Here is a 143,842-nt window from a genome sequence, read left to right on the forward strand (position 1 = left end):
GAAAGGGAATTAAACAGTGAAGACAAGGAAGATGCACTCTGGGTGTTTCCCTCCCACAGGCTATAGGAGTTCCTGGCTTTTCCCATAAAACTCTTCCCTGACTAAAGAAAAGGAAAATGAACTTTCCCTTGTTTTTAACTCAAAACAATTAGTGGGGAGAAGGACAAAGGAATCCTTACACACTGTTGGTGGAATGCAAATTAGTCCAGCTACTATGGAAATCAGTATGGAGGTTCCCCAAAAAGCTAAAAGTAGAACTACCTTATGATCCAGCTATACGACTCCTGGGTATATCTGAAGGAATGTAACTCAGCATCCAATAGAGACACCTGCACAGCCATGCTTACAGCAGCACAATTCACAGTAGCCAAGATACGGGATCCACTGAGGTGTCTATCAACCGATGAATGAATAAAGGAAATGTGGTATACATACATAGTGGAGTATTATTCAGCCCTAAGAAGAATGAAATCATGTCACTTTCAGGAAAATGGATGGAACTGGAAATCATGTTAACTGAAATAAGCCAGGCTCAGAAAGACAAATACCACATGTTCTCTCTCATATTTGGAATCTAGACCTGAAAAATGATAAGAGTGTAAAACAGGGGCACTATTTGGGAGTGGAAACCAGCAAGAGCAGGGACAGTGAAAGGAGGTGGTGAAGGAGGGTGAATGTGACCGACGTACTTCATAAGTTTGTATGAAAACAGAGTGGCGAAGCCCATTAAAGCGGGGAGAGGGATAAGAAAGAGTAGTGGGGGTAATTCGATCAAAGTACATTTTATGAATGTATAGAAATTATTACAACGAAACCCCTTTGAACAATTCATACATGCTAATAAAGGAAAATGGTTTGTGGTATGAGGATGGGCAAGAATCCAGGAAGAAAACGTGAATCTGTGTGTGTATGTAGAGACACAGTGTGCAGTGAATTTTATCATACGTTATGCACACCAGGCTGCTACAAGCTCTAGTGACCTAATCCTAGGCACAGTTGCCAGTGGTTAAAGCCCAGCCTCTGTCTTGTCTACACAATCCTTGCTGAGCAAGGATAATTATCACATATATATATAGTCGTATAGATGCTTACTATTTAAACATAATTTTTTAAACATCTTAACTCATTTAACACTTAAAATCACATAGCTTTCATTTTCAGCTGTAGCAGAGTAACTGATTCTAGACTTACCTTCCTGTCAAAAACCGAAAACAGAAGAAAACAGATGAGTCAGCCAATTCCAGACAGAGAGTAGCCTAGGACCAAGATGCTTGGGAGAGAGGAGACTCAGGAGTGGCGCCCCTGAGCATTCTGGCTTTCTGCTGGGATGGTTGAGAGCCACAGGACACAGGGAGAGGAGGAGCCCAGGCAGAGCAGCCATGCCTCTGAGCCGAGAAAGCAGCTGACTTCGTGGGCAGAGTAGCATATGCACAGGGAAGGAGTCCTGATGAGAAGATGGAATCACACACCCAGGTAAAGCATCCTTCAAAACAAAGCTGGAATAAACAAAACTGAGGGAAACTGCTTTCACACTGAAAATAATTAACACTAGGTAGGAGTTTAGGATTACAGGAAGAAAGCCATCAGAAATCATAACTTGTAAGTGAATTTAAACCTTATTTATTGTATACTTTCATCCTCTGATTTTTTTTTTACCTGCTTACAGTAAAACTTAACAACCCTGTGTTATGGAGGTTATAAGTTCCATGGATGTAGCACATGTGGCTACATGTGCCACATAGGATGGGAAGGGCAAATGAAACAATATGGCTAGCCATTACAACATTGATGTGAAAGTCACACAAACTCCTAAGTAGACTGTGATAAGTTACTGACACATATTATAATACCCCTAAAGGCTAGAAAAATAATAGTGATTAATAACAACAATTCAAAGAGATATGGGTAAAAAGTCAATAGAAGTATTAAAACAGAGATACAAATAATTCACGATTTGTAGACCTATAGAACAAAAAATCAAATGGGACGAGCAGGAAAGTCAGGCACTATGCTCTTTCACCTAGTTGCCCATCATTTTCTTTCATCTTAAATGGTGTCCTAATAAATCTTTGCTCCTTCCTATGCTCTTGTTGCAGTAAATTCTTTTACCAACTGTGGCTACAAAATCCATGTTATTGTATAGGAATAAAACCCAGAAAAGTGGTAGATCAAATCAAATCAAATCATATCAATAATTACATAAAATATAAATTAACTAAACACTACAACTAAAACCAAAAATGGTCAGACCAGATTTTTAAAATACCCTACTCTATACTTTTTCTAAAACATGCATATGAAAGAAAAGAATGGAAAGATATCCCGTGTAAACAGTAAGCACAAACTATATTAATACACAAAATAAAGTGCGGGTCAAGGAGTACTGCCATAGAGAGAGAAGCATGTCAAACTGATGAAAGGTCCAGTTCATCAGGGAGACACAAAAATCATAAATGCTTATGTCTCTACAATCAAATCAACAAAATACATGAAGAGAAAGTGACAAAGCTGAAGGGAGAAACAGGTCTGAATCTTAGTTGCAAATGTAAACACTTTTCTGCAGAAATATTAGACAAAATTTAATAACCATTCATGACAAAATCTCTCAGCAAACTAGGGATAAGAGAACTTCCTCCACATGATAAGGTGCACCTATGTAAACCCTACAGCTAGATCGTACCTTTATGTCTCTGAACATCCTGATCTGAAATCAGGAAGAAGGCAAGAATGCTTTCTTTCACTGCTCCTGTTTAACTGTACTGGAGGTCTCAGGCAGGAAACAAATGGAGAACAAATATAAAAATATCTATTTTCAGATGACGTGATTGTCTATGCACAAATCCCTAAGGAGTCTACAAAGCAACTAGGAGAACTAAAATGAAAAATAATAAGTAAATTTACCAAGATCAATGTATGCAAAACAGCAGGTAGGAGCAAGAGGTGTAGTTCAGTAGTAAAGTATAGCTTAGCATATGTGAGGCCCTGGGTTCCATCTCCAGCACCTAACTAAACAAATAAACAAATTAATTAATAAAACTGTTATATTCCAGCAGTAAGTAATTGGAAAGCAAAATTTTAAGTAAAAATATAAAGATACCATTTTCAGCAAGGTCAGAAACAATAAGTACTTAGGGACAAACAAAACCCTAAAGTAACTAGGGACAAATTTAACAAGATACAGAAATACTGCTATGAATCTTCGCTGAAAGAAATTGTTATAAATTCAGTGGAGATTCTGAGACTAAAGGCAAGCCAAAGGCTAGAAGAAACTGTGCAAACTGCGCTATTCTGGTTAATTAGTACAGATGACCACATATAGAAGTATTCACAGATCTGTAGATTCACATGGGTTAGTATACACACATATATTTGCTTGTTCTGTCAGATGAGAAGGCCTAAAAGAAACCATACTCCTATCAGGCCATGGTGGTGCCCTGCTATAACTCCAGCTACTCAGGAGGTGGAGGTAGGAGGATCATGGTCCTAGGCTGACCTAGGCAAAAACATGACTCTCCATCTGAAAATTGAACTAAAGCAATAAGGGATGGGAGTGTGGCTAAAGGGTAGAGCACTTGCTTGAGGCCCTCAGTTCAAACCCCAATACCACTACATAACAAAGAAAGAAGAAAGGGAGGAAGGAAGGAAGAAAGGAAAGAAATATTTCAATAGTAACAGCACAGTTTCCACCCTTATCTTAAGTTGTTAGTACTTTTCCTTAATAAAAGGATCCATGGATTCCAGGAGAAATAACTAATGCACAGCCTGGTATGTCTTATACTGATAGAAGCTATGGAAGTGTTTAAAGACAAACAAAAACCACCCAAGTTGATGGGGGCATCAAAGGGACCCAGAGCCAAGCGAAAGAGCTTCCAATGGCTGAAGTTGGGACAATTCGAGCAACAACCACAAAAATATTATGGGGTTACAACCCTAAATATAAAATAGCTATTCACAAATCCAAGTGATATAAATAATTGAATGAGTGAATAAATAGTGAGATAAGAAACAAATCTTCTGTACAGAAGAATTTCAGACAATTTATGCAGATACTCGTCCTCAAAAGAGGCAGCATATATCTCTACTCTCTGAACGCACACAGTGACTTCCTTCCTGAGAGAAGGTGGAAGGTGGAGAAAAGAATAACAGTGCTGCAGAGAAACCTGACAGCCACAACCCTAGCCAGGTGAGTAAGGTCAGCATCACAATGAAATGGAACTGTCATATTTATAGCAATATAAATATGCAATGGGAGGAAAATGGCATTTTACTCTGTGACCCTTCTTCCCAAAACTCAAGTTCTAGTCTAGTTATAAGAAAAATATCAAACAAATTCCAATAGAGAGACATCCTACAAAATGCCTGATGGGTACGCCTCGAAAACCACCAGGATCATAAAACAAAAACAATGAAAGTCTGAGAAACTGCTACAGTCAGGAGGAGCCCAGGGACACACGAAAATGATATATAAAGTGATACCATGGATGGGTACAGGAATAGAAAACAGTAGGCAAAAAGTAAGGAAATATGTGAAAACTGTGGACTTGCTTAATCATGTATTAATATTGGTTCACTAATTGTAATGAGTGCATCACACTAATATATGTGAGCCAGTGGCTCACACCTGTAATCCTAGCTTCTTGGGAGCCTAAGATTGGGAGGATCACGGTTCAAGGCCAGCCTGAGCAAAAAGAGTTTGGGAGACTCCATCTCAATGGAAAAAAGCTGGCCATGATGGCGTGCACCTGGTGAGAGGCGTAAAACAGGAGGATTGCAGTCCAGACCAGCTTGGGCAAAAAGCAAGCCTCAATCTCCAAAATACTCAGAGCGAAAAGGGCTGGAGGGATGGCTGAAGAGGTACAGGGCCTGCCTAGCAAGCATGAGGCCCTGAATTCAAACCCCAGTACCATCAAAAAGATAAATATAAGCTGGTGTAAGGCACATGGGCATTCTCAAGATACTATTGTTTCAATTTCTTAAACAAATTTAAACTAAATTTATTAGTTTAATAGACTAAATAGTCTCTTTAAAAAATGTAGGAGTAAATACAAAGGACCTGCAATTGACAAAAACAACAACAAAAATCTGAAATAGAACAAAGCTAGACGACTGAATACTAGATTTCAAGACTTGCATTTGTAAGTGTACAGCACTCAGGATAATGTAACAATTGCATATGGATGGAAAAATAAGCAAACAGAATATAAAATAAGGAATCCAGAAATAAATTGACACTTACATGGTAACTGATTTTTGACAAAAAAGGTCAAAGTTCAGGGAAAAGGAAGTCTTTCCAGCAAATGCTGCTTAAACAATTGAATTTCCATGAGATGAACCATGAACTTTGACTCCTTCACCACCACACATAAAATCACTCACAGTCTGATGGGGACCTAAACATAAAAGTTAGAGATTCCAGCCGGGCACCAGTGGTTCACACCTGTAATCCTAGCTACTCAGGAGGCAGAGATCGGGAGGATTGAGGGATGAGGTCAGCCCAGGCAAATAGGTCACAAGATCCTATTTCAAAAATATCTAAAGGTATTTTACCTTTGTGACCTTTCTTCCCAAAACTGAAGTACTAGTCTAACTATAAGAAAAATAGGTTGGTGGAGTGGCTCAAGGTGTAGGCCCTGAGTTCAAACCCCAGTACCACAGAAAACAAAACAACAAAAAAAGTTAGAGACTCTAGAAGAAGATGGAATTTATTCATTATCGGGGTAAGCAAATAATTCTTAGACAGATACAGAAAGCAACAACCATAAACAATAAACCAGTTCTCCCTGTGTTGTCCAGGCTGCTCTCAAATTCCTGAGCTCAAGCAATCCTCCTGCCTCAGTGTCCCAAGGAGCAGGGACAACAGGTACACACCACTGAGCCCAGCCTAAAGTCAACAATCCTGCAAGTCAAAAAAAAAAAAAAAAAACCTCAAATTTTTCGTAAAGCATTGGTATGAAAATACATAAAAATAGATTCCATGTTATTAATTGAAAAGAAATTCGAAAGCGTGGTGAGACACTACACACCCACCATAATGGCTAAAATCAAAGGCTGCTGACATCAGGTGTGATCAAGGACATGGAACATCCAGAACTCAGAACTCATTGTTGGTAGGCATAAAATGGTACAACCACCTTGGAGAAAGGGCTGTCAAGTTTCTTGAAAAGTGAACATATGCCTACTCCTACCCTATTATCCTACATTATTTACTCCAAAGAAATGAAAAATAGCCATGAAACAATGTTTAAGAAATATACCTAGCAGCTTCATTACGATGGCCCCAAACTGGGGACAGTCTGTGTTCCTCGGGAAGTAATTACCTGTGGACGTCAGCTAAAGGCAAGCCCAGCTTGTAAGGTGCAATGGACTTAGCACTAGGGAGTGGGTTCCCAGTGCTTTGTCTACTAATGGTTCTTTCACCTCGTGGGACATGGGCTCTTTGGAGAAAAGACTGATTCTGGAGCTGGATTTGGGGAAGAATACATGTGTCTGGCACATCTTGTGCCAGGAATTGAGGAAGTACTTAAAGAACATTGAGAAAATGTGAACAGAACACAGAACCAGCTTGAAAGGGTTCCCACAGAGCAAGTTTGGGACAATTTAAGCTCAAATAAATAACAAGAGTACTGTGTTATAAACCATTGACTAAGAACCTCTGATTAGCCAGTTGTGGTGGCACATGCCTGTAACCCCAGCTATGAAGGAGAGTTCAAGAGGATGGTGGTTCAAAGCCAGCCTGGGCAAAAAATTAGCTATGCAGGAGGCATAAGTAAGAGGATCGTGGTACAGGCTGGACCAGGCAAAAAACAAGATACCCTACCTGAAAAATAGCTTAAAAAGATTGGGGGCATGACTCAACTGGTAGAGTACCTGCCCACGGTACTGAGTTCAAACCACAGTACTACCAGAAATTTAAAAAATGAAAAAAAACCTCTGAGTTCATAATGGTACAAAGTAAGTAGGGGAGAAGAGAAAGCTGTCAGCGTACAATGACAACTTAATAAATGTAGGAGAAAAAAACAGTCAGAAAATAGTGAAGGCTAAAAGAGTAAGTGACCATTTAACAAGAGCCAGAAGAACAGTTGAACAGTCATCTTACAAAGGAAAGACATGGTACTCCCTACTGATCACAGCACACACAGGAAGGAGGCGTCTATAAAAACACACAACCTGAATCTAATGAGAAAATAGCAGAAAAAACCCAAGTCAGAAACACAGTTTCTACTTTTGTTGGTTTTTTTATGTTTTATTTGTCTCTGTATTTCCTCATACAATTTTTACCATTACTGTATTTCACTTTATTTCTATGTTCCGTTGATCTTTTTTTCTCAGCTATTATGTTCAATCCTTGGTTTACTTTTTTTTCTTTATTTTTATTTATAGAAAAGCATATTCAAAATTATGACATTACTATCCTGGGTTTTGTTTGTTTGTTGGGGGTGGGGTGGGGTTTTTTGTTTGTTTTGTGTTTTAAGAACAAGGCTGGGAAAGACAAAGGTAGGCTAGAAACCAACAGTGCAACTAAAGGATCGTGAGGATACCTGATGACTCAACACAGCGCGTGGCCGAATGAACCCTGGACGCAAGGAGAGTGGCCACAGGCACATCGGTGGGGTATTGGCAAAATGTAAATATGGCCTAGGGACAGGATAATAGGGTGTATCAATGTCAACTTTCCCAATTTTGACATTTATTCTGGCTTATATATAAGGGGTTTTTTTTCTTTTTGGTGGTAGTGGTTGTACTGGGGTTTGAACTCAGGGTCTCACATTTGTTAAGCCAGTGCTCTCCATGTGAGCCACTCTGCCAGCCCTATGTAAGGGTATTTTTAATCTTAAGAAACACACATTGAAATTTTGCAGGAGAAAAGTACGTGGTGTCTCCAAGTCACTCTTGAATGTTTCGGGGGAAATGTGCACGTCTGCGTGCACACACACACACACACACACACACTTTTGGAAAGAGACAGAAAGAAAATAGCTAAGCAAATAGGGCAAAATGCAAATGAGATGAGTGTGGCTGGATGCTGGGGGCTCACGCCTGTAATCCCAGCTACTCAGGAGGCAGAGACCAGGGAGATCGCTGTTCAAAGCTAGCCTGGGCAAATAGTTTGCGAGATCCTATCTTGAAAGTACCCAACACAAAACAGGGCTGGTGGGGTGGCTCAAGTGGTAGAGTGCCTGCCTAGCAAGTGTGAAGTGTAAATAAATAATAAATAAAAAGAGGTGACTGTGGACCAAGGGTATACAGGAATTCCTTACTACTCTAACACCTTTTCTGTAGGTTTGATATAGCAACAAGAAATTACCAAAACACATGCATAATTATTATAATTATTCTCTATTTAATAAAGATATTCAGAGAATTGCACAGTCACAATATCGCTAAGAGCCAGACCTAGGACTTGAATTTAGATGGGGCAACACATCTTTCCAGTGTTGCTGTCCTGCACCATGAGACGAATCTATTGACAAATTTCCCCCTTGTGTCATGTCGCTGAACAATGAACCAAGGAATTGAGAAGCGGGCGGTGGTGACACTATTTTCTTAAGCTTTTATAGCATGAGTAGTTAGTTACCTGTCACTTATAACCTATTTGATATCTCGCTTGAGTACAAATGAACTGACATCTTATATATGGTATTTTAATTCAAAACTATACTTACAAGCACATGCGAGCCCACAGGAAGATGGGTGGAAAGCAGTATTTGCATAAAACAGGACAGTTTTGTAGCACCCTGCTATTGTTTGGATCTGGAATGTCCCCTCAAAGCCCCTGTGTTAAAGGTGTGTCCCCAGAGAGGCACTATTGGGAAGTGGTAAAACCTTTAAGGTTGGGCCCAATGGGAAGTTTTAGGTCATTGGTGTCCTCGAAGGGGATTATGAGTCCCTGGCCTCTTTCTCTCTCTCTTTTTGCCTTCTGGGCATAAAGTGAGTGGTTTTGCTTGCTATAGGCCTAAAACAATGAGGCTAAGCATCCATGGACTGGAACCTCTCAATCTGTGAGCCAAAATGAAATTTTTCTCCTCATAAGTTGATTATCTCAGGTGTTTTGTTACAGTAACACAAAGCTAACAGCGTCCTGTTCAACTTCCAAGCTACTTAGTGCTCCACCTGTCTCTATGAGGTTGATAATTATGCTTGAGTATATTCACTTAGGAAGACCCATTTCAGTTATGCCTCACCTACAGAGTGGAAATACATAACAGAAGCATTTGATTAACAAATTCAACTATGTGTAAATGTAAATGTGTATATATGCATGGATAGATAACGGAAAAAATTATCTTCTTATTCTAAATGCTACAGAAAAATACTTCTTCTGCCCTAGGCTAAGTCATGGGCTGAGCCCATGGTAACCTGAACGCATTACCAGTCCTCTGGCTGGGGTTCTTTTTGCTGTACCTGGATAGGAATTGTGGGTAGACAGGAAAAGCTCTCCCAGCACTAGCCATCCCAGGCTGTTGAGTGCCCCTTGTGCAGGGGCAGGACTGGTAGACCCAGAGGCTCAACGCTCCAAGCCCTAAGGGCTAAGGCCCCACTGCTCCAGGCTCTAGAAATCAGACTTATGGCTCTGGGCTTTCACCACCAGCGTCCCTGGCACTTGGTGGCTATCGTAATCCTTGGCTTCTAGCAGCAGTGGGTGGTGGCAGCAGACAGCAGCAAGTGGCAACAGGGCAGTTCCTTCTACTATTATTGTGTTTGTGCAGACCTTGAGTGCTGGGAGTGACCCTTAGCCCTACAGTGACAAGTGTGACAGCTCTCAGGCCTAGGGTGAGACCTTTGCTCTCTAGAACTCTTCTAGTGACCAGGGCCACAGTTTTTCATTTTCAGCTCTTCACAGCCTTCATGGTCTCCATCGCCTCTGCTCCCATTGTTTCTGCCCTGCCTACTCTCTGGAACTCTTCAGCTGCCCTCTGATCGCTACTGCCATTATGGGCTGCTGCCACCCTCACCACTGCTACCGCTTTGCTGCTGCTTCACCATTTTCTGTATCACCAGCTCAGCCCAGTCTACTAAAGATCTTTATCATTCATGTCTCCAGAGAAGCCTTTCATTGGACCTGACATTGCAACACCAAGGGCAGCACAGGAGGATGCCTCTCAGCTGACTCACAAAGTGAGCTGAACACCTGTTTAAATAGCCAGAAATGGGGCATGGCAAGGGTGTCTGCACCAATCATGGCACAGTCCCTCATGCAAATGAGGAAGCACACTTGCACCAATCACAGCAGTCCCTCCTGCAAATGGAGGACTGTGTTTGCCTCAGTCACAGGACTTCTGCTGGGCCACCAGGGGAAGTGCTCCCCCTCTGGCCTGGGTGGAAATGGCTACAGGGTCATCTAGAGTTCCCTAGGCCTTGTGGTGACAAAAAGTCAGGCACAGGCTGTTTGAACCAGTCATGTCTGGGACAGTGCCTCTAGAGCCAGAGTTGTGTTTGGGCAGTAAGCAGCTGTGGTTGCAGGGTGGCTTCCTCAAGCATCGATGGGACAGTCAGAGCAGCTGGTGCTGGTATGAGGCAGTCTGGCTGGCTGCATGTCCTTCCCTCAAGGCAGCTGGGACCCCAGGGAAGGGTCAATTCGGGAGTAAAGTCACTGACCCAACATCTTAGCACATTTAAAGGGGTGCCTACAATAAATTAACAGCAACTTAATCGAATTTAACAGTGCCTTAACTGTTGAGGCTTAACACCTGCCCTAGAGCCCCAGGGAGAGGTGGGTCCCTCTAATCTGCTTCAAATGTATTGCTCTTTTATTATTTTTTTTATATTACTTTACGTGCTCTCCCTAACGAGAGCCTGTCATAAGATGAGTATGAACGGCACTGACAGAAATCATACAGTTGCTAGTTTGGCCCCTGGGTGTTCCCCAGAGGCCATGTGTTGAAGGTTTCGTCCCCAGCCTGTGGTGCTGCTGGGAGGTGGTAGAACATTTGGGCCCAGTGGAAGGAAGTTAGGTCACTAGGGGCATCCCTTGAAAGAGATATTGGGAACTTGGCACCTTCTTTACTCTTCCTTCCAGCAGCCATAAGGTAAACAGACTTATTCTGTCACACACTTCTGTCCTGATACACTCTCTCATCACAGGCCCAAAGCAACAGGGTCAACCAACCATAGACTGAAACCATGAGCCAAAAATACACCTTTTCTCCTTCAGGTTGACTTATCTCAGGTATTTTGTGACAGTAATGAGAACCTGACTAATACAGTGGTCAAAATAAAGATGATAGGGCAAGTAGGTTTTGAATGGGAAAATAGTTCAGTTAAAAACCAATAAAGGGTATCTGTGGACAAAAATGAGGAAGAGTGAGTGGGTGAGCGTGTGGGAAGTTAGCAGACAGGTGGAGTAGAAGCAGTGGTTTAAACTTCCAGTAAGGAGAGAGCCTTAGTGACAGGCAACTTGAAGCTGTGAGCTTTGGACTGAAGCCTGGAACTGGAGGCTTCTGCGTCTGCCCTCTGCTGTGCCTAGGACTGACCCTTACAAAACCAGCCAAGACAAGGGGCTGGGGATGACTACATGGGTCACAGGATTTTTAGGGCAGTGGAAGTGCTGTGCGACACTGCAACAATGGATACATGTCATATATTTGTCAAACCCACAGAAGGTGCAACATCAAGGGAACCCCACTGTAAAGCTATGGACTTAGAGTGATTGTGACAGGTCATCATAGGTTCATCGGTTGTAACAGGTGTGCCGCTCTGGTGGGAAGCATTGGTCATGGGGAGGCTGTGTGTGTGGAGGCAGGGGGTAGATGGGAAATCTTTGTATCTTCCTCTCAATTTTGCTGTGAACCTAAAACTTCTCTTTAAAAAAAAAAAAAAACCTAAACAAACAATCAAACAAAAAAGTTAAGCCAACAGATGAAAGATCCACAAAAATGGAGAGAGAATGATGTAAGTGGACGGGAAGATGAGAATTCTCTAAATTAATCGAGAAAGTCAGTGTTACAAACTCAGTGACCTGGCTCCTCGTCCATCATTGGGGCACTCTGGACCAGGTCCCTGCTACTGTCCTTGGCCTTGTTTCTTTCTTTGGCAGTACTGGGGATTGAACTCAGGTCCTCACACTTGCTAGGCAAGTGCCCACCACTTGAGCAATGCCCTAGTTCCTGACCCTATTTCAATGGCCTGCTTGGATCCAGCTTTGTGCTCCGACAGTGCCCCCTACAGCCTGCTTTGCACATAGCAACCAGGGTGGTGCTAAGTCTGATCACGGCAGTTGTGTGCTCAAAACTGTCCACAGGGGTCTTGTTTCGCTTGGCTAGCAGCTAAGTCCTTAGCTCAGGCCACTGGGTCATATGCCCCTGAACTCCATCCCCTCAGCTCTGCCCTCCTCTCCCATCCCCCTCTGCTTAGCAAGGTCCCTCCAGGGGCCTTTGCACTATGTGCTCACTTCTTCAGTCTATATTGCTCTTCTCCATGACATCAGCCGAGCTCCCTCCTTGCACACTCCATGTCACCTCAGAGTCATATCGGCTCACCCTGAACAAAACAGCACCCTTCCCCCAGCCCCCATTCCCTGTACCCTGCCTTCATTTTCCCAACAGCACTGACCACCACTCAACAGATCACAGTCTGCCTAGCGGAAGCTAAGCCCCACAGGAGGGGCAGCTAGATTTGTGTTCCTTGAGACCTACTCGCAGATCTTACAACAGGGCTAATAGTTCCTATGCTGGCCTGGCATGTGTGTGCCACATTTGGAAACATTTATTGAGTGACTAGATAAATGAACAAATGCATGGGATACCAATAAAATTTGTAATAGAAATTTTCTAGAAATCAACTCGTTGGAGCCAGGTGTGGTGGTGCACACCTGTAATACTAGCATTTGGGAGGCTAGGGCAGAAGGATTGAGTTTGAGGCCAGCCTGGGCTATGTAGTGAGACCTGTCTCAAAAACAAATGAACCAAAGAAGTCAACCCATCAATTCTGAAAGAATCGATGCAAGAATAAAGGTGCACAGATAGCACAAAGACAATTATAAAAAGGAACAAGAGGAAGTACTCGCCCTACAGGATACGCAGTTGCAAAACCACAGTAAGTCAGATACTAACCTGGGAACACAGAGCACTGAACAGAACAGAGTCCACAGACAGACTGACTCAGCACAGGTGGGCGTGGGAGGGGATGGCAGAAAGAATCACAGATCCACCCAGAAGGGACAAATTCTTTTCTTTTGAGATGGGCTCTTGCTTTGTGGCCCAGGCTGGTCTCAAACTCCTGCACCCAAACAGTCCTCTCACCTCAGCCTCCTGAGTAGCTGGGACTACAGGAACACCCCACTGCACCCAGCTAGGAACAGATGTGTAATAACAGTAATGGGATAATTATTTCACCCACATGGAAAACAGCATAAAACTAGATTCTTGACAGGCATGGTGGCTCACACCTGTTATTCAGGAGTCAAAGACAGGAAGTATCATGGTTCAAAGTCAGCCCAGGCAAAAAATGCAAGACTCTACCTAATAAATAAAGCAAAAAAGGCTGGCAGAGTGGCTCAAATGGTAGAGTGCTTGCCTAGTAAACACGAGGCTCTAAGTTCAAACTCCACTACTGAAAAAAAAAAAAGAATTCTTACCTTATAGAATCATAATTACAAAGATTTGACATTTAAAAATTCTCCAAAATTATGAGAAAAAAAAGATATTATATGGCTTCGTGGTAGAGAAGACTTCCTAAGGACTCACACATACAAAAGGACAACAAAAGAACAAGATAGTTTGGGTTGACTTAAATATTCAAAACACTTAATATGAAAAAAATAAACAGACCTAAAAGACAAGTAACAAACTGGAAACTATTTGCAACGTGTACAAAAGAACAGTAAAATTCTTCCTGTAACTCGCTGAGGGAAAACCAAACAACCCAGCAGGCTGCTGACTCTACAGGGCTCTGGGCTGCGGGCCCTCTAGGATAAAAGCTTCCAGGAGCCGGTTTCTATACAAGATGTCCCAGTGTCCTTTCTTACGGTGGTAAGAAGTTTCCATTGAAAAGACTTTTTGAATATCACATTTGGTCACTTAAATATGCAGTGGGAACTACAAGTGGGTTTTTTTCTTTTTAAAGAAAAAGACTCTTCCCTGTGTCTGTGTTCCTACAGAACAATAGCGCATGCACCTAAAGACCACGACAGAAAAATAAACAAAATGTGCCGTTTATTTAATAGAATATAGTGGTTATAATTAAATAGGTCCATACATATTAACACAGACAGCACCCCAATATATGGTAGATAAAAATAAAGGACACAGCTTGATGAGATTTACGTACATCTTTAAAGCCTCGGATCAGACCGTGGCCTTAGACTCTGGAGAAGTGTAATAAAGGGGAGGACGCACAGACTCGCTCTGAGGCCACCCGTGCAGGGACAGTGCAATGAGGCCTGGTTAAAGGGAGCACTACTACACCTAATGCTTTATGTCTTTACAAAAGGAAAGCTGTACTTCTGGACGGCTTTGTCCTTTTCAGTAATTTTTTCAGGTTTTTATTTATAGTGTACTTCCTCCGGTGCTCAAATTCATGCCCTCTTCCAGGACTGACAGAGAAGCTGGCAGTACTGGACACACTGAGGATGGTTTAACACTGAACTCCGTGCGATTCAAATGTCTGAAGGAGATGTTGATCACAGGTGATGCCAGCCATAACTGACAAGTTTAGCATTGATCCTCTTATGAGTTGAGACCCGCCAGATTCGCCAGCATGGTGACTGACGTGTGAACTACATGTAAGACACTCTTCATTCCGATGCAGACTTACCAAGGACCGATCTCATATACAGGATAAGCTTAATCAAAATCCCTTTCCTCCAGCGCCCTCTAGTGGAACGGGGAGGCAACTTCATGCGCACCTTCCACAAAAACCCACCCTGCTTTTTAAGGAAGCTTTGTCTTTCTCATTCTGACGTTATTATTTGGGGTCCTATGAACCATTTACTTTCTTTAAAGCCTGCCTCAAACTGGAACATTTTCAGCCTACAGGTCAGATAGGAAGCGAGTGAACACTGCTCTCGTTTCTCTGCATCAATCTTTTTGTCTTTCTTTTTTCTGGTTTCCACTGACTTGCCTTTTGCAAGCTGTCGCTTACAAAAAGCTGCTTTTGCCTTCTGCTCAGAGATTGCTTCTGTGACGCATTTTAATTGAGTGATGACTTAACTTCTTTCTGTTCCACAAACACAATCTACACACGTAGGTATTTCAAACCCTCGAATAAAGAAATTTCAACAGCTGATTTCTATGTAAAACGTTCCAGTGCCTTTCATCATTTTACTTCACATAAACTTATGAACGCAGGAAGCTTTCATTGAAAAGACTTTTTGAAAATCACCTGTAGTCCTGTAAACATGTAGTGGGAATTAGAAATCATTCTCTTTTCCACACTGGATGACATAGTAAAAAACAGTGTCTGACTAAGAGCCAATAACACAGACAAGGCATTACAAAAAATAAAGAAACAAGGTTATTAATCCCCCAACTTGCAATACAGAGTTCCTTCACCCATTCACAATCCAGAGATGTAACCTACCAGAGAAGGGTGGTAAGGTTATTTGGGAAAATGCCATCTGCATCCGGACAAAACAGGTCTTTTCTCAATGGCTTTCTGTTGCCGTCTGATAGGGCTATGATGTCAATGGAACTTTATAACCTGGTTTTTAACTGTCTCCCAGTCGGCACTAGCAGAGGACGGAAATACAGCAAGGCAAAGGCACTCCCTCTGGAGCCTCAAAACTGATCTTGATTAGACTTAAACTCAGTGGGCTTCGGTCACTCTGTTCAGATGTTCCCGGAGGTTCATACAGACACACTGAATCACTGGCTGTCGCCCTTCCTCCAAGTGTATGACAAAGAGACTAATCCCAGTGTTGGGGCTCACTGATGTAAGTTCAAATTTGCTCAGAGCTGCTGGTAAGGAACATCTGAGGTCAGTCAGAAAATAATCAAACAGGTTCCTCATGAAAGCACCGTGGCTGACAACTAGGACGCTGGCTGCCAATCCTGGGCCGCCACCGCCAGCATTAAACTCTGAGTTGCTGCTTTTTCCTAAGGGAAATACCTCTGTCAAGCAAGTTTCCAGAGAGGTGCTTCGAGTTCCTGGGGAAAACTGCTCTTTTTGACCTGCTTCTTCCAGGACTAGTTGACAAAGAAATTCAAAGAAATCTTTTCCACGCATTTTCACCTAGAAGGAAATAAATAAAAGGTAAAATAGTGATGTTAACCACTTCTTTAAAATATTAACCTACACAAGGTGCCAGTGGTTCGTGCCTGTAAATTCTAGCTACTCAGGAGGCAGAGATCATGAGGATTGTGGTTCAAAGCCAGCCTGGACAAATAGTGCATGAAACCCTATCTCAAAAATCCCATCAAAAAAAAGAGCTGGTGGAGTGGCTGAAGATGTACACCCTGAGTTCAAGCCCCTGTTCCAAAAAAAAAAAAAAGGGAGAAAAAATTTACATTGAACTCCAAAATCCCCTCAGAGCCAAAGACATCTTGAGGAAATAAAAAAAAGGCAGTAGGCACTACATTACCTAATTTTAAAATATATTACAAAGTTGTAGGAATCAAAACAGCATGGTCAAGAGTCAGAGACAGAAGGATTTCAGTTGGAGACCAGCTTGGACAAAAGTTAGCAAGACCTTATCTCAAAGACAAGCCAGGAGTGGTCAAGTACAACTGTAGTCTCAGCTACTCAGGAGATGGGTACCAAGTTACAAGCTAGACAGGAGCTATGAGTTTGGGTGGGTATTGCACAGTAGGGTGACTGTACATGATGATTACATTGTAAAAGACAGAAGAAGATTTCAGAAGTTTTCATCACCATAAATGAGGAGATAGCTAAGTGTAGCCTGATCACGTTACACAATGTGCCCATGTGTTAAAATGCCACACAGTACTCCATTGATATGTACAGCCTCTGTGTTTGCATTTATCAAGTGAAAAACAAATTGAAATTTGAGAAACCCACACAAGTGCATGGTTTTCTTTTCTTCTTCTGATTTTCTTTTGGCAATACTGGGGTCTGAACTCAGGCCTTTGAACTTACTAGACAGGCATGCTACTGCTTGAACCCCTGACCTTTTTGCTCTGGTTGTTTTGGAGATAGGGTCTCGCTTTTTTGCCCAGACCGGCCTGGACTCCAGTCTTCCTATTTTACACTGATATGACAGGTGCATAGCACTCCCAGCCATTGGTTAAGATGGGGTCTTGTGAACTTTTTGCCAGGGGTGGCCTGGAGCCACCATCCTTCCTTATCTCAGCCTCCCAAGGAGGTAGGATTACAGGCATGAGCTACCACACCCAGCTACATTTTTGTAATAGGTCAACCTGAGTACTACGTAAACCAACGATCCTTGATCTATGTTCCTGTTCATTCAGTCAGTACATGCACTGGCCTCCACAAGTGCCCACTACATTTCTGGAAGCCATGGAGACAATGATGAGGATTCAATTCCCAATTCCAGCATCAGAGCACTCACAGCTAGGGAAAGGTATAGGGAAACAAAGCCACAACACAGAGGTTGCCAGGAACCACGTTCTGCTGGAACAACACATCTTTCTCTTACTACAGTGACATAGTCTGTACAAGAAAATACATCATCAATCACGCAATTCAAAGCAGAAGATGGGGAGGAAACTTGAGCATGGTGACAATGTCACTGAGGGCCAAGGGGCAGCAGAAGCTGAAGGCTTCACGTGCTGATGCATCTGACTCTCAGTGATCAACTTGTGCCTCTCAATGCCACTGTCCCCACCCATGGCACAGCTCCATATCCAACAGTTCTTAGAAGTATGGTCTAATAACATAGTTACTTAATCCATCAGCAGTAATGACAGCTGACCTAACAGTAAGTGAGAAACAGGGTAACCTAACAAGGAAAAAAATTATATTGTAGAGTTGTCTTATGAACCAAGCATTTTGAAAAACTATAATTCACAAACATCTGTACTAAATCAGTCAGGGCCAGGTGTAGTGACTCACACCTGTAATCTCAGCTATTTGGGAGGTGGAGATAGGGAGGATCAAGATTCGAGGCCAGTCTGAGCAAAAGGTCATGAGACCCGCCCCCCCTGCCCCAATCTCGATAAGCAAACTTGGCATGGTGGCACACCTTTAAGCCCAGCTATGTGGGAGGCATACAGGGATGAAGACTGCAGTCCAGGCTGGGCTGGGCATACACCTGAGAGCCTATTTGAAAGGACTGGGGGCAAGGCTCAAAGGGTAAAGTGGTAGAGCACCTGCCTAGCAGGCACAAGGCAGAGTTTAACCTTTAGTTAAAAAAAAAAAAAAAAAGAGGAAAGAAGGACGGAGAGAAGGAATGATGGAGGAAGAGAAGAGAAGAGCAGAAAAAAGAAAAGAAGAGTCAGAATTCAGCCCTCCTAACACTGGCAAGTTCACCAGTGTGGCATGCTGGACCCGTGCTGTGTACCTGGGCTAGTGTCTCTCCTCCGGGTGGGGTGAACATGGGGCACTCCTCCCCAGCAGCTTTGGCCATGGCTCGGAGCTCGCTCAGTGGCTTGCCTTCCGCAACCCCATACTTCTGCAATGATCCAGTAGAAAAAGGTGCCTCTTGTGAATTTGCAACACAACAACTAAGTTCAGTTTACGGAAAATCTGAACAATCACCCCAGGAACAAGCTTTGTTTCCTTCAATGACTTGATTATTCTGTCTCCTCTGAACTGAAAATGGGAACGTCCTCAACCAAGGCCTGGACTCTAGAAAACACAGTAGAAACCTTAACTTGTGCCATGGCCAAGCAGGTTATGTGGAAGGACTTAAGCTTGCTTAAGTAGGCGGTGGGCTTCACAGGACAAACAGAGCTCTGCAGCACCAGGCTAGAGACGAACACGGGCAGAGCCACACATGGCCACACCCCATCCACACACTACCTCACCTGATCCTAATGGCACTGAGAAGTGGGTGTGTCAACAGGCCCCCAGTCTGCAAGCGAGGAGGAAGCCGGGTTCCAGAGGGATCAAATAGCTGCCTATGTCCGCACAGCCAACAGTGAGCAAAGTTAACATTCGAGCCCAGATCTGTGTGACTTCTGGGTTCCTTAAGTCTGACCCAGAGTGAAGGACAGGCAAGTCGCAAAAGAAATATGGAAGGCCAAGACACAGGAGGTCTGCCTTATCAGGAAGAACAATGTGGAAATTAAATGGCACCATTTGTAAACTATTACATTAGAAGATCAAAGAGACCAGTAACACCATGTGCTGGTGAGAAAAATGAGACCTTCTCCTAGCTCAGGGCGGATAGTTCAGCAATGGCTATTGAGTCCTGAGAAGAAGCACACCCAGTGAAGTCTAGAAATGTGTTAGATCTGTGTGCAAAGAACGAATCACAAAGATGCTTATTTTTACATTATTTACATCAGCAGAAAGGCTTGTCACAACCTGGATGTCCGTGGGTAATAGCTGGGTAATACAAACTCTGCATCATTCCCATATACTGGAATAATATGGAGTCATTAATTAGGTGATTGCACCAATGTATGTTTATGGGCATGGAAAAGGAGTCAGTACACCGTAAAGGAGGAAAGCTGGTTTTCAAGCACTATATAGAATTCCACCTAGAAAAACACATACTCAGGGGCTGGGGGCGTGGCTCAGAGGCAGAGCATTTCCCTAGCATGTATGAGACCCTGGATTAGGGCCATAGCACTGCAAAAAATTAAAAAATAAATAAAAGGTTTTTTAAAAAAATAAATAAATAAAAGGTTTAAAAAAAGAAAGAAAGAAAAATGTTTACACAGATAAGACTGACAGACATGGGAAAAGAGTCACAGAACAAAATGTTTTGAATGTTTACCTCTGGATAGTAGAGATTTTAACTGTGTTTTTTCCAAATTGTTCTCACCTGTAATTCCTAAGTACTTAAAGGAAGAAATGAACAGCTATGGTTTGCAAAGATGATGTCAAAGGTTCAAGATCAGATAAAAAGTCCAGTGATGAAATACTATTTTTCTAAGAATATATGTATGTTTTTCCAAACAGTCAGTCACTACTGCGCTGCAAGTTCACATTCATGTGTCTTGGCGAGCTTCAGAGCAGCTCCTATTTACAGAGGGGTAGGAATGGGAGCCTTCCTTTACTAAATATCCCAGGTACTCCCATAAAGCATGCTAAGCAATGTGACAGGGACCCCAGAGTGACACCCAGCTCCCACAGTGCTGTGGCCACAGTGTATGGGAGGGCTGCTTATAACCAAAAAAGTACCATGATGGCAGGACACAAAGGGCATAAACCACAGAAAGCCAGAGCAAGAAAGGCGAGTGGATGTTGGCCAGGTCTGGGTAGCAAATGCTCTAGACAGAGAGGAGCACAGACTCAAGTTCAAAGAGGAAACACCAGGAGCATCTGGGTACACTCGGAGAGGATCCCAAGGGGCGGATGATCAATGGTCCACAGTATGGACTCTAGGCCAGGTGGCTACGTGGTCCTGGACACAGAGCTTAGGTTTGTGCATCTATAAAATGGGGATTCAATCATGAGGTTTTTAAACACTGGGTTGTTGTGAAGAGGAATGAATCCCAGGGCTGCACAGAGGCTGGAGCATGTTGCACCAGGGGAGGTGGGAAGGCAGGCCAAAGTGACAGATCAGCTCCGAGAGCCTTGGGAATTGGGCTAAAGAGTTTGGAGGAGCTCTTGGAGGTAAAAGAGAATTAGTGAATTGTTTTGGACAAGGGCATGAAGCCACATTTGCAAAAGACTACTCCAGCTGCTGTTGGAAATTAGGTTGAAAAAGAAGGTGCAAGGCAGAAAACAGGAGAATCCTGTTTTGGTGACCCAGGTGGGAGGTGGGCTACACCTCGACAGGATGGCAGCATGAGTTCACAGACGGCTTCCAGAACTATGCAAAGGCAGAACTGACCAGACATGAGAGACGGCGAGGTGGTGAGTCGAAATGGTTTGCACAGTGGGGTAAAGCCCGTGCACACTGGAGTAAAGGCAGCGCATTGCACATGCATATAAACAGAGACAGAGAGTGGGCAGTCTGATATGTGGCGTGCAGCCCAGTTAAGAGATCTCAACAACATACAGATTTGGAGATTTGGAAATCATCTACCCATAAACTGAAGTCACAGGAGAACGTGACATTACTCAGGGGGAGGACACTGAGAAAAGAATGCTCTGGCCCACAGATAACACCTCTCCTGCTCTGCAGTGACAGGCCCTGCTCAGCACTGTCATCGACCCTCTCTCCCACACACACACACAATGGGCTGAAGCATCCTCAAGGCTTTCAGCTTGGTTCTTGGGCAAAGAGTGGGCCAGCCCTCTCTAAGGGAATTTTTCTCTTTCTGCCGGAGCGCTACTATATATTTTGAACCACAATACAGCGCATATGCAAGCCATAAGAAGCCATCATTTTAAAAAATGCCCTATGCATTTCTACCCAGCTATAGAAGAAATCGGGGAGCTGACAGACCTGCTAATGAGCCTATGGGTCAATATGGCCGAGCATAACTAAAATACTGATCTAGGAAGACTCTGGGTTCAGATCTCAGATTTGAATTTCCAAATGCCTTTGGCTAAATCTTAGCTCCAAAAGATCCATTCCTGGTACACAAAGTGGTCCTAAGAAAATACATGGCCAGGCAGGGTGATTCATGCCTATAATTCCAGCTACTTGAAAGAAAGCAATCAGGAGGATGAGAGTTTGAGTCCAGTCCCAGGCAAAAAAAAAAGTTAGTGAGACCCCATTTCAACCAACAAGCCAGGCATGGTGGTGTGCCTGTCATCTCAGTTATGCAGGGGGTGTAAGTGGAGGATCGTGGTCCAAGCCAGCCTGGGCCAAAGCACAAGGAGAACTCATTCAAAAAGTAACTAAGCAAAAAGGCTGGGGGAGTGGCTGAATTGGCAGAGCACCTGCCTAGCAAGAGTGAGGCCCTGAGTTCAAACTCCAGTATCACCACCACACCTCCCTCCCCAAAAAAATCTATGCTGAGGATTAAGGATAAGAAGCAAAAACTTGTCAGTTTTACTTTATACTTTGTCATGCTGTGTTAAGTTCTTATGAGCATATTTTCTTTCATAATTTAAGATGCTTATCTTTTTAATTTTTATTTTTTGGCCGTACTAGTGTTTGAACTCAGGGCTTTGCACTTGCTAGGCAGGAGCAAGTCCATTTGAGCCACACCTCCAGACCCTTCTGCTCTGGTTATTTTGGAGATAGGGTCTCACTTTTTACCCAGGCTGACCTGGACCACGATCCTGCTTGAAGCTTCCCACTCTCACTGGGAAGACAGGCACACACCACCACATTCAGCTTTTCCCACTGAGATGGGGTCTTGCAAACTTTTTTGCCCAGGCTGGCCTCGAACCACGATCTCCCTTATCTCAGCCTCCTGAGCAGCTGGGATTATAGACATGAGCCACAGTACCCAGCACTTACTTCATATTTTAATGGTTAAATAAGTACCATACACAAGACTATCCAATACGCCTAGCACACAGTAGATTCTTAACATAATTGCCGATTCCAAATCCCCAGCCACCTGCCAAGGTGGCTTACTGAAAATGTATGCTAAAGAGCAATATGCAAATGAGTTACTTACCCTTTCTCGAAGTCTTGAATCATACTTCACTGTCAGGTCTTTGCAAAACTTGCTTTTCTCCAAAATCCCACACATGGTCTAAAAATCAAAAGACAAACATTCTTTCTTCTCATAAAAACAATCATTGTGAAACTTCAAAATAATAATACATGTCATCTTAATAAAAAAGAACTGGCAGTAATATTCCTGTGCAAACTTGCGCCTCGGGCTGGAATGTGTTCAGTGGTACAGGACTTGCCCGGCACATGTGAGGCCCTGGGTGCCATCCCCAGTACCACAAACAGCTCATCAGTTTGTTGTCTCTCCATGTTTGACTCTTGATATTTTCTGCTCATCTGTTAGTCCAAAGGTTAGCCAACTACAGCCCAAAGGCCAAATCCAGACCATCACCTGCTTTTATAAATAAGGTTTTATTACATCACAGCCACAGTATCCACTTATGTACTATCTACTGCTTCCACACCACATCAGTGTGAACAGAGGTGAACAGTTGTGGCAGAGACTAGAGAGATCATAAAACCTAAAACATTTATTATCTGGCTCCTTACAGAAAAGATTTGCTAACCCCTATTCTAGTTGCTAATTCTCCATTCAAGTGTATGTCTAAAGTGCTGTTAAACCCACCCATTAAACCTTAATTTCAATCATATTTTCAGTTTTAGAACTTGTACTGCATTCTTGTTTATTGTTTATTGCTCTGTTTCAAAATGCCATCTTTGACCTATACATAAAACGGGTATTTTAAAGTCTATGTCTGAAGCCAGGCATGGTGGCACACAGCTGTCATCAAAGCACCCTGGAGGTAGAAGCAGAAGGATCACTAGTTCAAGGCCAGCCTGCACTCCATAGCAAGGTCCTGCCTCTAAGTATATGAGAAAAGGAGGAAGGAGGGAAGGAGAGAGGAAAGCAGGGAAGAGGAGAAGGGAGGAGGGGAGGGGAAAAAGAGGGGAAGGGAAAAGGGAAGGGAGGAAGTCTATGTTTAGTAAGTTCTGTGGCTGTTTCTGTTTCGGTTTTGCTCATTTCTGTTCATGTGTCCTTCTTTCATTGGATGTCTGGTTAGTTCTGATAAACATGAGACACTGCCTTCCAAAAACTAGAACTCATTTAAGTCCATTATCTGCCTTGGTTTTTAATCCCCTTCCTCCAAATTAGGTAGTATCATCATTACAGTTTTAGATCTATTGTCAATATTTCTTTTATTTGCCTATGCATACCTTTTCTACTTTCTTTGCTCACTATTCTTTCTCTGGAACTCAGACCTTCCTTCTGGAATTATTTTCCTTTCTCTCTCACTTTTCTTTCAAAGTGACTTTAGAGCCTATTTGTCAGAAAGGTCTTTGTTTTACCTGTACTCTAGGGAAAAGCTTTTCTGGGTATAAAACCTAGGTTACAGCAGGCATGGTGATACACACCTGTAATCCCAGTACTTGGGAGGATGAGGAAGGAGAATCTCAAGTTCCAAGCCAGTCTGGGTTACCTACCAGGTTCAAGGACACAGCCTGCACTACGTAGTGACACTGTCTCAAAACACCAAAAACAAATAAGTAAATTTAAAAACCTGGGTTAATGCTTGCTGTCTGCCAGCACCTTGAAGAGGTCATTTTTTTATTCTTTAATACTGTTTAAGTCTATATAACAGCTTGTCTCATAGAGAAGAGAACACCAGAATAGGTTAGACTTTCTTGCTCTAGTAAGCTCAAATTGTGTCAGACAGTTTTGACCATCTGCCAGAGTGTTGCTTGCAAGAAGAGATGATTTTTGATGTTGACAACCTAACTACTAGTCATCAGTGAATCATGTTTTTCCTCCTTATTCTTTGGAATCTTGTGATCTTCTAAGATAAAAGTCAATGTGATTTCATTTGGAGTTATCCTGATGGGCTTGGTTATACTTGGTGGGTCTGAGGATGTGTTGTCTTTCAATGACTTTATAAGATGATCAAATACAACCTCTGGGAATATTGCCTCATCCCCATTCTCTCCAACATTTTCTCTCTCTCTCTTTTTTTTTTTTGGTGGTACTGGGATTTGACATTTCCCTTTGAAAGACATCAGAACTAACCATATTCTTCAGGTCTTTCAAACTGTCACATTTCAAATCTGCCACTCAGTGCCACATTTAGGTAACTCTCTTATCTAGCTGCTAACAATCAGCTGTGTGTAATCTATAACTTAGTATATTTACTAAGGGTTTTAACTTACTGTATATTTTAAATTGACGTCATGGTACATAATTTATAATAATAAAATGTACCTATGTTAAGCCTATAGTTCAAGTTTTGGCAAGTGTATATAGCCATCTAAGCAGCACCAAAGTTAAGAAGCAGAAGAATTCCATCACCTCAAAGATTCCTTCATGCTCATGCCAATAAATCTTTCCCAGCCCTAGCCCTGGCAGCCAAGGATCTGCATTACACCACTGTCAGTCTTTTCCACAGTTCTCCACCAATGGAGTCCTGTGGTGTGTTCTGTCATGTCTGCTTTCTCTTGCTTAGCATGGCAGTTCTCATCCACACTTCTGCATCTATTAGCTGTGACTGAAAAATTTCCAGAGCTACACCCAGGGAATGTACTTTTCAAAATTAAGTTGATACAAAAGACTTTTCTCCCAAGAAAAAGTAGAGAAATAAACCCACACTTACACAGTCAATTGTTATTTTGTTTTGGTTTTGGTAAGTTGGGTTTTGAAAGGCAGGTTCTTTTCAGTAAGTAGAGGAGAAACAATGGGATAGACACAAGGAAAAACAGGAATATTGACTCTTCTCTAGCATCGTATGCAAAAGCTAACTTGAAACCGATAATATAATATAAACTGGATTTTATTCAGATTAAAAATGTCTATTCTTTGAAAGATATCATTAAGAAAATGAAAAGATAAGTCTCCGATTAGCACAATGGGGGAAGCTTTGAACTTCAGGCACTATGGGCCTGTGATGCCTGAAGGAGCTGGAGCAACAGGGTGAGCTCTACATTGTCCCAAGCACTTTCCAGACCATGGTAGGGAAAGCACATAGAGCCCATCCATCTCAGAGTTGAGGAACAAAGTCTGGAACTTGGGGAGCATGACATGACTAACACCTGTGGGACAGAGAAGACTCTAGAAACATGCCCCAGGATCCCCTTCAGTCTTCAGGGGACTGTGAGTCTGTACATGCCTCAGTGTGACTACATGAGGACAAGCAAAGCTGCCTACAGGAGAGGACAGTTCCTGGGGCCGGATAGGTGTACGGTCCTTAGAGCTCACGTGCAGTGTGGGCGCATTTAGTCCCCACCAGCCAAAGTGTATGTGATGATCAAATACATTTCTTTAGAGTTGGGCATGATGGCTCAAACCTATAATCCCAGGGTTCTGGAGGTAGAGACAGGAGAGCTGTGAGTTTGATGCCAGCCTGGACTACATAGCCAGATCCTGTCTCAAAAAAACAAAAACAAAACCAAAAAACCCACCTGTGTATGCATACGTACCTTCAAGTCTCCATCCTCACCCCTACCTCCACTTCCCTGTTTTCTTTTGGGACTCTGACTATATGTATACTACAGTACGTGATGCCACCCACCCCTTACCTCCCTGAAACTCTGCTTGTTTACCTATTTTAGTCTTCTTTCTCTCCACAGTTAATTTTGGACTTTTCTGCTGCTATGTCTCTGCATTCATCACCTCTTCCTCTTCGGTACCTAATCTGCTGTCAACCCTAAGCCATGAAATTCTCATTCAGAATCTTGTATCTTTCATCTCTGGGTCGATTTTGTTCTATTATGATTATTATTATATTATACCTTCTATTGTCTCCCCTTCATTCTCCTCTAGTTTTAGTTTAGCTAGCTCACTATGAAGGTGTGATCCTTCTGGAATCGCAATATGCTCACCCTGTTGCTCCAGCTCCTTCAGGCATTACAGGCCCATAGTGCCTGAAGTTCAAAGCTTCCCCCATTGTGCTATGTTTCCAGCTGCTTATGTGGAGGCTACATTCCAACCCTGTGGTTCCCTCATGGCGAGTCACAAGTCTCTTTCCATCAAGTTTTGCAAGTTGAAATGAAGGACAGGAATATGGAGCCCTTATGTGAGGGGATGGGTATCAGCGGGAGGGAGAGGGTAAATGTTGAGGGTGAAGAAGGTGAATATGGCTGATGAATATGGAACAGTGAATCCTATCAAGGTCGTTTTAAGAGGAGGAGGGAGAACAGAAGAGGGATGAACCATTGTACACGCATGTAGAAATGTCACAAGACCCCCTGTACAACTATTACAAACTAATAAAAACGGTTTTTAAAAAGTTTTTGCGAGTTGACTTACTTATTTATTTATTTATTGGTGGTACCAGGGCTTGAATTCAGGGCCTACAACTTGAGCCACTCAACCAGCCCATTTTTTTTGTGAAGGGTTTTTCGAGATAGGGTGTCATGAAGTGTTTGCCTGGGCTGGCTTTGAACTGCAATCCTCCTGATCTCTGCCTCCTGAGTAGCTAGGATTACAGGTATGAGCCACTGGCGCCTGGCTTGGTTTTTTTTTTAAATCTGGAATAATTTTTATGGCAATTTGCTCACTGAAGATACTTATGTCATTTATTTCTTTATAGTATTATAATTTTTTTTTCTGCCTGATAATTTTACTACCTGATGTCTTTGTGGGTTAATCTCTTGTTGTTTCTGTTCCCTCATGTCATCTTATGTATTATTCCTGTTATACATTTTCCTCAAAGCTACTCTAGCTTAAAATTTACCAAAAAGAAAAAAGGTACATTGAAAAGAAAGAGCTCAGGTGCGGTGGTACATACCTGTAATTCAAGCTTCTTGGAGGTGGAGACTGGGAGGATCACAGTTGGAGGCCAGCCCAGGCTAAAAGTTCATGAGACCCCCCCATCTCAAACAATGGCTGGGCATGGCCACGCACGTGTGCCTGTCATCCTAGCTACTCAGGGAAGCATAAAGAGAAAGACTGTGATCCAGGCTGGCTCTGGTATAAAAGGAGATCCTATCTCAAAAATAAACAGCATAGCTGGAAGAGTGGCTTAAGTGGTAGAGCATCTGCCTAGCAAGTGTGAGGCCCTAAGTTCAAACCCCTTCCACCAAAAAGTAAATAAACAAAAAATAAAAACCTAACCAACACAAAAAGGGTTTGTAGAGTGGCTCAAGTGGTAGAGAGTATGCCTAGCAAGTGTGAGGCCTTCAGGAGAAACAAAAAACAAAACAAAACAAAACAAATAAGAAAGGAGAAGTTCTGTTTGGGAAGGAGGTTGGGAGTGATGTCTGGATGTGACATCATGTAAATCTTTCAAATTTACACAATTCATGGTCTTCTGATCTCGACCCTCCACTCACCTGCTTTGTCCTGGTAAGGTCGCTGGAGAATGCATGCGTGAATGTGACATTGGTCAGAAATCCCCCAGCAGCCACCGCTTGCTTCAGTCCAGTCTCTGAGAGGGGCTCATCTATTCCTTGTCCTGCAGGGGACAATAACATTCAGAAGTACATCTGAGGGACGCAAATTAAAACACATATGAGAAGAGAAGCTGCAGTTTTCTTAATTTTAATGGAAGATTTCCTTGGGTACTTTTCCATAAAACTTCTCAGAGAGCTGACAGCAAGTACTGTGAAATTAATTCTTCATTCCACAAAGGCCCATGCCTTCAAATGTTTTCCAGTGGGAAGCATGTGGTAACAAGCATTCTGGCTCAGCTTTCCCCCTTTCGGGTTGCCCACTTCCTCATGAGCTGCACATGAGAAAGGCTGTGTCTGACCCTCCAGGGCTGTGTCTGACCACAGAGCCAGCACCTAAACATCTCCCCCCTTTTTATCTCCTCTGTCCAAAGGTTCTAAAAGAACCAAAAAATATTTTAATAATGAAAATAGAATTGCTGAGGAGGGAAAATCCCTTGATAGATAAAGAGACATTTGGTTGAGGGAAGAGTAAAGACCTCAAATTCCAACTGAAGCTCTCACCCAGAAGCAGCAAGGAAGGAGACAGAGCACTTCTCAGCCACGACGGGATGTAATGGAGAGCCCAGTGCTCCTAGCCTGGGTCGTCTTACCTTCAGCTGCCACAGAAAAGTGCCACAAAGCCTTTGCTAATGAACAACATTTATGTCTCACAGTTCTGGAGGCTGAAGTTGAAGATCGGGGTGCCAGCATGGGGGGTTCTGGTGAGGCCCTCTTCTGGGGTGCAGATTCCACACTTCTCCTTGCATATTCAAGTGGCAGAAAGGGGGCATGAGAGTGGTCTGGGCCCCCCTTAGAAGTCCCATGACCTCCCAAAGATCCAATCTCTTAAAACCACTATTAGGATTTCAGCACAAATTTGAGAGGACACCAACAATCAGTCCATAACTCATCCAACTGAGATTCTAGAAGGTGACCAGAGAAAACGGAGGAAATAAATGTGGCGAGAGAATGACTGAGTTTTCCAGAAATGAGAGGCTGCACAAATCTACAGATAAAGGAAACACAGTGTACTTCAAGTAGGATGATTTTAAAAAATTACTCCTAGATGTATTGAGGGAAAACGAATACCAAACTCAAAGACAAGATAGTAAAAGCAGTTATAAGCCAAGCATGGAGACTCACCCCTGTAATCACAGCTACTCAGGAGCTACAGATTTGGGACGATGACAGTTCAAGGCCAGCCTAGGCAGACATTTAGTGAGAAGCCATCCCAACCAAGATCAAGCTGAGAGTGGTGGTGCAAGCCTGTCATCCCAGCTATGTAGGAAGTGTAAATAGGAGGATAGAGGTCCAGGGCAGCTCAGGCGTAAGAGCAAGATTCTATCTGAAAAATAACTAAAGCCAAAAGGATTGGGGTATGGCTCAAGTGGTAGACACCTGCCTGGCAAAAACAAGGCCCTGAGTTCAAGCTCCAGTACTGCGCAAAAAATTAATTAATTACAAAACAATTAAAAAAACAGTTACAGAGAAGGGCAGATTATCTACCACGGGACATTTTACTGATTTCTTTACCTGTGTTGGTTTCAGGGGCTTTTGGTTTTTGTGATGCTGGTGATTGAACCCAGGATCTTGCACATGCTAGGCAAACACTCCATCCCCGAACTACACCCCCAGCTCAACAAGGGACTTCTTAACAGGAACAATGAAAGCAAAAAGGGAATAGAGTAATATCTCCCAGGTGCTGAGAGAACCATCAGTCCACAATTGTGCAATGATCAAGGCCATCTTTGCCATCAACCCCATTAGAAGACTTTCAAACAATGAAGCCCTGAGATGCAAAAGAAGTGACAAGCAGAGAAGAGGTACACATATGTGAAAACTGAAGCAAACGTCTAAGTAATGAATGAAGACAATAATGTGTATGGCAAATTTTTTTTTTAAAAAAAGACCAAGATAGTAGACTAATGTAAGTTCTCTGTATTTGGGGGCAGGGAGGTATTAATATTACACTTCATTAGGTATCATCAGAGTGTATGTTTATGTCCCCTTAAATTGGTAGTAGAAATACTAATTCCCAAAGTGATGGTGTTAGGAGGTGGTCAGATGCTAGGGTGGAGCCCCCATGAATGGCATGAGTGCTCTTATAGGAGGAGACACTCCTGTAAGACTTCTCTGCCATGGAAGGGTACAACCAAAGACGGCCTATAAACCAGGAAGCAGGCCTTCAGACACCAGACTGGCAACACCTTGACCTTGGACATCTAGCCTTCAGAGCTCGAAGAAATAAATGTTTAAGCCACCCAACAAATGGCAAACTAAGGCAGGTATGAATGGCAAAAATCAATGGAATGTCATTCTGAAGCCAGTAGGGAGGGTAAGAGGGGGCTGAACAAGAAAAAAGGAGAGAGAAAAAGAAGCACTTAAGAAGTAAAAGCAAGTAAGAAGAAGAAGACTAGAAAAAGGGGAGAAAGGACAAGACAGGAAAAAAGATGGAACATACTAGTAACCAGCAAAAGGTAAACAGACAACTGCCAGCTAAAGGATTGTATTTTTGCAAAAATGAACTGCACAGTCAACTTACAAAGTCAGGAAAAAAAATACAAAATGAACCTACAAAACAACCCATAAACATAACTTCTTTAAAAGCCAGACTAGCTGGATCATAGGGCAAGGAAAAGATCCTAGTCCATATCAACAGAATAAGGAAGGAAGAATCACTGCAGAATACAGTAGCAAGCATGTGTGAAAACAGGAGTTCTCTTTTTTTTTTATCTTGTCTCTGTTAATACTAAAATTAAAATAATTATCTTAGAAAGACACCATTAACACCAGTCAGTAAACGTCAAGTTTCCAAATATGAAATCATTTTAAATCTGGACTGGTATATTTCAGGACACCTAGATTCAAGAGTTATATACTCTGAAATTAGCTGAAGGGACCCTGGTGAAGGAGTTCTCTAAGAACTGTTCTTTATATCTGGTTTACACTAGGGCTGACCCCTCTTGGTTACCAGCTGCTCTGATCAGATGCTGTGGTTGACATGGTGCTTTAATTCTCTAATCCCAGTCCAAACCAATCCCAGTGCAGTGCTGCCCCACCCCCACCCACCCTGCTCTGCCAAATCTGATTAACTCACACGTCACATTAACACTAAAGAGCTAAAGTAACAATCGGATTATACCAACCTTGAAGTATTTTCTCCTTGTTAAATCTTGTTTCTCCACTAAAATATAGAACAAAAAAACCTTTGTTACTACAACTTGTCATTTTTGAAAGGAGGAAAAAAATCGGCAGTGAAGGAAAATGACTCACAAAGATCACGTGACTCTTGCAACATACTTCATAATCTTATTAGTTCATTCTAAACTATTTGCAATCATCAAACCATCGCAAGATCAAATGTATACACTGGGAATCAACCTTAAATGAACTGCAAGAGGAAAGTGCTATTAAAACTAGAGTTATGCATGCATTATTTTTGTTAAGAGCCTTGTTCAAATGGGCATACCAATCCACATGACTCACTACAGCAAGACCACAGCATGAAAGTCAGCCCAAAGAGGAGAGGGAGGCACATGGACAGGACTGAATGACAGGGTAGACCCACAAGGAAAACCACCATAAAGGACAAGAAAAGTAGAATTAAGAACTTGGAGGGAGGGGGTTAGTGACAATAATGGGGAGGTGGGGGCAAACATGATCAAAGTATGTTAGATGTGTGTATGAAAATGTAACAGTGAAACCAAGTATTTTGCACAATACACACTAATAAAAAATTCAGTTATACTGAAATTTTTTTAGCTTTAATTAAATATCTCTTGACTCTTGCCTATCTCTCGAATTGCTGGGCCACAGAGCATGCAAATATCCAGCTTTACTAGAAAATGCCAAAGTGGTTATACCAACTCATATCCCCTGCAAAATGGCTTACAATCTTCACCAAAACTCATTTGGGGCCAGCCTGGTACCTGAACAGTTCAGCTCACTTTGATTTTAACTTGCATTGCCCTGGTTTCTAGCAAGAATTGTTGTTCCTTTGGTTTTAAGTGAAGTATTAGCTTAAAATAGAGATATTTTAAGGGCATGGTGGTACAAGCCTATAATCCCAGCTATTCAGAAGGTGGAGATCAGAAGGATCACAGTTGGCAAGACCCCATGTCAACCAGTAAAGCTGGGCATAGTGGTGCATGTCTTTAAACCCAGTTATATGGAGATAAAAGTAGAAGGATCTCAGCCTGAGGCTCACCTCAAGCAAAAATGCAAGACCCTATGTGAAACAGAGCAAAAAAAAAGGGTTGGGGGTGTGAGTCAAGTGATAGAATGTCTGTTTAGTGTGCAGGAGGCCCTGGGTTCAACACCCAAAACCACAATTTAAAAAATTTTTTTTGAAAAGAACAAATCCTTTTTCCTTTTATCCAGATATCCAGCAACCTCATTACTGGGAAAACCTGCACTCACTCATATTTAAAGGAACACTTGCTACTGTTACTTCTAATAGCAAAAGATTTAAATAACCCAAAGTTTGATGAACAGGGAACTGATTTCCTTAACAATGGTGAAAATTACCATTTGTTAATGGTAACATTAGTTACCAGATAGTGGGATACTGACCTAACAGGACAGTATGTAACTGTGTCCTTTAAAAGAAGAGAATTTGTATAGAGAGATAGGGAAAGATCACCCCAGTGGATGACTAAGTAGAAAAAACCAAGATGTAGAATAACATAAAATGCTACCTTTTTGAGAAAGGAGGGAAATAATGAATATTTGGCTCTACACAATGAAACACTGGAAGGATAGAGATGATACTAATAAATGTGGTCACCTATGGGTGGAGGATGAGAACAAGGACAATTATTCTCATTTCTGATACATTCACTTAAATAAATATATGATAAGTAAATGAAATTACAGTGCACAGAACTATTTAGGCCTTGGCAAAGCCAATGGTACCAACTCACTATTATAAATAAAAGATTTCCTCCAATTCAGAATTCACAAAGAAGCTTAAGAACTGGACACAAAAGAGGGTATTAACCTCTGCCATTCAGACACAGCAGTGGCAGCATGGTAGGTCTGGGAGCCCTGTTATCTCTGATCCAGAAAATGGAGCCATACATTCGATTCCTTTCTGTTTCAGCCTCATCATTTCACTGAGGTCAAGACTAAAAGCACTACTGTTTAAATGCTAGTGGCATTCTCTTTAGATGGTGGCTTTGTAGCCAATTCAATTCCCAGCAAAAGGCAGAGAAGCACCCTCACTTGGTAAATTTTAAATTAAGGGTGAGGAGAAATTTAGTCACTTTGCCACCCAAAAAGATGATCCAAGAGCCAGCAACAAGTTTAGGACTTTTACCAATAATACAAAGTCAGCAGAGACTAATTACATTTTGCATAATGCTGAAAAGATTAGCTCAAGAGTTTAATTTAATCCCAACTGATTTGATGAAGTGTTCAGATTAAAGCTATTATACTGTCAAAATGTCACTTTATCAAAAATGGAGTCTGAGTAACTTGGTGGCTGTGAAAAGACACTGTCCCACCATCTAATTCTTTTTCAGGAAAAGGAGAAAAATAACTGAGCTGTACTGAAGGATGTCTTTAGCTGTAAGTCTAAAGACCACTGTGACATTGCAGTATTATTCACAGTCATTGGCACTCACTTTTAGCTTCTAGTGGGCATTTCTGCCTTCAAACCACTTTGTAAGCATTCCACAGCAGAAATCCAAAAATAGAATTTTCCCCCAAATAGTTTTACAGCTTTTATCATCTTTATCAAGAAGTTTATCTAAATCCTTGAAGCAAGTGTTTTTAAGTTGGGAAGTGGGAAAGGAAAAGAGATGGCTGAAGTACTTTTCAGTTCAGAGAGGTAGAGGGAGCTGAAAGGTCAGAAGGATACATTTTGGAGGAGTCAGGAATAACAGCACTCATTTTCAAAATGTGCAGGGTGCTCCATTTCCAAAACAGAGCAGCCAACTGCACAGGAATCCAAATGCTTCCGCCAAGCAGTGAAGTCTTGTGACCAGCCATTTATAGGCCCTACAAATACGCATCACTCATTTTGTGCATTATCACACGTGATTCACTTAAAAGTTATTTTATTTTGTTAGTCAAGACTTATATTAATTGGCATTTTTGTCAAAATCCTATAGAAAGTATAGCATTCCTAGTACGTTTGTTAAGGGACTTGAATAAGGCAGCCCTCAGTTTGCCACAAAGGAGAGACAAACCACAGAAGTTAGTATACATTTGGGGACCATTTTCAGAATAAATTCATTTCAATCAACATGAAAATGTACTACCTCACCTGATATTTAGTCTGAATACAGCTTAATCCTAATTCCTTCACACCAATTAATTCACTTGCAAATACAGAATATTTCAAAAGCTAGTAAGAGTTTCACTAGACAGTTCAAGAGGGAAAAAATGTATAAGGTACCCAACTCATAATATATTTTTGTTTATATATAGATGAGATCTGGATGCAAAGACTCTCCCTAGTTGATTAACCAAATATGTAGGAAAAAACCCACAGTAACAAAACAATTACATGTATCACTATCAATATATTAAATTATAGATGAACTGATATTATTTTGCTGGCTTTATTAATGTCCAGAAGAATGATTAGCATTTAACAAAAAGGTAACTAAGAGTAAGAAAAAAAATTGATAACTTTACTACTTCACCACCTGTCAGAAATTAAAATAAACTGAAGTTCACTTATAAAAAAATTTAGTTTCAAGAACTGGTTAAAAATGGAGATGAGGGCTGGCAGAGTGGCTCAAGTGGTAGAGTGCCTGCCTAGCAAGCGTGAGACCCTAAGTTCAAACCCCAGTGCCCCCCCCAAAATATTTTAAATGGAGGTGAATGCAGTGACAGATTGAAAACACAAATAATATTCCAAGGAACCAGGATCTTCGATAATGTTGAGCAGGGGATGAAAATGCCAACCTACCTATGAGGGAGCTTTCAACAATGCTGTGCTGTCAGAATAAATTACAGTTCAATAATAATAATAATGGAATTGAAGTTTGGAATCCAGGATATTTTATTTAAAAAATGGTACACACCAGTACTTCCGCTACAAAATAAGATGAAGAAAGAGAAGCACATATATAGTAACAGCACAAAATTCAAAATGATTTAGCTAAACATAAGGAAACTGCTTTACAATTTTCTTGCATTACCAGGACATATGGGTCAAAAAAAAATTATCCAATTCTTCAAGAAGTCATTATACTTAACAATCAATCAAATCTGAAATCATTTCTTTTCCTGAATGACCAGCCTTTTGGCCCAAGAACTCAGAAGTCAAGAATGTAAATGGAATGGTCCTGACCAGAAGGAGCTAACCACAGCCCCTTCTCATTATTTCAACACTTTCTCTCCCATTTCCTACAAACAAACCAGAACTAAAACTGCTCTTCTCACTCTTCACAATTATATTAGGAGAATAAAAGGTAGCCCCCAAGCTCTCTGGAGATATTCAATTAAGGTCTTAATGTAATACAATAGGAGGCCCAGGACAGTGCATATATAAGTTGCTTCGGTTCAAAGTCAACCTACCCAACTTGTCACACGACTTGTAAGCAAGGTGCATGGGCTTGTTTCCTCATCTGAAAATGGAGGAAGTCAGTCCTGACCTCTCTGGATTGTTGTGAGATTGTAATTGTAGTCACATAGTAATTTATTAAGAGCTGTTCATTAAAAATATTCCTATGAGAGCCTCCACAATCCAGCCCTGTTTGGGCAGCAGTGGTAGAATAAATTTCACATGCATATAGCTATTGTCTATTATAAATCTGAGCAGAGATGACCTTTCAAGAGGAGCCCTAACCCATATTTCCTACAGCTTCTAAGTTTTCAATCATGTGTGACACTATGCTGGAAAGCACTCTCACGTTGGGAAAAGGGCAGTTAGGACTCTTCAGTTCCTGTCTGCCACCAATTCAGCTGTATGACCTTAAGTAGGTCAAGAACCCTCCCCAAGCATTGCATAGAGAGGGGAGAGAAGAGACAGGGAGGAGCCAGATTTCTAGTTTAGCCATTAAAAATCCTGCAAATCCGAACAGGACACAATGATCCCCTACATTACCTTCCTATAAAGGAAGAACAGGACAGAAAATACAGCAGTTGAAATAGCCTTTGCAAGGTTAAATTCTACCAGAGTCCCTTGTAAGCCCCATGAAGACAGAAATGGCTTCTCATCTACGCCGTAACTCAGCCCACTGGCACATGGAGCCTACTTAACAGGCTGTTCTGATAAGCATACTACACAGGTGGGACCCAACTGCACTTGATTGGCACGGTCCTTGTAGAGACAGAAGTTATTTAATTTTCAGATACACTTCTCCTTTACTGTCACAAACGGTCCCCTTCCCCATTTCATTCTCACAGTGATCTATCAAGTCAGATAGATACTCTCAGGACCCCCATTTTGCATATCAGGAAACAAATCAGAGAGATTAAGTCTGCTATCAGAGACCCAGGCTACAAGGCTCCTAGGTGGAGCTCAGATTCCAGTCCAAGTTTATCTTACTTGGAAAATCTCTGCTCTTAACTACACTGAATCGCACTTCCCATGAACACTCAGAAAATATGTGTTAAGAAGGAGTAAGATAGGCGACATAACGACCAAGTTAGCTCCATGCAATCTGTTAGGTTAAAAATATTTGTTCAGGGTGACGCAGTCTGCCAAGGGGAAGGCGTAGGCCTTCATTTCTTTCTCAGACCTGTAACCTTGGGAGAGGGAAGAAGTAAATCTCAAACAGCTCCCCACGGAACTGTCCTGGCAAATCGAGGGAAGCGAGAACTGTAGAGTCGCACAAGGGGACAGGAGTAGGAGGCCAGCATCAAAAGTATCGGTCTTGAGCCGCCACCGGTGGCTCACACCTGTAATCCTAGATACTTGGGAGGCTGAGATTGGAAAGGTAGAGAGATTCGAGGTCAGCCTGGGATAGTCCATGAGACCCTAGCTCCAAAATAACCAGAGCAAAATGGACTGGCTCAAGTGGTGGAGCGCCTGCTTTGCAAGAGTGAAGCCCCGAGTTCGAACCCCAGTCCTACGGTCATATCGAGAAAGATAGATAGATGATCGATAGCTATTTATCAGCCTGCACAAGCAATTCTGCAAACTCTTTGGAATATGCTGGGAAGCAGAAACGGTGCACAGAAAAGAGATGGGAACCGTCACCGTTCATTCACTCCTCCACAACTGTGTCCTTCCCTGAAACGCGGGGCCGACGGTGCTTAACACCTGCCCTCCTCTCTTGGGGCTGCGGGGATAAGAGATGAGAAGACACAGACGGAAGACCCTGGAAACCACCCTGCAGCGACGACCCGATGACGCTCCCTTCACCCACTCCAAAACACTGCTCGGAGAGAGCGAGAGAGAGGAGAAAGGCGATACTCACTGCCGGATAACGGTCAAGGCGAACCGCACCATCCTCCTGTGGCCCGGAGGGAGACGAAGCAGGGCCACGGCGGGCTACCGGGATCTGCACCCGCCAGCCCCGGCACTGCGGGATCACCTCGCCCCACACCACTTCCGCCAGCCCGGCAGGCCGGCCGGCTCCGCACCTATAGGGCGAGGTGGCGTCTACGTCATCCCCGGAGGGCCAATCGGAGCACCGGGAGGACTCCAGTCCCACGGCGATTGGTGAGCGGAGAGGCTCCGCCCAGGGCTCTGGCGCTTGCGCCCCTGCGCTCGGGGCTGTGATTGGCGTGCGGCAGGTGCGCGGGGCCCCGCCCTCGGATAAGGCTTTGGGCTGCTTGCCCAGGCGAGCCCGCAGCGGGTGGACTCAGGGTTCAGATAAGGAAAGGTCTGATTTTTTGCCTGATCTGATTTGAGGGTGGGGTGCCAAGGCGATGCGTGTCTCACGGTGTACAGAACCGGACAGGTGCGTCCTGTGAGGCTTAGCTGTTCATCCCTGACGTTGGGGAAGTAAGGCCAGCAAGGTATGGAGATACAAAGCCATCCAGTTTCAGTCCCAACTTCCTGACCGAACTTTAGTCAGATTCTTTCTTGCCTTCTTCTTGAGCCTGGCCTGCTGAGCCGAGTTTTACCAAAGAGTCCTGCCAAGACAGCTGATCAAGAGACCACTCACTCTTGCTGACCGAGTTCCTTTCGTGCTTAGCCTGGATAGTTGATTGCATTTTTTCTTGGTAATTTTCCATCTTCTCCCTCATCCTCTCAGCCCCAGTCCCGCGCTATACATTTCCACGGATCCCTGTTGAAATTGAATTCCACCTCTCCCTCTTTTTTCAATACTCTTGATTAAAGGCTTCGTTTTTAAACAAGTATCAGTTGCGTGGTTCTGTTTTAACAGCCTTTAGGACCCTGAGAGAGGTTACCAAACCTCTAGTCCTCAGCCATCTGATAGGTGAACATGCCTGGCTAATGTTGACTAGGTCCCCCTGTCTCTTATGCATTGTTACCTAAGCCCTCGCATTTGACAATGCATGTGTTTCATTGATCCTCAGTTATAGTTGAGAACAGGAGGTCAGAGACGTCAAATGACACAGGAGACAGATTCATGTTTCAAGGCAGTTTCCTTTTTATTAGCACATTCGGCCTTACAACAGTTCTGAGGTGGACAGCATAGATAGGCTGCATTGTTTTCATTCAAGCCATGAGAAATACGGTCTACAAAGAAACTAGAGCAATTTGCATAGGTTTGAAACCGGAGTTTTGGACCCCAGGCCCAAACTCCTGGCATTCCACATGTCAGGTCCAGCCACTCACCCCTGGATATGCCAAATAAAGAGGCGCCGTGAAGTCAGAGAAAGGAAATTTATTACACCAAGGACATGCCGGGGGAAGAAGCAGAGTAAGCAGCCAGTCCATCTTCAGCCATCTTCAGGGTACACACTTGAGCTTTTGCTTCTAATAGACAAATTAGGGCAGGGGACAAGAGGCATGCATAGGCCCAGTCCCAGTCACAGGTGTGTTCCAGTGGTTGAGTGAGGCCTGGTTGACTATTATCTCAGCCCTTGGTTTTGGAGAAGTTGTCATCGCTGTCATTTGAGGGGAGCTCCCAAGAGATGATTGCATTTTCATCTTTCTAGGTAATTGTTCTCATTTGGAGGGGTGGTCTGTCCTGCAAGGCTCTGCTGTACCTTATGGGTAGTTTCAGTGTCATAAAGATGTTATCGATCACTCCTGTCCTTCCTTGATTCTAAGGAGAGAATGGCTCAGAGCAAACGACAACAGGTGCAATATGGAGACAGAGGTGCCAACCATTTCTCCTGCTTTTAGGTGATTGTGGGCCAAAGTAAAGATTTGGAACCTTTCAGCAAAAGCAGTTTAAGCGGTGACATAGGGCTGGTTCAGAGGCCCTCAAACCTACCTGCCCATTGGGATCATCTGGGAACCTTTTGATACCAGGCCAAACCCCAGAAATACTAAGTCTGAACCTCTGGGGGAAAGACCTAGGTATCAGTGTTTTTTAATCCTCAGCTCTTTCCAGGATTAAGAGCCAGCTGTTAGCAGTAGTGCTTCTTAAACCTAGACATCACACAGGTCACCTGGGGACCGTGTTAAAAATGCAGATTCTGAATTTAGTAGATTTGGAGTTGTCACTGAGAGCATATTTGGAAAAGAGATTTCCCTGATAGAAGAGGAGAACACTTCAATTTTCCAAGCCCACCAAGACTCCAAGGTCATGGACTAATGATGAAATGAATTTCCAAGTAATCCATGAAGGAGGCACACAAGATATCAAGCCAGCATAGGAAGACAAAGCAGGGGCAAGAGATGAGGGAAAATAAGCTAGCAGCACCTTCTGAGAAGCTGTCAGAAGAGAGGAGCCAAGGTTCAAAGATGGGGGGTGGGGTGGACCCAGGGTATTTATGTCCTCCAACTGGGATGGCGGTTTCCAGTTCAGAACTGGTCACTCAGACAAATGATATCTAACAACTTTTCAATCTGGTTTTGACACTATATCCCAAGCATAGAGAATAGGTCCAAGTTAGCCTTACAATCAAGGGACTGGTGGCACAGGTACCTGTCTTTTGTGGTTCTTTTTAAGGTATTTTTTCAATACAAAAAAACCTGGTGCTTTCTATTCCTGCACTAATTACTCACCTAGGAGCATTGTATCTTATTTAACATCTAAGACAGAAGGGAGGGTGACAGGGGAATGCAGTCTATCCACTCTTAAGCAGTTAATCCAGTGCCTTTCTGTTCTACTGATTTTTCGGCCTTTACTTTCTGGTTTTGTCTCAGCTCCTGAACCCACCTTAACTTTTGACATATTTTCTAAATCTCCTATCTCCTTACCCTAGCTATCCTGCCTCAGAATGAGGAACAAGTTGAGCATTTTTAACAGCCTCTGGTAATCAGAGGCATTTTCAGGATGAAGTGGAGGGATAATTCAGAGAGCCTAAGAATCCCAGATTACTGTGGGGATTCATTGCCTGTCTACAGTAAGTCTTTGTAGAAATGTTCAGAATGCCCGAGTGAATGGTTCAGTCCAACAGATTCTCCTGGAAATTTTAACTGAAAAATGAAATCAGTTAGGCAGTTAGTTATCTGTGAAAGTTAAAACAAAAAGAAAGCATATGGAAACATGACAGACTGGAATTAGGCTGTACAGGGGAGGGCATGTAGACTGAAGTTATGTAGAGTCAGAAATCATAAACAAAAAATGTTTGAGAGAAGAATTAGAAAATATATCAAAAAGGAAAAAAGGAAAGGATAATAACAAGCAAAGGTCATGGAAGAACAAGTAGACACATAGAGAGACCCAGACACAAGGTAAATAAAGAGTCCCTCCCTGGTCACTAATCCCTCAAGCTACTCTAGTTCCAGATACCTTATAGGGTTTAGGTTTTGCAATAAAACTCCTTTCTCTTTAAGTTGGCCTAAGTGTATTTTTTGGTATTGGAGCTTGAACTCAGGGCTTCACACTTGCTAGGCAGGTGCTCTATCACTTGAGTCACTCCACCAGCCCTGTTTTGTATTGGGTTTTTTGTTTGGGTTTTTTTTTTTTTTTTTGAGATAGGGTCTAATGAACTATTTGCCTCCAACTGGCTTCAAACCACGATCCTCCTGATCTCTGCTTCTTGAATAGTTAGGATTATAGACATGAGCCACTGACGCCCGGCCCAAGTGTATTTCTACATTTCTTTTTTTTTTTTTTTTTTTGCCCCAAGTGTATTTCTAAAGCCTAAAGAGAAACAGTCTTCAACTCTGTTTCATTTAATAATCACAATAACTCTGCAAGGAAGGAGCATTTTATAGGTGAAAAATTATGGCCCACAGAGGTTAACTAATTTCCCATCCCTCAATATCTCAGAACTGAGTTTGACATTAGGTAAGGATGCACCAGGTGGTGTCAAAAGTATACATCAAGAAAGTAAGTACAGGCTCCCAAGAGAGTGAGTACATTATTTTCCTGGCTCCTAAAAAACTGTTTGAAACACAGTCAGTAAATAGTTAAAATCTGTCAAATGAATGAATGTAGAATATCTGTCACAATCAATTTGTAGACTGGAACACATTTCTGAAAAGAAAGCTGACACATGGGACACGATTATTGCTTTAGAAATTTAGAAAATTACAAAGTACCTACCCAAATTAATTTTTAAAATGGTCTAAGAAGTACATTTTTAAAGTTTTTATAAATTTTAAGAACAGGGCTGGGGGTGTAGCTCAGTGGTAGAGCACTTGCCTAGCATATGTGAGGCACTGGGTTCCATCCCAGAAAAGAAAAGAATTAGTGTAAAACAATAGTTGAGAAGTGAAGAATCTTTGAAACAGTGGACATTATCCTGCATAATTTACTCAACAGTTCAGGGATTGCCCCTTAGGTGACAAAATGAACAGGGAGTTCACTTAAATTTTAATTTAAATAGAACCTAGAAACAGACACTGGTACACTTATTTGACAAACTTTCGGTTCGCATCTGCCACCTTTAAAAATAAACAATGTGCTTTTGGGGGACACAGCACATGATGTAAGTCTGAATTAGTCAGGATAGGCCAAGTTATGCTGTGGTAACAAGTCGACTCTGGAATTCCATGAGTTAGCAGATCCATGTTCATTTCATTTTTATTCTCTACATCTGGCCTGCATCAGAAAGGAGTCCTTGTGGCACAAAGATAGTCAGAGACTAGGGTTCACAGACATATTCAGGTGACACATGAATTCAGGATTTCTGGGGCAGGAGATGGCAGCCATAGTTGGTCTTAAACCAGATCTTAGGTGCATTCTGCATTCATTGTCCAGAGCTACCCACACGGACCTCCAAGTGCAAAGGCAATGAGATATATGGTGCAACATGGTTATTTAGTGGGTAGACACTGCACAATGCCACAAATACTGTGCATGTTGCCTCTTCCCTAGACGATTGTACACGTCTTACTTATATCCCCAGCCTGGATCTTTCTACTGAGCTCCTCATTCGTGCATTCAGTTACTTCTCAAAATCTCCACTTGGATCTCTGGCAGACATCTCAAGCTAACTTTGTCCACACAGCATCTTTGATTTTTTTTAACCTCCAAAGACTACTCAGTAAATGGCAGTATGGTTCACATTATTGTTCATATAATCCTTAATTCTTTACCTAACAATCCCCATCAAATTCATCAGATAGGCCAGGCATGATGACTAGCCTGTAATCTCAGCTACTTGGGAAGAAGATTGCAGTTCACGATCAACCCTGGACAAAAGTGAGACCCCCATCTCACTCAATCTTACCCAAAAGGCCAAAAAGTGATGAGACCTCATTTCAATCAATAAGGCAGGTGTGGTGGCAGCTAAGTGGGAGACATAGGTAGGAAGAACATGGACTGAACAAATTCAGGCAGAATGTGAGTCCCAACCTGAAAAATAACTAAAGTGAAAAAAAGAAAAAAGGACTGGGAATGTGACCCAAATGGTTAAGTGACTGCGTAGCAAGCACAGGCACTGAGTACAAACCCCAGTACCACCAAAAAAAAAAAATTCATGCCAGCACTGGTAGCTCACACGTGTAATCCTAGCTACTCAGGAGGCAGAGATCAGGAGGATTGCAGTTCAAAGCCAGCCTCAGGCAAATAGTCCTTGAGACCCTATCTTGAAAAAAAAACATTCCAAGAAAGGGCTGGTGGAGTGGCTCAAGCAGCAAAAGTGCCTGCCTAATGATTGTCAAGCCCTGAGTTCAAACCCCAGTGCTGCAAAAAAAATTCATCATAGATTTGTGTATACTCACTAATGCAGTGATGGCTAGACTTTTACTCTTGTTTTCAGATAAAACTTTTAACTACAGTCTTTACTGAAGATAAGCTAATTACAAAGATGCCTGATGTATTTGGAATATGGGGTTGGAATATGGTTTGGAGTCAGTTTCCCAGGTATTAAAATACTTTCAACAATAGCTGCTTTCATTTTGCTTCCCTGTGACAAAACACCTGAGGTAAACAACTTATAAAGAGAAAGGGTTTATTTTGGTTTGCTGGTTCAGAGGTTTTAGTCTACAGTTGGCTGGCTCCACTGCATTGGGCCTGGCAGTACATCCAAGTGAGAGTGTGTGACAGAGGAGGCCTATTTAACTCTGGAAGATGGGAATGGAAACAGAGAGAGAAGAAAGGGCCAGGGTTCCAGTATCCCTTTGAAGGCCACAACCCCAATGACCTAGCTTCCTCCCACTAGGCCCCATCTCCCAATAGCACCAAAGGCTTGCAACCAAGCCTTTGGGGGATATTCAAGATCAAAACTGTAGCAATTAACATTAAGAGCTAAATTAATTATTTTCTGACCAAATGCTGGTCTATTGAGTAATCAGAGTCAGTAAAGTTTATATTTTTCCTGCTTGTCATTTTTTAAAACTGAAAGTGTTTTTCATAGGTATTGTCATAGACTGAGATAGCTATATGCTTGAATTTTAAAGACTTTTTTCTTTTTTGTTTTGTCGGTATGGGGATTTGAACTCAGGGCTTGTGCTTGCTTGGCAGGTACTTGTCCACTGACTAGTAAAATAACCCTCTGGTTATTTTGAAGATAGGATCTTTCTCTTTGTCCAAGGAGGCCTGAACCCTAGCCTCCTCCTATTTTAGGCTTCCAGACAAAGCAGGGATGACAGGTACCTGCCATCACACCCAGCTTATTTGTTGAGCTAGGGTCTCATGGACTATTTGCCTGGGTTGGGCTTGAACCTGGATCCTCATCATCTCAGCCTCCCAAATAGCTAGGATTGCAGGTATGAGCCACTGATGCCTGGCTTTGAATTTCAAAGATTTTTAAAAGATACACATCTTTGGAAATTGTGGAGACTTGCTGTGTGCACTGATCTGGAGTGGTTTTGCATGAGCTTTTTGTGTCTGCTTGTGGAGAAGGAAGGTTAACTCATTATTAAGGGAAACAAGCCGATTCATTGTGTTGGTCAAATTTTGAATAAATATGTAAGAAAAGCTATCTGTCCAAACCTTAAAAAACTGTATCTATTTGCTCTACTGCCAAATTCTGTTCTGAATCCTCTATGTCTCTTTATGACCTGCTATGGTTTTAATATAGTTTGTTTACTTCATGCTGAAGTCTGATTTCAGTGTTGGCCTTTAAGATTTGATTATGTTGTTAAAAGGGATTAATGCTGATATCATGGGACTAGGTTAATTATCATAAGAGTGGGTTTCTATAAAGCAAAAAGGTAGCCCCTTGTGCTCTGTCTCTTCCACACCCACCCGCTTGCCTTTCTACTTTCCATAATGAGTTGAAGTACCACAAAACCTCACCAGAAGATGCCAGTACTATGACATTGACTTTGTTAAGCTCTTGGCCATCCTAGCCTCCAAAATCAGGAGCTAGCAATAGATCATAGCAAAAAAAAAATGGACTAACCCATGACCTACTGCATCCTGGGCTAAGCCTCCATCATCTCCAGTCTGGGTGACCGTGGTGGCCTGTTGACCTATCTCTGCTGCCTGGGTTCTTGTACTCAGCTGCCAAAGTGAAGTCTTTATAATCACATCCCTTGTTGGAAAATTCTCTAGTGGATTCTCTTGAACAAAGTCCCAGTTCCTACGAAGGCCATGTGACTGGCATCTCTCTGGGTTGTGGTCCCATTCGTCCTCACTGGCCCTCTTCACCACACTCTGGCCATAATGGCTTCTCTGTATTCCTACACTGTCTCATGCTTGTTCCCAGCTCAGGTCTTAGCATTTTTTGCTCCTTATGTTCAAAAAGCTCTCCCTCAAGATATATGCATGGCTGCCTTCTTCCTGTCCTGGGATTCAAAAATCACACCTCAGCCTTTCTTTAAGCAAAGTAGCCTCTAGTCACCATTTATCACCCTCTCAAAGAGCTCTGAGATCTGAAATTGTATCATTTTCCTACTGCTTTTACAATATTCCTGCCTGTCTGTCTCCACTAGGATATAAGTTCCTTGAGGGTAGGGTTGATCTTGTTCTGTTCTGTGACTTCAGTAACTGAAATAATTCCAATCATTATTTATCACTGGAAAAGAATTTTTGTGACCAGGTGCCATGGCTCACACCTGTAATCCTAGCTACTTGGGAGACTGAGACTGGGAGGATCGTGGTTTGAGGCCAGTCAGAACAAATAGTTCATGAGACCCCATCTCCAAAATAACCAGAGCAAAGTGGCTCAAGTGGTAGAGCACCTGCTTTGCAAGTATAGAGCCATGAGTTCAAATCCCTGTCCCACCAAAAAACAAAAAAGAATTTTTTATGACATAACATTTCCTTGATATGTGATCATATTAAATACAAAAAATATAGGGCAGAAAACTAAATTTCTTGAACTTGATTTTAAGAAAAATTCATGTTTTTAAAAGACAAGACAAAAAATATGTATGTCAATAGTTTCTTTAGATGGTAGCTACAAAGTTTGAAACTCTTGCTGTATTGCTAAAGGATTTGTTTTTGGAGACAGACATATATAAGAAAGGTGACTTTCAGGAAGAAAATGACCTAGAGGCTGGATGAATGAGAATGTATTGCTCTATGTAGGTGGCCATTCATGCACACTAAGAGAAGCCTACTTATCATTGTTATTACTTAATTGTTTATTAAGTTTATTAATTTACAACTCTAAGTACTAAAAAAAACTTAGTTGATAGGTGTATGTGTTCTTGCCATTTATTCTGTCTGCTATTTTTTGGTAGTACTGGGATTTGAACTCAGGGCCTCACATTTGCTAAGAAGGTGCTCTATCACTTGAACACTCTACCAGCCCTTTTCATGTTGGGGTTTTTTTGAGATAGGGTCTCACAAACTATTTGTCAGGGCTGACTTGGAACCACGATCTTCCTGATCTCTGCCTCTTGAGTAGCTAGGGTTACAGGTGTGGGCCACCAGTGCCTGGCTTATTCTGTTTGCTTTTAATTTTGTCATTTTATTATTCTAAAATTCTGACATTTTTATTGCACAAAGGGTGGATATAGTTAGATTTAATGCATTACATAACTCAAAATTGTGAAAAGAGATTTTTTTTTGGCAGTCCTGGAATTTGAACTCAGGGCTTCATGCTTGCTAGGCAGGTGCTCTACCACTTGAGCCATGCCTCCAGTTCAGAAAAGAGGATTTTGAATGTACTGACTGACTATGAAGAAATGATAAAAGTTTAAGATAATTATGCTATTGAAAGGGATTAATGCATTTCTCATGGGACTTGGTTAGCTACCATAATAGTGGGTTGTTAAAAAGCAAATTATTCTGATTTGATCATTGCACAATATATATACCTGAATCAAAACATCACAAATATGTACAATTTTATGCATCAAAGAAAAATAAAAATTCTTAAACATTAAAAAAGACTCACCAGAACAGAAAGAAGAGTATTTTAAGTTTAAAGACTAAAATATAATAGACAAAATTGACCTCAGAATATAGACTAACGATATTGGGAACCAACTGAGAATTGTGGTTTCCCATGATCCAAGTTATTTCTAACACTACTACTTTGCTTCGTTTCTTCTGTCACTTTTAAGGTGAGGATTGTGGTGGTTTATGTAGACATAATAAGAAGGAAGTCCGGGGACTTTTACTGGGGGGGATTTCTTGCCATGCCCACTGTCAAAATTGATTATGTGTTCTGCCCCGAGGGAAGAACAGGATCTGTAGGCCGACAGAAAATCACAAATACATAGCAAACCATCTGTTTTGTCCAGTGACTGAAAAATAATAACGTGACCAACGATCCAAGTGAGAAGGGGCTGCCAGTCCAACTGTGCCCAGTCCTCCATCAGCCTGATGTCTGAAGGTGGAAGGAGATTTGTTTTGGCAGCTACCCTGCCAACATCTGACATCTGTTACCAGTGGCTCCATGTTATCACTGCTCCAAAAAGTCATATCTGCCGGTCAGACAGTTTTTCTGCTGAGGGACAGCGTAGGGAGGCCTTTTCAGCTTGGCATGCTTTGGGGGCACCTCCTTTATTTGAAAATGTGTATTCAGTAATCCCTTTTCATGCCTTGCCTTTTGGCCTGTCACTCGGTCAGGGGGAAAGAGCTCTGCCGAAGCCCAAGTTCATTGATGTTTGGAAGAATGGCAACAACATGAAGGGGATATTTTGAAAGTTGTAAATACAAAGTTTTATGGCTGTGGTTTAAGATGCAAAGAACCACCCTACCCACCTGTCTTTTGGGAGAAAATAACATTTGCATCTATAATGCCCTTAAAAAGAATTGGCACAGTGTTTGCCTCTGTGGAGATTAACTGACTCTGGTTGAAGCTTTCTGTGGATTAGACACTCTGCATAGACTACTTCATTTAATCTTGTTCATAATCTAGCAAGGTTTTCTGATTTCTTAAAGGAAGAAATAGAGGCTCAGAGGCTCATATAGCTATCACACCACAGCTCATCTTGCTTGCATGAAGCTCTTTTCTTCTCCAGCATCGTGACTGTCCCGTCATAATGATGGTACATAATATACAAAACTATGATACTGTCACTCATATTCCAGGCAGGTAGCAAAGCACTGGGGAATACTGACTGGGAAGGCCAAGGCTGTTGCTTTGGCCAGAGCCATGATGAATGTAAGAAAAAGAAAAGACCATTACTCTGTAAAATTCTGGTCTCCTGACCTTTTATCTAGAGAATAAAGCAATTAAGAGGTAGTAGGAGGTGCCATTCCGAAGCAAACCTCCCCTTGTTCCTTCATGTGGCGTTTGCAAAGGCATATGGAAAACAAAAGCAAGCTTTTAAAAATATCAGATGCACTGAGGCATTCTGGGAAAGTACAGACTGAGGGCCCTTTTTCTAAATGCTTGGGACCAGAAGTCTTCCCCATTTCAGAGCTTTCAGGATTTTGCGAAATTAAATACTTTGGCATATATTTACCAGTGAGCATCTCTAAATCTGAAGATCTGAAATTCACAACTGTTTGAGCATGATACAGTTACTCAAGAAATGTCAGATTTTGGATTTTCAGATTACGGATGTTCAACTCCTATTGATTAAGGCATCCAGGGTGCTCACTGGGCTGAGCAGTGAATGGAAACCTGAACAGAACAAGAGTTCTCTTAAACTTCTATCCCTACAATGCTGGGTGACATTCCTCGACTTATTTCATCTCTGGTAGAATGAGATTTTTTTTTGAAATATTCATCAGCGTGTCTCCTCCAGTGTGTTTCCCTTGCATTTTGAGGTTCTTCATCTTGGGTATCTTCTTTCAGGGCAGGGAAACTAACCACAAAAAGCCAAAAAAAAGAGCATCTCTTTCCTGGAGTATAATGAAAGAAATCATGGTGTAATAAAAGTCTGGAAGACTGTAATAACAAGAGCAGGGCTTCCCTGCTTCTGAACTAGAATCCTGGGGACCAAGTGGGGGAGGAAGGGAGTGTGAAGGGAAAACCATAAGAGCAGAAATGTTAGTGTGTCCCATGGGAACAGGGAGAAACTGAAGAATGTGATTTAAAAACAAAATCAGCCTAAGTTTGGGAGAAGTGCAGAACCCTTGGCTCTCTCCCAAGCAGAGAGCCCTGGCAGGTGGCAAGACCCCAGAGAGAATAGTGGCAGTGAAAGGCTTCTAGACAGAGCCTTGGGAAATCCCTGTCCTCAAACTCCAGCATCGTGTGGGGGTGGCAAAATACTTCTTTTGCATCAAAGAGAAGCAAAAACACCATGGAGAAAGCCATGGCTACAATGTCTGTGATTTTCCTTAAAATATTTTGGAAAATTCAGCATGCATCAGCATGACTCAAGGAAACTATCATGCGGGCTCTATAAGCAGTGTATCTTGACTGGCTCAGGCTATGGTACCAAAATGCCATCAACTGGGCAATTTAAATACCCACATTTATTTCTCACAGTTCTGGAGACTGAAAGTCCAAGATCAGGGAACCAGCATGGTGGGGCTCTGGTGAGGGATTTCCTTGGAGAGGCAAGCCACTGACCTGTGGTTATAACCAAAAAGGGCAAGAGAAGAAAATTGTCTGGTGTCTCTTGTATAAGGGCACTAATGCTATTCATGAGGTCCCCACCCCCATTGACCCAACTACTTTCCAAAGCCCCATACTGGAAGTTAGAATTTGAACATATGATGTCTGGAGAGGGACACACACACACATTCAGTCCACAGCATATTCTAATTAAGAATGAACAGTCTAGGATGGCTGACTGGTGTTCTAATCAAGAGACTCAGTCCACAAGAACTGTTATCTGTATCTTGATCACTAATGGATGCTTTACTAATCAGTACCTTGAATTTCAGAAAAGAGATTTTATTGGTGAAAATAGAGGCTGATCAACCCCCACAATGCATGCTGATTGTATATTTGTCTTACTTTGATGTCTTCGGAACACTCCTTGCCTTTGACTAAACAGAATGAAGACTCTAGGCTGACTGTGGCCTGTGTCCCTGGGGCCAGGGCTGAGCCTAAACTTAAGGTCTGTTGCTGAACATGGCCTCCTTAACATGCCTCTGTCCAGACACAGGATTAGGACGCCTTTGCTTGCTTGTTGCTGATGTTAAAGGTAAGAGAATCTTACCTTGAGGAGGGAAATTTCCATGCAAGGTGGTGGTTAAGAGTCCAGAAGCGTCACAGCTCTGCTAGGTGATCATTAAATGTGACATTCCATCTGCCAATGTTTTCATCATTTACCAGTCATGTCTTCATCCACCATGCTAAAAGTCTCAACTCGTTCAGCTCAAGTGTCAGAAGGCAAAATATAAAGTAGCAAAATATAAAGTGGTAGGATATGCATGATATTTTAAGTCAGCCATAGTTGGGCTCCAGTCCTAGACCAGCTGCTTACAGTAAGTTGAGACTCTTATATCAAGCTGAGCCAGTGTAATGACCCTCAATTCACTTGGCTACAAAATGAGTTGTCACATTCATAAAGAAATTGTGAGGATTTCATGAATCCTGTGAAACCTCTTTTAACTGTTTTTAATTTGTTTTTCTTTTTCATTTTGTTAGTGCTAGGCATTGAACCCAGGGCCTTGCACATGCTAGGCAAGCACTCTTACCACCAGCTACATCCCAGCCCATAAAGACCTTTTAAAGGCTACAAGACACACTTAGCTGATTATCTAAAGGTCCCTTATCCCAGTGTCATAAGTCAGTGACATTGAGTCGCTAAAAGATCTGCAAAATTACTTTTGAAAAAGACTGAATGAAGCCAGGTGCTGGCAGCTCACACTTGTAATTCTAGCTACGTAGATTGGAAGGATCTCAGTTTGAGGCCAGCCTGGTCAAGGCACGTAGTTTTTGAGACCCCATCTCCAAAATAACTAGAGCAAAATGGACTGGAGGTATGTCTCAAGTGGTGGAGTGCCTGCTCTGCAAGCACAAAACCCTGAGTTCAAACTCCAGTCCCACAAAAACAACAACAACAAAAAAAAACCCAGACCGAATCAAGTGCCCATCCTGTATCTTCTTTAGCCTGACAACAGCTAACATTAACCAAATGCTGGCTGCCTGTTCAAGAGCTAAAATGAATTAATTCTGACAACAGTTTCAGAGGAAAGTACTGTTCTTATTTTATTGCATTTCACAGAGAAAGAAACTGAGTCACGGATTTACTGAGTCACTAAACACTAAGTAATGGGCCCAAGGTTACCAGAGGAAGTGGTGGAGATGGCAGCCTGTGAGATCACATGTGTTCACTATGACAGTGAGACTGGCTTTTGGTCTGTTCTTGCCTTAGCCTCTGAGATCAAGGAGTACAGGGACCTGAGAAGTAGGCACTGAAGAAACATTTGTTGAGTGAGGCATTTCGTACAAGTTTCTTCTGTAATCAGACCTCATCTGTTGAATGCAGAAGCACTGTGTGTGAAAAGGGGCTGGTTTTGAATGGATGGGTTGATTGAAACAGTCATGGGGCAGGGAGTTGCCTTTTTTCAACAGATCTAGAAGGCTTATAGGTAAATCTTCTCCTGAGTCCTTATGATGTCATTTAAAAAAAAAAAAAAAGACTTCAAAACTGGAGGTGGTGGTGCCCACCTGTAATCCCAGTGCTCAGGAGCCTGAGGCAGGAGGATCACAAGTTCCAGGCTAGCCTGGGCTACATAGCAAGTTCCAGGCCAACCTAAGTTACTTAGGGAGAGTCTGTCTCAAAATAAACAAACAAAAAAAGATTGCAAAAACAAAATCAGAAAAAGCTAATCTTTAACCCAACCCCACCTAATTTGGTCTACTTGCAGACTTCAGTGTGGGCTGAGCACTGGGATCTCAAAGGGATTTCAAAACTCTGGACCTGCCTCTGAGTTATCTGATAACTAAAGCCCCACAGCAGCTAAAGAGATTGTGCAGAGTGAAGAAATGAAGGAGGTTGGGAGTATTCCAGGCCTGGTTTTTTCCCCCAAGAAGGTTCCAGATTATACCACCTGCACAGCTGAAGGCAAAAAGGACACAGATTAGTCACTAAAATCTCAACTTTCATGCGAAAGCCCTCATCAAATATTGGCAAGTGAACCCAAGACAATTTCAGTCACTGTGTGAGGCAGACTGATTATATTTGCTGGCTGGATTCGAACTGCCACTGCCAGTTACAGAACAAGGCGCCAGCAGCTCCAGCTGGAGGCCGAGTGTGGTTATGGTGAGAGGATCAGGTATGGGAAGTGCAGTTTGATGTGGGTCCCCTTGTCCTGCTGACCTGCTGGAGGTTGGTGGGTTGGTGCTTTGGGCAGAGCCATCATGACCTGGCTGGCTCCAATCTCTTTGTAAATTGGTCCCTTCTGTGGCATCAGTGTCCCCTAGTGGACATAAGGAGAACTGCATATTTAAACCACTGTGTCACCTACATACCTGTCAGGGACCAGATTGGTCGCGGTCTGAGGACAACCAGTTGTGGCCAGAGCCAAAGCACATCATTCCAAGCAAAATGGAGGGCATATTTTGGATAAGCACAGCGGGAAAGCTTCAGCGGGATGATGAAGGTAAATAAGTTGAATTTTGGGAGGTAAATAAGTTGAATTTTGTGTTTTCTCAGGCAGCTTAGTTCTGGTTGACTGAGCCTGTGGTCAGAGCCTCAGGGAAGGCCCTGGAAGCCAAGAGAGCACAAGCCACCAGCACCTTCTGGAAACTTCCATTCAGCTTCATTCCTTCAGGCCTCCTGTAAAATTAGGTAGGTGGTAATCCCAAGTCAATGTCTGTGGCTGAGTTTATCCCACTTCATGAGGGCAACATCTGTGTTTATAGCATTTAAAAACCATTATATTGTATGTGTGTTTCAAACTGCCATCTGAATATTTTCCCTTTGTTTTAAAAATCACTTTCCACCCCTCCATGTTTGGAAAAGGTCAAACTCGGCTTCTATTGTTCCAAACCAAGCTTCTCCCACATGGACATCTTTTTTTAAAAAAGTGTTTTTTTAAACTCTGAAGCTTGAGGAAATCTGTCTTATCTCCTCAGGAAGGGCCACAGTCTCCCCTCGGCCTCAGTTCACTCCATTTTTGTTGACATTTGCTGATCTATCTCTTTGCAGTTGCCTAGGCCTGTGTGTGGCATCTCCTCACACAACGTTCTTTAAAGCATGGAGCCTGGGTATATTTCCTTTGCTTTTCCTTGAAGGCCCAGGGAAGACCCTGAATATGTGTTGGCCGCAGACCCTTGGCTCATCTTCATCCCTGAACCCTGGTCCCATAGTCATTTTTCCTGTTGCTGCTGCTGAGGGTGTGGGGAGGGAGTAATGTGACATAATACTCAGCTTCTGAGCACTTGCTTCACGACAGAAATCTGAGAACATTGCCACTGAGCCACCTGATAATTTTTATTTTGGTGGTACCTCTGTGTACTGAAGGAAAACTCTGGACCTCTCTAGAAAGTTCTTAGAAAATACTTGCTAGAGCACACACGAGATCTGGATTTCTAGGTATCCACCTTTGTTTTAAGTTTGAGGTTTTTTAAATTGTTCAGACAGGGCCGTGGGATGTGTCCTAAGCCAGCTGTCCGGGATGTAGTGTTGATTTTGTGTCTTCTTGGCCCTGCCTAAACACCCATGGTTCTGAATGGACATGCCCAGTGGAGCCACTGGGTGGCCTTTGGGAGATGGAGTGTGACTAACAGATTCAGTACTGATACTGCAGAGCAAGGGATGGGGAAGGGGTGGGAGGAGGGACCCCACTACATAATAGGTCATGCAAAAGAGAATTCCAAGGATGGTTAAGAGTGGCAACCAAAGGCCCTGGAAACTCCCTGGAGACCAGCAGACTTCACTAGGCAGAAATCCAAGAAAAAGGATACCCCCTGGTTGTGTGCTGGCAATAATCAGGAGAGGGGGCTATTATCTGAGGCCCAGACACAATCCCAATGACTTCCCCATTTTATATGGGTAGCCCAAAAGGAAAAAAGAAAGCGTGGACAATTACTTGTATTGTAATGACCCAGAAGCACAGGTAGATTATCTTCTGGGTTAGAACTGGTAGTTTATGCCATGACCCATCACTGCCAACAGAGTTCTGATGGGAGACAGATGTATTCCATTCTGAGGGCTGATTATATATAAATAAATCAAAATGGCCAGAGAATTTAGGTCAAGGTGAGTTTATTGTCCAAATAGCACAACCTAATTGCATTCAAAACCATTTTCAAATCCATCTTCAAAGCCATCTTTAAACTAGTCAGAATAACAGGTTATTATTTTTTAAAATCACTTAACACTGAACACAGAAGACCTCTTAAAAGGCACTGACTATATCATGTCACCATCGTAGCCAATACGACGTGTTCCTATACTTCCTAAAAACCTTTTTGTTCATACCAATCATGCTTCCTTAGCACTCTTCTAGAAACCTGACCAAAGAAACACCCACACCTCTTATAGAGTACATAGTGAGAGAATAACATTGACTGGATATGGTATCACACTCGTTTTAAAGCAAATTAAAAAAAAAAGAAGAAAAAATAATCCAAGACAAGAAACTATAACTGAGAGAGAGATAGAGAGATAGATCTGAGGTACATGGTACAAGGGTAATGAAACACAATGGAAAAAATTGAATGGCCCAATGATCTGCTGGTGATATAAGATTTGGCCAATGGTAAGAACTAAAACCAATGAAAAATAAGAGAAACTATTTTTTTTTTAATGTGAAAGACAGGCACCTGTCAAAAATTATTGGAAACTGTAGTAGCTACAGTCTGTAAGGCACTTTCTCCCCAAAGTAGACTGTAATCCAAGGGATCAATCTGTAGCTTCAACGTTTGTGTATTCATGATGGCTTCTTACAACCTGAGCCAAAAACAGGGTCTGATAGCCCAGCCAAGTTTAAAAGCAGAGACACATAAACATAGGAGAATGGTTCTGGCCGAAGTGACCATTCTGGGTTGTGTAGAATCCAGAATCATCAAACGCCATGTGGTATGGAGGAATAAGAAACACCCTTGCGGATCTTCCTACCCTATTTTGTACAGTTGTTGAAAACCGCCTTCAGTCTACACCAACAGAAGTCTGCCCTCAAGTCTATACCTACAGAGGGTCTGTTGGTTTAAGGGGATTTTCCTGTCTCGGCCTTAGTTTCCCTTTTAAAGCTATTCCCAAAATTGGACTGTCTCAAAGATAAACAAAGAGGAATCTTTTGGCTTAGAAGTCAACTGGGTTCAGACTTCCTTATTCCCACCTCCAATTCCCACACTACCAGTATTATCTTCTTGAACTAGGAAAATCAGTATTTACAGGATGTAAGGTGCAAGTCTATTTCTTCTCCCAGCCCTGTCTTCCATGGCCTATGGAGAAGAACTTCCCTTGCTCTCTTAGAGAAAGTCATCCAAACTCAGCCTGTCAGTACCTCGGCTATCAGGGCACAGTGTGGAGAGGCCCCAAAAGTGCTAGACTGCAGGAAAACTACGGAGCTCCTTCTGAGGGTCACTCACCCTGCTAGCAAAGGATGCACTTGGGGGGAACCAGGTCTGCCCCTGGTCTGGCTGGTAGAGAGGCAGAACAGTGCCTGCAGTAGAAAGCACGCAAGCCAAGGGTACGTCATGCTCTTCAGCGGGCTTCTGAGGCCTTCCAAAATAACACGGCCTCTAAGAAGAGCCCCTCCTGGAAGGAGCTCATATCTCTCAGCACCTGCAGAACATCCAGCCCAGGGATTCCCACGGAGCCCTATTGCATCCTCCTGTGGGCTTCCTGGCTGTTAGGAACCTGCATGGAATTTCCTTATGCTTAGCATATATTTTTGGCATACTAGGATTTCTTCCCTGTAGGATTTGGTCAAAACAGGGGAAGGATCAAAATTTGGCAGGCTGGGGGGAACACCTTAGCCCCCATTAATGGAGAAGAAACAAAGAAAAAATAAAGACAAGATACACAACAAGGTGGAAAAAGACCAGAACAAATTTGTAATCCCTTTTCTGGGAGGTGAGAAGTGGGGGTGGGGGGAGGGGAAGAGCTGGAATCCATGGGGAGGACTGATCCCCTCTGGAACAAAACTTCTACCAAAGCGACCAAGGTCCAAGCAGAGGGCATCAGTCATCTTAAGAACATAGAATCCCTTCTTTTGTGAAAGCAGAGAAAAGGCAAAAGAGCCAAAGGGAAAAAAAAAAAAAAGAATCCTACTCCTACTGTCTCACTAGGCCCTAAGGATGGGAAAGAGGAAAAACTAGAAAGGTCCAGTGTCCTCTGGCTCCAGATGAGGGGACAGTTACAGACTGCAAGTAGAGAATGGCAGCCTGTCCCCTTCCTTACATGCCAGGTTCTTTTGTTCACTGCTTCTGTTAGAGCTGAAGGATTAATCATGAAAATGAACGTGAACCTTAATTTCTCATCAGGCTCCAAGTCTCCCAAAAATGGCAGCCATCATGCCTGCCCAGTTCTGTGGGACTTTTGGGGTACCAGAAGAGTATGCTATGCCATGTGGGCTCTGGATAAAATACTGGCTAAGTACTGGCTGCACAACTTTCTCTCTCAAACTTCTCAATTCACCACCCACTTCTCCACCAGAAATTCCCTAAAATTTTAGGGTCTTACTAACTCTCAAAATCCTAAACCCTCCTAACACACTTCACCAGAGACTGGCTCATCTGGAATTTCATCTCTGCAGAGAAACAGCCTCTCACGTTCTTTCAACTTCCATCCCAGACTCATCTGACCAGTATCCTGTCCATTCAATGGGATTTGAAACCTGAAGTCATTTAATGCCACTCAGCAGAGGACCTGGCCCCGCATGCTTGCCTGCCACAGTCCAGGACAGAGGTGGGAGGAGAAGTATCACTCACATTGCGTGCTCACACACCTACATATTCAGGCCTGGGAAGTATTCACAGACCATCCTAAATGAGGGTGCCTATGCCAAGGAAGGGACAAAGAGGAGGAGAAACTGGGGGACCTCTCAAGAGGAAGGGGCCCAAGCAGATGAAAGCCCTGCTATGAAACTCCAACACCTTGCTGGAATTTGTTCTCGTTGTTTCTGGATACCTGGTGGCTGTGAGCAAATCATGACTTCCTAGTCCACTGCAAGAATGTTTGTGTTGAATGCCTGCCTTGTGGGGAGGGGGGAAGGAGGGAGGGAGGATCCCTTGGTTCAGTGTGTATTTTCCATCATGATGAGGATACCGGAGTCAAAGTGGGAGCCTGGTGACCTTCCTAACTGAAAAAAATCTCTGGGTGTGAGACCCTGGGGTCAAATCTCCCATGCTTTCTACCTGTGAGGGGGCCTAGCAGCCCCCTCTTCCTGTTCCCTCTGCTCCTTGTGCTAACGGGCTCCCAAGCAGAAACTGCAGTTGTGAGGTATTATGTCACAAAACGAATCACTGTCCTTTGTAGTTATTGATTTTGCCCAGTAAATCTGAGGTAAAGAATACTCTGTCTTTGAAGAATGTGATCAGAGGAAAAAAAAAAAACAAAAAATAAATGAAAAACCAAAAAGAGAAAGAGAGAGAGAAAAAAAAACCCATGAATACATGTGACCAGAAGAGAATAAACTATGAAAGGACTTTTCCAGTACAAAGAGCTCACATCCAACCATCTACTTCAGGACTTGGAATTGAAGCAGTAAAATAATATATTATAAAAATGTTTATAAAATAGCAGCACATTCTGTGAACATTACAGCTAGGTACTGTTAATGTGAATAAGGATGAACGATTTTAGCTTCTTAGCAGCGCAAAAAAAAATAATAATAAACTGAACAAAATAAAATGAAAGAGAGAGATCCTTAGTCGTTTCTCCATCTTCAACCCTCATATTGTAACAAGGCAGAATCTGTGTATAAAATAATTCTTCAAAGTAGCCCTGTTCTGATTTTCTTTTTTTTTCCACTTAAAAAAGGCAAATATTTTAACAAATAGCTTCATTACCTGTCAATTACAATTGTGCAAAAAAAAAAAAAAAGTTGTGGCTCTAACTTCTGCTAACTGAATGCCTCTAAGAAGTGGAGAGGAAAAGAAAATTCAAGTACACTGAATACAACTTTGCCATAAAATTAGTAATAAAAAAAAAAAAACGGAAAAGGGAACTAAATGCCACACCCTGATGTTTTCAGCCGTCTGTCTTTGTACCAGCAATAACTTTTCTTTCCACATCCAAAGGAAAAGTATATAGATGGGAACTCAGACGCTTCTACGCCATCCAAATGGTTTCAGGTGTTTTGTTTTCAGGATTTTTCTGAGGAATGTTTTGATGGGAATGTCAGCAGAAAGGGCTGTCTCCTAGCCCTGGTAGAGACACCAGAACTATGTACCAGACCATGTCAGATTCTAGAAGTGAATAGTAACCAGGCTGGGGGCAGGAAGGGAAGGGGCCAAAGAGAAGAGGGAAAGGAAGATTCAGTATGAGGTGCATAAACCATCCCATGTATCCCCCAGGAACAATTTTTCAAAGTGCTTTTCGAATGGAACGGTTTATAACAATGCTAAACTGTGAGCCAGACATGCTAATGAGCACCAAAAATTACACTTTCCTAATAAGGGATGCCAAGGTCACCTCACCCTCTTTCATACAAGAGAAGATTCCATTCCAGATCCCCACCAATGGTCTCCATCTGCCCCCATTTTCAGGTGAGTTTTAGTTAGGGCCTGTAGCTAAATTCCCCATTAGAGAACAATATGGCGGTATCTGCAATGAGCCATGTTTGGAAGAAGAAGCAGGAGGTCACCAAGCACAAGACCTAGGAGCCAATCATCTGTGTCCTACTGGCAAAACACAACATTTCCTTTAGGTAGCAGCTACTGTGGACAGCAAGTTCCTACAACAGAGGCTCCGTCTTAGTGAACACCTGGTTAGGTGTGAAAGGTACTTCTACATCCAAAATGGTTCAACTGTGTTGACTGATTGTTTTGTACTCCCTCCCCATCATGCCCTTCTCATTTCTAGCCTTCTTGAGTTCATTGCTTTGCAATCTAATCATGCCATAAATGGCGTACACAGTTCCTTGCAACTCTGCTAAAAGGGATGTACGTGGTAGTTTACAACATGAAAAAAACAGAGTCTCCTCTAACTTGTTCTCATACTGTAGGCGTACATATCCTCGCTACTCTGCAGGCTTTCCTGTAAGCATCTTACTATAACTTTTACATGATCCAACATAACTGTTCGCATATACAAGGGATTCCCTTATGTTGTACTTTGAATAGGCAACAAATGCTTTTAATTATTCTGCTTTTATAGGACCTTTTTCTCTCACTTCTAAAAGATCTTTAAATATGATCTAGGTGGGGGCAGAATTTTTTTTTTTTTCAACTCAAAAGAACAAAACATAACCAGAGAGAAGGAGAGAGCAGATGATGGAGACGCCTCTCTCATAGGGCCAGATGGCATCCTCACAGGTCGATGTCCCGCACGTCTGTAGGGGTGGTGGCTTGGTCCAGTTCATCCTCTGACTTGGATCCATCCCGCTGCTCCTGGCGGAACTGCTGCAGGCTGTTAAGCAGCACGGCCTCGATCTGCTCCTGGCAGGCTTTGAGACAATCCTAGAAAAAAAGGGGTCCAGGTCAGAGCTTTAGGGGATGCATGGGACACAGGGACCATCATGAAGAAGTCAGCCACAATTCCACTCTTCTCGTTCCACATTTGTCCTCCAGTAGAAGGAAAAAAAAAAAAGAAGTGTTCTGATAGTTTTAGTCTGATGATGGCCCTGGTACAGAAGCTATCTGGGAAAGCTGGGAGGTAGCAGACAAATGGGAAGCCCATTAGAGGAGCTGCAGTATCAATTCTAACGTCACAAGCCAGCATCTGTGACAACCTAAGGGAGATGGAAGACTGACCCGACTTGACCTGACCATCATGGAAACTATGTTTAACTATCAGAAACAAACAAACAAAAAATCCTGCATTTTCTGCTTATTTGCCATTCCCTAGCTCATTTCATAAAAAGTACAATACAGAATGTTTACAAAATTCTGGATACTTGAGCTTGTCTAATTTGGGAATAAGCAAGAATCTGCAGTGTTGGTTTTATTAGTCTATATTTGGTAGGGAAAATCCAGAGAGAGTTTGCCCCAGGCAGAAGCTTCTATTAGCTGGGTGACATGGAATGCAATGGCAAGTCATGGCTGTCACTTGGGAAGGGACTGTGGCTCATGCTAGTATGTGGGGGGTGAGCCAAAGAAACTGCTCTTAGGAGGGGTTTTCCAGCCTCTCTCCTGTGCGAGGCTGGCTTCCTGCTCATTCTGAAGCACATGCACATATGGAAAATATGTAGACTGAATCCCCCTGGCTTTCCATGGCTTCATATTCACTTCCCTTTGTTCATTTCACTATGCAATTTTCACCATCTAGAGGTTGCTATCTGGCCAAGCACAAAAGCATCATCTTTATTTTCCAAAGACCTAAAATAAGGTTGGAGTTAATGACCATGAAGCCAAGTTTCCATTCCCCTACCCCCTGTTTTTCTTTCCTATCTCTCATCTGTTCCATGTTTCAAACTATAGCTTTTCTTAAAAATTAAGATGAGGCAAGACAGAGGCTAAGGACAGAGGTGAAATATCACCCAGAACCTAATAATGATGGAAAGAGGGAAGGTGGTATTTGCTGCCCACAGCCACACTTGAATCTGTTTGTCCATCAGGATGGCAAAAAGTTCAGAGTAAAGAGCCCCTAAGGTCATACATATGAAGTGCTGTGCTAAGTGGTAGCTCAACAAATGATCATTATTTACTTACTATGTGTAACAGTGAATCAGCCCTTGAGTCTTAAAGACTGGGTCTTGTTGTGTTTTGTAGACTGGCCTTGAACGTCTAGGTTCAAGTGATCCATCCTCCTCCCTCAGCCTCCAGAGTAATTGAGATTTCAGGTGTGCATACCACCACCTGGCTTATGTTTCTTTTAAAGTCAAAGTTATAGCATGTACCTAAGACTGATGAAGGGTAAGCTGTAGGTCTGGCCTTGGGGATAATACTGAAGAAGAGGGGCCCAGCAGGGGCCCCTGAACAGTGCTGAACCAGGACCTGACTCTCACACTTCTCTGTGGTGTCTCCCAGTCACATCTTTAACCCCCGTTTGACCTCTTTCAATAGTGATTTATAAATCTGGGTCTTGCTGCCTCCCTATTCTGCTCTTCCAAGGCCCATCCCCCAAGACTCATCCAGCAACACTGGACTCATAGGTTACCACTTGCCCTAAAAACATCCTTTCCAGGGGTCACTTAGTAGAAGATATCTAAAAACACTAAAGCCTTACAATCTAAAATAATTCATTTTAAATGCAGTCAAAGCTTACGTGGCAGTCAACATACAAAGCAAAAGTTGCTATAGTCAAAACTACTGTTTGTGTGTGTGAGAGCCAGGCATGGTGGTTCCTGCCTCTCATCCCGGGTTCTTGGGAGGTAAAGGTAAGAGTATCACATTCTGAGGCTAACCCTGGGCAAAAGCAGAAGACTCTATCTGGAAAAAAAAAAACAAAACTAAAAGCAAAAGGGCTGGGGATGTGGCTCAAGTGGTAGAGCACTTGCCTAACAAGGGTGAGGCCCTGAGTTCAAACCCCAGTACCACTACAAAAATAACCCTGGCACTTATCCTGCTGAAGTTGGGGTAGAGGCTCATGTTCCAGCTGAATACCGTATGAAGGAGCCGACTTGTTTTTCGGGGCTGTGGTATAGGGTGACATCTCCCTTTGAGTCCTAGATCATGGTGTGAGGACATGCTCACCCCAGCAACAAGAGAAGGGACAAGATCCAATACTGGTAGCCTCCCCATTTACATCCCAGCTGCTTCCCCCACCCCCATCCCCTGGTGCACTATTGTTTCCTTCTCTCTCTGTCTCTCTGCTTGTAGGGAACAATCAGTAGGACCTGGGAAGTCAGTGTGCAGCTCTCCTCCACTGTGCAGGTCCACCAGCAGCTACTGAATACCATGTTTAAAGATTTTTTTCCTGGGCCTCAAGGGGGATGAATGAGAACACCTCCATACCTTCAAAGGCATAAGCACATACTTGTTCCCAACTGTATACCCATCCATGGAAGACAAGTCTTACGTAAGGCAGAGGGCCTGAGAGCATCCGCCACCTCAAGAAACCAGCAGGATTCTCAAAGGACTAGGGTTAGTGTGTGTTGGACAGAATTGGAACCATTAAATTAAAAAAGAAATGCTTATTTGGTGCCGCAAGGAAGTTTGCGTAAGATGGAAGAGCAACTTGGTGAATACTTTGTGATGCAGTCTGCATGGAAGACCTCGCTCCTCAACAAGAAGCCTAGTGCCTCCCAGCCAAGCCTGGCTGACTTCCCTTCCTCACAGGCTCAAGACTGGCAGCATGGTGAAGTTACCTGCGTTAGTGCATATTCTACCCCAATAACATGGCCAACTTAGGACTTCACGGCATCAGTGTCTTAGCCACACCAGCACCCCAGGGACAGATAATTCTCCAAATCAAGGGACCAGGTTGCAGAAATCACAGAGCATGACTTCAGCCCTTGAGGTCTTTCCCGAGATCACCAGCACTCCTGCTGTACCTGGTATTCAGCTTTCCTTTCCAACCATCCAAAACTTCAAAGGAACAGTTCTGAGAACTGTTCTTCTGCAGGGAAGATGGGATATCTGGCAGTCACTTGTCCTAGACTTTCAGAGACCCGGGATTTGAGATAGCACACAGAGGAAGAGTCAAGAATCAAGAAGATGTGCACAGGTCTTCTGAACAATGTGGAGGAAGAATTCATAGATTTCACACAAAATGCACACTCTCTTTTCTTTGCTCTTATTTTAGTTTCAATCCAAATCACTATTGACTCTAACCAACTCTTGGTCTTTAACCCCTCTTGCTTGGATGAGCAAAAGGATGACTTGCAGTTATTGAGAGACCTCGGACCCCCTTCTATACTCCCCTAGAGACACAGCAGGACACTACGTCTCTCTGGGTATCCATGCAACCTTCCTTCAGGTTCCACTTCCTCACAACTTGACTTTCAGTTACGGAGTCCATCATTCTCAGATCAGCCAGATGCAAACTTTTTGGGAACAAGAGACTGTTCTATGCAATGCCCACCAAATGTTCTATTTTCTGCAGATGAGAGACTAGTACACCCTCCCTGCATAGTGACACCCTTGCTTAGCCTCTCAGGAACCCTCTTGGACCCCGGAGGTATGGGGTTTTCTGTGAGCTAGTGTAAAGCAAGGAGGAGATGTCTACATACTATGAAATAATCACAGAACTGGAGAATTTGGAAGTCTGGGAAGTCTTACAGATGGAACAGGCAAATGCCTTCATCCAGCCTGGAGGGCTGGAATGACTTGAGTTAAGTCAAGTCTTTTGGCTTTATTAAGGGCAAAAGTCCAATTTCAGAACTTTCTTCCTATACACCTCTGCCTTTTCTAGGCTCTAAGAAAGGACACAGGCCAGAGAATCTCCAAGAAAGGGAGGCCCCCAGTGTGTGTGTATGAGAGAGAGAGAGAGAGAGAGAGAGAGAGAGAGAGAGAGAGAGAGAGAGCCTCCAATGGAAAAACACTACATAGTTGGGTACAGTCACTTAAGCTATAATCCAGCTTCTTGAGAGGTGGAAATCAGGAGGATTGTGGTTTGAGGACAACCCAGGCAAAAAGTTAGCAGGACCCATCTCAACAAACAAGGCATGCCTGATGGCACACAAGGCTTAGGTAGGAGGATCATAGTCCAAGGGCTGCTCTGGGCAAAAGTGTAATACCCTATCTAAAAAATAACTAAAGCAAAGCCCAAAAGGGCTAGGGTTGTGACTCAAGTGGTTGAGCACTTGCCTTTACAAGTGTGAGGCCCTGAGTTCTAACCCCAGTACTGCCAAATAATAACAATAATAACAAAAAGATGCTACGTGCAAGTGATGTGCAGCCACTGTAGGACCTCAGCTTTGTGACAGCCTCCCAAAGCACCAGGCATTGTGTTAAGATGCCCCAAATTAAGTTGATTAAAAGGAAAGCCATAATGCTCGCCTGTCAGCCTGGACAGGTGGCACTCCACAGCACCGCAGGTCGGGCAGCCCTCCAACTCCTGGGAGGACTGGCCCCTCCCCTGCCCCCTTCCTCATGGTTGCGGGGGGGGGGGGGGGGGGGGGGGCGGGCCCAGCCCCGGGCCTGACAGCAATGTCTATGATCTGCAGTTTGTTACATGGCCTTAGACTTCCTCTGCTTGCTGGCTCAGCTCCGTGCCCTGCACCCTCCTCTGCCTCCATGAATGGGCCGACGGAACTCCTACCATTCACCCCCAGTGTCACTGCACCACCCTTTGTCACCACACACGCACTGCACTCAACAGGGGACAAAGGGCTGAATGAGCCCCAGACCCGCGGCCAACTCAGGCAGACAACTTAGGAAGCTATCTCATTCTTCCTTTCTTTGCTGGCTGTTTGGCTCATTTCCTTGCATACTAAATGAGGCAGGGGAGGGAGGAGGAAGCCCACCTCCCTGCCTCCAGCTCCCCTTCCATCAGCTCGTTACAAGGTTCCTGACCACAGATCCTACAAAGGCCACTGCAGCCACCATGCGTCACAGAGAAGCCCTAAAGAATGAGGTGTGCTATGAGTGTTCTATGCTCCTAGCTAAGGAAGACCCAGAAGTGATGCTGAGGACCCCAGGAATAACTTGTAGTCTCAACTGAGAGGCCTTCTGCACTACTAGTTGTTTTTATTAATTCCTTACTGGCAACCAAAATCATAAGATGCCAGGATGACCCTAAGGAAGCAATATTCTAGAATCTTCTCTGAGCAATATTTATGAGTGCAACAAACAGGGCTGGAGGTGTGGCTGAGGTGGTAGCAAGACCAAGGCCCTGAGTACAATCTCCAGTATTGAAGTTAAAAGCATGAATTTACCAAAAAACAAAAACGAACAAAAAAAAGCAACAAAGAGTTTTGATGTCTCTCAGATAGATAAAGGACAAATATCATGACCCGATGATTACAGGCTGTCTGAGTCTTGCTAAATAACCTCCCAGTAACTTCAACCTCAGCTTCAACTGAGCGCTGAGCTCAATTCTACTCTTTAATTAGGCAAAGTGTGTCATCAAGTGTGAAACTAAGTCATTTGCTGGAAGGGAAAGGCAGGTGACATTGAGAGAGCCCTACCATGATTCATGTTAAAATGTGTGTGTGCGTGTGTGTGTGTGCGTGTGTACACATACACACAGGGACACCACTGAGAAACCTGTTTGAGGCCCATCTGCCTTTGTCCTTCCTTCCTTCCCTCTCCCCAGTGAGGATGCCAGGACCTGGATGAAAAGCTGAGTCCCAATCAGGTTTTATTCAAGAAGTCCTAGAAAACCAGTGAGTGAGAGAGCCCAGCACTGAGGGGACGGAAGAGGAGCCCGGGTTCTGCGGGGGCCCAGGACGGTGGCTGCCTCCTCTTAAGCTCACCCTTGGCAACGGAAGCCCCGGTGGATGGTCCCCAGAATGCCAGCCTTCCTCCCTGGCTAGTAGTGTCTGTTTTTAGCAACTCTCAGCCCCTGTAAAACTGTCAGGCTCCTCACTCAGCTTTTCCTTCAGAAAGGAGCGTTCCGGTTTATTGTGGCTCCTTCCAATCCTGGCTGTGTGTCGCCAGCCAGTGAGCCAGAGAAAGTGACCTGGCCATCTCAGAGGAATCACAGGGACTCCTCTTTCAAGAGCATGACCCTGGACAATCCCTGACCTGTCATCTCAACTGGGAGCCTACACCATAAATTTGAAGATATGGTTAAGTAACAAGGTGCATGGGGGGAAGGAAAGGGGCAGAGCTGGCATGAACTTGGGGTGCTCCAAGTCAGCTTCTGTCTGTCAGTGTATGGACTGAGGCAGAAGTGGTCCAGCTGTGTGTATTTGACTTCTCCAAGGGAGGGCTCAACACAGACTTTTGGGTATTTTTGTAGCATGGGCTGAGGATGGTATATATACACACACACACACACACGCATAATACCTATCTATATAAATATAACAACATATAATTAATAAGTTCTTTGAAGTCCAGAGCCTTGAAGTTTGTTTTCCATGTACCACCCACCTACTCCCAACTTCCAGCACGGTACCTGGGGACTGGGCCTAGCTCATTTACCTCCTAACGCAGCGGTCTACAACACTGGGCATTCAGTAATTACTTCCAGAAAGGAATGGAAAGGGAGTGCTGGAAATACACCACTTCTTGATTCATGAAATGGTAAACATCTCAGGAAGCAAAACTTACCTTCTTCCAGCCCGTGTCTCATGTCTGTAATCCCAGCTACTGGAGAGGCCTAGCTAGAGGCCAGCATGGACAGATAAAATGTTAGCATAACCCCATCTCAGCAAAAAAGCTGGAAGTGGTAGTGTATGCCTGTCATTCCAGCCTCACAGGAAGCTTAAGCGGGAGGATCAAGGTCCGCTCCAGCCTGAGCAAAAAATGTGAGACCCTATCTGAACAACAACTAACGCTACAAAGGGGCTGGTGGAGTGGCTCAAGTGGTAGAGTGCCTCCCTAGCAAGTGCAAGACCCTGAGTTCAAACCCCCATACTGTCAAGAAGAAAAACAACACCCATTCACCTCTCCCCAAATGTTAATGTGTTCTAAACTAGATTTTTTTGTTTTCACTCTGAAATTCAGCTCTTAAGAGAACACAAGCTGATGGACAGGAAAAGTAGCACTTGGGAAGTTGCATGTATCCACAAACAGCCTAGCCCAGTGAGGTGAAACCCTTATCCCCAGGGAGAAAGCCAGCAAGCTCTGAGAACAAGACGTAAGGCTGAAACTTCCTGAGGTCCCAAATGTTTATCTGAATAGGTGGAAATAATCTTATGTTCGACTCACTGGGTTCACACTTGGATTTTAGTATCAAAATGTTTATCCTCCAGCCCATTATTGAGAATGGGGCCCGGACATGCAGCCCAAGTCAAGAAATGTGGTGCAGGCCCTGTGTACCACTGAACAGCTGGGGTTTATAGGAAACTGACACCTGCTGTGACAGTTACTTGAAGGGACTGGCTGCTGCAGGCTATCTTCTCCTTTTGAGATGACTGGTTAGCAGTCACAAAAAGCAAGACCAATCCAGGAGCCTCAGTGGCAGCTGCAAGGAGCAACTCTGTCCATGTGAAACCAGTAAGAGGGCTGAGGGCAGAGAGATGTGGAAGAAGGCTGGAGACCAGGCAGGGTGGCCAGCCGATCAGAGCAGCTCTCTGAAAGAGGTGACAATAGCTGGGGCTCAAACTCCTGTCCTGGACACTTTGGTCTCCAAGAATACAGGCAGGGCTTGTCTTCAACTGTCTTGGAGAGTTGAGAAAGGGAAGGAACAGACCATTTCTGTAAGCACCAAGTTCTATCCATGGTTTTTCTTTAGAATTAGTAACGCATTCTTCACTCTGCACTGGGGGGGGTCTTTGTGGTCTGTATTTTGGAGCCTTTGCTGAAACAATACATTTGGAGCCAGCATTTTGAAAGTATACCTAGAAACTGATTCAGAGAAGGACTGAGGATTTGTTTCCTCAGGTCCTATAACACCTGCCACTTCTTTGAGTTGCTAACAAATGCCAAGGTGGATGGGTGAGAAAGCCAACCAGCCACAGCCACTGGGGCTCTGTGAGGTTCACCTTCTGCCCAGCATCTCTTGTGGTGGCTTCAGCCACAGGCCCGCACAGGGCCATTCTGAATTCCCCTGGAACATGAGGAGGGAGTCACCATGAAGTCCCCCGGCATTCCTGACCCTCTCCATGGTGACTCATGAAGGCCTCAGAGCCAGCACCTCTCCCTTGAGTTGCCTTTCAACCAAATGCTTTCTTTTTCTTTTTCCCCCCCAAACAAAAAAATCCCAGGAGCTGTAGCAGAGGGGAGTGTCAAGTTCCAGGTTGGAGTCAGAGTTCTCTTTGGTTCAAGTCCCACCTCTGCCACTGCCTGCCCCTCCCCAGGCAGGTCTCTTTGCCCTCTGTGCTGCTCGTGGAAAACACAAGCAATGCATCTTTGACCTCTGAGAACCATCCTGGCTCAGACCCTCCATGACTACAGTGTCCTGGCCACTGGAATCGGGGCCTCACTGGAATCTGATCTGTTTCAAAACCTTTCTTCTAAAGAGTTCCAAATTCTGGCAGAAGTCTCTGGGCCGTCCACACAGAATGGAAAAAGTCTATAGCTAAGAATAGTTTCTTAAGTTTTTATACCACTTTATATTTGAGGGTGCTTGTTAATCCTTCACTACATTGAACAAAAAAGCAAGTGAGGGCTAAAGAAGTGGACAGGGCCAGATGCCATCCTCACAGGGCCATTTCTTTAGTGTTTGCTTCCTCCTGCGGCTGATTCCTGGGTCTAGTTGTTCCCTTTCTCTGTGTCTTCACCACCTCAGCTTGTGTGAGCAGGTCCAGATACTCTCTACTACAACACGTACGTACATGGAAATGAGGCAGTGATTCCTGCCCACTGGGAAGCTCACACCACAGAGGAAATTTAGCCAACAACCCTTCCTGCATCCGCTGGCCAACTTCTTATCTGTATTTTATGGCACATGGACTTTCAAAACCTTAAGGAAGACTCACTGGCTGAATGCTGTACTACTTTAAATGTTAATCTTAGAAAACAGACACCAAGAAAAAAATCCCTCCATCACTTATCCCCAAGCTAAGAGATACCAAGAAGGTGGCCGCCACCTACCACATCAGTGTTGGTGATCTTGGCCAGCAGCTCGGTCAGGGCATCGCATGTGAGCGAGCTCACTTCCTCGTCCTGCTGGAGCCCACAAATGGCTGCACCCACACTTCCAGTTGCGATCATCGATGGTGGATACATGGCGAACTTGAAGTCTGCAAGGAACAAGAGGCGTAAGGTCAGTCAGGTGCAGGAGGAACCTGGGGCCTGAGCTCACTGCTCTTCAGATACTCCGAGGTAGGAAGGTGTCAGCTGAATTAGAGACTCTTGACCCCACAAGGCACCTTCTCCATTGGCTCCTTTCTCCACCCAAAGCCCTTTATTTGTCACACTATGGCTATTCCAGATATTAAATGAGACTGAGGCAGGGAAGGCAGTTCATAGATGTGCACACAGATTACTGAGAGCTCAAGGTCCCCAGCTCCAAGTCCTACAGTCATGTGAGGAGTTGGTATGTGCAAGGTACTATTCTTAGTTCCAGTGGGTACAGTGAGGTGGGCAAGACATGGTCCCCTTTGGGGGTGACAGTGGAACAGAACAGAGGAGGTCACACAGATAAGATACCCGATGAGCCCCACAGCTGGGATGAGTCAAGGACTTTAGATGTTGAAAGGAGGTCTGGGGGCAGCGGGGGATCAGGAAAAATTTTATGAAGAAGATAATCTTGATAGGATCTGGCCATATTCTGTGGACACGTTTTTATATGTTTAAAAAAAAAAGAAGTAAATGAAAGGAGAGAAGCAAAAATGCAGCAGATATGATGAGTAGGGGTCAAGTTTCACCCAATTCTCAACTTCTAGCCCAGAGTCGGAGGTCCTCTGAACATCTGGACAGAGGACAGCACCAATTAACTATCATATCCTAATCACACCCACTTCCACTTCCATTTCTCCACAAAGACAGAGGATTGGCCTGTGCTACAGAGGGCTCAGACCCAGGCCCGAGACACTTCTGTTTTTCTCTGAGCACATTCCAAAGTGGCTGAATGACTGCAGTCCTGCAAGTGCTCAATCCATCAAGGGGGGATGAAGACAGCCACAGCTGGCTCCTGTTACAGCTCCTGATAGCTCCAACTTACCAACACGCAGTACACCTCAACGCTATATCCGTTTCATGCACACATCAATGATACATGGTGCACACAAGTGTGACTGTGATGTTGTGGGTGAGAAACCTGAGAATTCAGAGAGTTTAGGTTGCCTTTGTTCCTGCCTTGTGCTGACATGTTAAACAGGTTACAGTTTCACCACTCATTCGAGTAGCAGTTGTGGTGAGGAGCATATCTTGCAGTGTAAGATCTCTAGTCATAGCACGATGCTGGTGAAACCACTGTGTACAGAAGTGTGTGTTGGGGTGGAAGGTGGAGCACAGAGGGACTGATGAGTCATACCAAATTATAGCAAAAATATGAGGCTGAAGCTACCAAATCCAGGGCACCCTCCTATTTGCCCTTCTTCCTATACAATGGTCTGTTGTAAGACCATATTCTATGAAAGCGTTTTAAATGGAGCGCCTTGCTGCACCAGCACGGACTCTGCAGTGTTTTTAGAAACACCATGGACCACTGAACCATGCACACACTTCCCCTCCCACCTCGGCTCCATCCCAGGAACACTGAACAGGCCTGGCCGTCTGTCTGTCTCTCCCCGTTGGCTTTCTTCCCTTTGCCATTCACGATCTCTACCTCGAGGGCCATAGCACCCAACGCCTGCTGTCCGCCAACCCCGCCTGGCAAGACAAAGCCAGCCTCCCTGCCTCCTGCTCTGCTGTAGGTCTCTTCCACATGGGTCACAGGAGAAGTATTTCTCTGCCCAATAACCTCATCAGCTCCCCCCTGTGACATTCAGAACACAGAGGAGGCAGCCAGCCCATGGCCCTGGGCCCACAGAGGCCCTGGGTGAGAGCAGCTGGCAGAGAAGGAGCAGGGAAGCGCCCCCAGCCTCTCTTCCCTTCGCTCTGCATACAGGCCTAGCTCTGTTGTGCCTCTGCTGGCAACAAGAGCTCATGCTTAGCATATGAAGCTGGGAGGGATAGGTAGGCTGATTGTCCTGGCGTCAACAGGTATAAGGCCTGTCTACAGGGACTCTTATCTCCCTCCTTTTCCTAGGAAAGTGCTGGGTGTAGGGTGCTTCTTCTGGAGACAGTGTCTCATCAAGTCTTTACAATGTGTTCCTCTCTGCTCTATGCAGCACAGATGACCTGCCCACAAACAACGCATAAAGCACTGTGCTCCAAAGGAGATAGAAACTAGTATCTTTCTCTCTTTTGATTTTTTGGTTTTTTTGATGGTACTGAGGTTTGAACTCAGGGCCTCTTGCTTGCTAGGCAGATGCTCTACCACTTGAGCCATGTTCCCAGCCCCTTTTAGCCCAGAGTCAGACTCTGATCACAATTTCCTACTCATGCTTCCCACACACCACTACACTCAGCCTGTTGGTTGAGATGGGATCTTGATTAACTTTTTGCCCAGTCTGGCCTTGAACGGAGATCTTCCTGATCTCCACCTCCAGAGTAGTTGGGATTATAAGAACGAGCCACTATGCTCAGCCAAGATACTGGTTTCTTAAAGTTGGGGTACCAATTCAGTAGATAGCAACACAACATGGGATGGTAGGCTGTAAATGGCCAGAGGTATACTACATAGGTAACTTCAAAAGAAACCTTTCTTACCTGCAATCAACGATAACAATTATAACCACCTTGTAGTGCTGTTCTGAGGATTAAAAAAAAAATAACCCATGCTTCTGGTTCAGACATAGTGCCTGGTTCAGGGGAAGCAGTAAGTGTGAACTGCCATCCTTATCCGTACCTCCTCTGGGAAGGAAAGGCAGTTCTAACTGCTCCAGATTCAGCCCTGCTTCCACAGAGGTGGAGAAAAGGCACCCAGCATCCCCAAGTTGCAGGCAGATGGAGAGAACAGGTCAGCAGGATGAGAGCCGGGAAGAAAAAGGGTCTGTGCTTCTCAGAGAATCTTTCACTATCCAGTGTGTATGTGTCCCAGAAATGACCTCATTGAGTCCCCAAAGCTGCTTTGTCAGGGGTGGGAGAAACTGAGGCTCCCTGGGGGATTATTAAGAGCAAGTGATGAATGAAAGACCAAATATCAGTAGTGTAGTCCACCATAGCCAGTGTAGCCCACATTCATTCCGATGGGGGTCACCAGCATCACATGTGAGATGCACTGGCCATGACCTCCTCCCTGCTGGTGAGGTGGTGGAGACAAAGGACAAGCCTGGTGGGGATCCTGGCTCTGCAGACACACGCCAAGGGCATGCTTATCCTGCTGGTGGAGGTGATGGTGACGTCTTAATTAAAAGCAACCAGGATGGGGGAAATGTAAATAATGTACAATATAAGTCTGATTGGAATTGTCACTTCAACTCCTTCCCTTTGTAATGAATATATCCTAATAAAAAATTTTATATATGTAAAAAAAGCAACTGAAAATGCATCCATTTCAAATGTCTTGGCAAATGCACGGAAACTTGAGAGGTCAGGTGATTTGTGCAATGTCCCTCACCTACTTCGAGTGTCAGCCCTCTGGTTAAGATGGTGACATTTGGACTTTGGAACCAGAGCTCTGGGGAACTTACAAAAGCTGAACACCTCAAGGTCACCTCCCACATAACCACCAAGGGTATTAATTAAATATCCTTTCATATCAGAAAGGGAAGAAGAGTTCGAAAGAAAGAGCCCCTAGCCTAGGAGTCCAATGACGGGAGTCCTGGTCACTGCTGTAGTACCTGCAGGTTCTGTGACCATGTGCAAATTGTTTAACCTCCCAAGAAGCTGCTGGGGTTCCTGCTGGTCCCCCTAATCGGGGCAAGGGCCACAAGAAGTGTACTTCTTCTAAGTTCCTCAACTTAGAAGCTGCACTTCTTGTTAAGATTTCACTGGAGAAGAATTTCTACACTGTTTAAAACCATGACTTCTGTGTCCCGTTTAGAGTTCAGCCCTGATTTTATCTTGGCTATGGGGAAGACTGAAGAGTGGCTGCTTTGCTCTTGTTCACCACTAGGGGGAAGGAGGGATTTGCTAGAAGGCTAAACAAATCTAGAAACCTAGAGCTAGCTGTCTTTTCCCAGGTGTCTCCCCCTCCTCCAACCTGCAGTCAGGTAAAAGAGCCTGATCCCAGGGTGCTCACTGGCCAAAGAATGACACCAGTGATGTCATTCAGCACACATTCATCTGCCACCACCAGAGGGTTCAGCACAGCCTGTCCTTGTGGGTCAGGACTGCCATGACAAAATAATTGCTAAGGACAATTTAACCCCAAAGGTTTAGGGAGAAGGAGGGGAGGGAGCTGGGGGAGGACGGCACTCATTCATCTTACTGCCAGATGGGAAGTGAGATAGCCACTCACACACTGCTGCTGTCCTTCAGGTCAACATCTCTTCCTCCTCTCAGCCCTGTGACCTCCCCCTGTGAAAGCAGTTCAGAGGATCAAGACAGAAAGGTGGGTTTTAATTCTTCCTTCCTGGCACCCAGGCTTAGTCCCTTCTGGATCCCTTCTGGACCAAGGGCCAAGCCCCCTGAGTTCTCTGGGTCACCAGTCTGGTTGCAACTTGGAGGTAGAAACCAATGAATCACCTTTGGGAGAGATCTGGAGACGCAGTGGGTTGTCGTTACTGGGGCTTGAGGATGAAATAGGGAGGCCTGGGGGACTACTGGTGCATGTGGCTCAAACAGCTGGATGCAACAGCTACAGGTGGGTTCCTAGTGCAGAAAGAGGAGGTGTGGGATGCCTGGGGAAAAATGGATCTCCTCACTGTGCCAAGTTCAAACTCAATACCACTGGCTCTTCTAAACTAGCTAGAATCATGTGTTGAGCATGTTATTATGTGAGATCCTAGCCATCTCAAATGGTCTTCTTTCCCCGTTTGCTGACCCAGGGCTCTTATGCAGAGCCCCCGGGAAGACTAAGGCTCAAGTCTGCTTCCCCAGTACCAAAAGGTCTAAGAGAGGGAATGCAAGTCCAGAAGTTCCCTGGAAGGCCCTCTTACTCCTCCATTGGCCAGGACTGGCCAGGAAACCAGGCAGCATGAAGCCATCTCTCCCACAGAAGCCATTTTAGGCAAGCAGGGAAGGACATCTCTCTCTGCCTTGCCACCATCTTACCCAGAGCTTGACAAAGGAAGAATGATGGCTTGCCACCCTTCCCGTGGCCCCTCTGTGCTCCCCATGCTCTCTTCCCCTTTCACACACACACACGCTCAGCACACTCTGCACAGAACTTCAGCCAGCTCTTTCACAACCAGCTTTTCCCATAAACTAGCCACACAGCCCCAAGGGTGGCTACCTACCACCTTCCTCCCAACTTCCCACCCCTTGCCCTGTCACAGGCCTCCAGGACCTCACCTACAGGTGTTCCCTCAACCTCAGGCAGGACATCCAGGACTGGGGAAAGGAGAAAAGCATTGTGAGGAGCAAGGGGCAGGCAGGAGTGCTAGCTCAGGCTAATGGGGTGGGGTCTCTCTCACCTTTGGTCCTTGGTCATCTAGCACAATTCTAGGCACTCTGGCCCCAGAATGCAGAAACTTCTTTCCCTCAGGGAGCTTACCCCGCAACAAAAGCAGCCTTGGTGTTTGGGATGTTGGGTCAACCTTGCCTGCCTGCCTGCTACAAGCCTCCACATGGCAGAGATCATACATTGACTCAGTTGCTCACACAAGCCCAAGTATGCAGGACAGGGAAGAAACGCCTGGCATGTCAGGCCTGTCCTTTTCAGACCCAGGACGCCTCTGAGGCTTCATATTGGCTCATGCTTCTGACTTAGTTGGAGGTACGCTTTTTCCACTCCTTCCTGACTCCCTGGCCAAAGCTAGCTTGAGGCCCCCAAAAGGCAGTCTCCTGACTGCCCCCGCCTCCCTTTGGACCTCTGTTCTCAGTCCCTGAGTCCCAGGCTCCCTATTCTGGCCCCAAATTTGGCAGCAGCTCCACGTATCTGGGCAAGGAGGCCAAGAGTGGGGGATGGGATCCCCAATTTTAGAGAATGGACTTACAGCCCATTACAGAATCGGGGAATCTGCCCATGCTGGGGTGATTCCACTCAGCACCCCTACCCAGATCAGAGATCAGAGAGGAGGAAGGGCAAACAGGATGAAAGAGCTGTCAGTCAAGAGACAAGGTCAAAGCAGAATTCCGGCCATCAACAGCTGGGCAATGGGTGAGTTTAGGGTCGGGGGGTCAGCTGTCCTAGGGCCATGAAAAAAAAGAACTGGCTGACCCCTCCCCCACAGTGGATCATGACAAGAGGAAAGGGACAGCTGAGCCTGGGAGACAAAATGACAGGTCAATGAGGGACTGACCTCTAGGGCCCAGGCCAGACAGCAGGAGAAGGGAAGGAAGCTAAAGAATTACTGCTGTCCAAAAGACAGCAAAGGCCAATTAATGGGGTGTATAGGGCCTGTCCCCCATGGCTGCAGGAAGGGCAGCTGACTCTACCAAGGAGCACGGGGTACATGTGCTTGCCATGAGGCCTGACCAGGGTCCAGAAGGGCAGAAAGCCACCAAAGACGGAGGCGTGTAATCCTACGCTCCAGACAGTGACAGCAGAGCTCCCTAGTCCTGTGGACACAGACGAGGGCAGCTGGGAAAGCCAAGTTGTATATGCCTATTTTGGAACAGTTAAAATCAGACTCCGTGCAATTTCACATTTAGAACCACAGCATGCTCTCCTATATATCCTCCTGGCTTATAAACCACTGATTTTCATTTTCTTAACCACTCTGCAAAGGCTGTAGGATGATGTATGAACAGGCGAGTTTTGCAGATGAAGTTGGAGTTCAGAGAGGTTAAGCAATCTGTGGAAGATCACCCAGTAATGAATAACAAAGGCTGACCTTTTAACTGTGAGCAAAGCACATACACTCCTGCACATTCTATAACCCTGTGCATGAACTCAGAACAACAAGCAACAAGGTATTAAAATCCCATTAACCTCTGAAGTCCCACTTACACTTCCATCCACCTCCCAGCAAACCTGAGCTGAACCCTAAATGGTTAGTTCTTTACTTAATGTTTCTGACTGTGAAAATATGAACTCCTGACATCTCTCCCTGGATGAATAAGGTTCTAGGGTCTCCTATGGTGACTACTACCAAGAAAAAAACAAACAGTTCAACCTGGCCAAGGTTCAAGTCAACACCAAACCACTGGCTTTATTAGAAAAATGCAAGACAAATGGACCAAAATAACTATGTATCAATCCTGGAAGCCCCACTGTGGGGGAAGAGCTTGCAACAAGAAAATTTCAAGTCAATTGGGGATGGCTATGTTAAAAGCTGTAGCCAGGGCTGGTGGACTCAAGTGGTAGAGTGCCTGCCTAGCAAGCATGAGACCCTGAGTTCAAATCCCAGTGCTGCAAAAAAAAAAAAAAAAAAAAAAAAGAAAGCTGCAGTTAAAACGCAGTCATCAGGAAAAACCCAAGGCTCATCAAGTGAATCCTTACTGAAAGCCAAACAGGTTCACTCTCCTGTTATTCCAGCAGAGGGAAGGAATAATTGCCCTAGTGTAAAAAAAATTCCTTTTGTCTCCCTCCCTTCCCACTTACGGGGCAGGCAGGGTATTTATCTTGACTTTGTTCCTTTAACCTAGACTTGGCCCCCACCCCTTTAAATTTCCTCTTGGGCTTATCTCCAAACCATCCTTTTCCTCAAAAGATTAAAGATTTAAACACAACCCATGAGCAGTATATATAATCTTCAAAGAGTACTTCAGACATCATAAAGAATATTTTAAGAGGCACTAATTTTTTTCCTTACCACACCTGTCCTCATAAACCATTTATGAGTTACGCAGAGAGAATATTCCAGCTCTGATAAACTTAAAAAGCAAACAATCCAGGAATGATTACCCAGAATGACCCCTCCCCTAGAAGTCCACTGGCACAGAAGTCAGTACCCCCTTCTGCCTCCCCTGGACATCCCCTAAGAGCCTCCACTGGCCTCCCCATCTCAAACCTCCCAGCCTCCCCTCACCAGTGGCACACAGAGCGATGAAGGTCTGTGCATGCTTGCGGATCAGAGACAGCTTCTCCCTCTGCTGGGGCAGCCTGCGTAGGATGTGCTCAATGAAGTCGTGAGGGGTGACAGCAGCCAGGTTCCACTTCAACTTGCCCAGCACCACCAGTTCCCACTCCTGCCAAGGAAGGAAAGGAGCGGGAAGAAGATTATAAAACCAGTAGGCTGGGGACCTGGGGTCCCTGATGGGGCTGGGACCCAGACCCCTTTCAATGACTCTCATTAGGACTGAGCTGCTAGGTTGCAAAGTGGGCTCATTTATCACTGGGGCGGGTGGCTAGAGCTTTGAAGTGGGTGACAGCTCTTCTTACACTGCAAATGTCAGGCTCCAATGAAAATAATGAGCGACCAGGTAGTGACTGCCAAAATCCGACTTCTTCTCCTCCCTCACTTTGCCTCCCCCTTCTCCCCGTGCCCAACCCTGATTCCATGAAATGTTGCTGCCTGCCCACCCAGAAAGTTGGACCTTAAAGTAACATAGGCCAAGATCATTGTGACCTTTGGGTAATAACTGATGGTATATGTCTCTATCACAGGATGAATAGTCTTTTTAATCCTCATAGGAAAATGATGCATGTAAATGAAGCTGCAGCTTCCTCCAGCCCAGGTCTTTGGTAACCAATCAGCTGGCTTTTGCTTAGTACCAAAAGTGGCATGTTTTCTCTTTGCTGTTAAAAACCTTCCCTTTTGACACACCATGCAGAAATCTTGGAGATGCGACACTAACAGCTTTCCCTAAATGTTTCACAGCCTTTCTCATCGTGACTAAAGGGCCGATGGTCAGGTGTAATTCAATTTTGCAGACGGAAATAGCTTGGGGAAAGGTGGAGGTGCTGGCTGAGGGTCCTCAGAATCTCTCAGCCACACGCAGAGAAAACGCAACACTGTCTCTGCTGGGCCTCTCGCTGCCACTGGCTAATGGAAAAACCTTGTTTCTCTCTTTTTAGAGATAAGTATGGGAAACTGCACTCAAATGGAAATAATCCAAAAATAAAACCTTAAAAATATGTGTGGTCAGAGCCAGACGTAGTGATGCACGTCTGTAATCCCAGCACTTGGGAGGTTGAGGCAGGAGGATGTCAAGCGTGAGGCCATCCTGGGCTACATAACTATACCCTGCCTCTAAATAAATAAATAAATGAACATCAGAGAGAAAAAATATGCCTGTTGATCAACTGTCTTCAGAAGCAAGAGACAGAGACCACCTTGCCAGTGACCTCACTCTCCCATTCACCCTAAACACCCCAAATCTCTTCCATTTGCTAAGTCCAGGGATAGATGCTAACACACAGCACGGAGTGGCTGTGTGGCCTGGGACAAGTTCCTTTCCTTCTCTGGGCCTCTCCTTTCTCATAGGGTAAAACATGAGGACCCTTCAAGATCCCAGTTTCTGGGATAATGAGATGGAAGATAGAACACAGGCAGGTCTGCAGAGATATAAATTAGCTTGGCTGGTCCTGGGAATATTAAGATATCCAAAAGAATACCTCCAGGCCATCAGCACATGCAAACAAATGAACCAAACGGAAGACTATTTTTTTCCTGCTCTCTGGTGGAGAAAAAACAAACTGGTCTCCCAATTTTAATCTTTTTTTTTTTTTCCTTCACAAGCTTTAAAATCTGCCCCAGCTTTTTGTAAAGAGTTGGGTTAAAAAATCCCAGACTGACTACGCAACATCCAGACTCTTCAAAGATGGCTTGAAACCCAGCCCTTCCTCTTCAGGGGAAAGCGAGCACAAACCACTCCTCGTTATTAAAGGAAGCAGATCTCCCAGAAGAAAGCACCTTTCGGGGCCTCTCTAGGACCAAACCAGAAGCAGCTGAAATCTGGCAGTGGTTCAAAGGTGAAGTCATTCATGCCCCTCTCCACATTCTGGGCAATTCCTCCCCCCAGTCTTGCATGTCTACCACTAGATGGCGGCACAGCACCAGAAAGAAAGGCTCCTCACAAAGAGCTCAGTTCAAGAAACCAGTCAGCCCTGTGGACTTTGTGCAGGCAGGGCCCTGGCAGCAAGGGAGGAGGCCAAGCAAAGGGGGTGGGTTTTCTAAGCAATGCAGAGGAAGGTGCGAACCACTGAAGGTGGGTTTGGGAACTGCTTTACCACTGAAATGGCCTCAATATGGCCGTCCTACAGGAGAAGGCTGCCAGGAAAAAAAAAAAGTTAAGACTGGGTGGGGGAAAAGTTCCTGGCAGAACACCAGAGCTAAGACACGACCCCCTGGGGTAGCAAAGCAGTCACAGTCCCACTGGAGCTAGGAACCCAGGCCTCAGATTCCTCAGTAAAAGGTCACATTTCGACTTTGCTCAAAATGAATGTGATAGCATTTAGTGATTAACTAGTATGCGTACCTTGAGACTTTTATAATGACTGGTAAGACATTAATCATCTCTGACACCTCCAGGTTCTTAAAGACACACCACAATACACTCCTATCAGGTGAGAAGTCACACTGTATTCTCAGATTTCAGGGAAAATTTGGAGCTTAAGAATTACCACTAATTAAAGTATTCCATGTTTCCCTTGCACACACACACACACACACACACACACACACACACACTAACAATTTCAAGCTGAGTTTCACCCAACACAAATTTCTGAGTGGATGCAGCTAGCTTCAGTGCTTTCTTTGCCTGGCACATAGTAGGTACACAAAGAATAATTATCTCCTATTAAAATAATGAGAAATCTCTCATCAGAGTGAAAATCCTAGGTTTTGGGTCATTCTGAGCGCTAAGAATTTACCGATTTGGGAGTGGCCCATAGAAGGAATATCGTCAGGGCAGGATGGAGGAAGAGGAGGGAGGTCATACCAGCAGCTCCTGGGGCTTGATGGAGTTGTCCGTGTAAATGCACAGTTTTTCCGCAGTCAGCGGAATGGTCTCTTTGAGCTTGGAGGCCAGGAACATGCACACGGCACCCAGGAGCTGAAGGTGGGTCTTCGGGGTGGGGACCCCAGCCAAGAAACGATCCAGGTAATTCATGGCCAAGGGGAAAACTTCCTCTTCACACTTCTGTTCCTCACAGACCTACAATGGGAGTTGGAAAGAGGGGGTGGGGGTGGGGGGAGAAAATAGGATCAGAAAAAGAAAAAAAGAATGAAAAAAGCGTAATGTATGGAAATAAAAATGTTTGCAGGGAGGGGGAGGGGAGTAGAAAGTGTGATAAGAATAAAAATGAGAAAACTGGGGTAAATGCGAATAGCCCATCGACGCTCCGATATTGCCACGGAGCCGGAAAAGGGGGCGAATTAAGAATCCCCAAAGCCGGAGGCGAAGCCAGAGGCAGTAGCCGCCCGCAGCTCCGCGCCGCTCCCCTGGCCACTTACTCCGCGCACTCTAACTCACTCACTCTTTTTTGGATTTCGTCATCTTTTCAAAAAATCAATAAAAATATTCTGGAGGCTCCAGGGGTCTACTTCTTGGTCTCATCCGGACCCTCAGACCCTGCTCTATCATTTCCGACAATTGGAAAAAATGTCCGGGGGGTCCCTGTCGCACAGGGGCCGCTGTTGGAGGGGTGGGTGGGGAGCGGTGGGGAAGAGCGGGGGAGGGAGGAGGAGGCAGAGCGCAGCAGCCACGGTAGCTGGACTCGGAGCAGGGGCGACCGTTTCAAAAAATAACCAAAAATCGAGGAAATATCCTAGAAAACCGCTTTTGGCCTGAAAACCCCAAAGAGGACCCAGGCTACCCAAATCGGAGGTTTCGGGTGTCAGGAAGGTCTGTATCTTGACCCCTGGGGTTTTAGATCCTGGGGGGGGAACTTGAAGGGGTGAAGCCGCGGCAGGAGTGTCCGGCTGCGGCCCACAAGGACAGAAACTAGGAACGCGGTGCCGAGCTGGGGGGACGGGGGCAGGGAGCCCCGGAAAAGGACATGAAAGGCTCTGATCTCTCATTTAGGGGTGCCCCGATAAGTCTCCCCAACACACACACCTCCTCCCCCCTTCCTACCCCGCCCAAATCTCCGCGCTGAAGCTGGAAAGTCAAACTGTAAGTAACCTTCCTGAGCTGGGGGTGGGGAGGGCAGACACAATCCGAAGTGGGGTGGCCGGGATAATGGGGTGCTTGGGGGGGGCGGGCGACGAGTTCCAGCCTTTCCAACTGTAGTTTGCAAAGCAACATGGCGAAAACACGGCAGGTCCAGAGCTGTGCATACGTGGGCACAGGGCTGGTTGGGCAAAGATTGTGAGCAAGGGTAAAAAGTGGTTCTTCTGGGTTTCCCTAAAACACACGTTTTCTCAATGTGACTTCCGGGGCTCTCCTGAATTCCCTGTTTCTCTCCCCTTCTCTCCTCCCTCAGTCTTCCCCTCCCCCCTGAAGTGCCAACGCGGAGTCGCAACCACATGCGGGGACCTGAGGCTAGGACGCATTTGCACTGGCTTTTTTTTTGGTGGTGGTGGGGGGAATTGCCTTTTTACTGGGGTCCGGATTTTCACGTTTACTTCCTCCGTAGACGCACTGAAAGCAGCCGCGGCTCCGCAGAGGACAGGTCGGGATTGGGGGGGGGGGGAGGTAGGAAGACCAGGGAAGCCACTTGCAGGCACACGCGCGCGGGATGCCCCAGGGCAGCCTTGCTCGCCCAGATTTTTCTCCCTCTTCCCCTCCCCCAGTTAATCTAGCAGGGAACAGAAGTGTGGCCACGCGTCTCACCAAAGGGCGCGGGGAAACCTCACGCACAGGAGCCAGGGGGCCCGCGCGGGGGTTGCCCTCTGGAAGTTTTAGGGTCCCTGCTTTTTTGGGGGGGGTGGGAGTGCGGGGCTCTTAGTGCATCGCGTGCACACCTACCTCGAGCATCCAGGTGGCCACCATCCTGCGCATGTAGGGCTGGATGTCCTTCTGCACGCACTTGAAGTAGGAGCAGTGAGGAAGGTAGCGTTCTTCGATGGTCAGCAAATTCTGCAGGACACGGTCGTCCAGCAGGTTGCGGTCCGGCACTGCCCTGCGGACCGGGTCCACCTCGCAGCACAGCAGCTCCATGGCCAGCCGGCGACTCGTTCCCCGGCTTTCTCCGGACTAGAAAAGTTTTATTTATTTTTTTTTCGGAGGGGGAGGGGAGAGGGTTCCCCTTACCTCCTTCCTTTGGCTAAAGAGGGTGAGTTTTTTTGGAGGGGGGAAAGGTGAGGACAGAGAGAGAGGCAAAGAGAAGAGAGAGGAAGGGTGGGCGGTGGGCGAGCCGAGCCTCGAGGGCTGCCTAGCTCTCACCGGTCCTCCCCTCCGAACTCGACTTGCTCTCCCCAGCTCGCTCTCCTCTCTCTGAGGCAGTGACGCAAGCTGGCAGGGCAGTTAGATCTCCTCCCTCGGCCTCCTTCCCCTCTCCGGTTCCTCCTCCCCTTCCCTCCCCTCCTTTCAATCTCTCCCTCCCTCCTTTCCCCTCCCTCCCTCCATTCCCCTCTTGTTATTAAGGAGAACAGCAGCTGGTCCGACCTAACTTCAAACGCGGTCCCCCGCTCCCCCCCCACCCCTCTCCCTAGCTCTCCGAGGCCCTCTCCCTCTATCCGGCCCCGCATGCCAGGGGCCCCGGATAGGGGAACCCACAAAACCCACCAATTCCTATTGACCCCCTTCTAATTTTGCACATTCTGTAGGCGTACCGTGCCCAAATGCGATCCTCTAACTTCTTCAAAATTGATCCTAATATTTCTGCCTACATATTTATGATGCTGGCAAGGAGGGTGGATTGCTTAAAGATGGGTCGGGCTCACAGCAATGTAGAAAAAGTCCCTTCAAGTGAAAAATAAGGAAGAGGGTGATTTTAGAAAATAGCAACCTTGTATACCCAGAGATAAAGGTTATGTCCCTGAAGCTTATGGTCTTGGTAACTTCGAAGCTGTTTCACAAGCTCGATTAAAGGGACCCGAACCACGTCCCCTCTTGCCCCCCTGCAGATGTGTGTGGAGAGGAAGAAGAGGAAGGGGTGGGTGTCAGGAAGGAGGGGGCTGGCCTCTGTGGCCTGAGAGAATGTGACCCTAGAGCAGAAACCATTGCGTTCTTGGGGGCGCCATTGGGCGGCGCGGCGAGGCGCTTAGGGTTGCAGCAGGCCGGGGGCAGGGCTACCAGCGGTTCCTCCGCGGCCGGCGGCCACGCAGGAAAAACCCGCTTCCTCGCCCCTGCATCTGCTGACAAGCCGCCCGAGATGTCTACCCCGAGCGTGGCCACACAGATACAGCTTTCTAGGAAATAGCCTGGGAGGGGAAGAGCAGGGGAGGGAGGGATGAGATTGGACTCCCCCTCTTTCTCCCAGCGCCAGCAGTGCCAACCCTTCCTTTCCCCGGAGGCCAATCGGTCCTGCGCCCCGCATCCTCGCCGACCCCTCTGGGGTTCGTGTCTCACTGGCTAGCCAGGGCTTTGCGATTGCGGTGGAGACGCTGCCAGTGCAGTCGGCCCTGGCATGTGCTCTAACGCATCCTGAGGTCAAGGCTGTTTTCACTGCGGACGTGGTGGCGTTTCCTCACCTCCTTCCGCCACCCCTAATTCATCCCCCCCCCGCCACGCTCTAAGGTGTCTTCCACTTGGGGAGGAAGGGGAGCCCCCAGTGTGTTGGCCCAGGGGCACGTGCAACGAGCATGGCGTGGGTCGGGGCTCTCCGGGCACCTAGGCCCACTGCGTACCTCCTTCGCCTAGAACGGGGCCCGAACAGGGGCTCTGAGAGCACGCGGAGGTGTTGGGGGGAGTTGGCTGGGCTGGGTGAGCTGTTCACTAGGTTCTCTGAAAGGCGGAGGAGGGGAGGTGGAAGGGAGAAGGCGGGGAGTAATAAACCCGAGGTGCAAGAGATTAACTCAGGCCCGGGTGCCAGCCCCTTTAAATGAGGGTGGGGCGGAAGGGGTGGGTGGGGGGAGGGGGATATCGCTTTAAAAGGGTGAGTAAGAGTTTGGGGCGCCGTCTCCCCTCCCTCTATTTGCATAGCCAATAGCTCTGGGGCTCCTGCTACTGCGCGCTGATTGTTGCCGGGCAGATTTTTTTTTTTTTTTTTTTTTTTAGTAGGACGCGTTCCCCGCTACATCAAAAGGAAGGAAGGCAAGGAGGGCGGAGGGAGAGCGGGGACTGGGGCGATCGAAAGCTGGGGAGGGGCTGGGGCGCCTCCGACCTTATCAATGGCAGCGGGAATTAGTATCCAATCTACTACATGTAAAGAAAGGGGAGGCAAGGGGGCGGGCGAGGAAAATGTCTAATTGCTGTGGAAGCCATTAGCTTTCGGGAAGGAAAAAAAAAAAAAAAAACCTCATTGAAAAAACCCAAGCTGCAAACTCAAAATGAAACAGCCCAGGGCAGAGATGACACTTGGGCTTGCATACAGCGAGCTCACCTATTGATTTTAGTCAAGTTGGACTTCCCGACTTGAAGCGTTTGAGTCCCTCCGGACAGATACATCAACTTACATTTTAAGACCTCATAAAAGAATTATTCAAACTTCCCCTCGGCCACCTTTGAGCGGATCCAAGACAGCTGTTGAGGACCGAGGAGGAAAGAGAGGGGTGAGAGAGGTGCTTTAAAAGTGTAAATCTAAACCGACAGGCCAGGACAGAAGGTGGCAAGGACGTCCAGCCTCTCCACGTCACCGGATAACTGACCGAGCTTGGTCCCTTCTATACCTCCCTAGGGGAACAGCATCGCAAAGTCGGGGGGCGGGGAAGAGGCGGGTGGTCGTCCGCAGGGCTCGCCCACCGCGGAGGAGAAAGTCTGGGTGGCGAGTGCTCACGTCTCCGGAGTGAATCGAGGGCCTCTCTCCCCTTCCCTCCCCTCCCCTCGCTTTACAGAGAAATTCCAGCGGGGAGGGGGCGACAAGGGTGGGAGAGAGGTGGCCGGCAGAGGGGAGGGGAGGAGAGGAGGGGCGGAGAGGGTCGCGGGCGGACGCCCCAGCCTTCCTGCCGCCCTTTTCATTCACGGAGACCCGCAAGATCGGGCGCTTTCCTGGTGGCAGGCTCCCTCCTAAGTTCCCTCATTCACCTCCCCTGCCTATTAGGGACAGTTCCCAAACCTGAACTTCGCATCAAATCTGTCTCCGGTCGTTGTTCAGTCTCTATCTAGCACGTGGGGTGGGAGGTGAGAGGGTGCGGAGGTTGGCAGGATGTCTCCGGGAAGTTGGGAGTGGAAACTGAATTTTCTCCTTTTGGTCGCCACTCCAAGTGTTAAAACTTTCACTTCATGTTAAAAAGCCCTCCACCTAGCACGCGGGAAAAGGCACGTTGCCTTTGGATGTAGACTTGGGTTTACAGAAAAAGCGTGTGCCTGTGCTCTGGTCACTTTAGGGGAAAAAGAATGTTGATTCTTCCTCATCCCTTTTTCACCCCTTGAGGGGAAAATGAAAACCCTGTCCTTTCTAGGATCCATGATCAATTTGAGCGAACGCAAATCTTAATGGACTTTTATTCCTCCTGGGCTGGATCCCCACCCCCACTCCCTGCGTGGTGCAGTTTCGGTTGGAAAATGTACAGAATCCTGTAGGTGTAGGGTGCAGTCGGGTGCACGTGTCTGCAGAACCTGCAAAGCTAAGCACACCCGCTTCCAAGCTCACCTGGCGGATGCCTGCTAGCCAGCTGATCCCGCGGTCAGAGAAAGCCGAAAGCCGGGGAGCTACGCGGGTTCTAGTCCCGTCACCTCTGTGCAGGGGCGCTCAGGTTGGGTGGAGTGAGGGGACTAGTTCAGTCTTAGGAATGGGGGTCATCACCCTCTCCTCAGCTTCCTCAAAGGGCAGAGTTCTGTTTGTGTTTCTCCATGGAGAAATGGATGGCCAGTTAATCGCACCCCCAAACTCGATGGTTGTTTAAAAGTAGATGGTGAAGTGACACGAGGCACAGAAGAGGAACTGGGAGAAACTAAAAGCAAAGTGGGAACGGAAAAAAAAAAAAAAAAAACGTGAGAAAGGAGAGGCGGGAAAAGTTGGGAAGTGGAGAGTCGGGGATGGAAGGCTGTAGGATGCCGGGCTGGAGGCTCCTGGCGCCGGGACCAGGTGGTTCCAGGTGTGAATGCGCTGGCTGGCTCCTCGTGGCGCAGCCCCTGCGGCGGGGGCACCGGGACGCAGCGGGCCCGGCTGCACGGTCGCCTGGCCGGTGCATAGAAGCCACCCTCGGGGGGATCCAGCCTGGCCCGGGGCTAGACCCCTGCGGCGGTAAATGGGTGTAGGATAGGAAGGCCAGCGCCAGCCGTCGGGTTACCCACCTAGCGCCCCTCCCTGCGAGGTGGGGGGGGCGGCAATTAGGGACCCGATTTCCCCCTTCTTCCTGTCTGATTCAGCTTCAGGACACGCCTCTCCCCGCCGAAAATAGTACTGGAACTGTATTTGCTTCTGAAAAGTGAATTTTCCAATGAGATTTGGGGCGGGGGGCGTCCGGCCTGCGGCGTCGGGGGCCGCTGCTTCCCCCCTCCCTATCCTCCCGGGAGGGAAAGGAACCCGCCGCGCAGGTCCTTGTCCCTCCCCCAGGCGCCCCCAGTAGGGGAACGCTGGGCGGCGGAATCGCGCCTCCGCTCGGGGAGCCACCACGCGGCTTTTTCGCGGAATTTTGACGTCACCCCCACGTGGGGGAAGGGGCTGGGAGAGCGAGAGGAAGCGGCGGGGGAGGGGGCGGTGGTGGGAGCCGCGGCCACGCGCAGTGTCGCCGGTCCGCGCCCGAGCGCCCGGTGTAGGGGCTTTGTTGGTGGCCCAGCCCGGAGCCCCGAGGCCAGCGCTGCGCCCCTTGTGTGGAGCTCCCCTCCCCGCCCCCGCCATCATCTTCCACTCCCCCCAAGACTGTATTTTTTTTTTTTTAAACTTTGAATTCCGGATCAGCTATTTGCTCCGGAAAAAGCCGATTTCCCTGAGCTGTGGTCCAGTTCCGTTTGATACAAGATCAGACTGTGAATGTCGCGATTATCAGTCGCGACCTTCTCTCTGCACCCAGGGAGATGTGCATGCACTTTTCTGCATCTCCGGGACTGGGTTTTGCATTTACTGTCACCACCCCCTCTGCCTGGAGGTTTTCACGCGTGACCGCTTCCTCCCCGCCCCGTTCAATTTATACTATGACCGTGACATGCAAAGGGTGCACTATTATTGCATGTTGCTGCATTCAGAGCAAAGCGACCTGGAAACACCCTGGCCAGAGGAGTCCTACCCTGGGATGGGCGACAGTGTAGGGCGACTTCCCGCCCACTCACTCAGAGCTGGGTACCCACGTGGCATCCGCACTCGTGGAGAACCTGAGAGAGAGAGAGAGAGAGAGAGAGAGAGAGAGAGAGAGAGAGAGAGAGAGAGAGAGAAACAGACTTAAAAGGGCTGAACGCTGCCCCTGCAGAGTGAGCCCACGCACCTTCATTTCCCCTAAGTTTGGACAGTTTTTCATCTTTCTGGTTGAGGGGGGGGCGATAGCTGAAGTGTGTCATTATTTTCTAAGCCCACGGTGACTCTGCTGAGTTTGTGCTGAAATTGTCCAGAGCTTTTCAGTTGGGGATATTTGGAAGAAAAATACCCCCGGCAATGACTTTTTTTTTTTTAACCTCATTGAGGTAAAGGGACTGATGGAGAGATCAGATACAGAAAGCCAGGAGTTTCTTTGAAAATGTGGACTTGGGGTGGAATTGTTTGTTTCAAAATAGGAGAGATTTCTGTTTGAATTGGATACAAAGCGTGGGAATGTTTCTTTTTTTAAAAAAATGCCTGCTTCTGATCAGGGCTTTCTTCCTTCGTTTGAACACATTCCCTGTATTTTTAACTTATTATTTATTTCTTTTTCGTTTAATGATTGCTAGTCTGACCTAGGAGACATTGTTTTGCTTCTTCTGAGATAAGAAAGAGGAGTTATAATTAATAAAAATGTCAATAATTACTGCTGACACTCAGCCTGAGTGAACTGTGTTTAAGAATGCCTGCTTTTTTGGTGCTTGGTTTGATGGACACTTGCTTTGTGTGTACAAGGTAGAAAAATAGAATAAATTATGAAAGTTTTAAAAAGGAAGGAGCCAAAGGAAGTGTTTGAAAAACCAAAAAGATAAATTTTCCTTTAGCTTCATTTCAGACTTTTAAGTTGTGGGGGTCAAGTTGAGCACTTTGTTAGATGTAAATTCTCTGTAAAATGTCAGGACTACTCCCAATAGATTTTTTTTTTTAATAAAAGTCAAATTTATTTGTTTTCTAAACACTTTAGTTTGGTTCAAACTCAAACATTCATTCTCTTTTAAGATATCAACTTTTGTGATTGAATGTTCTTTGGTTTCAGAATTTCATTCAGCTGTGTATCACCTACAATCAAAGTGTAGCAATGTAAAATATTTCTCATAAATATTCTTTATTTCCTATTTTATTTTTCAATTATTAAACATAAAGATTACCAGCATGTTAGGACAGTTTATCACACAATTGCACAACATGCTGGATTCAGAAATCTCCAAATTTTACCAAACTAATTAATTAAAAAACGGAAGAACAGTTTTGTTCTTGAACTTTTTTTTTTCTTTTTCAGAGGCAGATTGAAATTTTTTCTTAAACTGTTTTCTTGGTGTTCTTTTGTTGGCAGTAAAAAGAATGAGTTTTGAAATGTGACACAGGTTGATTTTAAAGTTTTACAGTCTTTGGAAAGTGATGTTCTTTCTATTTTAGAACTGACCTGAAAGGGAGTAGTTTGTATATGTGTGCTAGACAACCCAAGCTGGCTTAAATCTAGACTTCTGTGAGGAATGTATTTCTTCTTTGCTTTGCCCTAAGTGAAGGCATCTGCTTTTATACCCATGACCTCAAAACAGCTTATTTTGTAAACAACAAATCAGGAGGTGAAGTTACAGCAAGAAATTAAAATTTATTTCTGCATTAGCTGTCCACTTTCACAGTGGCCCTATCACCTACAAACCAAATTAAATTTCTTTAGGATGAGCAGAGGTGACTTCCTTCCAGCCCTACTGTATTTACAAATAATAGTCAGCATGATAATAACAGTAATTTTTCTCAACCTTGCAATGAGTGTATGTGTGAGCCTCCACTTTTCTTTAAAAATTGTCATATTATTGTAAAGAAATGATGGATAATAAAGTTCGGATTTTGTTTGGGGGAGTAAAAAGAAAAACATCCAATTTTGCACTTTTGAAAATAGGTCACTAAAACTTAGTATACCTGTTGTCTAGAGGAAATATAAAAAGCCACCCAGGATTAAAAAGAAACAAGAACATTCCTTTGCCTAAATTCCAGAGCTTTTTCCTTCATCATGCCCACATATGTTTCCATTTTTGAGAGCAGTCACACTTGACAGACCCGAACCTAGGACCAAAACTTCCCTGGTGTCAAAAAAGATGTAAAGCAGATGGTTGATGGGCAGTTCACTTAGGCTTCAGATAGTGTCTTACAACTGGCCACCAATTATTTCAGGATCATGAAACCTTATTTTTAAAAAAAAACATTTTTGAGATTAAAGGAGAGTTAGGTCTGTGCAGGCCATTTTGTGTGAGAGTGTCACTGAAATCATTTAATTCAAGAAATTTAGTTGTATCAAGTAGCAGCATTGTGTGACCCTCAATAAACTAGTGAAGAGTAAGCTTTTCTACCTTCCACTTTCGTCTGAATTACATTCATCTGGTTTTCTTTTTAAATAAAATAGTATATTTAATTGAAAACTTTCTTAACAGAATATCGAATAAGGCTCAAATTTACTTGCTTTTGTACACGAAAGCTCATATAATTATTCTTTGTAGTATAATTACCAGCAATTTTATATGATCTAGAAAATGATTTAAGTTAAGTCCATAATAAAATGCCAGTGAATTTTTGCTGCACTTGGAAACAAAACCATATTAACCTCAAGAAACCAAAGTTTAACCTTTCGTGTAGTCACTTAAGACTGCCTGGCAGACCATATTTTCACTCCATAGATTAGATACAGCCCTCTTTGGAGCTAGAGAGTGGATTATAAGATCTCCCACCATGTTGGTCAGTAGGAGAATATGCCTTCTTGTGTCTGGGCATCTGCCGTTGTAACTCTAGTATTCACCAAGGTTATTCATGCTGAGATCACATGTGTGTTAGACTGGTAACACCAGTCCATGCACAGACCTATTAGGGCATGACAGAGGCACGATTCAGATTTCTGAGGTAGAATTTAAGTGGTTTTCATGGAAGAGCCAACAAATAAACAAACAAACAACAACAACAAAAACGTTGAGATTTCTGGACTATGGAAAACACATTTGCTTTTCCCGTTTGTTTATTGATTTATTTGATTAAAATGGAGTCTTTCCCAAAGTCTGTGCTAAGCACTGGGGGAGATGATAAGTATAGAGTAGACACTCAATAAATGTTTCAGAAGGCAGGCAGGAAGGAAAAAGAATTAAATAGCAAACTCCCTGTCTCTGAGCAACACTGTCTAGGGATTGAGTATGGGACAGGATTAATATTCCAGATAAATGGATGGTTTTAACATATTATAAAACCACAAACCAAAAGGGACAGAATAAGGTGCTATGGTATCCATCCTATACCATCCATCCTCAACCAGGGAGATGGAAATTTATTTTCTCTTTAAAACTCAGTTGTAGTCAAGTAACTATTACTTGGATTAGACTTTTTAAAGTTATGCTCTTAGTTTGTTTATTATCTATTGGAACTAATTGGTGGGATGTCTGTGTCACTTGTCCTATCTTGGCATTTGGTTAGTCCTTTCAAAATAGCGCAAGACAGGGTCGTTCCCTTGGTCCATCGTTCTCAGAGCATTCCTTTGAGTAGCTGGATTTCCAGAGCATCTGTTTCTCATCTGAGCGAGCTTCCTCTGTATCTGACAGGGTATTGATTAGGGTGACACTGCTTTGGTGAGGGAATGTGAGGTCACAGTAGCTCATTTTCTGGGTCCTGGGGTCACCCAGACGATGAGAGCAAAGTGTAGACCCCTGATTAGTAGCCTGCCTGTCTGCTAGAATTGGTGCAGAAAGTATTGTCCATGTCGTTGATATCATGTGGGTGAAACAAGCCTAGTCTAGGAGTCAGAATTCTCTTATTCTGGTCCCCGTTCTACCACCAGCTAGCACTGTGACTTTGGGGAGAGTGTTAATGAGGGGTTCCTTTCAATTCTGTACTTCTATCATCATCTATAAAATAGGATTCAAGTCTGTATGGCGTATTTTATATATTTGATGTTTTACATAAAGATTCTTAAGTTGTAGGTCTCAAAACGTTCTCACTTTCTAGCTAGCTATCTAGGAGATACTGACACACTAAGCACTTGAAGGCTTTAAATTCAGCTCCTCACAGAGGTGAGGAATTACTACCTATCGTCAGTTGATGGAAAACTATTTCCTTGCCCTAACCTACTAGAATAAAATGGAAGTCTGTAAAATATAAGCATATATGGACCATAATGATGGATTAAACTAACCTAATGCTTATTCCTCCAACTCAAACAGAGGCCCCATCACAACACTGACAATATGGTTCGAAATGACTGTAACTTACAGGTCCCCTTTTAGGTGACTGGGTGACAGGTGATGGACCTCCCATGAGGCTCTTTAAATGAGGCTCCTTCTGAGATACATGGAACCATGGAGCATGAGGTTGTCCTTCGGTGGCAAAGGAATGAAATGAATTTTTGAGTTGCAGACATCCTTTCTTGCTTGTTGGTGTGTCTTAATATCTAGGAACACACAAGGAAAGCTTTCTGCCAGGCCCCGCTTTTCTCATTCCCTTTCATTGCTTTCAACATGTGAGAAACCATGCACACCAATGAAATCCACCTAGATACAGTGTTTGCCTAGCAAGCTCAAGGCCCTGGGTTCAATCCCCAGTGCTGCCAAAAAACAATATCCACCAAGATTCAAATTACTTGCCTTATAAAATTATGCATTTGATTTGTTTCCCTTTCACAGCATGGCTACTAAGGAAGAGATATGTAGTAAAAACTAAATAATGACATTTGGGATAGTTTCTCAACAGTTTTCCAACGTCTCACAATGCATGGAATGGTAGCCAGAGCACTGGGCTTGGGTTAAGAGGGGTGTGCTCCAAGCCCCATTCTGCCATGAGCTGTGTGTGGTAGCTTTTCATCACTATAAAGAAACAGCGGAGGTGGCTAGCTTTGTCAAAAGAAAGTGCTATTAAATCAGGCAGCACATCATGGTAGGACCCACATGTGTGTGGAGAAGCTTACATTGCCACACAGAAAGAGAGAGACAGCATCCCAAAATCCCTTCCAAGGGCACACCCTCAAATGAACTAAGAACCTCGAAGTATGCCCCACCTCCCACAGGTTCTACCATCTCCCATCATTGTCCCTGTAGGCACCAAGACTTTAATCACAATGGATTCGTGGGGATCCTCAGATCACTCTTATGTAAGTTGAGGCACCCTCAGATGAGATTACAGCATTTAAAGGGTGTGAGAAAACTCCCTGGATCTCCCAGGTCATAAACCCATCCATCAGGGAGGAAGCCCTTCAGAGAATCCCTGACAGAGAGTATCAATGCCTTTGCAAGAAACTGTCTTCAAAATAACCAGAGCAAAAGGGCTGGGGGCACAGCTCAAGCAGTAGGGCACCTATCTAGCAAGCATGAAGCCGAATTGAAACCCCATTAATGCCAACAAAAAAACAAACCAAACGACCTAAAGGCAGGTTTCTGCCTGTATTATGAGTTTCTAGTGTAAGTCATCTTATCAGTAATTAGTAAAGGACTTGTAATAATTTATCCGGAGGTGATCAAGTAGCCATTGATTTGCTCAGAGGCTTGGTTTCTTATTCTGTGAAAAGGGGATAATAACACCACCAGGCAGGGTTTTAAGGAGTGAATGTTTATATTATGTCAGACGCAGTGCCTTGGCATCAAGTAGGCACAGCTATATAGCTAAATGGGCTTTACTGTGATTGTTGGAGTCCACTGGTTGCGTCCTCTTAGAACCACTTCACTCTGGGAATCCGTGGTACCCTACTGATGTATTTCATACACTCTGAAGGTATGGGAATTTATGTACCACATCTCAACTCCGGACTGTCTCCACCCAATGTTCACCATCAACCACAGACAGGTCAAAGACTCAGTGGCTGCTACGAACCTGGTTTAATCTCAGACCAATCCATTTAAACTCTAGATTACTTCTCCTTGTAGACAGACACTCTGATAATCTAAACTCAGTAAAAGGGATGGGAAAACCCTCTGACAGAGTCTAAGTAAGGAGAACCTTAGGCATCAAAATTCAGTGTTTCCCAAAGTGAGGTAGGTGGTACATGGAAGAGTATTTTGTAAAGTGATTTGAGACTTAGTGATGAAAGTTAGAAAACCATGTAACAGATTAAACTCATGGTTTCACAAATATTTTGGTACCTGGTAATACCATAATATTTCACAAATATTACAATGATATTTAACTTTAAAAGAGCATCTGTTTTATAAAAAAATAAGGTGAAGAAGCAATATGTAGATAATGGTTTTCAAAACTCACACAAGTTGTATACAAACAAGTAAAATTAAGGAAACACTGACTTCAAGTCCTCCTTAGAAAATTCAGGATCAGAAAGGGACAGCAACTGTCTGTGTCACACAGTTGCATACCTCTCAGCGGCAGAGCTGGGACAAAAATAGCATCCCTCCTCCCTGGGAATAAAGTCAGACTTTTCATGAATTATTTCCTTTTAAATGATATTGTTAGAATTTTCCCAATGTCGATTTTTTTATATTTATTTTGTTTTGCCAATGAATGCTGCTCTCTGAATGGCCTTAGATACTTCTTGCCCAGCTCTTTTTTGATGCTGTTTCTTCTTTCGACTTTTCAACTAGGTACTCAGCTTTTTCTTTTTCCAGTACTGGGGTTTGAACTCAGGGCCTTGCACTTACTATGATCCACCACTTGAGCCTCCACCCGGAGGTGTCCTACTTTTTAACTAGACTACCACTACCCGTGACTTTTGCCTCTAGTGAATTTGTCCTTGTCCTATCACTTTTCCAGACTTTTTTTCACCTATCTGATGGTGCTCTAGAAAGTTCCATTCTCAGAGTTTGTCATTCTTTGGCCCAATCCAAAACTTGCTCTCTGCAAACAACCCTGCCCCCCGTGCATTGGTTCAAAACGGGCATACATGGAAAATTGTTCAACATTTCAGGAACTTAAGTGACACCAGTCAGGGCTAAGAAGAGGGTGACAAAAAAGGAAAAACTGAAGGCTGGTGGAGTGGCTCAGGTGGTAGAGCACCTGCCTAGCAAGCCTGAAGCCCTGAGTTCAAACCCCAGGACTGCTGGGAAAAAAAAAAGGGGAAAAACTGAGAGATACAGCTGCAGTTAGATCTTTTTGTTTTGGCGTTTGTACTGGCATTTGAACCAGGGCTTTGTGCTTGCCAGGCAGGCACTTCACTACTTGGCCAGGCCCTAGCCCTTTTTCTCTGGTTATTTTGGAGATGGAGTATTACTTTTTGCAAAGGACAGCCTGGACCATGATCCTTCTATGTTATACTTCCTGCCATAGGTAGAATGACAAGTATAATTCACCATGCCCAGCTTTTTTCCTGCCAAAATAAAGTATCACAAAGTTTTCTGCCTGGGCTGGTCTAGAACCATGATCCTCCCGATCTCGGGTTCCCATGTAGGCTTACGGGCACATCACATCACTACACCAAGCTATTGGTTGCAAAAAGGTCTCACAAACTTTTCCCCTGGACTGGCCTCAAACTGTGATCCTCCTGGTCTCAGCCTCCCAAGTTATAAGCCACTGGCAGCTGGCTGTAGTTTAGGTTTTCAATGTCTCACAAAGGCCCAGGTGTTGAAGGCTTAGCCCTCAGCCTGTGATGCTGTTAGGAGATCGTGGAACCCTTGGGAATTTGAGATCTGGTGGAAGGAAGTCAGGACACTGGGATGACCTTTGGAAGTAATGTTGGAACCCCAACCCCTTTCTCTCTCTCTCTCTCTCTCTCTCTCTCTCTCTCTCTGTCTCTCTTCTTGGCCACCATGAAGTGAACAGCTTCCTTGGCCACCTACTCCCTACCGTAATGTATTGATGTATTGTCTCACCATAAGCCCAAAGGTAATGGGGCCAAGAAACAATGGATTGACACCTCCAAAACTGTGAGCATTTTGGCACAGTAATGGAAGATTGACTAACCCAGTGCTGCCCACAGGGACCTTTGAAAAGCTCTGGATTTACTTGAGAATGTAGAAAGTCACATGCACAGCTCTGTCACTCAGAAAAAACCTGTGATAGCACTCATCCTCAACCCCAGCTGACCCTGAGGCTCTATGCAAACAAAAAGTGACAATGAAGGCAGGACCATCAAATGTGTGCTGCACCAGACACAGAGTCCCTCGGCAGAGGCTGGGAGACACATTGGCTTCAGGTATTTAAGGAAATCTTTGTCTAAGCAAACCAGAGACTTCAGAGGTTGCACATGACAGAGATCACAGACTTTACAGAATTAGTCCAGGACAGTCACTAAGTAGACACAAAGTAGCAACAACAATGAACCTGGTGAAAGTGGGATGTGGTTCTGATTTCCAGAGTTGCTACCTCTTGCTATTTATTTATTTCGGCAGTAATTGGGACTAAACTCAAGGCCTTGCACTTACTAAATAAAGCCTACAGTCCATTTGCTTTTAGTTTGTTTTTCAGATACAGTGTCATGCTTTCATCCAGGCTGTCCTCAAACTGCAGTCCTCCTACCTTTGCCTCCAAATAGCTGGGATTACAGGTGTGTACTACCATGCCTGGCTCTTTCTATATTTTAAAATGTTCAGTTTTCAATAAAAAAAAATTTTAGACACACAAATGAACAGGAAAGTATGCCTTTAGCCAGAGGAAAAAGTAATCTGTAGAAACTACACCCAAGATGTTGCATTTATTAGACAAAAACTTTAAATCAGGTATTATAGATATCAATAGGCACAAAATGAAACCATCTCTGAAGAATTTGAGTACATGAAGTAGAGAATGTGAAAAAAAGAGACAGAAATTATTAGAAAGAGTCAAACAGTCATTGCAAAATGGAAAAATAAAATCACAAAAAATGGAAAACTCACTAGGTGGGGCTCACTAGCAGATTTGAAGCAGGGACTTGAGTAATCTCCATTAAATGAAGCAAGTCTCAGTGTTCCGGGAGATATGACCCAGCCCTCAGACACATGCAGAACTGGAGTCCCAGAATGAGAGGAGGGAGAGAAAGGAGTAAAGAATAGTTAAAGAAAGAATAGCTCAGGGCTTCCCAAATTTATTCAAAGACATTAAGGCACACTTACAAGAAAGCCATCAAACTCTAAATAGAATCAACTGAAAGAGAGCTGCACCTAGATACAGCATAGTTAACTCTGTGTGTATGTGTGTGTGTGTTTGAGTGTGTGTGAGTGAGTGAGTGTGTGAGTGAGTGAGTATGTGTGAGTGTGAGTGAAAGAGTGCGTGTGTGAGTGTGAGCGAGTGTGTGAGTGAGTGTGCGAGAGTGTGTGTGAGTTAGAGTGAGTGTGAGCGAGTGTGTGTGAGTGAGTGTGAGTTAGAGTGAGTGTGAGCAAGTGTGTGTGTGAGTGAGTGTGCATATGTGAGTGTGTGAGTGAGTATGTGTGAGTGTGAGTGAAAGTGCGTGTGTGAGTGTGAGCGAGTGTGTGAGTGAGTGTGCGAGAGTGTGAGTGTGAGTTAGAGTGAGTGTGAGCGAGTGTGTGTGTGTGTGAGTGAGTGTGCATATGTGAGTGTGTGAGTGTGTGAGTGAGTGAGTATGTGTGAGTGTGAGTGAAAGAGTGCGTGTGTGAGTGTGAGCGAGTGTGTGAGTGAGTGTGCGAGAGTGTGTGTGAGTGAGTGAGTGTGAGTTAGAGTGAGTATGAGCAAGTGTGTGTGTGAGTGAGTGTGAGTTAGAGTGAGTGTGAGCGAGTGTGTGAGTGTGCATATGTGAGTGTGTGGGTGAGTATGTGTGAGTGTGAGTGAAAGAGTGCGTGTGTGAGTGTGTGAGTGTGAGTGTGTGAGTGAGTGTGCGAGAGTGTGTGTGAGTGAGTGTGAGTTAGAGTGAGTGTGAGTGAGTGTGCGTGAGTGTGAGTGAGTGTGTGCGTGAGTGTGTGTGTGAGTGTGAGTGAGCGCGTGAGTGCGTGTGAACACACTGTTTTGTTTTGCTCTGTAGTGCTGGGTATTTAGGCGCCTTGCAGGCAAGCACACTCTACCCCCTTAGCTGTGCTGCCTGTCATTTTGCTTTAGTCTGTGTTTCACATAGGGTCTCTAACTACATAGGCTGGCCTCAAAACGCCTACCTCTGCATCTCAGGTAGTAAGTAGTAACTTTCAAAAGACAAAGAGAGAAACTTGAAAATAGCAAAGAAAACAATTATCAGGCCAGAGGGGTATTGGGATATCAAGTTGAAAATGCTGAAAGAAAAAAACAATTGCCAAGAATTCTGTATTTGGCAAAATTATCCATCACAAATAAAAGAGAAATTAAGATGTTTCCAGATAAGCAAAAACAGAGAGGTTTTATTGCTAGCAGACCTCCCTACAAGAAAATACTAAAGGGCAGCCAGCAGTGTAGCTCAGTCATAGAGTCCATGCTTAGCAAGTGGGAGGCCCTGGGATGGGAGAGGCAGAGGAGGGTGGGAGGGAGAGAGGCATGGAGGGAGGAAGGGAAGAAGGAAGGAAATGCTAAAGAAAGTTCTTATAGCTTCAAGAAAAAGGCAGTAGACATTAACTCAAATGCACATGAAAGCACTGCTAAATTAACTACTTAGGTAAATATAAAAGACTGTAAATGCAGACTTTAAAAAAAAATTCTTGACTGATTTAAAAGACAACTGCATAAAGTATAATTATAAAATTGCATTAGTGGGTTTTTAATGTATAAAGATGCAATTTGCAGGGGGAAGAAATGACCCAAGCCTTGTATGCGCATATGAATAATAAAAAAAATTAAACTGGAGCTGGGAATATAGCTCAGTGGTAGAGCACTTGCCTAGTATGTGTAAGGCCCTGGGCTTTCTCCCCAGCACCACAAAATAAAATAAAGCAAAATAAAATTGAAAAAAAAAAGATGCAATTTGCACAATAATAGGACAGAGGAAGGGCAAGGAACAATGTCTTGATGTAAAGTTTTTGAATAGTACTCAAGTTAAATTGGCATTGCTTCAAACTATGCTGTTTTAAGTTAAGCACTAGGAAAGTAACTATGTATATGTATGAAGCAATAAGAGAAGCACAGTACATAATATCCATTTAATACATAAGTGAAGGAATAGGACAAGAAACACACAATGTAGGGCTGGCAGAGTGGCTCAAGTGGTAAGAGCACCTGCCTCACAAGGGTAACCTAGTACCACCAAAAAAAATGCATAATATGGAAAACAAAGAGCAAAATGCAAATGAAATCTTACTTTATCAGTAGTTACATTAAATGTCAATGGGCTAAAAACTCGAATCAAAAGAAAAGGAATAAAGAAAACACTATCTAACTATAGGCTGTCTATCAGTGACACACTTTAGGCTCCAAAATAAAAAAGGTTAAAGTAAAAAAGATGAAAAAAGATATACTATACAAATAGTAACCAAAAAAGAGCTGAATTGGCCATACTTATGCCAAACAAAATAGACTTTAAGACAAAAATTCTTGCTAGAGACAAAAAGAACATTTTATAATGATAAAAAAAGATCAATCTATCTGCAAGACCAAACAAATTTTAATGTATATGCACCAAATAACAAAGCTACAAATTACTTGGGGAAAACATATTTTGTACTGAGCAGACATTTGCTTCTGTGTTGCTTTTACTCTTTGATCTTATTTCTGTCCTCTGGATCCTCACACAGCATAGACTGGAGAGTTTTCAAACAGTTGAAGCCAATGCTCACGTCTTTTCTTACTTTCCATTCATATGTCACTTTGGTCCTATAAAATAAAGCTTTTCCTGGAATGTAGTTACATTCTCCTATAAAGAAGGCTCCTGTGATGTCAATAGCAAAAACAACTTTCATACAGTCTCAGAGGTGGAGGAACATTGAGATGATCTTTCAAACCTCTGCTTTTCTAGATGAGGAAGCTGGTCCCAAGATGGCTAAATCACAGAGCTGGACGGTGGGAGAACAAGATCTATAATCTTGGTTCCAAGTGCCTTGTTCAGTATTGTCCTTCTAGGATCACTTTCCTTACTTTGGGCTGCTGGTTGTTGTTTATTTTACCCTTCTGTCTTTTTTTTTTTCTTTCAATTTTGTGTTTTATTGCAGGGGGAGATAAGAGAGAGAGAGAGGGAGGGAGAGAGAGAGAGGGAGAGAGAGAGAGGGAGGGAGAGAGAGGGAGGGAGAGAGAGAGAGGGAGGGAGAGAGAGAGAGAGGGAGAGAGAGAGAGAGAGAGAGAGAGAGAGAATATGACTTCCCCTAGCATCCTTCATCTCAAACTTTCCATAGAGGAAAAAAAATCACACTGAGCATTAAAAGACACAAATTTACATCTTATGGAGTCAGTCATCAACTTTTGAGACCTTGGATAAATCACTAAAGAAATAACTATTGTTATCTATCAGTAATGTCTTATACTACCTATTGAGCACATGGTGTTTGTGAGGCTTGTCTAGACACCTTACCTGTAAGCCTCACCATGTAACTGCTCAAACATGTCTCTTCCCTTACCTGTGGAACAGCAGGTTGCCCACTGTCCTGTCCAGCTCCCGAACTGGGTGATGGTGGCACCTCCCATAAAGCCTGCGGTGTTGTCTTCATCCCCCTCTTTCCTGCTTCTTGTGCTGGCAGCAATAAAGGAGTTGCAGAATTATTTCTCTAGTTTTCCCACTGTAGTGAATTCACGGGCTGGGTCTTCCCTGAACTTTCCATTTCCCATAGGATTTGGTTTGACATTTACTGGTTCTAGTCGGGTGTCCAGAATCATAGTCTCAGCCACATCTCTTCAGATTCTACATGGGCCATCATTCTGATGGCTTCGTATTCCACCTATGGAGTCAGAGAAGTCAGAAACAGGGAAAAGTTCACTCAGCTCTTTGGAAAACCTGGCTGTCTGTTTGACCCCACTGTCTTTGTTATTTCTGCTATATCATGCGTCCCAATTCTGAAGTGTCATTTGATTTAATTGCCCCCTTGCTTAAGACCTACCTTCTCACCATCACCCAGTCTGGCCAACTTTACTCAATCAAGTGTTGTCTGCATTACATGTCAGGAATGACCTTGGGACTTATGCCTTGACAGACTCTATGGTTTAGTGGTATTGCTCCTGGCTTTACCAGCTGTGCAGCCTTAGGAAAGTTATTTAACCTCTCTTGGCCTTCATTTCCTCAGTTATAACCAAGGGATACTAGTAACATCTACTCTATTTTGTAGGATTGTTGAGAGGATAAATGTGATAATCCATGAAAAGTCAAGTAGCACAGTGCCTGACAGAGGAATGAAGTTCTTAAAATTGATTCTCTCACTAGCTGTAGTGGTGAGCCCCGAGTGGCCCCCGGAATTGCTGGAGCCATTTTTCTTTCTAACTAAAAGGAAGTCAGACTGAAAACAATGTTGACAAAGCCAGACAGAACTAAGAAAGTCAAAGGAACCTGAATCAGGGGGATTAGCATCTCCTAAAGTTTCCTGACCTCTGCAAAGGTTTGTTGCTTAAGCCGATAAAAAAAACTGATGCAAGCCGGGGCTGGCGGCTCACACCCATAATCCTAGCCACTCAGGGGGCAGAGATCAGGAGGATCGAGGTTCGAAGTCAGCTTGGGCAAATAGTTCGTGAGACCCTATCTCTAAAAAACTCCATCACAGAAAAGGGGCTGGTGGAGTGGCTCAAGGTGTAGACACTGAGTTCAGACCCCAGTACCAAAAAAGAAAAAAAATTGATATGAAAGCTACTTGGTTAGGATTTTTTTGAAAAGATCGTTTGCAATTGAGAATGTCCTAATTGTTACTCATTATTATTGTTATTACTGTCACTACCTTCCCACGTGTGCCCAACTCTTTACCATTGGCTTAGAATTGCCTTTGAAACAGACTCTAACTTACTAAGTTCTGTGTCTCTGTAACCTGGCACGCTGCAGATTCTCATTCTTGATTCTTCATGTCAGGACACTCATTTATCACTGGGACCTAAGGACTTGGAGGCCTTTGAAGCAGAAAGAGGTGGCCAGAATCCTAATAGAGTGGTTCTTTACCTCTTCTTCATCTTCTTACTGAACTGTAGTGACCTGAAGTAAAAATATAATAGACTAGGCAGGTCCTAATGGGTACTAGACATTGCACGTGCAAAGCCATCTTTTTCCTTTTAGTCACCTGTGCGTACTGAACACACACACACATGCAATGCTTTTTGAACTCAGGGCCTTATACCTGCTAAGCCCAACCCCCACTGCTGAGCTGCACCCCCAGCTCCAAGGGTATAATTACTATTGTGCCCCATATTAGAGATTAGAAATTTGTGCCCGGAGAGGTTAGCTAGGATTACATCCTTTAGGATCCGGCGCTCAAATGACTACCTCCGTATCTTTAATTTCTCATCCTACTTTAAAGAAAATAAAACTAGAACTCTTACACCATGCACTGTGAGTAGGCTTCACATGAAAGGTAGTGTTTGGCTCTAATCAACAGACCAAACTTAAAAATAGACCTTGGCCGGACATCAAGAGGTTGGTAAATAAAAGCACACTAACTTCATATAAAATGTTTAAGGTATGTATGATTCACTTCTTAATGATTTTTTCATTCCCCCAACAAGGTTAGATAGCGATAACCCATCACAGTCTCAGTCACATCAAAGAAATCTTTATGGTGTTTGGTTTTTGAACATAAGAGTTTAAAAACTTAAATAGGATCATGCCAAAAATATTTTTCTATGAGTTGATTTTTTGGTTTTTTGTTGGCGGTACTGGGGTTTGAACTCTTGGTTTTGCTCTACCACTTGAACCACACCCCCAGTCCCTGCAAGTTGATTTTTCTCGGTTAACAATGACAATGAATGATCTCTTGGACACTTTTCATGTCAGTGCATGGAGATCTTCTTCACTCACTGTGAGCCCACAATGCTGTTCAGTGTTGAATGTGTGACAATTTGATGACCTTCCAGAGTGGGTGAACATTTGGGAGCCCTCACCCACCTGTTGTTTGCTTTGGTTTTTTTGTTTGTTTGTTTTTTTCCTGTACTGGGTTTGAACTCAGAGCCTACACCTTGAGCCACTCCACCAGCCTTTTTTTGTGATGGGTTTCTTTTCAGATAGGGTCTTGTGAACTATTTCCCCGGGCTGGCTTCAAACTGCAATCTTCCTGATCTCTGCCTCCTGAGTAGCTAGGATTATAGGCATGAGCCACTGGTGCCCAGCTGTTGTTTGCTTTTATAAACCATCAAGCATCATGGTGTGTGCTGCTTGGTACATTCAAGTGTTGAGAGTCCAGTGGGAGGAAAAAATCCTCAAATCCTGATGTTATTAATTAGCCATCCAAGAAAACAAAAAACAACAGCACCCTGAGGTCTCCATCTTCAACAACCTTGCAGCCTGTAGGAGAACAGAGCAGACACAGACATAGCCCTTACTTTAGAGTCATGGAGCTGGAGATTGGGGCTGACTAAATATTTAAAGAAGGAGGGTGAGGGGTCCGAGTGAGTGGATGATAGAGAGCACTCCATGGAGGAGATGATACCTGAGTGTGTGGAGAGGTCAGTGGTCAGACTCGAGGCTCTGAAGCTCGGCCTGCTTGTCTGCATCTCGTCTCCTGCAGTTGTGTTTGTGACTGGGTTGTACTCTATTGAACCATTTGCTTGGATGGCTAGCAGAGAGAAACGGAAAAGATGACAAAGTCTAGAAACCAAAGTGGAGCAAAGCTGGATGTGGTGGCTCACTCTTGCAATTCTTGCTACTCTGGAGGCTGAGAGCTGGGGGATCACAGTTCCAGACCAGCCTAGGCAAAAAAGTTCACAAGACCTCATCTCAACAGAAAGAGCTGGGTGTGGTGGCACATGCCTGTCATCCCAGTGATGTTGGGAAGCATAAAATAGGAGTGTGGCAGTGCAGGTAGGGGGGAGGGAAGAGGGAAGGAGAGGCAAGACCCTGTCTCCAAAATTAATTGAGCAAAAAGGGCTAGAGGTGTGTCTCAGGTGCTACAGTGCCTGGCTAGCAAGTAAGTGTAAAGTCCTGAGTTCAAAGTCTAATACTACCAAAAAACTGTGTAACAAAAGTGGAAAGGTGTACACTATGCTCTTGATGGGTCTCTTTATGGGATAGCTATGAGGGCCTTGGACTCAAAAAGACCCCAAAGGGATTTAGGTTTGCCTGGAAACAGAGGATGGTCTTGCCACATCTGATTTGGATGGTATGACTGCATGATGAACCCACATTTTTATCAGATCAGTGCCCCAGCAACCCCAGGTTTCACAGGCTCTGTTGCCAATCTGTGGGCTTCATTTTTGGGGATTATTTCTGCCTTGGATTCCATGTAGAAGAAAAATTACAAAGGTTTTTTTTTTCCTCCTAGATTCAGCTGTCATCGTATCTGTGTTTATAAACATCTCTCCACCACGAGGATGTCAACATGCTGTTTATCTTATTTGTTCCACAAAACATCAGATGGGACCTTAATGGCTTCACCCCAAAAAGATAACTTGACAGTCATCAAGCTTCCAGCCATGTTCCAAATAACCTTCCACTGGAGCCGGCCTTCTACGGGACCGTGTGGATGTCAGACACTCAGGGTTTGAGTCACGCTGACATAGCTGAGATGCCTGGACTGTGGTGGAATCCTGGGGTACCAATCGCAGGCCAGGGAGAAGCCACTGGCCAGATGAAACAATGCCAAGTGTTCACCATCCCTGCAGAGGGGGAATGTGATGGTGAGGGAGTGAAACCTGCAGCAGGGTGGCACCTGTCCTCGATGCTGGCTATTTCACAGAAGGATTCCAGGGCCCATGGCATGACCTAGCCTCTCCCCTGACTCCCAGCCAGAAAAATCAAGAAAGCACAAGATTTTTCCCTAAAACCATTTCATGAGCAGAATGGCCTGCTGTCTTCAGGGTTTAGAGGATCAAGAAAAGAAGGAAAGATGGGAGAGAGGAAGGGAGAGAGGGAAGGGGGAGGGAGGAAAAGGAAAAGGGAGGGAGGAAGAAAGGAAGGGAAGGGAAGGGAAAGAACAAAGGAAGGAAGGGAAAATAAAAGATGAGAGGGAGGGAGGAAGGAAGGAAAGAGAAGAAAAGAAGGAAGGGGAGAGAGAGAAAGGGAGGGAGGGAGGAAAGAAGGGGAAATAATGAAGAAAAGATGGGGGGAGGAAGAGAAGGAGGAGGGAGGGAGGGAGGAAGGAAAGATGGGAGGAAGGAGGAAAGATGGGTGGGAGGGAGGGAAGATGGGAGGGAGGGAGGGAAGATGGGAGGGAGGGAGGAAGGAAAAGTGCCAGCGAACCTAGCACTATGTATCTAACAAATGCTGTGCCAGGCATTTTACAAATAATCCATGTAATTCTCACAAGTCCACAATGAGGCATTTTTCACAATTCCCATTTTATGAAGAAAGGAAGTGAGGCTGGGAATGTTAAGAAATGTACCCGAATCCTGCAGCCACTAGCCTGCATAATCTAGATTTGAACCCTAGTCTTTCAAAAGCCAGGGTCTGTGCGCTTAGCCATCGTGCTCTGCAGCCAGGTGGCCAATTCCAGGGACTGGATCCACCTACACCACAGCTGCCCTCCAGGAGAGATAGCTCTGTGTGGAGCAGTAGAGAAAAGTCCTAAAAGGGATTCTTTTGACTCCCCTGGCTCCAGGGAAGTAGGCAGACAAGTGTGGCCACACTGTGTGGCCTGTGCTTGCTGGACTTGTGATTGTGATGTGCAGGACCTGAGACTGGGCCCAGGAGGGGACGTGAGGATGACCTGGCCTGTGCTCTGGGGAGGCCAAGGCGGGGGAAGTGCCACCAGTGGCTGGCTGGTCCTGGATGGCTCCTGAGTTTGGTCATTGTTTTTCATACCAGGGTTTTCTTTTTCCTTTCTTCCTCCCTCCCTCTCTGTCCTTTCCTCTCTTCCTCCCTCCCCCTTCCTCCCTCCCACCTTCCCTCCCTCCCTCTTCCCTTCCTCTTTTTCTTCCTTCTGTCCTTCTTTCCTCTGTCCCCTTTTTCTTTATTCTGTCTTCCTTTCTGTCTCTTTCTCTCCTTTCTTCCTTTCTTTGAGATTCTCTACTTCTTGTCTTCCTTTCTGTCTCTTTCTCTCCTTTCTTCCTTTCTTTGAGATTCTCTACTTCTAAACACAAACCTTTTTTCTGATTCACCATGTCTGGTGTTCTGTTAAACCATTACTCTAACAGCACTAGCACGTGTCATTTCATCTGGCCTCCAGCAGTCTAGTGAGATGGGCACTGCTGTCTCCTTTACAGATGAGAAAACCGAGGTTCTGAGAGGTTAGCTGCCATGTTCCACGCCCTTCATGTCTCACCACTGATAGCTATAACTCTGTACCAACACTGTTTGAAAACATTTGTTTTCTAAGATGAGGTTCTTGCTATATAGCTCAGGCTGGCCTGGAACTCACGATCCCACTGCCTCAGCCTCTTGGGTGTAGGGACTACAGGTGGTGCCCACCACACCTGACTAAATACTTTTTATATTAACTCATTCAGTGCTCAAAACAGCACTGCAATAGAAATTGCTATTACTCCTGTTGAACAGATTGAGAAACTGAGGCACAGGAAGGTTATGTAATTTTCCCAAGGTCACAGCTGGTAATTGACAGAGCTGGGTTTGTGTTTTACTTCTTGATAAAGTCAGAAGCTATTCTTGAGTATTTGTTTTGCTTTTCACTTGACATCTGGGGAGGGTTGGCATCAGCTCTGCCGAGGACTGTCCTCTGGCAGGGGCATGCAGACAGCAGCTCTTCCAAGAGCCAGGCAGAGGAAGCAGGTTTGTGTTAGGGCAGCAGCACAGGGACCCCAGGGAGAGAGAGGAACACGCTCCCAACAATGCATGGTGCTCCACCCTGGAGGGGGTTCACCGAGGGACCCCTAGAGAGAGGAATAGGACCTTAACCCTTAAACTCATCACTTCATTATATCTGCCCCCAGCCTTCTGGAACTTTAACTGTGTCTGAAGCCTTGGCTCCAAGGCTGCCTCCTCTGGATGCCTTCCCTGATTGACTGTCCCCCACATCTGTAAAACTGTCAGTTTTATTCAGGTGACTGGAAGCCTAGGCACCCTGTGAGTCCATAGCTCATTTAGGGAAGGAGGCCCTCGTGGGCTGAGGCTCAGAACAGTCATTTGGGATGGAAGCCTCACACTGTATGAGTCAGTGCTACATTGCCACAATGAAGAGCCAGAGACAATGGAAAAGAGAATAGTTTCTCTTACCTTCGTGGTTCTAGGGGCTCACCAGGCTGGGTGACACCACTGTTTTGGGCTTCTGGTGAGGGTACCAGATGGCAATAGTGGCAATAGTGGCTAGAGCGTGTGTCCTCAAACTGCTCACAGCTTCAGGGAGGGAGGGATGCTTTTCTTAGATGCTAAGCATTGTTGTCACTGCATTCTGGGGACTGTCTCACTTCACCCTCTTAGCAACAGCATGGCTTGTTTTTTGTTGTTACTTGTTTTGTTTTTGGTAGCACTGGGGTTTGAACTCAGCACTCCTACAACTGACCCATGCCCTTCATTTTGCTTTAGGTTATTTTTCAGGTAGGGTCTCACGCTTTTGCTGGGGCTAGCCTAAGACCACCATCCTCCTCTGTAGTTGGGATGACAGATGTGCACCACCACACCTAGTTTTTTCTTGTTGAGATGTGGTCTTGCTTACTTGTTTGCCTGGGTTGGCCTTGAACTGCAAAGCTGATCTCTTTCTCCTGAGTAGCTGGGATTACAAGCATGTGCCAGCCCATCCAGCCCCAAACTCCATGAATTGATGTAATTTTTATCACTATATTACAGAGAAGGAAACAGAGGCCCAAGTGCTTGGTGGCCAAGGGGCCATATTGGGATGAACACAGTGTTGAAAACCTTGATATAAGAGTCTGGGATTCATCTCTGATTTGTCCCTTAACAAAAAGTCATGGACTCCTTCAATCTCCTGTAGCAACTAGGGAATTTGTCCACAGTAGCTGGTCCATAAACATTTACTTATTAACTGTTCAAAAACAGATCTAGTCTGACTATCAGTGAAGTAAGGTGGTTTTGAACTCCTGCCTCAGTCTCTTGAGGTCTTATGAGAAGCTGTTGGGATCTGAGGGGTGCCAGGGGACAACCCATGTCAGTGAAAACTTGATTCATGGACGCAAACAACCAGAATCCTTTATTAACGGCTCATCTTTCTTGTGTCCTCCACACACAGGCGAAGATACCATAAAAATGGTCCACAAATGATTGACGTTGAAAAAGCACTTGCTGGAAGGTTCCAGCATAGACTCAACTTGATCTGTTCCCCTCTGTCCACACCTCCAGTCCTGAACGGTGACCTCGGGCCAGAGTCGGACAAGATCTCCAGGAAGATTGCACACCTGACTGACTGTCAAGGGAGAAATCTGATTTTGAGAAAAACATAATGAATTTTTTTCCCCTCAGATTTACATTCAGTTCACAAAAATGGAGTTTGGGAGAAATTCTGCAAGCTATGGATGGTTTGGTTGATTGGACTTTTACTATGAAAACCCAGTCTGTAAGCACAAATCAATTGGGGAATAAGAGATGTCTCCTTTAGCCATTCTGTTGTACTGCTTCTTTAATCAGAGCAATTCTGGTACATTTAAAGGATTTTATTCACATGAAAGTGGATGTTCTATTTGGAATGTCTGGTGTGATATAGCTGAGCCCTGGAGATCCCTAAAGCACAAGACATATTAATGCTGAAAGAGGTGTGTGAGTCTCCTCTCCTTGCTTTAAGGAGGGAGAAACTGGGCTGGACCTGTGCCTCACACCCGTAATCCCAGCTACTTAGGAGGCAGAGATTGGGAGGACTGAGACGTTCGAGGCCAGTCCATGCAAAACGTTTGTGAAACCTGATCTCAACAAAGCAAGCTGCCCTGGAGGTATGGGACTGTCACCCAGCTATGCAGCAGACATAGGTAGGAGGAGAACCTTCTGAGACCAGCAAAAGCAAGAGACCGTATCTGGAAAATAATTAAAGCAAAAGGCCTGGGAGCATGGTTCAAGTGGTAGAGCCCTGAGTTCAAAGAGGGGAAACCCGTGTCCTGGGAACAAAAGTGACTTGGTGACTTGCTCACAGCACGGCCTCGTCTGTGGCCAGCTTTTCCCACACAGCTGGACATCGTCCATAGTTCTGAGGCACCTGACAAGGTGGATCAGCACTGGACCTGTCCTCGCCTGCCATCCCAGATGCCAATCATTGACCCCTTTCTGAATTTTGATTGTGTTGGTTTTCTGTCGTGGAAAATCTTCAAACACTTGAAATGTACCTAACTCCTTTGGACCCCTCACCCAGGGTTTGAGCTATTAACACAGGTCAGCGCTCTCATCCGTGCCTACTCCTGCGTCTCCCTCTAGCACAGACAACTGATTTGAAAGCAATCATCAATTATGCCCCAAAATGCCTTTCACAAGTGCCTTTATACTCCATAAGCTTCTTTGATGGCCAAGGGCACGTTACATAGAGTAGACAGGCACCATTTGCCCCTTGATAGAGGAAGTTGAGGCCCGGGGGTGTCATGAGATCCAAGTTTCTTAATTCATCTATTCTATCACAACAAAATCTCATTATAGCTCCCATCTTATTAAAATTATAGCCTTTAATTTTTTGTGAGGGATCATTAGGCCCCGACCTTGATCTAAACACTTCATAAGTAGCAGTTCATGTGGCCTTCACAGCACTACTATCAAGGAAGTGCTTTTATTTTTACTGTACCAGTGACAAATCTCAGGCCCAGAGAGGTTGACACATTTTCTCCAGGTCACCCAGCACCAGGATTTAAAACCCAGATATTTCTGATTCAGGAACTCATGGTCATAATTTCTATAATATGCTAATCTCATATACCAGAATCATACAAGTAGCACATACAAGGCAACTAATTTTCTGTGTTGGAAATACTTCTCAATTTACATTTCAGAATTTGTGTGAAATTAAATTACAGTTTTTAATCTACAAGACATTTCATAAACACGGATGTGATTTTTCTCTGTCTGAATTTGTGACGTTCCACAGGACTCAACAGCCAAGAGCTGAAAATAAGTCTTAGACTCGGAACCTGCCTGCCCTCACCACACACAGCCACTGGCCAGTGCCACACGGTCCCCACCTTGGCCGGGCCTCCTCTGGTCCTCTGTGGCCTTGGATAGACAAAGTTTTCCACCAGATTTTTTTCCCCCAGCCTCACTGATCCTTAAGATGTGACTCAAGGTACCACACCAACTTCAAAGATTTTCTGGGAGCCCAGCTGGGGCCTGGTGCGCCATTGCCAGGAGCACACAGAAAGGAGACCCATCCTCAGGCCTGCCTTAGTGGCAGTGTTTCCAGAGCCTTGCAGGGGCCCTGCTGTCAGCGAGCTGACTTTTTCTCACCCTTCCCAAGCAGAATATTCTTTCAGGGCAGTGTTCCCATGTTTGTGGGCCTGTGGTGTCCCCCCTTCCTTTTTTAAGGGCTTTCCCCCTATAAGTCTCTCTGTCGCTGAACAGCTGTGCTCTGATATGAGATAGAATGTTTTCTGTCCTCACCACAAGCTTCGGAACAAAAGGGTTTTAAGAACCCTGATAAATGAACAAGGTCGCTGGGAAGATGAAATGTTACCAACATCTCAAACAATCACAATCCTTGTGCATTTTGAACTGGTCGCCCTTTCAGAGCTGGGCCAGCCGGGTATTTTCTCTTAGAGCCTTGGAAACTGAGTCTCTTTTCAGTCTCCCTGTCGACCTGCCTTGGGAAAGTTGGTCAGAAGATGGTCTGCGCTGGCATCAAAGCCCTGAGCCCGCTTTCCCAAGGGTCCTCTGCAGAGGTGTGGGGAACCTGCCAGCACGGAGGCCAAGGCTGTGCACCTCGGCTCCTGGGATCTTCCAGTAGCTTCTGAGGCCTGACCCTGAGCCCACAACCGTCAACCTTGCTTGACCGAGCATTCTCAGTCTGCAGGCAGCCAGGGTCTTGAGTGTGTAAAGCCATCCTGTGGTCTGTGGTGCTACCCCTGACTTTCAAGTGGGGAAACAGAGTCAAGGAGGTGACTGACTTCCCCAGAGCTGCTTTGTAAGCCTGTGTGCGATGTTGTTCCAACTTGCAAGCAAGCAGAGGAGCTGGTATTCAAATCTCATTTTTTGGGACTCTGTTTTCTTTGGTTAAAAAGGAAATCTCTGAGTGTCTGTCCAGGGATGGCCACACAGGGGACTTCCAGGCTTTTCTGTCTCCTACTTCCACAAACCCGAGGGGCTCCCCTTTCATTAAACTCCTCTTCGATCCCAACCCTGCCTTCTACCCACACCCTCTGACATCCAGGGTGGCCTCGAACTACAGTCCTCCCAATTATCGCCTCCCAGGTAACTGGGATTACAGGCTGTGCATCTTTCTCAATTCCTTTTCATGTCATCCAAGTCCTAGGTCACTTGTGGGGGCTCACTGGCAGCCTAGTGCAGAGTCCAAACTCAGACTTAGCCCAAGTGTCTTCCTGGTATTGCCTTACATGGGAACAGAAAGGTCAAGGCTTAAAGTAAAATGACAGATGGAAAGAAAAGCCTCCCCCAGCCTGCAGATCTCCGTGAAATCCTTTATTATGGGATTTCCCCTGTTGGGGCTGCGAGGAGAAGCCTGCAGGCTCCCAGGGAAAGTCAACAACACAGAAAGGCACTGTACAGGCAGGCGATACTCACCACAGTGAGAACATATGACACGCAGTCCCAGGGGTGGGGGCAGCGAGGGGATGAGGAAGGGGGGGAGGAGAGGGAAGAAAAAGGGGAAATCACCAGCATCGTGATTTCACTTCCTGCCTGTTGGCACCATGCCTGCCCTCCTCCTCAGAGATCCAAAAAGGAGGTCTTTTAAAAAACGCAGTGGGGCCAGGCTCTGCTGGCTCCCACCTGTAATCCCACCTACTCAGGAGGTAGAAATCAGGAGGATTGCTGTTTGAAGCCAACCCAGGCAAATAGTTTGTGAGACCCTATCTCAAAAAAACCCAACATGAAAAGGGCTGGCAGAGTGGCTTAAGTGGTAGAGCACCTGCCTTGCAAGTATGAGGCCCTGAGTTCAAACCCCTACTGCCAAGATTAAAAAAAGAAACGTAGCAGGAAGAATTTAAGTTAGACCCAAAAAAGTTCATAGAAAGCAACTGAGTGCAGAGACCCAGGAAGAGATGGTCAAGCATCTAGCACCTTCATTGAAAAGCTTGAGCATTTATTTTTATTTATTTATGTAATTTTTTTGGTAATTCTGGGGTTTGAACTCAGGGCCTCGCACTTGCTAAGCAGATGCAGTAACACTTTGAGCCATACTCCTAGCTGTTTTTGCTTTAGTTATTTTTCCAATAGGGTCTTTCATTTTTCCCCATGTCAACCTGGACCACCATCCTCCCACTTATGCCTCCACATAGCTGGGATGACAGGCGTATGCAACCATGCCCAGTTCATAGGTTAAGATGGGGTCTTGATGACTTTTTGCCTGGGCTGGTCATGAATCGTGATTCTCCTGATCTCCACCTCCTGAGTAGCTGGGATAACAGGCATTATCTACCATGCCTGACCCTAAGAAGTGCATTTAAACTCATCATTCTGGTGGAATTTGGGGATGGGACTGTTCAGAGGCCCGGGATCACTTTCTGCCCTGTAGATTCAGGGGTTGAAGATAGGCCAGTCTTGGATGCATTTTCTCAGGCCAGAGCAGTGTCACGTCAGTGACCAAGGAACCACCAAGATGCCTATGGAGTCAGCTCTGGAAATTCTCATTTCTAGCCCCACACACCTTTCCTCCTTTGTCCTTATCCTTCCCCGCCCCCCAATTTCTAATTCCTTTTACCTTACTTTTGAAGCTTCTCATTACCTCTATGGAAAAACACAGATGGAGCATCTTTCTTGGTGGGGTTTTCATGTCAATAAAGAAAAAAAGTGACCCAGGACAGAACATGGATGGCTAAGCTCAGGAGTGGGTGGCTTGGGAAGGGCCTCATCCTCTGTAGGAAAAGAACAGTAGGGAGGTGAGTCTGAGTACAGACTGATGCTGGCCCACAGCGAGCTGCCTTCCCTAGCCTCCCTCCCTGAACTGGTTGCCTCCAGATCTTCCATGCGACAGGAAACTATGGGAAATGCAAAGAAACGTTTTTGCAGTGGCCTCTGGGTGTAGACTGGGGTTTCTTGAGTGGGGTGAGGAATGAATGGTGACCAGGGAAGGCTCTGTGAGGTCCACACCAGCTAAGTAGCTATGACACCTCACCCCCTGAAGTCTCTGCCTCTCCTTTGGCCAAAAAGAGTTATCTTCTTATCCTGCTTGCCTCACAGGGACACCAAGTGAGATCAAATTTGGAAAGTTGTTTGAATGGTTAAAAGGGACACTTGAGTGTGACCGTTGTTCTTCTGCATTTCAGAGAGTGGAGGAATAGGAAATGACAACAGGCTGCCCATCCCCTTCTGCCACACTTGGCCTCTGCAGTGGCGGCAACAGCGCCCTGCCAGGAGCCAGGGGGAGGAAAAGGGCCTCGGAAGCCAGCAGCATTGGGAACTCAGAGCGGAGTGTGGTGGGCTGAGCCTGTGGCCGGCAGAAACCACCCACCCAACTCCTTGCCGGCCTACTCCAAGCCCCAGGAAAGGCAGAGTTTCTGTGGAAACTGAAGCGTGTCTGTTGGACCAGGTTGGGGGTGGGGGCTGCCCTCTGCCAAATGGTGCCAGTGGGCATGGAGGGGGAGTGACAGCTGGAGGGTAGGGAGCTGGAGGCGGTTGGAGCCCTGCTTCTGCCAGCCTGAGCTAGGCCCAGGCACTGCCGCCTGCTCTCAGCTTAGGTGATTCATGGGGGGTTCTGGAGAGCCTGTGGGTGGGATGCCCATGAGGTCTGGGGCCAGCAGGCAGGGCAGAAGGAGAACACCACACATCAAAAGCAGAAAGGAGTTGGGTTGGGCCTGGCAGGCCCTGGCTGGCTCTTCCTCAATGGAGGAGTCCCTTTACTTGGCTAGAATCATCTGGAAAGACCATGGGCCTCCTGGCTGCTCTTGGTGTGCAAAGCCCTCCTGTTGCCCTCCGCCCCACTCTCCATACTCATAAGCACCACTGTACCCTCAGGGGCTCTCAAATGGCAAAGCCTCTCTGTCTGCTCCTGTGAGCACACGCGTGTACCGACACTCCAGCAGGCTGCCTTTCTGCCTGGCCATCTTGCCCAGAATGGTGGCTCACAGGGCAAGAGGCAGGGAAATGGAAGCCACTGAGAAATCTAGCTGGGGTGACTGTTGCCACTGCAGTGCTCTGGGCTTTTACATCAGCCCTTCGGGTAATCTTACCATCCTAAACACTGGGTAGCACTTTTTATGGCCTGACATTTTAATGGCCTGATTCTCTCATAAGAGGATCCATTACCCTGTCTGCAGTACACGATAGTTTCAGACCAATTGAACCCACGTAGCATAGCTTGGAAAAACTAAAATGTAGCCAAGCATGGTGGTACACATCTATAATCCCAGCTACACAGGAGGTAGGAGGATCACAGTCTGAGCCTGGCCATGGGGAAAAATATGAGTTCCTATTCGAAAAATTTAAAAAGAAAAAAAGGGCTGGGGGTGTGGTTCAGGTGGTAAAACACCAGCTTGCAAGCGAGAGGCCCTGAGTTCATACTCCAGTATTGCCCAAAAAAAGAAAATGCAGTTATTTCTACACAGTGCCATTGACCAATGACCTTGGCTTCTCTGGCCCAAGTACAGTGCTCGACACTTGTTGCAGTCCCAATACTGGTGATGCTCCCCCGCCACCCTCCATGTGTGGCTTTGGGAGAGTGACTTTGCCTCTCTGGGCCTATCGTAGTCCATGTTCTGTTGCGGTAACTAAATATTACAGGCTTGGCAAGTTATGAAGATTGGAGGTTTATTTAGATCAGGGTGTCGGAGGCTTGGAAGTGTAAAAGTATGGCACCAGCACTGAATGAGCGTGGCATGGCATGGCAGGGTCATCGTACAGCACGACAGAGCAAGTGCACTAACTTGGGCCCTCTTCTTCTTCTTCTTGAAAAGCTGCCAGTGGCACAGGGGTGCCCACTCTCTTGAGCTCACCTAACCCTAATCACCTCCCAAAGGCCCCAACTCCAAATACCATTGACATCTGGATTTGGGGGCCAAGTTTCTGACACACACTGGGGGACACATCAAACCCTCTGAGAGCTTCAGATTCCTCATCCTGAAAGGGAGGGAAGGAAAACTCAATAATAACGAGTAATAATGATGCCAGCTTGCTAACTTTTCTCTACTTTCCTTTCTCTGTCCCTTTCCTTCTAATCTGTACCAAAAAGCTCCTATATTTCTGGTTGGTAAAGGTTTCACTTCAATTCCTCTTCACCATCACTTACCTCATCCAATGTTTCTCCAAACTGTTCATTTTGCCCCCAGATCATGGCGTCTCTGTCCCTCTCCTTTCGGTGGCAATCCCTGTGCTGCAGGAGAGGCCCAGCCCCTCAGTGCTGTTTTTCTGGAATGTCATGAGTAGTCCCTCCTCCAAATGGTCCTCAGAGAGATCGAGGGGCTCTCTTGGGCAGTGGGGTGGGTGATGGAGCCATGACTGGAAACCCAGGCTTGTTCACTCAGAGCTCGGGCCCATTGTGTCTCTCTCCAGCCTCTTTGTGCATGTCTGCTCGCTCTCCTTAGCTATCCCTCACACACCTTGGAGGTGCCGCCTAGTTCAAAGCCTCTGGCAGGTAGGTATGATTTTCACACGCCAGTGTAGGTGACCCCTACTCGTGCTCTGGACCCCCTTTTATATGGTGTTGCTAGAGTTTGAACTCAGGGCCTTGCACTTACTTGACAGGCACTCCACCACTTCAGCCATGCCCCAAGCTCTTTTTTGCTTTAGTTACTTTTTGGAAAAAGTGTCAAGTTTTTGCTCAGAGCTAGCCTTGGACTGCAGTCCTCCTTCCTATGCTTCCTGGATAGCTGGGATTACAGGCGGGAGCCGCTGCTCCCGGCCCTGTACTCAGGACTCTTGCTGAAGCTTCTTGGTCTCTCTGAAAGTTTCCCCGACCTCCTAAAGCACATGGTAATTTTCCCGTCCTCTGGTTCACACTGCCTTCTCCATCCTTCTGTTACTCCATCACTCACAGCATTTGATCCTTTTGTAATGCCCTCTGCCTCCCCTGTGGATCTGTGAGTATCATATACTTGTCATTGACCTAACCCCACTTACAGCACCTGGGACTAACATGTATCAAATAGGTTTTCAAAGTTCGAGTGCTTCACTGGATTTTCTCATTTAGCTTTCTGATAACCTGACGCCACATTAGTCCTCTCTTTCCTCCATAAGGAAATTCGGGGTGACGGAGCAGTGGTAGTCTGCAATTTAATCCACAGGGGGGATTTATGGGTTGTAATCTGGTTGATGGGGTGCCAGGGGATTTTTGTCCTGAAGTTGAGATTCACTGTGCCTTGTTTTGACTTTACACATTGTATGTTTTGCGGGAACTGTGCCAATTATGGGGGGTAAAGCTCTCCCTTGTTGAGCTACTCTGCAGTGCCAGGGAGGGGTGGCCAGGTAGGTCACCTGTTTGAGATCACATAGCTGGAGACAGGACCTACACCCTGGGTAGTTGTTGATCACCTGAGACGGTCTCCAGTCAAAGGTTAGCTAGAGGTTAGTTACGCTTGGCTCACTAATGAGTCATTAACATAAACCCAAAGGCCACAAGTTTTTCTAGCTTATAGTTTAATGGGGAAAATGCACCATTAAAATGCACCTAATTAGCTGAGTGTAGCAGTTCATGCCTATAATCCCAGTTACTCAGGGGGCAGAGGTAGGAGGACCATAGTACAAGACCAGCTGGGGCACAAGTGCAAGACCCTTTATGAAAAACAAAGTGAAAAAACAAAAAAGGCTGGAGGCATGGCTCAAGTGGTAGCGTGCTTGTCCAGCAAGCAACAGGAGTTCAAACCCCAGTACCACCAAAACAATAAATAATAATAAATAAATAAATAAAAGAAACACACATACAGAAGACCCGTCCAACCTGAGTGTTCTTCATCTTCTTTTTTGGCAATTAGGTAGAAATCTTTATCTGGGCCTGCAGAGCTGCTGGGTTAGGAAACCTGGCAGGTAAGCTGGTGCCTGGGTTTAAGTGGATATCACTTCAAGCTTTGAGAGCCTGCCTAACCCACCTACCACCTACTTCTGGCTTCCTCAGCTACCTAAGGAGCAGCTCAGCTTTGATGGTTTCAAAATCCCCTGCCAGCATGGACACTTTAAGACTGATTTTGTTTTCAAAGCAGAGAAAAGATGGAGAGACTCTTGTCCTCTCCTGAGACTGTTAAGAAAATGCGTCAGAATGTTCTCTCCGAATTTCCATGAGGCTGTCTGTAGCAGGTTACATTGGCTTCCTTCCCCCACCATCCAAGGAACGCATGGATTTAATATTTATTGAAGTCAGGAAAGTCAGATGCAGGAAAAGAGAAATAAAACCATGCAGTTCTATAAAGCCAAACAGAATTGGTTTGGAGCTCTTCCTGGTTTTGTATTTCGGGGGCCGATTCTTCCTCATAATACTGTAGAGGATCAGAGAGTGTGGGTGACGTGACAGCGGGTGGAGGGAGCAGGCTGTGTTTCCCCTTCTCAGGGATGCCGCAGCTGTAGCCTGGGCTGATCATTGCTGCCCGGAGTCAGAGTGAGAGTTGCACAGGGGTGGGGTGCAGGGGTGGGGGTGGACATCAGCTGCTTCCCATAAACTCCTTCACCCTTTGGAGAGTGAGAGATTCTGGTTCCAAGCCCAAGGGTCATGGCTGTGTGGGGGCAAAGGTTACCAGTACACAGTCCAGGGGACTAGGGGCTGCCTGGGAAACCCACAAAGCTGCCAAGCACTTTCCGTGCAGGGTCCCAGTGGTATTCTGAGGAAATGGGGAGGGGGGGGTGCCATGGAGCACACTGGGAAATGGCCACTGGTGGGAACTAGCCCCGTTGAAGCTCTGGAGCTCTAAGACTGTCTGAGGCCACTGGGCGCTTTTCTAGGGGGGTGCAGGGGAAACTGACTGGACACTCTTTCGGGATGAAAGAGGTAGAAGGTGAGAGGCAGTGACCTCAGACTGTGCCCCTGAGTGTGTCAAGGATCCTCGTAACCCACTAAGAGGAGACACTTTCATCAGAAACACTTTTTCTTTTTTGGGAGTACTGGGATTTGAACTCAGGGCCTCACGCTTGCTAGGCAGGTACTCTACCACTTGAACCACTCCACCAATCCTCAGTATGGTAGATTTGAGACCGATCTTTACAAAGGCATCAAAGAGGAAAGTCCACATGCCCATGACGTCTTCCCCATGTTATCACTACAGCCCGTGTCCTCCGCCTGAAAGGAGCCATATGGGGGTGGGTGAATCCATAACTCAGTCCTCCCGTCCATTTGGGCTTCTGGGGACCCTTAGCCAGCTTCTTCTGACCCCGCTTCTGAACAGTCCCCTTCTCCAGGGACGGCTACTTCTACCAGCTAACAAGCTAATTCATGTGGTCCTGGCTTAATGTCAAGGTTCCCAAGATCCAGTATCACCTCCTTGCATGTAGCTTAGAGGAAAGATGGGCCATTTGACATGGTCTCATCCACAGTAGGAACCAAAGAAACGACTCTTTTTCCAATACAAAATGCTACTGACCACCAGGCACTGGTGACTCACACTTATATCCTAGAGACTTGGGAGGCTGAGTTTGGGAGAATCATGGTTCCAGGCCAGCCTGGATAAAAAAGTTCACAAGACTCCACCTCAACAGAAAAAAGCAGGGCATGGTGGCAAGTACCTGTCATCCCAGCTAGAGTGACAAGTGTAAAATAGGAGGGTTGCTAAATGCTGTGCTAGGAGATTAACCTAAATCTATTTCTTAATGGACGCAGTGGTTCATACCTGTAATCCTAGCTACTCAGGAGGCAGAGAATAGGAGGATCTCTGTCCAAGGCTAGTCTGGGGATAACAATTTGTGAGACCCCATCTCAACCAATGGCTGGATACAGTAGTATGCACCTGTCATCCCAAGCTATGTGGAGGCTGAGATCAGGAGGATCATAGTTCCAGGCCAGCCCATTGCAAGACCACATCTCAAGGGAAGAAAGCTGGGCATGGTGCTGTGTGCCTGTCATCTTAGTGAAGGTGGGAAGCTTAAAATAGGAGATTGTGGTTTAGGCTGGCCTGGGCAAAAAGTGAGACCCACATCTCCAAAATAACCAGAGAAAGAAGGGCTAGGGGTGTGGCTTAAGTGGTAGAGCACTTGCCTAGCAAGCGTGAAGCTCCGAGTTCAAACCCCAATACCACCAAAAACCAAAACAAAATAAGAAAGCTCTTGACCGCTTTCCCCAACCCCATCCTTCCTGAGGGCTGTTGTACCAGGAGAATCCTGGGCAAAGGGGAGATGTTTCAGAGGCTGGTAGATGACTGGGGGTCGATGTGACTGTAGGGATCCAAAGGGCAAAGAAATTGTCACCATCTCCCAGTAGGTGGAATCGGAAACAAGATGGCTCAGAGGAGGTAGGATTTGACTCACAGTTGGAAAAACACTAGGATGTTGATAGTGAGAGGAGGGGGTGGCACTCCCACGTATACAATTTGAGCAAAAGTAGGGAACAAGAAATGTGTGTGAGGAATTAAATGAAAGGCATCATGGATGCTTGGAGTAGAGTATGCTGTGAGTGAAGATTCAAGCAAGGCTGGCAAAGACATTGAGATACAGAAAGGTCAGCCAGGTATGGATGACCTCAACTCTACACTAAAGATATTGGGTTTTATCTTCTAGGCATTTTTGGACCCATGGGAAGTTATGCCTGTATTCATTTAGACCTTCCTACATACAAGAAGAATGCCTGGAGCCAGGAGTCCAGCCTGATGGTTGCTAACTGGCCTAGGGGAGAAAGGACCCTGTATCCACAACTGCCCTAATTAGCCCTACTCTCCACTCAGCCCAGATGACCACATGGGAGGTCAGTGAGCTTGGATATTCTTGGAATGGAGGTACAAGATGGCTGGCAGGATCAAAAGCAGTTGGGACTCTTGCTAACACAGACTGGGGGCTAGAAGGAATTTGGTGCAGTCAAAAGAATCCTAAGACCCAAGGCTTTGGATACTTGGTTCAGGTGGTTTTGCCATGAATGAGGTGGTTGGGTGAAGAATTTATTCAACTCCAGACACCGGAGTAGATATGGCGCTCCAAAAGGAAGAAGACCCAGCCTCCACTCTCAGAGATACTCCTGACCTAGACAAGTAAACATGTTTCAATACATGTGATATTCTTGTGTTCCTTCTTCCTGTGACTGTCCGTGACAGATCTTGATGACAGCCAGGATGCAGGTCCACTGGGCACAACTCCCTGGACTCTTCTCTCCAAATGAGAAAAAAGCGCTAAGGGCCCCACGAGCACTGCTCCCTCAACCCACAAACCTCTCCCCTGCACAGCCTGTGAAACCTCCTGCTTGCTCCTTTCTGGGATTGGAACAGAAGCTGACAGTAAGGGACTTGTGGTGGGATGGAGGGGGGCACATTCATCAGCAAAATGCCAGAGAAGGCCTTGATTCTCCAGACAGCTCTTATCTCCTGGCCCAGCCTGGAGGTTTGCAATGAGTTTTCTCCAAAATGATGGCTTCCCTCCAGCTCCCAGTGCTCCCAAGGGTCAAGGAAAATCCCACTGCCTTAATGCTTAACGAGGAGCTACAGAGAGCCCAGCAAAGCAGACAGTGCCTTGGGCTTGGAGAACTGCAGATGGGCTCTGCAACTAGAAAAGTACCCAAGACGCAGGGCACATGTTGGCCACCCACAACCCTGCCTCTTCTTGCTCTGTGCTGCTTCCCAGCGCATGCTCCTAATGTGAACCAGATTCTCACCACCCCCACGACCTCACTCTCGCTACTTCTCACTCCTGGCCTCTACATCCGACTGGTCTCCACTTTGGAAATGCCAGACCCACTTTCCAAGAGCCTCTGTTTCACCGAGCAACACCTCCCTGGCATCTTTCAACTTGTTCCTCGAGATACCAACCTGTCATTTCTCAGTACCTGCTCAGAACTTACATTTTTTTGACTCTAATGTGGAAAACTTAGCCTCCTTTCACTGGTGACCCCTCTTATGCCTCATACCTGTGACATGTGGATAGTGAGAAGACTGTCAGGCTGATGTAGGGGACTGGACACCGAAGGCAGTGGTCTCCTCAATGGAATTCACATGCTACAGGGGGTGCATAGACACATGGGGTGAGAAGAAGATAGTACAATTTTAAAAAATGACACTGTAAGGCAGAGGCTTTTAATAATGGTATATCAACATTCATTGTGATGTATGTTATGCGAGGTATTAATAACAAGAGCAGCTGGGTGTGGGATATATGGAAATCCCCTGTACTACCCTTACAACTTCTCTACAAACCTAAACCATTCAAAAATAAAAACTGATAGGTGCTCCCTGCCTCCCTACCCCTACAAGTTCTAGGCAAGCCTCCTGCAGTGTGTGCTCAGTCTGCTGCCCAGTGCTCCTTGGGGCCTTGTCCACTTTGGGGCTGCTAACTCCTCTTACTTCCTGTCCTCAGGGAAGCCTGTCTTCTTTGGAGTCTCTTCATTTCAGTCAGGGAGACTGGGGAGTATGGAAAAGAGGCGAGGAAGGACAAGGACAGCGTCTGAGAGAGATGAGCAGACAGAGAAAGAAACAATGACAGATAAAGAAGGAGAAAGGGAGATAAGACAAAGTGTCCAGACATTGGGCCTGGAGCCCAGGAGAGAGGCCAAGAAGAGAGAGGCTACAAAGCGAGGCTGGCCCTAGGAAAGTGGGCATTCTGTCAGAAGCCTGTGAGGTCACCTACTCTCGGAAGGTGGGGAAGGTAGCAGAGAAGACACAGCCTGGGAGGGCTTCCTCTAGTGAGCATCTGGGGACTTTCCCAGCCTGCTTTGCAAGAGGCTGTGGCCCCACCCAACCCAGATCATCTAAGAAAGAAAGGGAGCAGGTGTTGCACAGGTGGAGGAGAAGGCCTCTCAGTCTTTTCTCCACTGTGCCAGCCCTCTGCAATTATATGGCACAAACTGTACACAGGCTGTCTATTTGTCTAGGAGAGTTTACTTCTGGGTCTATGGGTTTGTCTTCCAGGATACCCCAAAGGCTTCCTTGTTGGTGCTCAGGTGAACAGCAGTGCAAGCCAAAAGAATGGGAGCCCTGAAGTGTTAGGGATGATTTCCACCTGGGAGACTGGGGAGGGCTTCACAGAGGAGACATCCACCTTCAAGGACAGGAAGAGGGATTTTACCAAGCAGAGGGGAGAGAGGAAGGAAACAACAGCAGCAAGTGCTGCTCCTACCATGGACCACAGAAATGCAACAAAGTGACTTCCCTCAAGTCACAACTGTTAAATGAAACTGTTTCATGTTCTGTCTGCGGGAGATAGGGTCGGGGCCAGGTGTCCAGTCAGTGAGTAACATTCTGCAAATTCTACACTCCCAGGAGCCCTGGACGTGTTGCTTTCACAAGTTCTGGACACTAGAGGCATCCCAACCACCATGGAGTAGCTACAGCAGGCGGGGAAACCAAAGCTGTCATATCAATCATACAAGCAGTCAGTCAAGCAACCCATAACTATCCCTCTGCCCACCAGCCTCTGCACCCTCTATGGTTGCAGAACACACTCAGCTTTATTTCTGGGCATGATACCGTTCTACTTACCACCCTGTTTTTTCTTGAATCTGTTCATTCCCTGAAATTGCATGAGAGTATGTTCTCATTCTTTTTCTGCCCCCAAAGGTACATTCTGTCTCCTTTGTTCTTTCCTTTTCTTCTCTCCCTTCATACTACTGGCCATCATTGGTTTTTCCTCATTCATTCTCTGTTAAGTTCTATAAATGCTCTCACGATGTCTGTTACCTCTTAAAAGAGCAATTGATCTGCCATTGATGGTGAATTGGTCCCACTACTTTTAGCAGCAAAAAACAAAAACTGGACTTAACTGCTTTAAACAAGAATGATAATTATTGTCTCGTAGTGAGGAGTGTTGAGGTGGTTTCTGGTGTTGGATATTTGGGGGCTTGATGACATCATCAGGGACCCAGTTTCTACCTTTCCATTCTGCCATCTTTAGCCAGTTGCTTTTACCCTTAAGTTTGTTATCTCATGGCCACAAGATGGCTGCGACAGCTTCATGTCATGACTGCTCACAAAACCATGTGTAGAGGGAGACAAAAGAAAAATTCTTCTTCTCTTTTTAAAAATTAAGATGACTTTTCCAGAATCTTCCTCCCTCCAAATTTCTCCTGCCGTGCCATGATCTGGAATGGTAGTACACTTCTGCAAGGAGAATGGAATTGTTTATTATTGTACGTGGCCAATCAAGATTTACTAGTGCTGGAGTCTGAGGCTGGCCTAGGGTCAGGTAGCCTCTGAAAACATGACCACATAATTTGTGGATAGTAGTGGAGCACAGTTAGCTAAGAAAGAGAAAATAATGGATTATCAACAGTGTGTGACATGGATGTTAGCTAGGTCCTGGTCTCCCACACAGATGTTTCTCCTAAATCCTGACCTGCATTTTCAACTACCTTCTGAATCTTTCCACTTGGATACCTTGAGGTTCCCTCAAATTTAACACACCCCTCCTTGAGCACATTCCTCTCTTCTAAGTCCCCTCATTGTGTAAAGATTCCACCATCCTCATTGTCTCCAGACTGGAAGCTTCCTGTGGGTCTTTGTCTTCCTCTACCCTTTCCCCCATTTCAGTCACTAAGAAGAACATCGGTATTGGAGAGAGGAAATGGGAGACACGGTCTTTGGAAATGTCCAAGTCAGACAGAGAGGTAAGTGATTTGTATCCTCATTTCTGCTTCAGTTAATTACTCACAGCCATCTGGAGCCTTATGGGAGACAGGTTCCAAGGCAAGTCTAGGCTGTGGGAGAAAAAGGCTCTTTATCAATCACCAATGTCTGCTGTGGGCAATGGAAAAGAAAATAGTAAGACAAACACCCTGTGTTTGCTGTCCTGGTGCTGGGACTGGTTTATGAATCAGAAAATAACAGTGATAGTAAGATTAGGGAACATGAATTACACAAACTACATACCAGTCACTGTGACAAGGATTTAATTAAATAATGAAACTTAAATAATGCACCCAAGATGATGATGCAGCTAGCAGGTAGCAGGGCCAGAAGACTGTCTACTTCACAGACCCCATAGCCCTTACTCATTATCACAAGTCACCAGGCTACCAGACCTCTCAAATCCCCAATGGGTGCATAGGCCACCCGTGGCTCTTCTTAAGTCAGATGCAGAGTCTAATGGAATGCCTCAGGGTGGGGATCTGAACGTCTGAATTTCTAATCCATCCCCAGACAATACTGGTGTTGGCAGTCCGTGGACTGTACTTGGGACAGCAAAGACCTACAAGTTCATAGTCTATATCTGCTCAATTTCCAGTGCCCAGAGCTTGTGTTAGATGCAAAACAAATATTTGTTGAACAGATAGTGAATTATTATCGTAATTATCATCACTACATACATTGTGTGCCAGCGATATTTTAAAGCACTTTGATATAGGGTCTAATTAAAACTCAGAGCAATCCCATGAACTCCACAGAGCAGATCTATATTACCATGTAAATGCTCTTCACATCTGTTTGCCTTACCCCTGGGTACATGGCTCAGTTGTGTTTCCCAGTCTACCTTGCAGTAAGATGTCACTACTGCCATTTATAAGCCTAGTCCTTAGAATAGACAGCTCCCAAGAAAGCCTGGCTCTACCTTCCCTTCCCTTGCCTGCCAGCTGGATGTCATCAGAAAGTCACCTCAGAAGCAGTGTTGACCATGGCAGAGCCTCTGCCAGCCTGAATGATGCTACGGAGTACCCTTCATCTCCAAGGCCAGGTGGACTTCAAGTGAGTGAGAAATTGCCTTTGTTTGAAACTACCAAGATTTGGGGCTTTGACTGCTGTCATAGGGCATCAGGTCCTCTAGAAGAACAGAACCAATAGGCTGTGCAAATAATAATAATAATAATAAATATAGGATTTATTAGATTGGCACAATTAGAGGCTGAATAGTCCCACTGTGGCTGCCTATAGGATGGAGAGCAGGAAAACCAGTAGCTTCTTAGTCCAAGAAGCTGGAAACCTCAGAACAAGAAGAACCAATGACACAACCCCAGTTGGACACCAGGGCCTGGAAGCCCCCTGGAGCGTCACTGATGTAAGTCATTCGAAGGCAGTAGAAGCTAGAGTGTGAAATGGACAATGGTGCACCCTCAGGAAGACTCACTTGTGCAGGCAAGCATCCCTCTTGTTCTGGTATTTTGTCTCCATCCTGGGCAGTGCCACCTCACAGTCACACCTGCAAGCATGCTTTTCTGATTTTTTAAGTGTCTCTTAATCCAGTCAAGTTGACAACCAAGATTAGCTATTACAAATAGCTAGCATTGTCTTAACTAATATTATACCTACTTTTTCAGATGAAAAAAGTTGAGGTCATAAGTGTAAAGTGATTTTACAGGAACATAAAAAGTTAAAGAAAGAGAGGAAGCTAAAAGTTCAAGTTTTTTACCACCTGCCTCCTGCCTCTGGCCTTCCCCTGAATTTATTGCTGAGGCTGGGGTAGAGCAGGAGGCTAAAAACGAGGCAGGGAGGGATGGGAGGCCCAGCTGCAAGAAAGAAACAACCTGAGAGTATTGGTGATGCACGTTGGACTTCTGCCAGCCAAAAATTCTTGTGCTCTTTCTCTTCAAAGCTTCCAGAATTGAACTCTACAACAGGATCTGAGTTTCTTGCATTCAGACCCATGTGGGGCCTTTCTCAGGAATAAGGCTGGTACTGTAGTTGGGGTTGAGTGTTGACATCTTCAACTTGAATGGGGGTTTAAGCTCCAAGCACCTCCTAGGTCATGAATGGAACCAAAGGACTCCTGCCACTCTATCATCCACTGCTCAGCTCCAACTCTTCATTGTTCTTGGGATGCAGAGACACCTGCTGTCCCTGAAGAATCTTGGACATTTCTGTTAGCCCTTGTTGCTGTTATTTTCAATGTTCCAGCCTTTCAAAAGTTAGAGTGGACGCATTCAACAAAGTTGCAAGATACAAAGATAGAAAATCAACTCACAAAAATCAGCGTTTCTACAAGGTGAACAATCTGGAAACAATCTAGAAAGAAATTTAGAGAAACAGTTCCATTTATTATCACATTTAGGGATCTCTTGTTGCAATGAATGTTCTTACTTTCCATTTCTCTCTGTGGAGAATTAAAAGAAAGAAGAAAAGTGTTAAAGATGAGCTCAGGGAGATGAAGCTCTACAATGTCAGCTTCTGAAAGTGGGAAACTTGTCTGGTTTTCCTGCTGTGTTCCCAGTACCTTGTAAACAGTGGGCCTTACTGTGTTTTTCAATGAATGAATGAACTTAAGTGATTAACATGTCAGGATGCAATCTAGCCAAATGGTAAAGTAGTGAGGATGTGTCCTCACAGCCAATCTAACTCACCCTGTTTCTGCACCTCTCCCGCTTCTCTTAAGACCCTTCCCTCAGCTATAGAGTCACAGGGCCTGTACTTTGTGCTTGTGCTGTGTATTATAATATAAATATGACTAGATGGGGGTCACAAATCCTGACTCTCAAGTTCTGTCTAATTAGCTATGTGGATGTCAGTAAATTACTTACCTTTCTGAGCCTTTAGCCAAAATGCTCTCCAAGATTCCAACAAGTTCTGACATTCTAAGGATTGTCCCAAATGGAACAGTTGTTATTAGTCCTTTACTTTTTATCATGCATTTATATCCAAATGCCTTTCTGGATGTATCATTAAGTTTCATTTCTGACAGGAAAGTAATAAAACATCCCCTAGCTCATTAAAAATGATTCACTCCTAAGACCAGGAAGGAGACAAAGATGTCCTTTTTCACCATTTCTGTTCTGTAATATTGGAAGTTCTATCCATAGCAATTAAGCAAGAAAAAGAAATTTTAAAAATCTACTTTGGGAAGAAAGAATCAAAATTATCACTGTTTTCAAATTGTATGACATTTCACACACACAAGAAAAGAGTGCCATACCTGGTTTTACTGGATTTTACTGGTGGCTCACACCTGTAATCTTAGCTACTCAGGAGACAGAGAACAGGAGGGTTGAGGTTCAAGGCCAGCCTGGACAAAAAGTGAGATACTATCTCAAAAATAGTCCCCATCCCACACACACACACAAGGGCTAGCAGGGTGGCTCAAGTGGTAGAGCACCTGCCTAGCAAGTGTGAGGCTCTGAGTTCAAATCCCAGTGCCACCAAAAAAAAAAAAGTAAGCAAATTCAGCAAAGTTTCAAGATACGAAATTAAGCTGCAAAAATAAGTTGTGTTTCCATAAAATGAACAATTTGGAAAGCAAATCAAAGATACAATTCCATTTTCCATAGCATTTAAATAAGCAAAATATGTAATAATGAATTTAATTAAGAATGTGAAAGACTTGTACATGAGAAACCATAAAACACTACTAAGAGGAATTCAAAAACGTAAGTGGAAAGCCATCCCATGTTCATGGATGAGAGGACTTAAAATTGTTAATATGACAGCCCTTCAAAATTGCAGTGATTTTTTTCCTTGTAGTAATGTAAAACTCATGCTGAAATCCATGTGGAATCTCAGTACAAGAGCTAAAATCATGAAGCTCTACTCAAATATTTTCTAGAAGAAAACATAAGGGAAGGCTTCATGCTATTGGATTCAGCAGTGATTTCTTGGCACCAACAGCAAAGACAATTAAAAGAAAAAGGATAAAATTGGACTACATCAAGATTAATAACTTGTGCGTCAAAGGACGTTATCAAGTGAATGAAAAGACAGCACACAGAATGGAGAAAATACTTTTACAAGTTATGTATCTGATAAAGGATTAATATCCAGATTATATAAAGATCCTCTTTCACTCAACAACAGCAAAAAATCAACTAACCCAATTACACGACAGGCAAAGAGCTTGACTAGACATTTCCTCAAGAGGCTTCTACTCAGTGTAGATCCAGTTCAGCTTCACTAGTCACTAAGGACATGCAAATCAAAACCACAATGAGCTGCCACTTCACACCCATTACAATAGCTATTCTTCAAAACAAACAAATGAAAATGGAAAACAACAAATGGTGGATGTAGAGAAATTGGGACACACACATGCAGGAAGGATGTGGAATGGCACAGCTGATATGGAAATCAGTGGCTTCTTAAAAAGCCAAACCGAATTAACTACCATGTGATCTGGCAATTCCACTTTTAGTATAAACACAAGAAATTGAAAGCAGGAACTCAAACAGATACTTGTACACCGATGTTCACTGCAGTATTATTCATAATGACCCAAACATGAAAACAAGCAAGGTCTCAATCAACAGAGAACAGATGAACAAAGTGTAGTATAAATACACAGTGGAATACTATTCAGCCATAAAAAAACCCTGAAGTTGTAATACATGCTAAATGTGACATTATGCTAAGTAAGCCAGCCAGAAAAGAACAAATACCTAATAGCCAAGTTCATAGAGACAGAAAGTAGGTCAGGTCAGAAGTTACCTTCTGGGAGGCTGGGAACGGAGAGAATTGTTGCATAACAGGTGCAGAGTTTCTGTTTGGGTGATGAACACTTTTTGGGAATAGATAGTGGTGATGGCTGTACGACATGGGGAGTTGTAATTAATAGCATGAATAGTGTACTGGAAATGGTTAGAATGGAGAAAATTATTAAATGCATATTTTACTGCAATCTAGAAAATACAGAAAAGAGAGACAGAGTACAAGGGGGAGGAGGTTTTTAGAGATCAGTGGTGAGTGTCACACTGAATCCTTCATCCAAGCTCTCTGAGTGAGCCTAAACTTAGACTTCAGGGATGCTCTCAGGTGTCCTCTCTCTAGGCAGGGGGGAAGATGGAGGCAGAAAGAAAGGTCCCAGCCACCCTCTGACTCTGGCTGGCCTCTGCTTCAGAGAAGGGCCGGTGGATGGGGTATGGAGGCCAAAAAAAAAATGAAAAAATCCTTCAGTGTCTAGGGCTGCCCACGTAACCACCGCTGCCCATTCAACAAAACGAGTGTGGAATGAGGGCTAGGCCCTGTAGTTTTCATGACCGTTGTATCCCTGGCAGCCTCTCTATCCATGAGCCCCAAGTGAATTCACGTTTTATGGCCTTCTCTTGTCATCTTTGCCTTCACATTTTAACAAGTTGAATTAAGCATCCATCCCAATGCCAGGCTCAGAGCCTGGTCCAGAACCTTCCACCCCCTAATATATCCCAAGGACTTTAGGTCCTTGTGGTGATATTTGCTTCCCAATTCTTGACTTATGGAACTCTTGATTCCCACTTACATTGTGCTCCCCATTCCCTGCCCCCTCCACTGAGCAGCTGTTCTGCCTTGTCTCTCTCTTGTCTAGAGTTCAGAGCCCGTTCTCTTCCCACAGAGTGTCAGTAACACAAGGCTATTGTGCTGAGCAGACTTTCCCAAGGGTTGGGGATGGCTGAGTGTGGCACAGGGCAGGAAAAAAATCTCTACATTGAAGGTCAGGCGCCAGTTTCTAGAAATGGGTTAGCCCTTCCCTGACATGAACAGTTTTCACTGGTCACGCCTTCACCTAGTTTTGTTTCCTCCAGGCAGCAGGGACCTCTCCTCTGAAGCCCCTCACAGGGACCCTTCTTTTAGACTTCCATCTCTGCATAACTTTCAAATGCCTTTTTGATAGCTCACAGAATCATTTTGCTCTTAATCTCAGTATCACAGTGAGTTCTGAGATCTATTTCCCTTTGCATATCTAAAAAAGTCCACGTGAGGACTTTTTCTAAACCCCAGATATCTCACCATTGGATAGACAAAGAACCACGTGAAACACTGAAATTGTGCTTTCTTTAATTTGGGCTGGATAAAATCTTAGGCAAGCAGGACTCACTCACCCACAAAAGAGAGTCACCCCAGATGCTGTGTAGTTTTTCTCTTTCCATTGCAAATCTTTCTCTGGGCTTTTATAAAATTGCAGATAGAGACTCTGCCCACCGAGGATACTGTGACAGCTTCAAAAGCAGTGGTAGTTATTGCGATGGTCTAGACAGAGGTGCCAGGTGCTAGATACAGGTAGCCTGAGATCCTGGCCCTGGCAACTGGGGGGTGAACCAAACTGGGCAAAAGGGATGCAGCTTGATAGGGTCAGGTTCTTGTGTGTGCAGACTCTGGGTGTGACAAGTAACAGACTGTGGATTGAATAGGTGAGGGAGAAAGGAAATTCACATGAACCGTAAGGTTCTAGAAAGAGACCACATTAGTGCCAGTTTGGGGGAAGCAGAGGCAGGAGAGGCCAATGTTACACTGCTTGAGTAATTGGGACATGGTAGTAGTGCCACAGCTCAGATACACTGGCCAACAGACTATGTCAGGAAGCACAGAAATAGACCTGTGTGTGCTTTGAAGGACATATCAAAGCAGCATTCTTCACAATTCCCAAAATATCAGATTAGCTTAAAATCTATGTACAACACTTCACACAGTGGAATATTACACAGTGTTTAAAATGAATGAACCATGGTGACACACAATACTGGAGAATCTTGTTTCGTGTTTTGATTTTTGGTGGGATTAGGGTTTGAACTCAGGGTTCAGAGTTTGCAAAGCAGGCGCTATACCACTTGAGCCACACTTCCTACAATACTGAAGAATTTTGGTAATCATCATGAATGCCGTGATAATCAGCGCAACACTAAATACCCAAATCAAAGCCTACAAAAATGGTATTCCTTTTATAAAATTAAAAATGAATTGGCTGGGTGCTGTGACTCAAACCTGTAATCCTAGGTACTTTAGGAGGAGATTGGGAAGATTGAACTTTGAGACTATCCCAGGCAAAAAGTTCACAAGACCCCATCTCAACTAATAGCTGGACACAGTGGGGTACACCTGCCATCCCAGATACTAGGGAAAGCACAAGTAGGAGGATCTGTGTCCAGAATGGCCAGGACATAAAGTAAGAGACCCTATCTCAAAAATAAGCCATGCAAAAAGGACTGATAGTTGGCCCAAGTGGTAGAGCACCTTTCTAGCAAGCATGAGGACTGCCAAAGGGGGAAAAAGAAACCCTAAGAAATAAATTAAATAATACTACATACCATTTAAGAACACATGTCAGAGAAATAAAATAATATAACAAGGAGAGTCTTGGAACGATGCATCCAAAATTTAGTATATTGATGACGTTATGTGAGAGAGGCCTAGAGGATGGTGTGGAGAAGAACCATGTGCTAGATGGTGAGTTTCTAGAGTTACACATAGCAAGAGCTACAGGAACACATCAGAAAATAAGTATTATTATTAATCTAGTTCAGCACAACTGACATCTACTTAAGGAAACAAAAGGCAGGAGGCACAAGTCTTAGTGAGAAAAACCCAAAGTTTGCAGCCAAAGACATCACCAGGTGACCTTCACGAAGTTATTTAATCCCTCCGAGGCTCCGTTTCCTGTGCTCTCCATGGGCACAAGTAGCAAGGGCTACATCCAGTAGGGTTACTGTGAGATTTGAATGAGAACATGTATGTGAACAGTACAGTGTCACATGCAGGGTCTGCCTCTTGCCTTCCTCTCTGTTTACTGGGCACCTCACCAACAAGCTTGTCAGAGTGAGCAGCTGCCCCAATTCTCTCACCTCTCCCCTCTAATCCTTTGTATCCAAGTGACAGACCCACTTATGATGTTCTCAGAAAAATGCTGTATGTTTTTTAACTTTAGTTTCACAGGCAACTTGGCATGAGGAATACATACTAGCTTCTGTAGCAGAGATTCAAGGAATTCCATGTGCTTGGCTTTCCTCCTTCCTGGGCACAAAGAAATCTACTTCTCAGCCTCCAAAAAGGTAGGTAGGGTCACACGAGTGACAAGTTAGTGGAAGTGATACGCTTAAGTCATCTTCAGGTTTAACCACAAAAGCCCAACCTTCTGGCCCTTAAATAGATTGATAAAGGAGGTCACATGTTGGGATGGCAGGGCCACAGAGGGAAAGAGATAGGATTATCAAGTTGCCACATGAAGGAAAATTACCCTGGAATCCCATTCAGCTCTCCAGTCACTTCTACACGGATAAGAAATATCCATTTTTGCGTAGAAAGCCATTGACACAGGAGTTCTATTGGTTACTGCAACCCAGCTTAGCCTAACCTGACTTTTCCTCAAATGGTACTGGGTTGGAATGGTGATTCCATCATACGCAGGCTGTAAGGTCTAGATGGAACATGTCACTTGACGAATCTGAGCCTTCCTTTCTCATCCTTCTAATAGTCACAACATGGAACTCACGGATTCTCGTCAAGCTGAGCTAAGCACTGTAGTGTAAGTTCCTTTGACAGTTTCTGGAACATAGTAGGTGTTCATAATATAGCAATTATTATTACTACTACTTGCTGGGCTCTCTGCCTGGCATCACTAGAAAGATTACAAGAGCAGGACACATCCTCTTTCCTTAAGGTGAATCGATTTTATTGGAGAAAACAAGCCACTTGCTCAGGAGGACTTAACGAACACTTCTGAGCGATTGTTGAATGAGTAGAGGGCACAGTCGGTGCTATTGGAGGAGGGACTGCTCCAAGGGTACCAGGAGAAGGGCAGGAGGTTGGGGACCACATCGTGAGTCACGAGGATGTGTACTTTTTGAGTCCTCTAAGCCAGAGGTAGCAAATGTGAGCTACCAAGTCACCATCTGTGCCTGCCTTAAGTCTGATGCTGGCATGGGATGTGAGAATCCTTGGAGATGCCCAGTCGATCTGATTAAAGGATTCACAAGGCTTGCACAGATGCTGGCCTAAAAAAGCAAGGAAGAGGCAGAGAGGCCTGAGGGAGGGGAGGGTCTAGATGGGTTCAACCCAGAGGCAGGGGGAGAAATCTAAGCACACACAGAGCCCTTCTGGCCATAAGAGTTTGAACTTGTCCAAGCCAGAGCTATAGAAACCAGAGATATCTATGGACCTTCACTGAATTGAGAAAAATGTTTCCTTCTGAGCTGGGGGAAGGGAGGGGCCTGTGCAAGGGCTGAGCCCCTGGGTTATTAGGCACCCAAGTCCTGTTTTTATTCAGGGTCCAACAGATAAGGCTCAGAATCCTGGACTTGTGCCAGGTTGCAGGGGTGTGGCGTGGGTGGCTGGGCAAGTGATCAGCAGTGAGGCTGTCAGTACCCTCACTGGGTGATCGTAATTGCACGGTTATTAACTATGCATCACGAGATCTGAGGAACAGGCAGGTTTCCCTTGGCTACCAGCTCCCCACCTCAGTCAAAGGAAACCAAAAGCAAGTTTCTATCACGAGGATTTGGACAGACCCTCAGAGGCAGCATTTGCAACTTTGAGGCACTGAACCTTGACTGTGAGGAAAACCCTGGCTTGTCAGATCTCTAGACACCACCTGCCTAAATTTCAGTCATCTGTGTAATTTGTGTGTGTGTGTGTGTGTGTGTGTGTGTGTGTGCATGGTACTGGGGTTTGAACTCAGGGCCTTGTACTTGCTAGGCAGGTGCTCTGATACTTTGAGCCCCACCTCCAGCCCTTTTTGCTTTAGTTACTTTTTGGATAGGGTCTCATGTTTTCCCCTAGGTTAGCTTGTGGCTGGGGTCACAAGCGGGTACCATCATGCCAAGCTTGTTTCTTGAGATGAGAATCTTGATAACATTTTTGCCAGGACTGGCCTTGAATCTCAATCCTCCCAATTTTTGCCTCTGGAGTAGCTTGGATTACAGGTGTGAGCCACCTGGTCTAGCTCTGTAATTTTCTTTCTGGCCACCTCTTTGGGCAATTTATCCCCAAACCAGGAGCTGTACCTGTATGAAGTCTCAGCACAGACCCAATGCTTTCTTCTTTTTATGGCGCTTGTTCAAGCCACAGTGCAACACTCTTTCCAGGTGCCATGCTCACAGTTTGGTTCAGAGCCAGCAAGGATGATGTGTGCGAACCACCTTATGGCATGTCATGAAAAACTACAAGTGAACCTGAGGTAGCTTTTTAATTTTAATGTTCGGCAGTGCTGGGGTTTGAACTCGGGGCCTCATGCTTGCTAGGCAGATGATCTATCACTTGAGTCATGCCCTCAGCCTTGACATAGCTGGTAAGAGCAACATTTCACTAAGAGGTCCATCAGCTGGTGATTTGCACTCAGGCAAGACACTCACGCTCCCTGAGCCCCAGTTTCACCATCTTTAAAATAGGAACACTGCTTATTTCACAGGGATGTTGCAAGGTCAAAGGAGGTTAACATAGAGGAAGGTGGCCAAGCTCTGAGCCTGGCTAGTTGATTGTGACAGGCCCTCAGGACAAATAGAACCTAGAATCTGAATTTCCAGGAAGGTGCAGGACCTCCAACTAGAACAGTCCCATAGCCACACCCACCAGGAGCCTCGGTATTGCTTGCCTGTGCTATGCTGGTATCCCACTCTTCTCCCTCTTCCTCCCTTACAGTGATTTTCTTGAGTCATCCAGACCCATCTCTGGTCTCCTGTGCCTCTCCTGTTTCACAACGTGGTCATTCTGGCTTTGTGTTTGAGAGAATTATCCCTACTCCTTTGGAACAGCTCTTGGGGGGAAAGCATGGAGGTGGGGACCATGGTCAAAGACAGGTTAAGCCCTTGAGATCACACTACAGTCAGCATGGGAAGCGCCATGCTTCCTCACAGTCTCTCTTCCTTCTTTTTTCAGACAGTCTTTTGTGGCTTTTTTGGGGGAAGGTGGGGGGAGCAACCTTACATGCTCATTTAAAGCAAGATAAAGTTGCTGGGGCAAGGCTCACACCTGTAATCCTAACTACTCAGGCAGCAGAGATTAAGAGGATTAAGGTTCAAAGCCAGCCCTGGGAAAAAGTTAGTGAGGTCCCCATCTCAACCAACAAGTGAGGCATGGTGGTATGTGCCTGTCATGTCAGCTACACAGCAGGCATGGGTAGGAGTATCATCATCTGAGACCAGCCCTGGACAAAAATGAGCGATCCTACCTGAAAAATAACTAAAGCAAAAAGGGCTGGGGGCATGGCTGTAGACTGTTGCCTAGAAAGGTGTTTAAGCCCCAGTACTGCCTCCCCTCAAATGCTGGGTTCAGAGAGGACCACACTGTGATCTATCCCCATCAATAACTCTTCTCCTTCCAGCTAACTCCCTATTTGCAAAACATGGATAATGGAACCCATTTCACAAGACATTTGTAAGAATTTGAGATAGAAGTAGAGACTGACACATGCTAGGCCCTCAGTAAATGACTGGGGATGGTGTTTGGTGTCAAGGTCATTGTAATGCTGGACTCCATACATTCTGAGACTGCTCCCACCTTCCCATTTCCTGGGTTTGCCTTATGGATAACAGCACAGGTGCTGTCACGTTTGTGGGGCAGCTTTTTAATATGGGAAGAGAACAACTAGGGTCTCCAGAGATCTTGTCTCCACGCTAAGAGGAGGAACTGCTTCCTCAGAGGTTCCTCGTGTGACCTGGTCCTCTTCTCATGCTCTCCATGTGGCTTTTAATTAAGCCAAATTTATCAGAATCCCTTTTATAATTGGACACCAGGAAGATCATCAATGAAGCCACCATGTTTTATGGAAGAACCAAATGAAAGTTCACACCATCCACACCAAATGACTTTCCAGAGACAAGCAGTTAGATTAGTAGAGACAGAGGGCTAAATAAACACATAAAGAAAATACATGTCTTCACAGAGGGAAGGGGAGTTCAGAGATTCTAGAATATTCCATTTCTTGACCTGGGTGATGGTTCTATGGGTTATTCATTCATTTTGTAATGACTCAGTGAGCTAAACATTTTAAAATAACTGCCTTACTGACATACAACTCATATATCATACAATTCACTCATTCAAAGTGTTAAAAAGTATACAACTCAGCGGTTTTTTTAGTATATGCACAGTGTTGTGCAACCATCACCACAGTTACAGAATTTTTTCATCATATCAAAAAGAAATCCTAGGCCTGGCATGGTGGTACACACTTGTAATCCTAGCACTCAGGATCCTGAGGAAGGGAATTGTTAGGTTGAGGGCAGTGAGACTTTGTCTGGAGGAGTTAAGAGGAGGAAGAGGAGAAAGGAGAGGAGGGGGAGGGAGGGAGAAGGGAAAGGGGAAGGGGAGGAGAAGCCCTGTACCCATCGGCCATCATCCTCCCATAACCCCATCCTCCCATCCTTAAGCAATCACTAATCTATTCTCTGTCTCTAGAATTATCATAGGTGAGGGAAAGGAGAATCACATGTTACTTGTTCCATTTTATGTACAACTGAGGCTGAGAGCGATGAAATACTTTACCCACTTCAAGGAAACTCAGACTGTAGGATGCCTCAGTGTCATCCTATATACATTTTACTATGATAAGAGGGGACACCTTGGTCTTGAGAAGCTCTGCTTTAGCTCTGGTGCCAGCTGCTGCCACCCAAGTCTCTAGCCTCTTAGCTGTCCATGCCCTCTGGTGGGCTGGGGTCTTCCTTCTTCTATGGGTGAAGCATCTTGGTGTTTCTAGACTTATTCAGGCACTCCATACCACCATTGCTCTGAGGGTTAAGACATGTGGTCTGTTGGGTTCTTCAGGAACCAGATGCTGAGGATAGATTCAGAAGTGTAAAAGCTTTTGGGGGGAAAGAGGAGGAAGCAGAATTGGGCAGGGCAAGTCATAAGACCATAAGGTATGTTGAACAAAGTGTCTGCCAGCCCAATGAGAAACTCCAGAGCAAAGATGGTCCAATTGAGGAGTCCCACCCCACAAGGAAGCTGGCAGGTGTTTTATACCTGTGTCATTGACTGATTCCCCAGCTTCCCCACCCCCAAAGGAACTTGTGCCCTCAGCTAGGAAACTGATGTGGACCCCAGTTTGCTATGAGCTGTCAGCTAACTAAGATCTTCGTGGTCTTAGAGGCCATCTGAGTAGGGCATGTCCTGCTATACCAGGGCCTGCAGCAAGCCACAGAGGCCTGACTCCCTAGCTCAGGGAAGTGCCTGGCATCTGGAACCATAGACTAGCCAGAGGCTATCCACTAAAGACGAGGTCATGTGCCATCTCCCTGCCCCTCCATTTGTGTAGTTAATATTAAGAGTGATCATTACCAAGTTGGGGGGATTCCAAGGTCCTTGTGTCTTGGTATTCAAGGACTTGGGAATAGGTGAGCTACGGATCATCATCTTCACTATAACCATCTTCCCCAGCATTCTTTAAAATACCCAGCTCTCTGTAATGCCAGATTGAATTACAATGAACAGAAAAGTTCCAAGTCACTTTGTCTTTTAGACACTTCTTACATCAAAGATGATCATAAACTAAGACAAATATAGAAGAAATGCAGGGAATCTCTAGACTCTAGATCCTGGGCTTCCAATTTGCTCTCCATAAAATGAGAATTGCTCTGACTGCCCTCCTCCTAGCTCTAAAAGACTAGAGAGACTTCAATAAGATAATGGAGGGGAGCTCCTTTGAGCATCCCATTCCAGTGTTATCAAAGCATCTTTTGCCCACGGCTCTTGAAACCGCTTAAAAGCACCATCACATTTTCATCATGTAAAAATTGCCCAAGAGAGACTTTGTCATTACCAGCCCTTGGTGGGAATCTGGCATGCATCCTCACATTCCTTTATGATCACAGAGTCTTGTTGGTCCAAAAAAGACCACAAAGGGCATCATTCTTCTGGTCTATCTGCAGAGACGTCTGGAACAGAAGGCAAAAGCAGCAGAGGACCTTGTTGGCTTCCTCCCCCTGCCTGGGTCCAGGCAGTGCTTTGTGAGCATGGTCCTCAAGACTCATGTCTCCTTGGCAGGCTTACTCTGCTTATCAAGCTAATTTTTATGTAATTTCACTTCCCACTGCAGACCCACTAAGATCACACGGTTAGTATGTTATATGAACCGAACACGCCCAGTGGTCTGTGGGAACATGGGAGGTAGGAGAAGATAAGGCCTGTTGAAGCAGGTAGGGGCCTCCCTCCACCTCCTCATTCACAGGTGAGACAGGCATAGTGAACAGGTGCAGAGCCAGGCAGGACACAGAAAGAATCCTGGTTCTGGATTCTAAGATGTAGTGTGAGATGCTAAGAGCTTCTGCTTGATAGCTGATGGGATTTGGCTCTACCACTTCCTCACTGTTTGACCTTGGGCAATGACTTAGCCACTAAGAGCCTCAGTTCCCTTAGCCATCAATTATAGGTAACAGTGCCCACTCTGTAGAGTTGATATATGAGGAGTGACTGGATCGTAATAGGCCTACAATAAATGGTAATTATAATGATCATTAAATTTTCTGCTATAAATTCCACAAGTAGCTATTGAATGTGTACTCTTTATTCATTCATTTTTCAAACATCCACTCATTCATAAAACATCTATGAACTCAGGAGTGTGTTGGACTCAATGGAGGTTCTACCAAGAAATAGAACACAGCGTCCTTGAGCTCTGTAGTTTTCAACCCCACCATGAGCTGAAAGCAACAGAGAATAGTTGAATTATAAAATGAGGACAGTCAGACCTCTACGATTGTGTGGCTGTGAGATTTAAGAAAGCTAATTTGAAGGTTGAGTAGTGTGACATCTGATCCCAAGTAGACTAGTTGATTGGCAGCTCCTTTGTGTCCAAGACTAGGAAGACCACACCTGTGTGCTACCCAAGCAGCCCAGGATAGCCAGTACAGGTGAGAAATCCAGGTGTGGACTTGTAGTAGACATTGTGGGATCACGAGTTATAGTTTGGATACCAGATAACGCCCATGTTCTTACAGATGGAGTTGTCTTCCTATCCAGTGGTCTTTTCAACCCTTGGTTTCCTAAGTAACCATGTCCAAAATAAGAAGCCTCATCTTCCCTGTCCATTATGGCTGTTTCTGTTAACCAATCTCTTCCTTTTCTTCTAATGAAGGAGGGCATGTGGCGCCTTCCTGGAGCAGAAAGGCTCAGGTCTCTACAATGCTAAGGTCAGGTTCAATGGCAAAGACAGCAATCCACATGGGAGTGTATTCCATCTGGGATGCTTGACATCACACAGTCATTTTGAAGGGACTGACAGGACTGTACTGCAGAGACACACCTGCAGCACTGAGCGCCTGCTGCCAGCCCTGAAGGCATGGTTCTCTCCCCACCCCACGCTCATACCAGTTGGGTCATAGGTCTCCATTATTAGGTGAGTAATAAGCACTGAGATAGAAACTTGCCCTTCTGGCCAATCCCAGGGCTCAAGTAACATGTTCAAACATCCTGTCATTATTACTACCAATGATAATAAGAGGAATAATGAGCAAGAATTGTTTTTATTAAATAAATCAAGAAAATATACTTTACAACATCTTCCAGAGACGTCAAGAGGCCCTGTAAGTGCCGGGATGGTGTTGGAGCATGTGCCGCCTCTACAATTACTCCTCTCTGCTTCACAGGTTAGGACTCATCCTCTAAATATTTAATAGTATAAACGGATTTTCTGTTTACCGACTACCACTTTATAAGTGTGTGTTTCCTCCCTATAAACTCCCCCCTTTAATAGACGTGTTTTGAAAATGATATGATAATTGTAGCTGTTTAAAGACCAAGACAGTTAGCCTTCATCTGTTGCTACTTTTCTCAGTTGTGGAATAAGTACGGCTATGTGAGCATCTTTAGTCCTATAACTCTTTCCCCGGGGTCAAGTGCAGGGCTCTGCCGTGCCAACATGTACTCAAGGTGCTCAAGAAACATTTCTGAATGAATGAATGATGTCAAGTAAGATGGCCTGGGTCATCTCCATCACCCCCTTGCTCCCTAATGCGGCTGCAATAACATAGCTGGGCTATATGGCCACCATTGGAGCATCAGGGCATGGTTCAGTGGTAGAGTGTTTGTCTAGCATGTGCAAGGCCCTGGGTTCCATCCCTCACACCACACACACACACACACACACACACACACACACCCCATTGGAATTCAGTTGGGTTTTTTGTTGCTTTAGTTTGTGGTGCTGGGGATGGACCCCAGGACCCCACACATGCTAGGCAAAAGCCCTACTACACCCTCATCCCACACAATGTTTGGCTAAGTAGCACACATAGTCTTTGGTATGTTTAGAGTATTTGCTTTGTAGCATTGTCAACTTTTTCCACTTTCTTCTCTGTCTCAAAACTATTTTTCTTAGTAAACATAGAATAATCATTTTCATGAGTCATTCTTTAGTTTAAAAAGAACTATTTAAAAAGGCTAAACAACAATATGAAAGATATTACTGAAATTTAAGAAAATGCTTCCTGCTGGAACCCAAATGAACTGTTCGTAAACCAAACATTATAGCTTGCAGTTTGCACTGTTTCCTTTCCTTAAATGAAAAATTCCACTTTTTAGTGAAGATGATCAAGTGGAAATCACAGTAGAAGTCACTCAAATTCTGATTGTCATGACAATCGCTGTGCTATCTCTTATTTATTTCAAATTAGCCACTTCAAGTCACTCACTCACAGCAAAGCATGTGACCCTTGGTCAAGGGTGTGAGTGGACGATGCCTGGACGGCTCTGATTCCAAACCTATGGGCCACTTGGTGACTCTGAATGCAGAGACCTTCGGCTGACAGTGCAGCTGAGGATGGGGAGCATGGTGGGGAACAGGACCCCATAACTGGACGTTCTCTAGACTAACTGCCATGTAGAATACAATTTTATTAACAGTATTCGATGAAAAGGTAATTATAGATTTAATGAAAATTTACATACAGAAATATAATTAAAGTCAATAAATAGTCCCTCCAGCAACTCTTGAAGCCAATATGAGTTGGTCTTGTATTGCCACTGACTTTTTAGACCTGCAAGTACATGCCAATAATAAAAGGCAGAGCAACTTCAGTGCCATTAACTTTATATTTCTCTGCCAATGATGCCCACTGTTCCTGCCCCTTGATTGTCTTCCTGCAAGGGGATGATCCCTTGGAAAATTCATTCAAAAGGAGGCAGGAGTACAAATGTGATCCAGTTACAACACTTAGTCACCAGAGGGAAGCAGCACAGTATGGCCTTGGTCTTGGCCTCGCACACTTGTCACATGGGTCTCCCTCTGGACTGAGGTCTGAATCCTGCTGGATTAAGGTAGTGAAAGGAGAAAGGGTCATTGATTAATACCCTCCCAGAGACTTTAGCTCACTTTGGGGGTTTTGTACAAGCAGAGAATTTCCCAAAAGGAACAGGTAAGTTTTTCTCCCTGCATGTGGCCTGGGCACCTGGCCAGCCACAGCAGGACCCAGTGCCCAACAGAGGGTGATGAGCACCACGTAGGAGGAAGTTGCATCAGAGCTCACAAACAGTTGACCAAGATGTGACCTGGTGAGTGGGCACTCGCCACGAAGCCTTGGACAAACCCGCTATCTGTGGTCTTGCAGGTGAGCAAGGTGTTACCTACTTTCAGTCCCAACAGTTCTGCCAGCCAGGCACCATCATTATCAACCTTAGTTGAGAGTTCAAAATCACAGATCCAGAGAGGGCAAGAGCTCTCCCAAGAGCACAGAGCAAAGGCTTGAACTCTATGCTGTTTCAGCCTGTGCTTTCCTGAGTGGATCTTGTAGACTTGAGCAGAGCTGACCAAGAAGAAAACATGAACTGTGAGCTACAGGACCTTCACCTTGCCCAGCTTGGGAATATGCAACTTCACAGGCAGGAAGTGAAGGAGTAAGGCCTCTTTGCATTTTTGTTTTTTAAAAAAACTGAAGTGTAACTTCAGGATATGCCCACTTCCCAGGCTTTTGCAAACTCTTCTACCCCCTCTAAGCAGCACCTACCTCCCCCAGGTAACCCCTCATCCCCACTCTCTCTTGGAGGTTAATTTGAGAACTTGCCCTTCTTTTTTGGCATTTAAAAAAACCAGAAACCTTATCGACTGGTATTTTTCATAAAACTAATTTATCTTTGTATTGGCTCAAGCAAAGGAGCACAACATCCCATAGCCTGTGTCGGTGTATCCTCCCAGAACAAACTTCTCCCAGAAAACCCCATGCTTGACTTCTGACCTTGGTCGGGTCTTTGTTCATATACCTTCTTCTCAGCCCACCTTCCCTGCATGACTTTTAAAATCGCAGTCCCAAGCCCTGGTACCCTCTATTCTACTCCCAACTTACACTACTCCTTAGCACTTCCCGCTCTGACTGCTATAGCAGCAATGAAGTTTGTCCCCTCTGAAACTCACTCCAGAGTTCAATCCCCATGTCAAGGTTCATGAAGGTGAAACTGACCCAATATGGTGTTTTGAGGGGGGACCTTTGGGAAGTGAGTAGAGTTCAATCAGGTCATCGGGGAGAGCCCCATGATTGAGTCCTGGTGATGTTCCGAGAGAGAGACACAAACACATGTGAGCCCATCACCACCTTGGGGCACTGTCCACAAGGTCATCACAAATGCAGCCCCTTCACTGAACAAGAACTAGAGGCAAAGTAAGCCTCTTTTCTTGTTGGTTTGCTTTATTTTTTTTCTTTTGTAGTATTGGGTTTGAACTTAGGACCTCATGCTTGCTTAGGTAGGTGCTCTACCATTTGAGCCACACCTCTGCCCTTTTTGCTTTGATTTATTTTTCAGTAGGGCCTCTCACTTTTGCCTGGGCTGACCTTTAACTTTGGTCCTCCCGATCTCCACCTCCTGAGTAGCTGGGATTACAGGTGTGTGCCATCACCCCTATAACTTACTCAGTCTGTTGTATCATGTTACTAGCAACAAGAAGCCAATGTATACACTGACATAGTCTACTTTTTTTTTTTATTTTGATAGTTCTCCGTCTTCCCCACAGACAGGACTTTCGGGCTCCTCTGTTCACTAATTATCAGTGCCTCTTCACACCATAGTACCTGCCACTTAGTATCAGCGCAGTAAATATTTAAGAAGTGACCATCAATGTAGACCAACCAAAAAAAATTCAAGCCAAGGAGACCCAAATTTAGTTTTAATGTTCACTTCTAATTCAGGAAATCAAACATAGAATTTTATTGGGAATTGTGAGCTCATTTCCCAATAGGTTGCCATGACTTAGAATAGTGAAGAAGGAAGTTAAAGAAAAGATCAGAATCTTCTGTCAGAAGGAATCCTAAGCCTGGAGCTGGTGGCTCACACCTGTAATCCTTGCTACTCAGGAGGCTGAGATCAGAAGGATTGAAGTTCAAAGCCACCATGGGCAAATAAATAGTTATGGAGACCCTAACTCAAAAAAATCCTTCACAAAAATAAGGCTGGTGGAATGGCTAAGGTGAAGGCTCTGAGTTCAAACCCCAGTACCACAAAAAAATAAAAAAGGTTCTGCCTCTGCCATTGCCTAGTGACATGGCAGTGCTGGTTCACTTCTGTGGACCTCAGTTTAACTCAACCAAGCAATGGGAATGTGTGTTTCACAGGATGGTTACAGCATGACACAAGCACCGTAAGTAGGAACCATATTTATTCCAGCCATTTATTCTCAGGTTTGTGTTAATATTACAAAGCTCAAACCTTAGCAAGGTATCAGTTCTAATCTTGCCCCCACAACTGCAGCGATAAGCTTTGTAAACAAGTGGTTATTTTCTGGAAAGTTCATTAAACCCCTCTCATTCTCTCTGTCCATATCAGTTGGGCAGGAAAAGAGGCCGAGTTCTGCAGCCAAATGCCCATGAGCTACACCTGCTGATGGAGCTTATGTACTAAGCGGTGGTTTTAAAGACCCAGACACACATCTTGAAGGTTCCCTCCAGATTATCTTCTGGCCATGAGACGATTTCCTGCTGTTAATTTTGCAACAAGGCTCTTTTACTTCCATAGATTCTTGGTCTCTAAGTTTGGCAGCTCAGTTAGAGGCTCCATAAACTCTTCTTCTAAGAAGTCAGAACAAGAAGGAGCAGAGCAGAGCCCTTCTAGCTGCTTCAGGATGCTCGGAGCTCCACTGTAGCTGTATTACATGGTGCAGATTTCTTCTCTCTTGGTCTGCATGGCTGTTGGGGAGGCGATCAGTCATTTACACCATAGCATGAATTTTAGCTCCTTCCATAAGAGCAAGTAAGAAGGGAAAATAAGAAGAATGAGAAGTAACAGGGGTAAAGAGGCCAACCACAAAGGGAAAGGTTGATGAGAGGGGAAACCTTGAGCCTAAGACAGCCGGCTTTGTTTCCTGTAGGTTGAGTTTTTTGTTCAGGGGTAAAGCCTTGGCTCTGGCTGGGCACACAGCCCCAGTGTGAGATGCCAGCATTTTAACTTCATGGTTAGGCAAAGTAGACTGCCGTCCAATGGTACTTTTCTTGCAATCAGACTTCGTTAGGGACTGGAGGTGTCTCCATAAGCCTGGAAGCTGAAGAAACTGTCTTGGCAAATTATGTAAGAGCATATTCTGATCTAAGATTTACACTGTGTGTGGATCTGTCTACTACTGGGAAAGCTGTTCTTGCTAGATTTCAAAGTAACCCGAAGAAGGTTTTTCAAATCTATGTCTGGTAACAGTTACTGCCTGGTGTAACATAACATAATTGAACACAGTGTAGCTCCCGCTGTCATACCAGCTATGCAGCGGGTATAGGTAGATAGGACATGGTCCGGGTGACCCAGTCAAAAATACGAGACCCTACTCCAAAAATAACTAATGAGAAAAAGGGCTGGGGGTGTGGCTCAAGTGGTAGAGTGCCTGCCTAACAAGCCCAAGCTATGTGTTAGACATAGGTAAGAGTCTCCTTCACTGAACAAGACAGACAGACAGACAGGGCCCCTGCTCTTCTGGAGTTTGAGATTTGTGGAGGATGAAGGGTAGGGCATGGAGGGACAGACAGCAAACAAGGAAAAATGAACAAGAAGGTCTTTGACAGTGATAAGTGCCATAAAAACAATCAAAAGGATTGTGATTAGCAATGCCCATGTGTTGCAGTGGTCATGAAAATACTTTCTGAGAATATGACAGTTGAGCTCAGTCCTAGATTAGGAGACGGGTACAGCAGTGCCTGTACTGAGGAAATAGTATGTACAAAGGTCCTGAGGCAGGAATCAGCTTGGCTGATTCAGTGAGGACCTGAAGTGTCAATGTGCTTAGAACACACAGAAGGCAGTTTTTTTTTTTTTTTTTTTTTTTTGTTAATTGGGAACATTGCTTTATTTTTTAAATTATTTTTATTTATTTATTTATTTTTCTTTTCTTTTCTTTATATGTGCATACAATGTTTGGGTCATTTCTCCCCCCTGCCCCCTACCCCCTCCCTTACCTCCCCACCTCCTCTCTCTCCCCCCCACCCCCTCTCTACCAGGCAGAAACTATTTTGTCCTTATCTCTAATTTTGTTGAAGAGAGAGTATAAGCAATAATAGGAAGGACCAAGTTTTTGCTAGTTGAGATAAGGATAGCTATACAGGGAGTTGACTCACACTGATTTCCTGTGCATGTGTGTTACCTTCTAGGTTAATTCTTCTCGAACTAACCTTTTCTCTGGTTCCTGGATCCCTTCTCCTATTGGCCTCACAGAAGGCAGTTGTAAAAGCAGGCGATGAGGTTTGAGAGATGGATCAAATCACTAAGACCTCTGTAAAAAGTGTCAAAGACAATGTGATGATGTTGTGTTTGCAGAGCAGAGGAATGACACGATGTGCGTGTCACTGAATGTGTCTCAGTCTCACAGTGGGGAAAGAAAATACGCTATTTCTTTGGTTCTGAAGATACCTCATAAAATCTGCTGAATGAACGATCGA

The 143,842-nt window shown here is 44.9% G+C and overlaps 2 protein-coding genes, 1 long non-coding RNA gene and 1 other non-coding gene across 6 annotated transcripts; 1 reads left to right on the forward strand and 3 right to left on the reverse strand.

Annotated features, from left to right (window-relative positions):
- Positions 1-14,133: 14,133 nt before the first annotated feature.
- Positions 14,134-37,495, reverse strand: Tigar (TP53 induced glycolysis regulatory phosphatase). Of its 3 annotated transcripts, XM_074076244.1 has the most exons (7): positions 37,342-37,494; positions 31,111-31,148; positions 28,576-28,724; positions 27,866-27,987; positions 22,548-22,625; positions 18,416-18,526; positions 14,134-16,167 (listed from the first exon to the last, which is right to left on the reverse strand). In XM_074076244.1, the coding sequence occupies exons 3-7, from the start codon at positions 28,673-28,675 to the stop codon at positions 15,742-15,744; spliced, it is 837 nt and encodes a 278-aa protein (XP_073932345.1). In that variant the 5' UTR covers positions 28,676-28,724; positions 31,111-31,148; positions 37,342-37,494; the 3' UTR covers positions 14,134-15,741. The 3 variants fall into 3 exon arrangements, with proteins under 3 accessions (XP_073932345.1, XP_073932347.1, XP_073932348.1); XM_074076246.1 differs by lacking the exon at positions 28,576-28,724 and having other exon boundaries at positions 37,342-37,495; XM_074076247.1 differs by lacking the exon at positions 18,416-18,526.
- LOC141424500 (small nucleolar RNA SNORA28) lies at positions 24,165-24,288 on the reverse strand. Its single transcript, XR_012449414.1, has one exon. It is a non-coding gene; the product is annotated as a small nucleolar RNA SNORA28 (small nucleolar RNA).
- A 16,349-nt stretch (positions 37,496-53,844) lies between the features above and the next one.
- Ccnd2 (cyclin D2) lies at positions 53,845-81,584 on the reverse strand. The gene is made up of 5 exons (XM_074076248.1): positions 81,095-81,584; positions 79,124-79,339; positions 76,267-76,426; positions 68,294-68,442; positions 53,845-59,224 (listed from the first exon to the last, which is right to left on the reverse strand). Exons 1-5 carry the CDS (start codon positions 81,284-81,286, stop codon positions 59,075-59,077), a joined length of 867 nt encoding a protein of 288 aa, XP_073932349.1. The 5' UTR covers positions 81,287-81,584; the 3' UTR covers positions 53,845-59,074.
- On the forward strand, positions 79,850-108,472 carry LOC141424076 (uncharacterized). Its single transcript, XR_012448904.1, has 3 exons — positions 79,850-80,029; positions 102,641-102,995; positions 106,457-108,472. It is a non-coding gene; the product is annotated as an uncharacterized lncRNA (long non-coding RNA).
- Positions 108,473-143,842: the final 35,370 nt, after the last annotated feature.

The sequence above is a fragment of the Castor canadensis genome, chromosome 6 (assembly GCF_047511655.1).
Source record: "Castor canadensis chromosome 6, mCasCan1.hap1v2, whole genome shotgun sequence".
NCBI lineage: Eukaryota > Metazoa > Chordata > Mammalia > Rodentia > Castoridae > Castor > Castor canadensis.

Excerpts from the sequence above, each read along its gene's own strand:
- Tigar (XM_074076244.1), bottom strand. The coding sequence starts at position 28,675 with ATGCTGGCACCCCGATCTTCAACTTCAGCCTCCAGAACTGTGAGACAT. Across the intron at positions 27,988-28,575 it reads CTTTTCTGTGGCAGCTGAAG|GACAAGGAATAGATGAGCCC; the intron begins GTAAGACGACCC and ends TGTCCCCTGCAG. Across the intron at positions 18,527-22,547 it reads ATTCAAGACTTCGAGAAAGG|AAGTATGGGGTTGCGGAAGG; the intron begins GTAAGTAACTCA and ends GGATCATTGCAG.
- Ccnd2 (XM_074076248.1), bottom strand. The coding sequence starts at position 81,286 with ATGGAGCTGCTGTGCTGCGAGGTGGACCCGGTCCGCAGGGCAGTGCCG. Across the intron at positions 79,340-81,094 it reads TGGCCACCTGGATGCTCGAG|GTCTGTGAGGAACAGAAGTG; the intron begins GTAGGTGTGCAC and ends CTCCCATTGTAG. Across the intron at positions 68,443-76,266 it reads CATCGCTCTGTGTGCCACTG|ACTTCAAGTTCGCCATGTAT; the intron begins GTGAGGGGAGGC and ends TGTTCCTTGCAG.